The 143,824-nt window shown below is 39.0% G+C and overlaps 8 protein-coding genes across 14 annotated transcripts in view; 3 read left to right on the top strand and 5 right to left on the bottom strand.

Annotated features, from left to right (window-relative positions):
* The first annotated feature begins 20,739 nt into the window (after positions 1 to 20,739).
* On the top strand, positions 20,740 to 22,274 carry LOC146486275 (uncharacterized). Its single transcript, XM_085096076.1, has 2 exons — positions 20,740 to 20,811; positions 21,824 to 22,274. Exons 1-2 carry the CDS (start codon positions 20,773 to 20,775, stop codon positions 22,229 to 22,231), a joined length of 447 nt encoding a protein of 148 aa, XP_084952202.1. The 5' UTR covers positions 20,740 to 20,772; the 3' UTR covers positions 22,232 to 22,274.
* A 4,148-nt stretch (positions 22,275 to 26,422) lies between these two features.
* On the bottom strand, positions 26,423 to 29,087 carry LOC146486274 (uncharacterized). The gene is made up of 2 exons (XM_085096061.1): positions 29,017 to 29,087; positions 26,423 to 27,184 (listed from the first exon to the last, which is right to left on the bottom strand). Exons 1-2 carry the CDS (start codon positions 29,050 to 29,052, stop codon positions 26,726 to 26,728), a joined length of 495 nt encoding a protein of 164 aa, XP_084952187.1. The 5' UTR covers positions 29,053 to 29,087; the 3' UTR covers positions 26,423 to 26,725.
* Positions 29,088 to 38,508: 9,421 nt separating this feature from the next.
* On the bottom strand, positions 38,509 to 48,243 carry LOC146486273 (protein FAM124A-like). Of its 2 annotated transcripts, XM_085096047.1 has the most exons (3): positions 44,134 to 44,202; positions 43,077 to 43,187; positions 38,509 to 40,019 (listed from the first exon to the last, which is right to left on the bottom strand). In XM_085096047.1, exon 3 carries the CDS (start codon positions 39,978 to 39,980, stop codon positions 39,000 to 39,002), a length of 981 nt encoding a protein of 326 aa, XP_084952173.1. In that variant the 5' UTR covers positions 39,981 to 40,019; positions 43,077 to 43,187; positions 44,134 to 44,202; the 3' UTR covers positions 38,509 to 38,999. The 2 variants fall into 2 exon arrangements, with proteins under 2 accessions (XP_084952173.1, XP_084952180.1); XM_085096054.1 differs by lacking the exons at positions 43,077 to 43,187; positions 44,134 to 44,202 and adding an exon at positions 48,134 to 48,243.
* Positions 48,244 to 54,168: 5,925 nt separating this feature from the next.
* On the bottom strand, positions 54,169 to 69,059 carry LOC146486272 (uncharacterized). 4 transcript variants are annotated; one of them, XM_085099951.1, is made up of 3 exons: positions 68,857 to 69,059; positions 68,269 to 68,340; positions 54,169 to 54,777 (listed from the first exon to the last, which is right to left on the bottom strand). In XM_085099951.1, exons 2-3 carry the CDS (start codon positions 68,305 to 68,307, stop codon positions 54,229 to 54,231), a joined length of 588 nt encoding a protein of 195 aa, XP_084956077.1. In that variant the 5' UTR covers positions 68,308 to 68,340; positions 68,857 to 69,059; the 3' UTR covers positions 54,169 to 54,228. The 4 variants fall into 4 exon arrangements, with proteins under 4 accessions (XP_084956077.1, XP_084956099.1, XP_084956085.1 ...); XM_085099973.1 differs by lacking the exons at positions 68,269 to 68,340; positions 68,857 to 69,059 and adding an exon at positions 65,420 to 65,811; XM_085099959.1 differs by lacking the exons at positions 68,269 to 68,340; positions 68,857 to 69,059 and adding an exon at positions 62,099 to 62,255.
* A 4,963-nt stretch (positions 69,060 to 74,022) lies between these two features.
* On the bottom strand, positions 74,023 to 84,556 carry LOC146486271 (uncharacterized). Of its 2 annotated transcripts, none has more exons than XM_085099751.1 (2): positions 83,405 to 84,556; positions 74,023 to 79,172 (listed from the first exon to the last, which is right to left on the bottom strand). In XM_085099751.1, exons 1-2 carry the CDS (start codon positions 83,957 to 83,959, stop codon positions 75,342 to 75,344), a joined length of 4,386 nt encoding a protein of 1,461 aa, XP_084955877.1. In that variant the 5' UTR covers positions 83,960 to 84,556; the 3' UTR covers positions 74,023 to 75,341. The 2 variants fall into 2 exon arrangements, with proteins under 2 accessions (XP_084955877.1, XP_084955888.1); XM_085099762.1 differs by lacking the exon at positions 83,405 to 84,556 and adding an exon at positions 80,230 to 81,017.
* Positions 84,557 to 88,555: 3,999 nt separating this feature from the next.
* LOC146486270 (elongator complex protein 4-like) lies at positions 88,556 to 101,356 on the bottom strand. Its single transcript, XM_085099944.1, has 10 exons — positions 101,224 to 101,356; positions 100,844 to 100,879; positions 97,948 to 98,069; positions 96,810 to 96,944; positions 96,552 to 96,694; positions 95,806 to 95,896; positions 94,400 to 94,582; positions 92,913 to 93,021; positions 91,977 to 92,083; positions 88,556 to 90,084 (listed from the first exon to the last, which is right to left on the bottom strand). The coding sequence occupies exons 1-10, from the start codon at positions 101,348 to 101,350 to the stop codon at positions 89,968 to 89,970; spliced, it is 1,170 nt and encodes a 389-aa protein (XP_084956070.1). The 5' UTR covers positions 101,351 to 101,356; the 3' UTR covers positions 88,556 to 89,967.
* A 7,850-nt stretch (positions 101,357 to 109,206) lies between these two features.
* On the top strand, positions 109,207 to 132,607 carry LOC146486269 (MAM and LDL-receptor class A domain-containing protein 1-like). The gene is made up of 14 exons (XM_085097004.1): positions 109,207 to 109,335; positions 111,528 to 111,643; positions 114,282 to 114,410; positions 120,486 to 120,742; positions 121,359 to 121,482; positions 122,570 to 122,698; positions 123,485 to 123,753; positions 125,109 to 125,208; positions 125,638 to 125,766; positions 126,314 to 126,442; positions 127,942 to 128,198; positions 130,638 to 130,761; positions 131,755 to 131,883; positions 132,330 to 132,607. The coding sequence occupies exons 2-14, from the start codon at positions 111,559 to 111,561 to the stop codon at positions 132,605 to 132,607; spliced, it is 2,139 nt and encodes a 712-aa protein (XP_084953130.1). The 5' UTR covers positions 109,207 to 109,335; positions 111,528 to 111,558.
* Positions 132,608 to 135,507: 2,900 nt separating this feature from the next.
* The window catches only part of LOC146486268 (MAM and LDL-receptor class A domain-containing protein 2-like), an 80,452-nt gene continuing 72,135 nt past the window's right edge, over positions 135,508 to 143,824 (top strand). For both annotated transcript variants that reach the window (XM_085099734.1, XM_085099723.1), the window contains exons 1-9: positions 135,508 to 135,614; positions 136,066 to 136,197; positions 136,823 to 137,091; positions 138,461 to 138,575; positions 138,671 to 138,802; positions 139,587 to 139,846; positions 140,437 to 140,527; positions 141,706 to 142,098; positions 143,047 to 143,478. In XM_085099734.1, coding sequence (XP_084955860.1) covers positions 135,590 to 135,614; positions 136,066 to 136,197; positions 136,823 to 137,091; positions 138,461 to 138,575; positions 138,671 to 138,802; positions 139,587 to 139,846; positions 140,437 to 140,527; positions 141,706 to 142,098; positions 143,047 to 143,478 — 1,849 coding nt within the window. In that variant the 5' untranslated portion in view covers positions 135,508 to 135,589. The remainder of the gene's footprint in view (positions 135,615 to 136,065; positions 136,198 to 136,822; positions 137,092 to 138,460; positions 138,576 to 138,670; positions 138,803 to 139,586; positions 139,847 to 140,436; positions 140,528 to 141,705; positions 142,099 to 143,046; positions 143,479 to 143,824) is intronic.

The raw sequence follows: 143,824 nt of genomic DNA, 5'->3' as shown, positions 1-143,824 counted from the left end.
AACACCAGTTTATATATCCGACACCAGGAACGACGAAACCAGTAGCATTACACCATCGCGCTAATTTTAGATTCATTTTGTAATGGTTCAGACTTGCCATCGTCTGCTCGGCTAAGGCAGATATCGGAATTCGAATTTAGACAGCAACAAACAAGACAGCGAATTTCCTTTTCTGTTCGTTTGTTTGTTTGTTTGTTTATATTTAGCGTTTTTCTTATAGTTTGTCAAAATTAGTATGGCATGAAAAATTAGCCTAAATTTCACTAGTTACCAGAGTGCAATCGGGCTCAAGAAAAATCAGAACTGTGATAACTTTAATTTAATCCGTTTTCATACTGTTCGTGTAATTTAATTTGTCGTTGAGAAAAGTTTTTGTAATTGTCATTCTACCATACTCTCTTTTGTGTTTACTAACTACAAAATCGTTCGCTTAGCTAGTGCGACAGTCGCTCAATTTGTTTGCTCGTATTAAAAGAAAATCACATTTTCGGTTCTACGGTAGATTTCAACATGTTCAACAAGAGACATTCAGCAGGGGTCAGTGAAAATTAAGGAGAAGGGGATTCCTTTACTCTAAAATATACACATGACGTAATGTGAACATCTTACGTGCAAACGATGGCACTTCCTGCTGCGCCGACAGCCAGATCTTTTACAAATCTGACTAGATAGTCGGGCAGCAGGGAGAAAGAGCAAAACTATTAAAAAATAACGAAATCGTATAAAAACATACTGGCACGTTAACAATTTTTCACAATTTTCAACAATCGTTGTCTTCACAAATATTATTAACACATTTTGCCCGCTGCCATTACACATACATGTGTATCCTACAAGCGGCCACAAGAATTACGGGCTATTTTAGCCAATTACTTGTTTATTTATTTTTCTTTCAAATGCTTTGAATAGTGTCAAGAGAAAATGAAAATTTCTTTTGACGCTGTTGAATGGGTATGAAATTACAACTTAGGGGAGTGCGTGGAGATTGAAAGGATAACTGACGAAAAGCATTTTTTGTAAATTTCCCGTACTGAACAAACCACATGATTTTCCGTGTTAAAGACACAACAAATAGGTCGCAAATTACTAATTTATAAGAGCTTCCAGGCACAGCACGGAAGTTAGATGACAAAAATATATAGTAATGATATAGATGAAAAAATGTGAAGGATTGCATTGTTTATTTATGCCGCGACTCTGCGAGTAGCCTTTTGTCCTTGAGTTCCGGTGATCGGATCAGGGGCAAGCTGAAACTTGCTAGGAGGCGTTTTCATTTTCCGAGTGGCTACATTGATTGTCACAACGTTTTTTATTTTTATTTTTATTTTTAATATTATTGTTTAGCTAAAGGCTTCTTCGTTCCTCCCTTTTTGGTGCGTGGTATCTCCCTGCATCGATCCAGACTGCTTTGTTTGGTTAAGTTTCCGAAAACCTGTTCTGCAGGCGGAAATACGTAACATCCCTTTGAAAATTAAGTGGAAAGTATATTAAGTAGCTCTTCATGATTTTATTTTCTGCTGTCTGGAAAGAGTAGAAGCTGTGTGGAAATAACATCTTTCTCTGCTCTCACATGACTTGGTCTATTATGAAACAAAACGTCAACATATAGCAATAACGTTTTTCCGTGTGGTAATGTGGGGTGTTAAAAAGGGGCAGTGTCACCTATCATGTCACTTTAATGGCCAAAAAACACATTTGTTTTGACGGGAATCGTTAAAATAATGGTTCCGTTTTGTTAACAATAACCCTAATTCTACACAGAAACTAGTGTTAGTTGTCTTTGGCTGCGGATGGCCAAGATTGAAGAGGATTGCAACTTGAAAAACTTGAAAAAGTTTATTTTGGAGCCGAATCGCTAAAAAAATGATTATTGCTTGTTCTTCCAGGGAGAAATCACTTAATATATTCTTCTCAGCGCTCTAAGAGCAATTTGATGTTAGCGAAAAGGTACCTTGTCAAATATTTGAGCAGTCGCGACCAAAATACAGAGAAATCTCCGTGACAGTGCCCGCCACTGGGACAAATATTTCCAATCCATGATAATTTATCACTCTTTTTATTGCAAAGTAAAGATATAAACTCCTTAATACAATATGCTGTAGTGCCCTAGGAACATTCATTCGGAAGAAATACACCTAAAATACTCGTTTTATTAAATAATACTATAAAATACAGTTTACCCATATTAGTTATGTTATAACCTTTATATCAATGATAACTTATTTAATATAAATATATTAATGTAAATATTCATAAAGCGGCCAATAAGAATTTATTTGTATCACAAATATTCGCAATTCTAGAGGGGCTGGATACTAATTTCAAACTTTTGGCCAACCAAAATAATTGTCGTGAGCTATAAATCTCTGGTCTACATCTGATTAGATAACGCCACCATCGGGGGGAGGGGAGGGGGGTGTCTTGTCGAAAAGTTTGGTGGGAGGGTGCGGACCGCGTCTGAAAACCATTTAAGGGTGCGTTCGATTGACCCTATTCCGGAATAGGAATACATACAATGATGACAAGAAATCCCTCATAAGAGGTTTTTGAAGTTGCTGGAGTACCAAATTGCTCTTAAATTATCGTATATGAGCGAACGTCTGCATAAACGGCTTCCCAAATTTACTTAAAAGAGAAATCTAATAGCTATTCCTTTAATTCTTATTCGGGAATGCGGTCAATCGAACGAAACCTAAAAGTTTTTGATTAAATACGTCATTTTTCAAAGCAATTAAGGCCCAACTCCGTTAAAATTGCCCCTTTTTTCAAAGTCTACTCTAACTCCGATCTATGCTACGTAGCAAGCGAAAAAAAAAAAAAAAAAAAAAAAAACTCGTTTCCACGGAATGCGTACCCTTAAGACAAAAGGGCGGTAGCTTATTAGGTGGCGGCGTCACCCCCTCGGCCTCGCCCCCCGGATGGCTTAAGATGGTATCTTAGGGGAAATTTTAACTACAACTAATTTACACGTTAAAGGTGTCCTTAGTGGACTACACTGTCATCACATGGTAATGAATCGTATTTATCAGTTCTCAAAACATGTTCCAAGGATCTCGTCGCACATGCGCACTAACCACAAGTGCAGCTCTTCACTACATGGCAAGCCTGGCCATTCTCTCCAAAGACGATATGATGAACTTTCTTGCAGTGGGGTGGAGCTTTATAAGGTAGACAAGTAACGTGTTTCGTTCTGCAGTGAACTTTAGTGTAAAATTTCCCAAGACAGCGGTTCCATTTCCATTCGCGTTTCAACTCACAACGATTTAAGGAGCGTGTAAAACGAGAGAGAATGTCATCGTTGTCCATACCTTCGCTCTGATCTTTTGCTGATGTTAGAGACTCGGTGCTGTTGAACGGGTATTCTAGTTTGATTTCATTTAGAATGTCGGATTGATCTTCACGGCCGTCAAAGGTTTGCTTGAGATCTGACAACTCGTTGAATTTGACAGGGCTCGTAGACACCTCGGTAAAAAGCCAACTATGTAGCATGAAGTATGCGGTCAACTGGAATAGAGAGAATGAAATAAGAAGTTTAACAAAGTACGTCAACATTCACTATTTAGTGATGAAAGCTAACGCTAAAAATTAACGAGTTTCGACTGAACATCCGGTCGTTAGCGTTGAGTAGAAAACAAACCAATAACGCAATCGTAAAAGATTGGACTTTTAACAACGCTGGAAGGCTGGAAGACACTATGTTTTATAAAGGGCCTATTGCTTTAATCTTTTCTCTTTTGGAGTCGAACCTCATTGAGTCATATTAAGTGGTTTCAACTTTTGGATTTCTGAAGAAATCCTTTTATAGCAGTGCGGTCATTCAAATGAAAGCTTTAAATTTCAGCAGCGGTGCTCCAGAAAACGAGTCTTAACACCAGCGTTTGGGTCATAAATTAAACGGAAAAGTGAAAAAAACAAACTCTTCAGTCGCTATTTAAGGAAATTATCTTTTAAACAGTAGTTTCCGATGGCTTTGGGTACTAATTATAAGTCAGAAAGATGATTCACTAACGGTCTGTAAATGAAAGGCTTCAATTTTTTTTAAGTGCGATCATTCAAAAAAAGATCAATTGGCAGTTATCAATACGTAGTTTTTTCCTGTGGTGCTTTAAAAGTAATGCAAAATGGTTTGAACGTTTGACTCGCTCGGGCGGAAAATAAACGTTATTGTATGATTTTTGCATATGGTGAAAATTGAAACAGATGGTCCCGAAACCTACTTTACCAAGAAGCATTATTAGCATTAAAAGAAGCTAAAGTAAAGTTTTTAAAAGCTGTTTTCAAAGGATTCTTGCTTTTGGCATTTTAACAAGTAAAATTTTCACGTAAAATGAGCATACCTTAAAGATAATGTTAAGTTCCATGTCCGTGTTTTGTTCTTATCCTGGGGTCGGTTTTTTCAGCGTTGATGTGTGCTGTTCGTTGTCGCTCTTTGCTCTTCTTTGTACTGTTCTAAAGTCGGGCTCTTCTTGTTACGTAGCTAGTGGTCTTGTGAGATGTGAACTGCACACAGCTTGGTCGAGTCAATTCTCCAAAGGTGTTGTACTGATTGCTTGTTTGCTACCGAGAAGGGAAGGCTTATATAACCCGTACACGGAACTGAATCCAGTGTCCTTGATTACGCTATAGTCAATTCTATTTTAAATTTTGTTGTAATGCAAATAAACTGTACTTACTATTCGTCTGAAAGTCTGCCTGAACCGGGAGTGAAACGGAAAGGCCTCAATTCACGCCCATCCAACCAAGCACAAACGGAAAGCTGATACCAAGCACGCCCAAGTCTCTTTTATCGTCCTAGGTCGATTCTCCTTTGAAAGTTAATAGTTTTTAGGCATGAACGTAATCTCACGAAACAATTCAGCGAAAAGCCAAACCCCTTTTTTTTTCACTGTTCTCAATATAAAAAGAACCACAATGAAGAAATTAACATATGAATTCAATCACTTTTAACATCTTTCAATTCCGTATGTTTTGTTCATATTATTGTGCACGTGATGTCAGTTAATTCGTTTTCGCTTATAGCAACAAGCTGGATGCAGCGCTTCGCTAGTAGAGAAACGGCGGAAGAAGTTTAACAGGCATTTCTACGAATTACTCAGCTAAACAGGGGTAAAAACCGCGTTAGTTTCCCGCTTTGCTTTAATATGACCTTGAACAGTAAACTTAGCAAGAAATTTAAAAAGAACGGAACGAATTTTACGTCAGGATATAAAATTTGATTTCAGTTTATTAGATTTATAATTTGCACCCTTTCCTAAAAACTCTCTTTCTTTTGAATAATATTTTGTTCCTTCTCCGTATGTCTTTTGTTCTATAAGATGACCGTTTAATCAGGGAAAAAAAACAATTATGCGTTCGGTAGTCTGGGCAAGCATAAGTGACGCATTTCCGGTTGACCGCATTCATGATTCCTCCCAAATTCTGCGGAAGCGAATAACTGACCCGGGTAGGAGTAGCTAAAAAAGCAAACCGGTGTAGAAATTTTATAATATTGCCAGATTTCAAAAGTTTTAGGGTTTAGAAAAAGGCTTTCGAAATACATTTCTGAATAATTGTCAAAGGTTATTTGTTTCTTTCCCTCATTTATTTGTATTTACACGGCCGCACAAGTCTTAAACATGTTTGCGTTGCTGGATAAAGGTTATCTATCTCTGTTCATAAAAATGACCGATAAAGTTGACGAGCGGTATTCGACATTTCTGTGTCTTCGTGGCATCATTCAAGAGAGACGGGTGTTCGATTCCCGTTAATTTCTGATATTCCCGAAATATTGGTAGCCTTTGTGGCTGAGATATCTCACTGAGTGATCGCTTTAAAAATTCATTACATAGTCCACATCATCAGGTAATTTTTGAGTACCGTTTTGAATTGTTTGAAATGTTTGCAGTTTTAATATCGACTTGTGTGGAGTTTTTTTTTTATGTCAGACTTGGACGATTGACGAGACAAAAAAATAGCAATTTTAATAACTGAACGGTCACGACGCGACAGGAACACCAGACCAAATCAGACCAATTTCCATCGTTTGCGTTCACGCTCTGACCAATTATCTCCCGTCTGTTAGTATACGTTTCATTGGTTCCTTTATCACTCAATGAAGCAGTCGATCTTCCTTTTAAAATTCACTATCTAAAGAAGATGCAAGAAATACAACCACAGAACATTCAGTTTGATCACGGAGTTTAAAATTAACGTGACACTAATTCGGCCAATTGCGGTTGAACTTCAGTTGAAGTTTCTTCCTGTGGCTGCGCCCCGATCCGACAATATTAGGCACACGATCAAGATGTTTATATCAGTATTGATTGAGTGAAACCAGTTTATTAACTTGGTTTCTTAACTTCACGATTAATAAGTTTTATTTTTTCAAGAGAGACAAAATTCAAAACAGCTGATTGCTTCAGTTTTTATATCAAACCCGCAGAATGACCGACCTGATTAAGTTAAATGCCGTGTTGATAATGTTCCGAAGACTAAGACCTCACTCAGGAGTTACGCATGGTTGTCTTTGCAAATCAGACGAGACAAATACAAGTGCTTTACGTGTTGATATGCAAACAAAAGCAGGAATTAAGTCACTGCCGCTTTTATCTCTTAAGACATCAATGTTAACCCCGTACATAGAAAATATAAGTTGTTGTTACTGAAACTCGTTCCACCCTTTGGTGACTTCAAAGCCTTCGTGACTGCAGACGATTGCTTAGGCGTGACTGAAACGAGCGACGGAGTCGCGAGAAGATGTCGACATTATTAAATACGATGTCAGATATAATTGAAAACAACAATCCTACAATCTGTTATTATCGATCAGTTCTACTTACCCTATATCAATTATATTGTTACTATTTTGGTAAGCACACGACCCTATAAGCGTGCATATCTACCTAACAAAAAGAAAGTGTAATTATTAAGGATGAGAGAGGAAATTTACAAAAGATTATAAATTGGCAGTAGCGCAATGTGCTACTATTAATAAACCGTTATTTCGAGCTTCGAAGGCCGTAAAACTGAATGTCGGGTCAATTTTTACATCCTCTGTTGGTCAGGCGATGTTAGTACGTGATAGACAAATAAATGTATCTTACGGTTAGTCGTAATTAATGAGACTGAGGGCGGAAATTTACAAAAGATTATAAACTGGTAGTAGCGCAATGTGTTACTATTCATAAATTGTAATTTCGAGCTTCGAAGACTGAATGTCGCGTCAATTTTCACATTCTCTGTTGGTGTTATTAGTACGTGATGGACAAATAAATGTATCTTACAGTTAGTCGTAATTAATGAGACTGAGGGAGGAAATCTACAAAAGATTATAAACTGGCAGTAGCGCAATGTGTTACTATTCATAAATTGTAATTTCGAGCTTCGAAGACTGAATGTCGCGTCAATATTCACATCCTCTGTTGGTGTCGATATATATTAATACGTGATGCACTGTTGTTCTGTTTCAACAGACTCGTCCGCTAAAGATCTACATGAACAGGAAGTTTTGCTAACTTCAAATCCATTCTTTAATTTGTTACTATTGCATAATAATAAAGCGGTTTCCAATTGAGTGTCGTACCAAAACCAAAGTAGTTACTCTGGGCCATCGCAACAGATGTAGACAACACAACCAGTCCATCAGAATTAAAAGCAAATACAGGTAACTGGCGCCTGGCGCCAAGCCGTGCGATTGGTTTTGGTTTGGATTCCCATTGGTTGGGAAAGTGGCGCGAGTTCACAGAGCGTAGTAATTGAAAACCATACCAAACGCTCTATAAAGAACAAAGTGCATACCACGGGACCTTAAATCGCCCATAGTCGCCCAAAATCGCTTAAGGTCGCCTTAAGTCGCCTAAAATCGCCTTAAATCGCTTAGAAGCATGTGTTAATTGCCCTAAGAGGAAAAACTTGTCCAATTTCAATATAACAATTATGAATTGATTTCACCGCAAAAAATCATTGGGGTGCAAGAGAACTGGAGCGATCTCGGCAAAAAGAATATTAGCTTACACAAAATATGTCACATACTTATAAGGAGACAACATTTTAATAATTATTTTGCTTGAATGTTCTTGTTAGGTGCTCCTGATTGGTTTTAGAAAAAAACAAAAACAACAACAAAAAAACAAAAAAAACAAATAGAAATCCCTTGGAGTATTAAACGTATCGGCAATATGTGGCAGTGAAAAGCGTTTGGCGAAATTTAACTTTGGGCAAAGACAACTTACGACGCTATTAAAAAAAAAAAGAAAAAAAAAACGTCATTTTTACGGTCTATCCGCTCAGTGGCAATAGCCAATTGCCAAGAAGAGGGCGAGATTAACTTTTTTACTTTTTGACTGTCAAAAGGAGCATAAAAGTATTGTGCATCTAAAAAAAATTGCACTGAAAATTCAAAAGATCTGTTCCACTGATCCCCAAAGTGCCAATTTAGCTCTGCTGACCTAGTATACTAATTAAATTTAAAATACAGAGGATGGACTGCTGGCTTATCAAACGCTTCGTCAGAGTCCAAGGGACGAGGAATCGGTGGGGTCTTCATTTTGTAGAAAAGGCCAAACTCCAAATGAAAGACCCTCGCTAAAACGCTCTTTCATACGCCGAAAGATACGAAATCAGTAGCGGTCTTCGTTCTGTAAAAAAGACCTAGTCGATTTTGCGTCTGATAACCCAGCAGTCCGTCCTCTGTATTTTGACTTTACTAGTACACTTTGTAATTGGTCTTCAGTTTTAGGTCTTCGGTCTTCGTTTTGAAGTCATCCCCGGCTTCTAGGGCCATTTTGGTCACGATTTGGGGCAAAATGGCTCTATCAAAGATCACTGTCATCCCCCTTTGGGACTCATTTTAATAGTCCTCAGGTGCATTTCAACCACTGACATTCAGTTAGGCTATTTCAGGGTACTAATAAGCGAGACCCAGATTAGCGGCCCTCAGAATAGCACTGTATTTTAGTCAGCCAAAATTGGCCCCAATTTAATATTGGCTGGCTAAAACATCTAAACCATTGCCCCGGTTGTTCAAAGAGCGACTAACTTTATCCAGTGGATAAATCGATATCCAACGGATAAAATGTACTTCAACCAATACTTTTTGTCCGATGGATAGTGACTCATCCGCTGGATTAATTACGTTATCCACTCTAGTTCGAACAACTTGGGCCTGATCTTTTGAATTTTATGTGTTCTGAGACTTGAAGAGGCAGTTCTTAATAAAGAAATGTTACCTAGCTAATCTCTGCATTTACATGCAGTAGTCAGGACTTTATTAATATTAACATAAAATGTCTTCACAGCAACGCATCTTCCTAAGCCACCGAATGTTGGACTACAATAAAATGTAGCGCGGTGGCACTTGTACTCAGTAAAGACCCTGTCAAGTTTACCATAGTAGGTTTTAACGATTTTAACGGTTTTAACGATTCCTGCATTCAGTGTAGAATTTAACACTCTTCTTTTTAGAGAAAGCTTTTTGCCGTTGAATGGGATTGACATGATAAGCTTCTCAGTGTCAATTCGGAAATCTTTCCTGTTTACCCGCCTGTTGTTTCTCCTAGCCATCAACTTGTCAAATGCTGTCCCCGATGTTGTTGAGTTGTTTACTCGAGAAGGGTCTTCGCTTTTCGACCCTCCATCGAGAATGTGTCTTGAATTTTGTTTTAACTCCTCCCTTTTTGTCATTTTTAATTCTCTAGCCAGCGTTAACCGGAGACTCTGCATTCCACTAGATCTCATACATGACAGAGGAACTACTTCGGTTAGAACAGAAACCTGAAAGTATGAGTTGAAAAAAAAGCTGTTCAACAATATAAAACATAAGTAACGGTAAGGTGTGTCAGTAGAAAGAAATGAAACATAAACCAAACTGATGGCAGACTGAAGACTAGATGTGCTAGTTGACATATTGGCCCAAATAAATAAGTTCCTTGGTTTATTTACCGCCTAAAGAGACGTCTGGCAAGTGTATTTCTACATGATGATGATGATGATGATGATGATGATGATGATGATGATGATAAAATATAGGAACATCATACTCCGGAAGGTACTCCAAATGCAGTCGAACCTCCCCTTGCGACCACCTCTCTTAAGAGATCACTTTTCCAAAATACCAAACTTTTCACAGTCAATACACAATAGTTGGAGGCGACCGGGACCACTTTTAGAGATGACAGTTCTGTAATTTTATTTTGCTAGTTTTAACCTCCCGAAAGCGACCACCTCATATCTATCCCTGTCGGAAGTTGGACAATTTGCCTTCACATGTACATTCTTGGGAACTACAGGAGACATGAATGTCAGAATCGGAGGTACCAGGGGTGAGTTGTATAAAATTTAACGTCGGGTGTAACTGCTAACGCCAGACCTTCATCCCAGTCCCATTCAGTATTTTAACGTCTGACGATAGCATTGACGCCCGCCGTTAAGTTTTAAGCAACTCTTCCCAGGTGTCCAGAAATAGACTTGTCCCATTAGCCGTATTAGGTGATTTATAACAGACAAACCATCAACTTAGTACTGAAATTCTTTGGCAATATAATTTTCGGAAAGTTTAAAAACGTTTTTGTGGCTACTAAATCTCTGGAGTCACCTTATGCTAATGAGTCTAAAATTTAGACCGAAAGGGGTCTGACCTCTCGTATGCGACCACCTTTGGGTTGTTGCTTACGGAAGGTTTGACTTTGATGGACTAAGTATTGATCCTGAGACTCCGTCCAAAAGGAATGTCTTTTTTACCCTCGCGTAGGTTATGTCTGCAGCCTAGCGCAACCACTTTCCCAGGGTTTTCCCTTGTAAATTGGGAGAGGGAAAGCCCTGGCAACAAGGTTACAGGCTCGCATATCCTGCCAAGAGTAGGTTTGCTTACCTTATATTTTTGGAGTACTAAAGATGTAATACCTTTTGTTATATAACCACGGGAAAGGGGTACCATTTCGCCGAGGTGAGGATGAGGGGTACAGGTGGATCATTGGTGCGGAGCCAGTAGACGGGAATTTTGAATTTATATTTTTTAGGCCACATATCGAATGATTTGAGGTCACAGAATTGTCATTCGTCATTTTAAATTCTTTGTAGAAGTCCTAATATAATAGTGACTACTATCTAACTTCTCTTTCAACATCATTACTTCATCAAGCATATGTTGGCAATGAGAGTACCGTAATGATTCGATTTAGCGCCCTCGTTCCAATAAGCGCCTCCTCTCTAAAAAGCAAAAATAATTTGTTACTTTTACATTTCTATTATTGTTCCTTTTTAAATAAGTATCAAAGTTTTGTTCGGCACATTTGGCTGTTTCTCAAGAAAAGAAATAAGCGCCCTCCCTTGATCCCCTTCCCTAAATCGAATCATTACGGTAAGTGAACTGATCACCAGAGATAAAATAACTTGATATTTAAACAAATTCTCCCAAATGGTACCATAAGAAATAGCTAGAAATATATACACATTGGTGCGGAGAATATTACATACCAAAATTGAGGTTTAGGTAAAGGTAAGGTAAGGTAAACTTTATTGTTTAAATTGAAGCTAAGAAAAGCCACTTCCTTTTAACATTAGGCCCGAGGCAATAAATTGCCTGTGAAACGGCAACAATAAAACTGGCAAAGAAGGGTTTCTAATACATTTTTTTCTAACCGTAAATTCAATCTTGCTCAGTTTTATCCTAATGTCCCTTCCGGACTTTATAATATGCAGTCTCAATCGTGAAATCAGCCTCACTTTTCTTATCATATTGGTTTGTCGAATTTTATAACATGTGTTCTAAACCATGAAATTGGAAAACTGTCCGCCTTAACCTCTCTGACGCAAGCTAGAGCGTAATAAGGAGGTTGAATGATTTTACAAAACCCTGTAAACCTAATTAGCATCTGGATCTCTTGTAGCCCAGTCCTCATATTCGGTATCTTATCGTTTTTCGATAGGTGAGCCGTTGCTGTAATCGTTTAATCTATCGTTGTATTGTTTTAAAAGTTATAGTTATCTTTAGTATTAACTATTGGTTTTGACCGTAATAAACATGCGAAAAGGTTTAAAGGATTTTAAAACAACAAATATAAACTGTCTCATGTACACGTTAAAGCGCTCAGATTATAGATAAAAGTTTACGGTTATTTACTAAGTAAATTGACTGTACTTTGACAACCATTGGGTTCGAGTTAAACTAACTCTAAACTGCCGTCTTGCGGTCCCTCAATCCCTTTCTTGGCCGTATATTAAGAGGACAAGAAAACCAATAGGACAAGAAAATCACGCCAGCAAGCAAAGCTGAGCTAATCAAGCTTTCGAAAGCTTGGCGAGTGAACCGAAGATGTTTTGCTCATCACTGCCGACTCGCCTTCTCGACTTCCAAGAAGGCGTACTGTACCATGGTGAGCGCAGTACCTGCATTTCTCTAAGTTTAATACTCACCAATACAGCCTGAAAGATGAGGAGGGTCAACATTTCTGTGTAAAGAACTGATCTCTGAAACAAAGTGAAACTTAAAATGTTGGGGTGTTTTTCTTAGTCGCAATCGACTCAACTTTTGCTGTAAAGCCGGAAGGAAATATGTAAAATAATAAATAATTATATGTTCCCAAGGAAACGGAAATTCTTTGTTTGCATTCAGGTGAACTAAATTTCGTCTCCGGCAGGAAGTAGGGGACGCGTGGGTCCTTGAAATAATTCAAGGTTTTATTCAACGAGGACCCTGTGTAGAGGTGGCTCTTAGTTTCCCATGCATTTTTTTTGTGGACCACGTGGTCGAAGGTTCAACAAAGCTATCACTCTATTCAGTACATCCACGATGTTAACGTATTATCCACCCTTCGGGAGCCGTTGCGCGCGTGGTACAGAGGGGTAGGTATTTTGGCATAAGGCCCGCCCGATCCGAAGAGCATCATGGTGGTTAATTGTCCAATCACGTCACTGAATTCTTTCACTGTAGTGTTTTCAGGAAGGATCTTCACATGAGCAATCGCTTACGTCTTAGTTACAGTTTTACCCACCGCCGGTGTAACCGGCTTTTTTTTTCTTAGCCAGTAAGATTCAATAAACGATGAGGTATCTATGTGTCAAGTCGTGTATTATCTCATATTTTCACTAATTGCGGTCGTCAATATTAATTCGACTTCCTCCCAAGTTTGTCCAATGTGGCGGCTTTTCTCCTCGCACGTACTAGACGGTCAATGTACGCGTTTGTTTGTTTGGGTCCCAGGCGAAGAAATTACACCATCTGTTTTGTGAAGAGTTACAATTCGATTCAATTCAATTCATTGAATTCAATTTTATTCACTCTTATTAAAACAAAATACAATATATTTTATAGTAAGAAAAAATTAAACGTGCAGAGCAATTTATTGAATGATTTTACCCTCTACGGAAGAAGTGCGTAGTGGCCAAAGGAGCTTGGCTTTCGTGTTGGCCACTACCTCTGTGCAGTTAAATAAAATAGGGGGAAGTAGAATTTTTAATACTGGTTGAAGAGCTCTGCCAGTTAAATTAAGCTTGGGAGAGGAAAATACAACAGTAAGGAAAAAAGTGTTTACAGCAAATATATAAGTATATAGTATACGTTGAATTTTACAGCATGGCACCCGATCGTCGACATTTTTTTTCCTTTTTGATTGCTTTAATTTGTCTCAGTAGGTTTACAACTGCGACTTAAGTGTTGGCTATGTACAGTCAGCTGCTCTGAAATGGTCTGTTCACTCACTTTATCCATGACAAAAATATTGAGGCTAAAGGGCTGGTTCACACGAGAAACGCAAACGCGAATGCAAGCGCAAGCAAACACACGTGTGAAGTACCACAACGCAAGCGCAAGAGGCAACGCAAGAAATGGAAAATGCTTCATTTCCTTGTGTTTGCATTTACAAGCATCATTCAGGAGCATGTGCTCCTAAGTGATATAAAAAACTGGCGCTACGCGAAAACAATGTCAAAGTATCCTTGATTCAGCCAATAAACGCCGCCGGCCACGAAGCGGATCTTTATATGTTTCACTCCTTCGTTGCCTGAGAGGATAGATAGCCAACGAGGCGATACGCTTTATTCAGGCGCTACGCTATATTCATCTCATGTCCAACAAATGTGAATGGAGTAATTGTTTTATTAAAACATTCAAGAAACGTTGATTGATCTTCCTGATTTCGCTTGATTTGCAAGAACCGACCACAAGACAATTAAATGGTCGCTATTTCTCGGGCAAGCAAAAGACAAACAAAACAAAAACAGTTTTATTTGTTTGATAATTGTTACGCACATTTTACTTTTAATGTATTTATTCGACTTCTTGCTCGTAGATTTTATTTTTACTGTCCTCCATTTCGCGCCTCGCATCCTGATTCACGCTTCTTTCCATTCTGAAGTCGTTGGAGAAGAAAATTACAAACCCTTTTTTTTTTTTTTTTTTACAAATCCAGTCCAGCCCAGTCTAGCTCACTCCATTCTCTCTTTTATGACATGCCTGTACAGGAAAAGCATAGCCTCCTCCCAGGCCGCAGGAAGGAATGAATGCGTGACGTCGGCGTGACGATGAATGCGTGACGATGAATGTGTGACGAGCCCAATGATTTGTATTGGATTTGTAAAATGTGGATTTGTAATACGTAAAGTTGTAAAACGTGGATTTGTAAAACGTGAGTTTAAAACGAGGATTTGTAAAACATGGATTTGTAAAGTGTGGGTTTGCAAGTATGGATTGTAAATTCCATACCTGACAAATCGCCCTTTTACAAATCAAGTCAAGCCCTGTCCAGTTCAATCCATCTTTTAAAATCTTCCACTTCTACAAACTAACATGTCTCTTAAAAACGCAACATTTATACCCAGAGAGCAGCTTCGCGCGTTCCGCTGATCCGGTGCAATACTGAGCAGACAATTGCGTCCCTCAGCTGGCAGATGCAGAGAATCGTTTATAGAACAGAAGCACCCAACGGCAACATTTAAGGAAAATACAAAATGTTGTCTGCTGTGATCCAAGGTCATTTTCTGCCATTTTAAAGATATGTTTGTGTAAGCTAATACGGTGGCTTGTTCGTCTCCAAATCGATAGCAGTCATTTCCAGGTCTAGCAATTTTCTTTTATTTTTCAATCCTGTTAGAGAACTCTTTCAGTGTTACTGTCCAGGAGTATTTCGTTGACGATTTATATTAAAAACGTTGCAGGAGATGAAAATCATTCCACCTGAACTTGAACCTTAAAACATAAAAATCCTGAAAATGTTCAAATATTCAAACCGTCATAAAAGTTGTAACATACTATTTGATGAAAATGCTTTTTACAATAACTGCAGAAATTCTCGCGCGCTCAGTAAGCGGACAGACAGATGAATTTATAATTTATATGCGATGTTGTCGCAACGAACGAGAACGGGGAATTTGAAAACCAAACGTCAATCTGTCACTTTTGTTACGGGACATTTTCCCATAAAAATAGATTTCACTCAATTTAGGAAATATCGTAGCCTTTGTAACCGTCAAGTAAAGTACATAGATGTTGAACACCCGCTGTTCTCTCGAATAGGAATTAGCTTCAGTTTGCAAAGGCGCGAAAAGTAATTTCTTTAGAATTTCCTCCATTTGTTAAGCTTACGCATGTAAAATTGAGTTGTCGAAATTCTATTGGCTACGGGTCTTATATGACAAATGTTCTTCAGTTAAAGCTCTTGAGTTCTGTCTGCAAAAGAATGAGTTAAGATCTGCAATAAACGCTATGTTCCAGTGAAGAAGATCTGGTCCACTTGATGTAAAATATCCCAATAGGTAGCAGGGCACCTCTCGCTTAGCCACAGAGCTAAATTGCCCCAACAGACCCTGTTGCACTTTTCAACCAATGCAAAGTCTCCCTTTTTCCATTAACCAATAAGAGCGAGACAAGTGTTTGATTTTGGTCTCGTCAGGTATATTGAAATTCATGTTTCTCGTATTTTTTTTTCCCCGCGTTTTGAGTTCAATTTGTCCCTTTTGATAGGAAACAAAAAAGCAATAACCACAACAACAACAAACAAATTGACGTAAGATTTTTTTATGCGTTTGTCCTGTTATTGATCATGAATTTAGTCATAATATTGTCAAAGTAGTCTGCGGTTCCACAGCTACTTTGACAATGTTGTGAAGCAATTTATGATTAACAAAAGGACAGATGAATGAAAAACTGACGTCACAAAGGCCCCTTAGCTTATGAGATTTGAAGGCGTTCTGCCAACAATGGCAGTAGGCATTAGTTAAGAATGGGTCATATAACAGATCAATATCCATTTTTTCAATTGGAAATTTTAATTAACATCCGTATGATGCGCTTCGGTTTGTCTGGTTTTCAAACATTGACAATTTCATTAGTGTCTCCATATTTTAAAAAAATTCATGAGTTTAAAAGCTTTTAACCTCAATAGGTAAGAAACCTGTCTGAGTTTACACTAAATATTTGTCGAAGTCCTTAACAAGCTATCATCAGGCAGGGAAGAACAAAAAGAACTTTCTCAGTCAACTTCTCCGTGTTTACTTGGAGAATAATGCATGGCAAAATTTCTTAATACTTCGTTTATATATCTTGTTTTCTGTAATTAACGTAGGACGCAAATTTCAGAGAGCTTTCGTTTCGATTCTTAACACATTACAATGCATGTATACAGTGTATTGTGCTCACACCAACGCTCCACTAGAATTTCACAAACAATGGCTGGCATGGGTGCCATGTACATCTTTTTTTATATTTTCAAGAGCTTAAAAGCTTTTAACCTCAAAAGGTAAGAAACCTGTTAGAGTTTAACTAAATATTTGTCGAAGTCCTTAACGAGCTATCATCAGGCAGGGAAGAACAAAAACAACTTTTTCAACTTCTCCGTGTTAACTTAGAGAATATTGCATGACACAATTTCTTAATACCCCGTTTACGTCTCTTGTTTTCTGTAACGTAGGACACAAATTTCAGAGAGCTTTCGTTTCGATTCTTAACACATTGCAGCACATGTAAACAGAGTATTGTGCTCAAACCAATGCTCAACTAGAAATTCCGCACATCTTTTCGAAAGAGTTCACAAGTACCGAGACCACGAAAACACAGTCGGAATGTGAGAGTCGCTTCTTTTAACAATCATGTTAAAGTCTGAGAATATAGAAACAACGTTCATTGTTTTACTCAACTTATTAATGTCACTGCATGAAATTATTGGTATACGGTCCTTTACAAATTTTGTACATAGCCAGTTCGCAAAGTCGTACACGGAAAATATAAGGACGTGGCCGCATAAGTATAAAGTCCGTATCATGATCATCAGTATACGTCAATGTACGTGCCAAGAAAATATACGGATTTTATGTATTTGGACCAGGATTATGTATAATTTTACATAAGTATAATATAAGAAATCAAACGTATACTGGTCATTACACAGTCTTTATACGACGTTGTCCTTAATTATACGTCAGTATATGTTTTCCGTATAAGTGATTTGTACGGACTCTTTATACCACCTCGTATTTGTTATATCACACAGTGTATACTAAATAAAGAAAAAATAGAAGAATTCCTGTTCTCCAGACTGAAAGCTCTACTCGGTATCGTTTGTGGAAGAAAGATAGGCATGAGTAAAACTGATAACTGAAATAATTATTATATAATAACTCCCATAGTAAAGCGCCGGTTCTGATTGGCCAATTAAGCATTTACTATTTGCTGCTCTCCGTCCCTGCCACCAGTCGCCAGTATGTTAACTGGGCCGTGCCAATAAATTGTTTACTTTTCCCATCCCCTGATCGACTTAATTTGTTAAAAAAAAACATGTCAAAAACGTTTCTGAGTTCAATGCCGACTAACTTTTCAAGGATTTTTTCTTTGAAGTTTGAATTCATTCAACCGAAATAGTAAAAGGTGCAGCGTGCGCTTTTGAGTCATGTAATGTGGATGAACGCGGGATGTCACCAGTATTAACTACGAAAGAAGAGTAAGAGTTGCTCGAGGCGACAGCCAAGCGTGGCTTAAGCCTTTAGATGCTTAGCACCCCTCCAAGGTGTATCCGTAACTAAATTGTGCACCCTGAACAGTTTACTATTGCTTTACAACATAGTCAAAAGCAGTTAGTAAACTAACTGAAGCAGAATCTTCATGCTTTAATTTAGGTACCGACCCTTTATAGAAACCTGACTCATTTCAAAGAGTTCAACTATCGACATTCTTAGCCCTTAAATCTTCTTGGTTTTTTTTTTTTTTTTGTTTGTTTTACTCAAAAAGTTGAGAAGCTCCGAAGCCATACATGAAATGTGTTCGCCGTCTATAAATTAATGCGAGCGCGTGATAGCTTTCACCAGCGTGTACTCATTAGCAATTCAAGTAAATGCTTAATTGACCAATCAGAGCAGGGGCTTTACGTTAGGTCTGTTGTTATTTAACTTACAACTTTTACTCATGCCTACTTTCTTCCACCAACGCTATCGGATAGAGCTTTCAGTCTGGAGAACAGGGATTTTTCTATTCTTCTTTTACTAAAATTGTCTTTTGAGAGAAACAAAGAAGCCAATTGTCTGATGTCTACAGAGCGAGCAGGCAGTATACACTGTGTGAAATACAAATATATGGTGGTATAAAGAGTCTGTATGCATCAAGTATACGGAGACATATACAGATGTATAAGGACAACGGCGTATAACGACTGTGTAATGACCTGTATACGCTTAATGCATTATTCCTATTTATACGAAATCCTGGTACAAGTGCATGAGATCCGTATATTTTCTTGGCATACCCTGATGTATACTGATCATGATACAGATCTTATACATACTTCATGCCACGTCATCATATATTCCGTATACGACTTTGCGAACTGACTAGTGGCGGTAAAATCTGAGTATAAGGGATTGTATAGCAATAATTTGGTGCAGTGGTATTAATAAGTTGAGTAAAAAAGCGAATATACATTGTTTCTATATTCTCACACTTTTAGATACGACGCTCATATGTTCGTAAAAAGAAGCGACTCTCCCAATTTTACTATGTTCTCGTGGTCTCGGTACTTGTAAACTCTTTCAAAAAGATGTACATGGCACCCAGCCAGTGTTTGCGGAATTTCTAGTGGAGCGTTGGTGTGAGCACAATACTCTGTACATAAGCTACGAAAGCTATTTGAAATTTGTGTTCTACGCCGAGTTTTAGAAAACAAGAGAGGTAAACGAAGATAACACGGAGAAGTTTAGAAAGTTCTTCTTGTTCTTCCCTGCCTAATGATGGCTCGTTAAGGACTTCAACAAATATTTAGTTTAAACTCAAACAGGTTTCTTACATATTGAGGTTAAAAGCTTTTAAACTCTTAAACATTTTTTTTTAAATACGAAGACATTGATACTATTAGACTATTATTCTACTAGACAAACCTATTAGAAACAGGCATCTGTTTATATGATCCACTCGTAGCTCGCACCTTCTGCCGTACTTGTACATAGCCCACTGTCGTTGTTTGTAAAACGCCTTCAAATCTCTTTTGCCAAAGGGCTCTTGTGACTCTTTTAGTAGAAAGCATTTTCATTAAATAGCGGGTTACTAATTGACAAGCTACTTCATCATTTCTTCACTTCAAGGACCGGGGATCATTCCTTGAATAGCTCTTAAAGAGAGCAACTCAACATCAGTACCCTTACAAATGAAAAAAAAAGTAAAAATAAAACACGACAGCCTCGTTTCATCTCTAGCTTGAAATCGGCTGCAGCATGCGAATTCGTCTCCCTGTTTAATTAGTCCAAAAGCTACCACCATTCATTCAGTGTGGCTTCAGTGTTTAAAATTATTCAACTGCGAGTGTAAGAATCCGTGTGACTGAAGAGGTGGTGTTTCGATATACATCACTGTCATCACTAGAAAACCTTACAAGCTTTGTATAACATTGACAGACAAGTTCCCTGGACCTAGTTTAATGGACTTAACTCCCACGAGTCTCCTGTAGCGTAGAGCATCCGAACTAGTAATCGGAAGCCAGTCTTAGGTTCGACTAGTGATAGGAGCACTCGGATTTTTTTCCGAGTATCCCAGTGTCACTTACTGAATAATAAATGATTCTCAAGTTCTCTTCTTTTTCTCTGTGTTAATAGGGACGATCGATGGCGTTAATTTTTCGTACTTCCTGTATGGAAAACATGTTGAAGGATTACCGTAAAAGCTTTATTAAGTATCCCGTTCGAAGCCCTTCTGGGGCTTAAAAAAAATAAATAAACGCCCAAGGAGCTTTTACGGAAATTAGCTTTAACAACCGGACGTAAACCAGATGTTTGAGACCTAGACCACGAGTCTCCTGTAGCTCAGTCGTAGAGCATCCGAACTAGTAATCGGAAGGTCTTAGGGTCGACTCCTGATAGGAGCACTCGGATTTTTTTCCCAGTATGCCACTGTCATTTACTGAATAATAAATCATTCTCAAGTTCCCTTCTTTATCTCTGCGTTAATAGGGACGATCGATGGCGTTAATTTTTCGTACTTCCTGTATGGAAAACATGTTGAAGGATTACCGTAAAAGCTTTATTAAGCATCTCGTTCGAAGCCCTTCTGGGGCTTAAAAAAAATAAATAAACACCCAAGGAGCTTTTACGGGAATTAGCTTTTAAAATCCGACGCAAAACCAGATGTTTGAGACCTAAACCAGGAACGAATTATGTCGAGTATACCCTTTAACTCCTTTGTAGTGAGGACAACTTAGAGTTGCCAAAAATGTCGAGTTGGAGCATCTCTAAGCCGGAATTCATGGCTATAAAAGCGTCGTCGATCGTTCAGTTGAACTGCAGATTTGACAGTTCATCTTGTGGGAAAATAAAGACGGAAAGACCATGAACCCGTGGAGAATCGTGTTGTATCTGGCAGTCCTGGTAAATGTGAAATAATTACAGTTTTAACGAAACCGTTTTTTAATTGTAAGGGAAAATCAGTATTATGTGTTCGTGTGGCCATGGTAGTGTATATAAGGTATATAAGGTATGCAAGTTGAACGGAGGAGACCGGGGTGCGAATTCTCGCCGGTGAACCACATTTCCACATAGTACGTTATATCTTGCTTTTACACGTTAACTTTTTTTTTTCTTCCTTTACAGTGATCCTATGTGAAAATATGCCTGATTCACTTACTATAAATATTCCCTGTTGTCTTTGTTTCACGTTATATAAGAGACTAGGTTTAAGATTTCGTTAATTTTAAGCTCTTCTTTGGTAGTTATACTGATGGCCGTGAAGGGTTTAACTTGAAAAAAAATGGACATTTTCTTTAAATTCTTCAACGGGTTTTCAATTGGAAACATCACTCCAAATTATTTCTCCCTGATTTTGTTTTGTTCTTAAGGCTCTGAGAGCAAGTTACTTTCATTGTTAAATGTTATATGCTTTATTAATGAAATGTGTAAGGTGCATTGAATTGGTAAACTTTATAAGGGTGAACAGATCATCATTTAATGGATGTAAGTAGTGCCAGTCCCTAACCGCGCATCACAGGGAAAATCCCTAAAACTCGGAGAAACGAGGTAGAGATCCAAGTTTTTCAAGAGTCAGAGATATTCCAACATTTTTTAAAGCTAAGACGAGTATTATTTGAAATAATGGAACTGCTGCTGAAGAAAATGGGTAAATATACAAGTTTTGTTTATTTTTAGTTTTCACCCGCGTACACCGTTCAAAGTTATAGGTCTTTAACTGTTCTGATCACGTGACTTGCTACATATTGTTGTGACTCGAAACTCTTGAAAGCCTTTTAAGGGGAGAAAGGTGGTCCAAGCAAGTGCGGAAGTTAAGGTTTCCAAGATATTTCCCATAGCAACAGCATGGTGGTTAGGGTAGTCCTCCCTTAACTGAATCAAACTCCTTCTCATACTTCTTATTTGATTCCATCAGATTGCTTTCAGTCCAAGGAATGGAAACTCTGCAGTTTTAACACGGGGCGCCTCATTACTACAGGGCATAACAACCGATTGTGATTTCCATATTGGTTCGAATTCAATGGCTGTCGAATCCAGACAGAATAAAACGGCTGACGACTATTGGAGTGATCAAAACCTTATGACGGAAAGGATGGAGGAGAAGAGGAATGGTGAAGTGGATGCAGATAGTTCAAGACATCCATGCGTAAAGAGCTCCACGAAGATTGCCCTTGGAACTAATGTTTACACGGATTATAAGTGCAGATCGTATTCTTTAACCGGTTGTAATATCTATTTCTTTTTTGGCAAATGTAAACCAGTTAAGACTTACTTTACTGCCCCAGGCCGCATCTTCACTACTGATTGCGTGTGTGTATCGTAGCTGTTTATTATGCAAAGGGTTGATGACTAAAACATGTTTATTGGGCGAAGGTTTTAAAGAATAACAACATTGTACTTCCAGCAATTGGTTTTTGTCAATAAATGGCATGATAATATGAAAAATAAGTTGCAATCTTGTTTGGTTTCAGTTATTTTAGCTTAAACCTATCTAGACCAGGGAGGGAATGAGGGGGGGGGGGGGGGGGAAAGGGGTGTGGTGCGAGGACTTTGAACCTGAATAACTTTTTCAATATTTGAGCAAACGCCCTGAAACTTCAGGACTTTTTCAAAAATGTAACTTTAATGTTTTTAGCTCATAATAGCGTTCCTTTATTTGCTTTGATTATATTACTTTTTTTTTTTTTCAATTTCGGCGCTTTCCTGACGTAAATATCATGTCATATGATATCACAAATTCACATTGTGGACCTCAAAAGAAACATCTTTAGACGCACTGTCCGATCCTCCAAGTTTTACTGATAGCAAAAACCAAAAGAAAAATACAGAAAAATCATGCAAGTTTTTTTTACAGAAAGTTAACTTTTGTTCATTACAAAAGGAATATTCCAATTTCTGAAAATAAAATAAAAAAAAATAAATAAATAAACTGCCTTACAGTTTGGTCGCCACCCTGATAGTAACCTCAAATGAGGTGAACAATTGCAATGACAAACAAACCAAATGGGCCATTTCCGAGTTGCTTTGAGCCTCATTGCGAAAGCGAGGCAAAGTGCAAAGCTTTTCATGTGAAGATTAGTTTTGTTTGCATATGAATGAAAACTAATTTTCATAAAAACCATTCACGAAGATTTGCTTTCATACTGAGGTTCAAAGCAACTCGGAAATGACCCATCCCCCCCGGAAAAATTCCAAATAGAACTCCCAAGGGTAACAAAAAAATAGTCCAAGTAGCGTGGGTTAAAGTTAGCGGAGTTGGTGTTGAAGTATCCTGTTTATGATTGAGTAAATACTGTAGTTTTATCATTCATTCCCAATCGTGAGAAGGTTTGTTGCAATAAGTTTGTTTTCAGTAAAACAGCCTTTGGTTGAGAACGTTTAGGGAATTTAAGCCAAAATTTTATGAACATAAGGACCAAACTTCAAAGGCTAAGAACTAGTAAAAGATGTTTCCATTCATTAAAGAACTCCACACGTCAATGAGCTTTGTTCTGACATTTTGAGGTTTACCGACCGACGTTTTTTTGAGAGAGTTCGAGTTATCGGGGTAAATTTGAGCCAAGGGAAAGTAAAGTCGGTTCGAGTTAGCAGGAAGTTCGAGTTAGTTAATAGGAAATAAGTAAAAAAATGGCGCTAAATCCAGGAAAAATCGTAGTTTATTTGAGTTAGGGGGGGATACTTCAACTGTTTGAGTTAGGGGAATGCCTGTAATGAAAGTCAGCGCGGACAGATTACCGCCTTCAACCTCCTGTCGACCTCCCCCCCCCCCCCCTTCCACCCTCCCCTCAGTCTAGGTGTTGTTACCTTGTAAGACGAGACTGATGCAAACCATGCAACGTGATGGTTATTCATACCATAGTTATTATAAGACAAAGGTTATGAAAGCCATGCAACATGTGTATAAAGACGTTCTTTATTTTTAAAACGATTATAGTTAACAACAATGCTTGTCGGGTCGTGTGTTAACTAAGTCAAAATTCCAGCAATATTGCGGAGGAAGTTTGTGTGTAATTGATAAAAAAAAGGTTTGTTTTAACGTTCACACTACAGCTGAATATCATAACAGATCATAATCTTTTCTGTTGGTCAGTTGCTCCAACACATTTTTAAAAACTCTATTGAGGTTTGAGCATGGTGAAGGCCAAAAAATGCTAACAAAAACACATGCACAAAACAAAGAATTTTGACTGGAAAGATCAATGTGGAAAGATCAATGAGGGTCTTAATTTCGCCAACATTCCACTGGAATTGCCTTAGATTTTTTTAATGCAAATGTTTATTAACTACATCAAGAGTAAGTTACAATATAAATTTAGATTGTATTGCCGTAGATTTACATAAGTGAAATTTCGAATTTTGTTATGACGAAAGCTGTCGTAGGATTTCAAAACTTAAGAACCTTTTTTGTAGTAATGTGGTCGTAAAGATTTCTCATATCTCCAACATAAAAAAAGTCGGTTCTGTCTTATGCAAGGAGTGCGACTTTAAATTATGACCAACGGCCCAATAAATGGGTTTCCGCCACCTTAATACATCGACCGTAATATGTTTATCGACCATTAAAGGGAAAGCCTCATGGGGTTTTTGACGTGCTTGGTTGAAATTGGTGAAATAAGACCTTCACATAGCTACAAAACAATTTTAGAGCAACGAGAGGAAATAGATCAACTCAATTCTTGAAAAGAACAACTCGTTATCTGATCTAGCGCATTTTGGAACACAAAAATGCGAGAACTTGAAAAAAAAGTAAGCCTAACATTTTTAAGTTTCACTCCATTCCGACCTACTCTGTCTCTGGCCAGAGGCACTAATTGTAATCGGCAGTTTTATTGCACTAGGGTGATAACTTAAATAAAAAAAATAAATAAAAAAAACTAGACAATTATTTTATGTTTCTGTTGTTTCTGTTTCTAGACAATTATTTTATGTTTCTTCCCCTTTAAAGGGAGGGACATATTGCAGTACATCGCCTCTGGCAACATTATCGTTTTCTTGCCAGTTAGAGCGGTTTTCAATGGAGTGTCGTAAAACCAAAACCAAAGTAATTAATCTGGCCAATCACAACAGATGTAAACAACAACACAACGAGCCAATCAAAATTCAAAGCGAACACATGTAACTGGCGCCAAGCGCGGGAAAACGCATGCGGCCGAAACACGATTGGTTTTGGTTTGGATTCCCATTGGTTGAGAAAGTGGCGCGAGTTTTGTTAACCAATCACAGAGTGTCGAAATGCAAAACCAAAGCAAACGTAAAATTACTTTCGACACTCAATTGAAAACCGCTCTATTATGAAGTAATGTCGATTTAGTTACAGATAAAAGAATAAGTTCTTGAATGAACAAAACTACTCATACACTAAACTAGTGCAGCCATTTCAAAACAATAAAGAGAGGCAATTTGTCATTTGTAGTAACTTAGGTGACGAGAAAGAGACAGACAGTAAGAACCGGAAGGACAATTGCAAGTGTTCATTCGGTACTATCCTGATTGTATACTGATTACAATAAGATGTATTTAACGCAGTGTCTTTAGCTAAAGAGGTAAGTGACTTATTATACGTCGCAATGGAAAACAGTTTCTGTTTCAAACCAAAATTGCCAATCAGGGATAAATAATAAAGCGAGTATGATATGAAAGGTGGAGAAATTTTGTCACACAGTGTCGAAACACCTTTAGCTTGTTTCTCCTCCTCGGTCATATTTGACAATCGGCTTCTCCCGACAGCCTGAGGGGTGAAGGCTCGCCCACTGATTTGCTCTGGCACTCTTTTCCGGAGTAAGCTATTCAGATACGTATAAGTAAAATACAGAGCACATTTGCGATTTCAAAACTTGTGATGGGTAAAACAAGGACTAGCCGAAATAAGAAGCAACCTGCTCAGTGGGAAAAAGTGATAGGTTGTCTTAGGCGGGGGAGAGGATGGTGGGGGAGGGGTGAGTGGAGGGTCGGGGGTCACTCCAAGTACGCCTGCTGAATCCCACGCGCCTGCAAGCCAACTGCATGCATCAGCAAGTGTGTCATTTCGTCCCTGTGGATACCAGAAAGAAATTTGCACCCATTTAGGCCTAGATAGGCCGCGCTGTTTTGTATTCTGTGGCTAAAGAGGGAGGGGGAAAGGGTTAGGCGCGGATTCCATCCTTTTCCCTCCTCCATAACTCCGAAGATGTTAACATATGACAATGGCACTTTTGGAGGATTGATAGTACGTCCAAAGGCGTGTCCTTTGAACTCCACAACGAGAAGAAATGACGTCATATAACGAGAGAAGTACGCAATAATTGCCAACCGGCAACTTCATTCATGGGCACAGGTATACCAGCTCCCTTGGTAGGAGACTGCCTTCATCTCGTTTCCAGTGCCCCCTCTCAATTCCTCCTTCTCATGAAGCGAAAAAGAGACATAGAAATGAGGTTAAGATTTCCTTCACTACCAACTGTTCTACGAGAACAACGGTATCACTAAACATTGTCAGGCGCGTTAGCTGGGGGATAATTATCGGCAAAGACAAATAGACGTTGATCTCAATGAGCTTTATTCTGCTTCTTGAATCGTGTGCGTTTACATAAATTGTAACACAATATGCAAGGCTGATACTACGTGATACTACAGTTTATTTTTGACTAATTAGGTCTCTTGTGGATCCTACGTCAACTAGAAGCATTATCGTTCGCGGCCCTTTGCAGTTTTCACGTCTACTTTACATAAATTCACTTTTTTATCATTTTTAATTACGTACTGATTTGTACTAGACCGGAAACAGTTTAGAGAATGACGTGCGTGCACATAGCTAACAGCTAACGCTTAAAAGTTGTAATCAATTGGCACATACACAGTCCGTGGTGAATGAACCACAGTCTGCATAATACGTCAGTACAGCATTGCACTTTTTGTAACGATGAATCGGAACAGAGTTGTGGCATGCATTAAGACTGGATACCCGGCAAACTGCTTTTAGGATGTACTTCGAACCACCATTCAGGCAACGTACATACCCCCATCGCTTTTCCTTAATACAGGAAGGTTCACTTCTCTTGCTCAACTCCAGTTTTTGGAACACTTTTGGTGGCATCTCCCCCACGGGAAGTTTTTCGTACTTGTCTGCCAAGCGCTTGCGAAGGGGCGATTTACCAATCACTTCTTTCTTGTCCCTCGTCAGTCCATCGTTTAGCCTTGCCCGATACAGGTTATCAGTCAGACGGGACAATGTTGAGTGATCGCCATTTCTTCTTTGGCTTGCTGTACATGAGCGTACCCAAAGCACCAAAACAGTCGTCTAAGATTTAGAAGACACGAAAGTGGTAAGCTAAGTGACATGAAGATTTTGACCGATTTTGGGTGAAAATGGGGTAAAAATAAATGCCTTCACTTAGTTACAAAATAATAATTGGTAGCCCCAATTTGTTTTAAAGTCGTAATCCACTCCGAATCAGTCCCTCTATGGCTCAGATACACTCATGGTCAGTTTGAGTACGCTGGTGGTAAAAATGTAAAACTGGATGGGATTATTTTGAAGTTTCTGTTGATAGAAAACTTGTTTTGAGGATTTTAAAATCATACCAAATCCCTTTTACACTTTTGGCCATATCAGAGCGATAATCAATCTAGTGTAGTAAAACCAAGGTAATTAATCTGGCCAATCACAACACGCGTAAACACACGGTGGACCAGTTAGAATTCGAAACAGACATGTAACCGGCGCTAAACGCGGGAAAACGCGCACGTGGCAGCTAAGTCACGATGGTTTCGGTCTTGCTTTGCATTGGTTCAGAAAGTGGCGCGAGTCTCGCCAACCAATCACAGAGCATATTTAAATAAAACCAAAGTAAACACGTAATTACATTCCACACTTTCGACGCATGCGACATGACAATTCCATGACAGCTATTTAAAAACAGGGTTGTTCCTAGAGTGGATACTCCAAAACAAGGCTGGACACCTTATGACGTTTACACCATGTAGTATTATTAATTCTCATGGTCTTGTTGTAGACGAGAACAGATGCCCCTTTGCTTGGCAGAGAACTGAGAGAGTAGTGCTCTATTTAAACGAATGCGGAGCGTTTTCTAGGCCGGCGTTTAAATCATATTAAAACAATTTAAAATAACAAAATATAACTGCACTTTGTTCCAAAGACGCGACAAAACAACAACAACAACGACGAATTCATTCATAAATTTGAATGAAACTTGTTATTCATAGAGCGTTTTATTTTTGCATTTTTATTTCAAATGACTTCATCTTCATTTTCTTCTTCTTTTTTTCGCATAAGCGTCGCTCGGGAGCTAAAGTGTCTCGAACGAGTGCGAGATCAGTTCTTCAGGTGCGCGGGCTTTACAAGCATTTGAATTTGTTCTATTATGCGGCGCTCAATCGAGGACGGCACTTAATCGTACGTAGACCGGCAATTTATCGAGTAAATACACTGAGCGGCTGGTATGGTATAAGGTTCCGCATTGGGTTGTTATTCGGCAATATGGCCGAGCCTACTCCAGATCCTTAAGAAACAACTTATGATAAAAGACATATGTACTCAATTTACACGACTGAACTGAATGAAATAGCACCCTGTAAATTATTCTGCAAAACATATGTTCTTTAGAATGCATATGCTTTTTAATGAAACAGGAAACTTTATCTTACTACCAGGTGTGAAATTTTGTATTTTTGGCCGTTGAAAATTGCAGACTACTAACTTCTGCAGTTTATGTTTTTAGGTAAATATCGTGAAACAGCAACCCTACCCCCTACCCCCTTACCACCGCTAGCACTCTTACGTCCCTAATGGGCACAGACGGAACTAAACATCTACACTGAAAAATAAACTTGTTCAATGTTATCTTGTTTAAAAAATACACCCCAGGTCCATGGAAAAAAACCCAAAATATCTCGATCTTCAAAAAGTTTTACATTTCAGTTTAACAGAAACCTCAAATTAGGAAATTTGGAAATTTCGACTTCGTTACATCAGCACTTTGTACACGACCACAAAAACTATTAAATTAGTTCGTAACACTAGGACTCTTCTCAACCCAAATTAAAGATTCCAAGCATTAAAATAATAAAATATAATAACAAGGATTCAAGAAAATACCCAGAACAACTTACGCATAGGAAAAACATAATTTTTTTCTTGTTTCGCATCTTTTCTTGCTAAAGGAAGGTGCTGTCAGTTTTAGTACCAGGAACCTACAACGAAATGGTCTGCACTGGTCTCTGTTATTTATTAAGTTGCTTAGCACCAGATGGCTCTTAACAGCGGCACTTAACTTCCCACAAAACATAGTACACCACTTTATGGTATAATAAACACCAAAGTAAAATGACGTCAAGTGTTCTAGAGAAATCCCCACTTGGAAATACTTGAGAGCGAACAACACGCCAAGGAAGTTTTTCTCGATATTTTTGGAACTTTCTATCGTCACGTTTAAAGAAGTTTGATGGTGAGTTGTCTAAAGTCTATGGATAATGTCGTTCGTATGTGAGCCACTTAAAGAGCGGAAAATCTTTGGAAAATACTGAGCCATATGCGAAGCCGTTCAGGGCGGGACTCTTGCGTCCCTCATAAGCATTAAACGATTCCGTTCCTTTTGAAATGATTTTGGTTAGGTAGGGTTAATTAAGTAAAAGGTGGCAAAGACTAACCAACAAAATAAATTAACGCTTATTTTCTTCTAGTTTCATATTATAGTGATGCAAATGTGACAATCTTCCACTTGTCCCGTACCATATCATAATTCATTTGCACTTAAAATCCATTTTCCACACACATTTGCGGGGTGAAGCGCTTCAATTTTAACGTGCTTGTTTAAGTGTTTCAAAACATCGTTAGCTCACCAAACAATTCATTTCCACTTTAAACCCACTTTCCACACACATTTGCTGAGTACAGAAGGTGTCAACTGTGACGGCTTGCTCTTTCCAGTTCAATTCACAATACATTTGCACTTCACGCACTCTTGCACTGACGCTTTTTAATTCGCACGTTTATACGTTCATGTTTGACTCGCACAATTAAAAGGTATAAGTTATAATTAGAGTAATGCAAGTTTTATCTTGCAAGAACAGGATTATCGTCAAATCGAGTAAACTAAAGTTCAGACGTTCAGTGATAACTATTCAACTAAGGTTATTTCATGAAAAACGACGATCAGTGAAACTCATGATCAGGAAAAAGAATAACAACATGTTGAGCCATCCCTTAAAATAACGATCACCCTTCCCTCCCTCCCTCTTTCTCACTCTCTCTGCAACGAGATGCTATCACTCAAACATGTGATCAAAAACGTAGTTTTGAAGGTCGTTGTAAGCGTCAGAATAAGCTGTACAAAAAAACCCCTATTAAACAGTTGAAAACACCTGAGCAAAGAGGACACTCACTGAATTCGAAAACTTTATTTATGGGTTAAAAAAAATTGGTCGGACGGACGGTAAGAAAGGTAATGTTATATTGCATATTGCCGGCAAATTGTCTTCATAGGCGGTAGATTATCAGTTGCATCTTGTGCGCCTTTTTTCACTTTATGAATCCCTAATCCTTTTTCTCTATTTTTTCTACATTTGGTAGGGTATGTATTCTCCTTTCCTCTGCCTTATTCCTACAGTTAGTTAATTATCTGTGCAAAAAAAAAAAAAAAACGTTTTTGGAGGTTATTTGTACAACAAAACCCAATCCATGTCTAACGCGCGTGGCGATCTCATCTATTTTGACCTTCCGATTACTCGATTATCAAAGGTTACCGTAATAAATCTATTTTCACACGTTTTAGTGTGTGGTATCGCTGTGTATTTTTGTTGTAAGAGATAGTGTTTTTGGAGTGCAAATACGCATCAAAGCGAAAGCAAATATTATATTTTATGCTACTCCTCCGAAGGGCGCGCTTTCTATTCTGATCCAAAATTCCGGTTCAACCAGTTAAACCAGTGAATCGACAAACGGCACGCGCAGATATCTAAAAATGTTCCGTAACCTGACAAACGAACGTATATTCGGAAATACGTCTTAATTTTTTTTTTTTTTTGGCCATTTGTACAAAATGTACTTTTCTACTTTGTTGTCTTCTTGAACCCTAGAACCATCATTGCGACATCAAGGAAGTTTTTTTTGATCTACCAATGAAATTTGAAGTTTGGAACTCACAACCAGGTTGTCAGCCCAGACGGAAAAAAGACTCTTTTTATTCGACACAAAATAACTTCTGAATTAGCTTCTGATTAAATAAATGAAAGGCGTTCCAGATTTGCCAAAGAAAGAAAAAAATGTATAATAAACAATTAATACTGATGATTCCCATATCGCATTTATCTATAGCAGTATTAAATTGTTACTCGTCCGTTTTTTATTTTGCTAAGAGATACCAAAAAAAAAAAAAACATCTAAAAAGGAAAGCCTCGATGTTCAATTAAATTCTACTAATTATAATAAAAGAAGTATGATAGCCTGCAAAGGAACAGATAAAAGTAAATGCCAGTTTTTTTTTTCTTTTTTTTTATGGCGATTACTTTTTATAGACCCTCACCTGTCGTAAATGTGCGAAATCAGCGGCTTAATGAAAGGTGAAATAATAAAAAAAAAAGAACCAGATGATTTTTTCTTTTACGCATACTTGTAAAGCCTTTTAACCCACTGCTTAACTGAGAGAATTGAGAATTCAGAAAACAGCTTATGTAAACTTCATAGAATAAAAATAGTTTATTGTGAGGACAAATTTAAAAGTCCTTTTTAATACAGCTTTAATTACGTCGCGTGACAGCTCTCACCAAGAACGCTTTTCGCTTGACAAATACACATCTTGCATTTCGAGTATCTAGAATCTTCTAACTTGACTGAAATTTTTGGAACAAAATTAGAAGCATCGTGTTACACAAGTGTTTATATATTTTGTGGGAACTTTAACTACAACCACAAAGGCAGCATCAACGAAACTCACTTTAAAATAAAAATTGAATGAATGAATGAATGAATGAATGAATGAATGAATGAATGAATGAATGAATGAATGAATGAATGAATGAATGAATGAATGAATGAATGAATGAATGAATGAATGAATGAATGAATGAATGAATGAATGAATGAATGAATAAACGAACGAACGAACGAACAAACGAACGAATGAATAAATGAACGAACTTTACTTGAGTGTCAGGGTATTTAGCTTACATAACCTATTGTGAACACAGGTTTAGAAAAAATAAGTTCTTTTGAGCTAGTCTCCTTGCATTAAAAATTGAGGAAATAGTTGCTTCCCAGCTCAGCATTTACTCGCTGTCTCAAACAAGCTTCAACCTCTCCATCTCGAAGCCTGGAAACTTCCCACTAACCAACCCCACCCCCTCCCTCATCCGTCTTCCCACCATCACAACCACCTCCTAAGGAGGGGGGAGGAAGGTTAGTATAGACAACGACGAGGAATCGAAAAAAAAAAAAAAACTGCACGCAACAATTCTGGCAGGAAGTAGCCAGCTAAGAAAATAAGTCTTTATGCGTTTCCTTTGTTTGTATGGGAGGAAGCCTGATAGTAGCATTTGCACATTCGTATTTTTCTGTTCCATCATCTTCCTTACGGTTCGAAGAACCATACTTCGCATTATTTTCATCTTTACCTCTTTCACGTCTAGGAATTTCGTTATTATGCTGCTTTGCATGCCTTTTGCGGGATTTTTTCACTCCTTCGCCTGGATAGGACACCCTTAAGCGAGGAAGCTTGAGAGGTTCCCCTTTCGTTCTCACACGTACAAGCTCTTCTTCTAACTTCCTCTCGCTGGCACGTACAAGCCGACAATTTCGCTTCAATTCTTGTCTCCAAACATGCACTTGTTCCTCAAATCGTTTGGCGAGACCCTGGTTTTTTATTTTGGCGAATTTCGCAGCAAAAACAATATGTCTGTTTGGTCGAGTAGACAGAATGTACTGATCCCGCTGCAGTGCTTCTTGCCGAAGTTTTTCCTGTTTTTCCCGTGTTGTTTCGTTCCCCCCATCCAAGCTGTTTAGAGAGTTCGGAAAGTACACTGCACTTCTGTGTCTTTGCGCCTTCAACCTGTCTAGTATACTGGAGAAATCGGCTTCACTCGGTCTGTAATAAGAATCGGTTCTTGACGCATCGTCTGAATCTCTTTCCATGTCGAGTTTAATATCAGCCATTTACACTCTTCAGCAACGCATCAGGTGTTTCTCGGTTTCCAAGACTACAAGTGTTTTATCCTCTTTTCGAGTAGCAGAACATTTGACCAAAATCAATGTTTACCGGTAAAGAACGCATAAACCTTGCTTATCAAAAAGTCTGAGTTGTGTTTACAATGCCGACAAATTTTATTCACAGAACGCGGAGTCGACAAGGCAACAATGCATAATTAACGGCAGGTGGAAATAATATTTTCAAACAATTCTTGAACTTAACTAATAAAAAATTGCAAATTTCCGTCCAGTGAAGGATGTTATGCTGCACAATTGTATAACGATCCAAGTGATTTTTAAACTGGAGGAATAAGAAAAGGTTTTCAAAGCAATGATTTCGATCTGTGTGTATTCTACACAGTCTATAAGTAATCCAATCTTAGGCGCCAGTGCGATGGCAAAAATACATCGAACCAGTCAAAACGGACTAAATTAAATTGAATATATTCCTAGAACTGTCATATATAAATAATTGAAGCAAACAATACTTTTCTTTCAGACGGACTGCTTTTTGCATAGTGCATTTTGCATTTACAATTGCTTTTGTCATATTTTGTTGTTATTCTCAATTAGTGTCTTTGAAAAAGAAATTCTTTTTTCACAGAGAAGAAATAAGCACGTCTTCACCCTTCAGTACGACTCTCTAAGGAACTCGTATGCACATCTAATTCTGAAAGTCGTTAATTCACATTCATTAACATCTTGTGGATTGTCCTTCCGATATTGTTCTTAAGCGAAATGAATAATAGTTTACAACACCTCTTATAAGTACATCCGCATCAACGATAGCTTTTCATTTTTCTCTTGCAGTTTTGTCTCATTAGAGCCTTCGATCAGATAAAATACCGCTATAAAAAAAGAAAAGAAGAGAAGAGCCAAACAAATGCACTTTATATGAACTGAAAGACAAAAAGTTGAGCGAGATAATGTGCTTCCTTACGGATTCTTGATAGGTCTCGACAAAGGCAATTAGCACCGTGACAACAACCTAGAGAAGCTCACAAATATATATACCAAAATTTCAAAGGAACCCGCGATTCGACAAGGGGGACCTTGTGAATAATGATCGCGAAAATTAGCTTGTGTGACATGTAACTTAGTACTATTGTATTTTAACATTGCGTTTGATAAGTTGGCCGATACCAATTTTACAAATCGATCAGATGCGAGCGTGATTTTTTTCGATATTTGGCATCTGCTACGATTTCGATATCGAATTGTACGTGACGTAGTGAACTAGTAGAGTAAAGTGTCAACTGGACATACATGATCAAGAAAGATATCAATTTTTTATTAAAAAAAAACTACTTAGGAAATACAAATTTTTAGTTTCATTGAAAAAAAGAATATAAATAAAATGTAAATTATAAAGTTAACACAACTTTATTCATGGAGCAGTGTCGAGAGGTATCGAAACAGCTAGATAATGTTTCTCGTGAGTATCTGAGACGTTTTTCAGAGAAAATTTAATATCGATTATATCGAGTCTCTGCTTGTTACGTAAGCCCATTCTTAAGTTCGAGTCATGATGATTCTTTGCAGTTTAGTAGTTGCTCTGCATGCGAATAGGCACACCTGGGGCAGGTTCCTGAAAGGCGTAATAACTCTTCTCCAGGGATAAATGTGCCTTATTCCAGGAATAGCCTTATCCACGAAATAAATTCTGTTCCTGGAAGAAGGAATAGCAATATTCAGGGAATAAATCTGGGATGAATTTATTACATCTCACGAGGTCGTAATAAATCACTATTTCAGGGATAAATCTGCAAAAACAAGATGGCCGACAAGTTGTTGTTTGGTCGACGAGCCAGACCGCGACGTTTTAGGCTTTTTAATGCACACTTAGATGAATACTTAAATTACTCCATAAATTACCTTGCCGATTTGTTGTCCGATGATCTAGCGAGAAACACCGCTCGTAATCACGCACTTTCGCCACTTGTTCAAGTTCCTGTAGCCTTACGTTTCTTCACATCTGGAAGTTTCCTGGAGGTAATCGGCGATACATTCAGTTCGAGCTACCAAAATCCACGGTCTCACGATGGTAGATGAGATTCACCCAGATTTTTTTCAAAATTTTCTCCCTCGCCGTAACACTTACATATTTCCTTTGTGTTTTTCGTTGTTTGGCGTTTCTTGAACTCTCCACCGGGTCTGTTCACTTTGCCCCTGACGAGAATGACAGACCTTCTGAGCAAACGGAGCTTTGTTTTGCTTTTATCAATCTATGCTGTTTCTTAATTCTCTTTTTAGTAAGCTCACTAAAATACGTGCGTAAGATTTTCAATATTTACTTAACATTGAAGTAATTAGAGCTTAAGCTACATCGCTTCTCACTCGTTCCGAAAAGTTACGTGCTTATAAGTTTGCATCAAGGCCCGTTTACACATGCGAGTTTTGATGCAATTTTTGTCGTGATTTCCATTGCGATTTTTGTGACCGCCAAGTTGCAACTTCAAATCGCGCGTGTAAACCAACTGCGATTTCAGTGCGACTCGGGCGCGATTTCAGCGCGACATTGCTGCAATTTCTATGAAACATGGTAATTTTGAGCAGCGGTTTTGCGTTGGAGCATGCGCATTCGTCTTGTAAACAAAGATGGCGTGTTGTCGTCTCTCCGTGATGTTGCAAATTTTTCCCTAAACGATGGTGTAGTTTTTACTTTTGCTTTTGCTTTTCCTTTCTTTAACTTTGGCGAAAAATGCCACTGATGGTTCTTTTTTTTTTTTTTTTTTGAGGTTGCACTATGCATGGCCATGTTTGCTGGAACAAAATGGCGCGCAACAGGTACCAAGAAACCTGTGGGGACCCCGGCTGACACGTCATTTTTGACGCATTTGGCTGAAAAATGGCCGCCAAATTGCATCAAGTTTCGAGCATGTTCGAAACTCGCGGCGACAAAGCGCGATAAATCGCACTGGAATCGCATTGAAATTGCAGCCGGTTTACACGCGCGATTTGAAGTTGCAACTTGGCGGCGACAAAAATCGCAGTGGAAATCGCGACAAAAATTGCATCAAAAATCGCTTGTGTAAACGGGCCTTTAGAATATCAGAAAACCAATCCTTATAAACGCTTATGAATCCTGCAAACAAAAGAGCTGTCCACTCGGTCGTTCAGCTGTTCATCTACCTTCGCGGGTTTGTCCACTCGGTTTTTCGTTTGTTCGTTTTCGCCGGCGAGCGCTCGGTGGCCCGTTTGATCGTTCACTTGGTCATTCGCCTATCCGCTCGTTCGCTCGGGTTTCCGCTTTTTTGTTCGTTTGCGCTTCGGGTTTGTTCAGGTGTTACTCTATTGGTCTGACGCACAAGCAAGACAAGAAAGTAGGAAGAGCAGCTAAATACGAGAAAAAGCTATATTATTAAACAGCTGATGCTAAACATGATTACAATGACAAGCAATGGATAAATGGACAATGGATTTTTAAATGCGTCCGTGGAAGCCTGTTATCATTATTTGTGAATATATAGATACAATTTCGTTTATTCGTACTTTCTGCCTGCCCTAAATATGGACCTCGCCCCGTAAAACCCTCTCCCCTGTCCTCCTACTTGTCCTAATTAATTAAAAAACACTTCTTCTATAGTTGTTTTTACAACTGAGGTCTGCTGTCACTGAACTGGTGTCTGTTTATTGAACTGATGGTGTGGTTATTGAACTTTTGATTTTTCATTGACCCCGAAAGCTTCCCTACAAGTCCAAATGAAATAAAAAACACTTCACCTATACTTGTTCTTCTTACAATTGAGGTTTATTGTCACCGAACTGATGTGTGGTTTTTGAACTGTTTGTGTGGTTATTGAACTCAATTGAAAAAAACCTGTTATTCCCGAAAAACCGGGCGTGTCGTGATAAACTTCGACGATCATTTTACTTGTTTCGGAGGGCTCGTCCGGTGCCGGTCCACCACCCGTCTTCCTTTGCGCCTTTTTTGTTGCCTAAACTCCTTCTTGGTCGTGCTAAAGAGCTCTTTCCATTTCTGTCTTACTTCGTAGATGGTTCTGTTGGCTACACCAACGGCATTAACCTTCTCTGTAATGGCTTTCCATGTTTCAGTTTGGGTTTTATTAGTAACATTGTCGGTAAACTTGCTTTGCAAGATGCCTTTATTTGCCTCCCTGTTTTCTGTAATTATTGTCAACTCTCTGGTAGTAAAATTTGGTTCCTTTTTCCTTTTTTCGGCACTGTTTCCGGTATCCTCTTCCAGATTCATGTTTACACAGACACAGAAAAATTCCGTCCTTCACTCCCTTTACAGTGCTTTATCCACAGGCAACCCGCGCGCGTTGCACTCAATTTCCCGCCAAACCTGTTTGTCATGTAGGAATCCCCTTTGCTGAAAGATTTAGTCCTAGAATAGCAAACTTATCCCTGGAATAGCTATTCCAGGAATAAATAGTGTTTTCGGGAACCCATTTTTATTCCTGGTGTAGTTATTCCTAGAATAGCAGATTTATTCCTGGAATAACTGTTATACCTGGTATAATTTATTCCTCCTTCCAGGAACCGGCCCAGGGTTAAGTCTTCTCGTTGAGTGTCTTATGAGAATAATTCAAGTCACGTGACCTGGACATTTGACACCTTCAAGAAACAGCAATTGCTAACCTTGACTCCAACCCAGGCTTACTTTTGGGATTGCAGAATTAGTGCCCTTGCTTTGGCCTTTGGGTCAGTTGAGTAACTAGACATATGGTGGTGTGTTTGTTAAGCGAAAAGAGTTTGTCCTGAAAGGTTGATTTCAAAACTGACCACCCCCTGACTTGAACTTTGGGCGTTGTTTTGAAATGGAGCTCTTGAAGGCTTGTACCAACTACTTTCTCCCGCTAAGTCCTAATTCTTTGCTTAGACTAACACAAAACTTTCTAGTGTTACAAATATTAAAAGCTTACACCAGTTTCGGAATCCGCTATATCGAAATGTGAACTACATAGGAAAGAGAAAATTTCATTAACGATGGAGCGATTTGAGAGCCAGCAAGAACAGCTTTTAAAGATTACAAAGCTGCCGGGAATGACAACCAAAACATACCACCCTTGAAACAAACAACTTATTAATTTGTTCTGTTCTTGTATTAAATCAGCCGTCTTGATGAGTCACAACTGACCCAAGGCTTTCGAAACCCTTGTCACAGAAATCAGGATTCTTTCACTTAGAATGTTACCCAATCAGAATGCTGCGTTTGAGACAACACCCTCGAATTTGAAAACCAATGAGTTGCAAGAAGGTTCACTTTTTCGCTCGCCCTATTCTCGGCGTCGGCAACAGTATCAATCTATGAAATCTTTTCGTCAAGTTATCCCAGCCAAGCTGATCGAGCCCCTTGGTAGCAGATGAATGCCTTGGTATATCGAGAACAATACAATTCGCCAGAGCCGGGGAGTAAAATTGATTATTCATACTATTTTCCCATTGAGATCGTCGAGTTTTATTTCCTTTAATCATAAATTACATTCATTTACTCTGTTCTTCGCTGATTTTTAACACAAAATAATACAATTAGCCTTTATTTTCATTCCGGCGGCAGCCCAAGCACAGCCGTTCGTCAAGTTATCATTTTTGCCATTATAAAATGCACGTTAATGTCAAGCACTCTTCACAACTTTCAAAAAACGAATTACAAGTTAAACACTGGGCGATCAACGTTAACGTTACTAATTTACTATCTTTGAATTCCCCCCATGAAAGACTTAAATCAAGGAAAACAAACACGCCAATGCAATACCGAGTATGTTTACAATGTCTTCGGAGTCGATGAGAAATTTAACATGAACGTACATTTGAATGCCGACAAGTCAGCATTGTTTCATATTGTATAAAACGCTTTGCTTGGCCTTTGAACTGCCAATAACTAAAATAAAATTAATGTTAGTATTGTATCAAAATAGATTTTATGGTCATTATATTAAGATTTGTCTCATATTAAAGTAAATCGCTCTGAGTGACTCGAGTTAAGAGTGCCTTGCGGTGATTGGTTCATACTTCCCGCCAAACTGTCTGTCTCGATGGAAGCAGTTTCGTAATCTGACGTATCCAGGCTCGCATTGGAGGGAAGGCGTCCTTTCTTCCTTCCGTGAGAGTTAGGCTCGGTCTCCTCAAGAACAAGCTCGTTTCCGTCCGGATCCCTTGCAATCCACAACGCGTGTTCTTTTTTAACAGGCGGTTCACTCAAAAGATGCATTATTGCACTTATATCCTTGATTTTCAACTTCAAACGCACAGAGTACGAAGGTTCAGGTAAAATTTGCGGCAAATGTTTAAGAGAAAGTTGAACATCAAAGCCACTCTGACTATATAAAGTAAAGAAGCAGAATCCTGGAGAGCCGCTAGTTGCTTTTTTCCCAGTTAAAACCTCATAGAATGATCTCATCTCGGTGAAGTTCTTCACAAAAATATGGAAACGTAAATGTTCGTTGCCGTAGTGAACCGGGCAAATGGACCACAGGGGGAGCTCGGGCAATGTCTGGTAGAAATCCTGCCGAGCCGTTACCCGGGGCTTAACATCCTCGGGGAGTTCAACACGGTGATGAAATTTCCACGGAGAAAAATTAAAGTTCTTTTGAACGTCGGTGGCTGATAATCGGCCAAACGCTTCGTACAGGAAGAGAACAACGCTAATAGCTTGGCAATGAAGAAAGGATGAATCTTCCTCCACATATCCACTGTCTGTCCAAGAATGGAAAGAAGAATCGACATCATCGCTTTCGTTGATTGAAATGAATTGAAAAGTAGGATCCATTCCCTCCAGCATAGGCGAGTAGAGTTTTTTAAGGTAGCTCGCCTCCCCCGAGCGAACGTTTATTTGCAAAGTACAGTCGTACGGGTCGGGTGCCACGGGAAAATTGAAGTCGTCGATGCTCTCGTCAAATCCTTCGTCGTTGAAAACACAGTCGTCCATTATTAATTGGTTTGTTTCCTCTTCGTACTCGCATATGATCTGTAATGTAATCAAATTAACAGTTTTCACATTAGAACAAAGATTAAGCATATGTCTGGTGTTCAGCAGTGAATAAAAAATTATAAAAATATACTGAACGTCTAATTTTGCGAGGGTATGGGTTCGGGTAGGTTCTTAGTATGTTATTAAAATCTAGGTCAATTTAAGTTTCAACGTTCTTATCTGAAAAAGATAGTGTAGAGAAAATTTCATATTGAATAATTTAAGTTCAAATAGATGAGTAACGAGGATTATACAAACGTTTGCTGATTTTTTTTTTTTTTTCTTTTTTTTTTTGGCTACCAGATTTCAGCTCTTGACGAATGATAAAAAGCGCGCGAATGCATGAATATATTAGCACAGGTAAGTTAGAAAAATAGCGGAATAATAAACTCATTACAAGAAGCTATTTTAAAAGGATAGAGTATTGTCTAGGTAACGGCATGGAAATATTATCTGCTTCATTAGTCATGGCAGTGTGCCATGACTAATGAGTTTTTCGCACTCTGTGGTCACTTTTATCAATCACACTTGGGTTTTCAAAGTCAATTGAGTGATTGTTAGTCCACCGTGAAGCGATTAAGAAATGTTGGATCCTTTGTGGCAGTTCTTAACATTTCTAATATGTTCTTTTTTTGTGTGTGTGTTTGAAGGCATCTACCAGTTTCTCCGATGTAACTCCAATAGCAGTCTTTACTAGGATCTGACTTGTAAACTACATTAGTTTGAAGGTGACTAGGTGGCCTGAATTTCGGTGAGGGAAATTCTTGTTGTAGAGTTCTGTGAGGTTTTGTGACAACTCGAATACCGTTGTTACAAAGTGGTCTTGTAAGTGGTTCGGTGAGACCACTTATGAAGGGAAAACAAGCGAAATCAAAGGCTGTGTTGGAGTGGTCTTGATCAACGGAGGCATGCCAACTGAACTAAGGGAAGAAACTTGATAAAAAAATCACACCATTCCAGTAATTTCATCAAACAATAATCAATACTGCTACAAAAGAAAATTCATGCGATACATGTCCGAAACTTTCTCATCGCGTTCAACGCGCTCAATTAAGAGATTCGTGTAGTGACGTGCCTTATACTGATTACTGTAGCGCATTGTTGGCTATAGACAAAGCAGAAATTCAATAACAAACAAATTGCATTTCAAGAGAGTACAAGACTAGTAAGATAAACGCTTTTAAGCAAACGCTCTTTGCAGTTTTGTTAAAAACCCGTCAAGTTTTTCGCAGTAATGTTGAGGTTCATTGTAGATAATAACTTCGATTGGTTACCAAAGAATAAACAGGAAATTCTAATTATATTTCTCTTAATGCAAACGTACAATTAGTGGATTATTTGTCAGGCAACGCGTCGAATACTATGGACATAACATTCTTTTGTTTCCAAAAAATACGGCATATTTCCTTGATGACTCATTTTATTTAAGTTTGGCTGCGTTTATTTAAAAGAAAGAATTTGCGAATGTAACTCTCCACTGATCTTTCAGAAAGAGCTGCCATTTATATGAATATACAAACTCTATTTTCGAAATCTGATGGAACCGAAGTGTGCACTAAGTGAAGTGACGCGCAATCCATGTATTACCTCACGAAACCTTGACATTTTTAGCCGATTGGTGGTAAATGTAGATTTGGAATGCCAATACTCTTGCAGCTTCAAAAGAGAACTTTGTACCCGTTCACAATCTACGCCATTAGTGTAAGGAAAAGTTATTTGTCTTCCCCCGAATTCTTAACGGTAACTGAGAAAGCATTTTTCCTTTTAAGATAATTGTTGGCATTATAAAGTCTTGGATACGTAGCTTTTGACTCGGTGCTGTTAAATCCCTAGTCACTCTTAAAAATTTGAGCACGACTGTATTTAGCGGAAAAACGACAGCTACACTTACTAGCAGAGCATGAAGCGGAGAAAAATTCGCCGATTTTTGTGCGGTCCATAAAAATCCCCGACTTTTTCAGTGATTAGAAAACCAATCAGCGAAAACAGTCAGACAATGTTCACAATGGACTCGACTAGCCATACTTCTCTGCTGAGAAAATTGAACTGCGTTTTACTTACAAAAAAGAACGACAAATTCAGTAAAGAAAAAAAACTACATGTATTGTACATCAAAATTCTTAGTTTGAGTAGACTTTACTCCGCCGAGTCGATCAAGTAACGAGACGTTTGGAAATGACGCGCGTCTAAAGGTTAGGTGTTCAAAGCCAGCGAGCATATTCAGAATATACTCCTCGCAGACTCTCTTATTCAAAATAAGACGCCACATGCATGGAGCTCCCGAGCGCGGCGCATATATACGAACTGTTGTATATAATTATAAGCGAGAAACGCGTTCGCTATCTTCGCTAATCTCAAAATACTCACAAATGGGCCTAAGTAGCGTGCAGGTACAACCCTGGCGAAAAACGATGTTTGTGTACACTTGATTTCACACGTTCAGTTTGTTTGGCTATTTACCCCGGAGAAGTTGACAAATATCGCGATCGCGGTCGCCGGAAGTCGAAAACAGCTGTAAGATGCACAGCATGAGTGAATCTGAAATTCTGATTACGATCAAAGGGAATTATTCCTTTTAGCTCGACTAAAAACAACATCGAAAAATAAACAGATAGATGTCCTTCACAAAAGGATCTCGAATGCTATTCACGTTTAAGGTGAAAAAATTCACCATCGTATACCACAATTCACAGTTGTATTTACTTTCGCATGCGAAATAGAAATAGTGAACTCCTCGTGTATTCGATTTCCACGCCGTCTTAATTCCCCAAAATTGATCCCAATCTGTGTAAGATGAGTTTTCTTGCGAAGGCGATTCTATAATTGTTGTAACGATGTATTTTCAAACTAATTCAAATCCTATTGGCATTAAAATTGGCTAGTTGATGCAAAGCTGGTCAAAACGTTTTGAATTCTTACTATTTCCGTACATGGTTTTTATTGTCAGGCGAGATCGAGTTTTATCGCAAACACTTCTGCTTTAAACCTAAAGCTATTTCCCTCGATTTCAGCGTCTTTCCCATAGCAATTTTAAAATTGAAAGCACAAACCTACCCGTTAGCAATGCCTCAAACAGCGTCCACGTTCTGTCCGGCTGCAATTTCAGTCTGCATGAGTTTCCACTCTAACTTGACTTTCCTCGCGAGTTGCGAAACAAAATGTTCTCTTTTTGCATTAATTAAAATCAAAAGAACGCAGAATCCATAAATAGCAGATGAGAACATTAGAGGGACTATTATATAACCTTTTCACAAACAACAATGCCCTCTAAATAAGGCCCGCTTTCGTTCGAGAAGTGACCAATGAAATTGCAGGGACGCGTTTTCATCAGGCGCTTACATAAAAGAATTTCAAACAATATCATTTGTGAGTCGTACACAGAGCGACTCATGATCACACATGGGAATAAACGTACAATATTGAAACCGAAATAGGTCAGATAATCCGTTCGCAATATTCGCATACGTTCCAAGAGTGCTGTTTCCAAGACGTCACAGCTCTCAAGTCTTCGTGTTGTTACCATCGGAAATTATCAACGCTTCCTCTAACTCGAAAATTCTCTTTGAGCGTTTATGAATTGAGCGCCATCACGCGTACAATAACTTTATCGCATTAGTTCTAAAACTACCGTTAATAAAGACGTTTTGATTGCTGAACTTTAATTCTATAAAGTTCGTAATTTAGAATTAACTCAAAGCGGAACTTCATTGTATGAGTGAATGACACAAATTATACGCCAAGAATGTAAAATTCGTCGACCAATATACTTAAACTGTCTCATAAAAAACAATTTCGTCAATACTCAACTTAACTAAATAATTAATCGAGTTGTGAGGTGATTTTTATACAAGTTTGGATGTAACGTATATAGTGGAGCTGCGTTCTTAGCTTTTTCAGTTCAACGATTTTACATAAACTCATTCAGACTGACTTTGAAAACTACTACACAAAGCTTAAATTTGAGGAATTTGCAACTTAGACGCATTCGTTTAATGTAGACTGAAATTTGCTGTAAGTCTAGTCGACGCCTAGCTCAAACATTTGCTGTATCGTTTTTAGTTTTCCACTTCGTGTATTTTTTCGGTGTTTACAAGTCATGTTTAAACAACACCTACCACATCATTCAATCCGTGCACAACAGATTCAAGCTGTTAGTGGTTCTTTATGACGTATTCTTTCGAATTTACCAAAATTATTTTTCGGAAACCAGCACAAGAAGTGGCGTTTCATACCCGCAATATTATTATGCTCAGGTATTCGTACCCATGCCAATCCGCTTGATTGCGTCAGCGACAAAATATATTGAACCACCTGCTTCAAGGTGCACTTTAACAGAATATTTGTTTCTTGTAAACAGCGGTAGGCACAGAGAATTCGCCCAGTGCGATTTGATTTCAAATCAAGGAAAAAAACCACAGTTTGTTTTTATATGAAAGCGAACCAAAACTAAAAGAACAAGTCATTTCCATGCCACTCGTGAATCCGCCATGATTCATGGCATGCCAAATAACCACTGTCAAAACAACGTAATTACATTATCGTGAAACAACGCATTAAGCACTTGACCAACCCAAGGTTGAAGTACTTTCCACTTCATAACAACTCTCTTTAGATCAAAAGCTGCGACTAAGTCTATCGTGTCATGAAGCCATATCATACTGACGAGTTCCTACATTTCCGTCGCAAAAAATCATATAAATGAAAGTAACACAAAATTCGTGGAAAGGTAAGGGTGACTATATGGAGGGTTAGGGTTATGTGGGTGACTATATGGTACCTTACCATGAATTACTTGCCCAAAATCCAAAACACTGACAACTGCTGGCGAAGTAAGCTTTATGAAAATATTTTAGTTCTTGGGTAGGTTTTGAAGCAAGGAAACAATGATGTACGCGCAAGCATTAGTTAAAGTAGTGCGTTGTTCTATAAATAAGAGCGTCTGTTGAATAACATATCACTGAGTCTGCGCACTGTACTTAAAGTTGTTTCTCACCAGTGAAAACTAGCATTAGGTTTCCGTCAGATATGTGCACGCATAATTTGGCACAGGCACTATCGCACTGTGTACCGTTTGCTATCCTTTCCGTTTCAATAAACTTCGACAATCAATAAACAACTTGTTCGATAAACTTCATTGCCTCAGAGACAGCGAAATCCCTTCATTCCCGGTGATTTACTCTTGAGGTGCCTGTTTCAAAATGCAGATTCTCCCACTATTTTCCGCGCATTTCTTATGATAAAAGATGGGAGAATTTGTTTTAATATCAAGACGTATTTTTGATGATCACTTCTTTCATTTTTATTTGATAAATAGTGATATTGTACAGGAAAAGAAGATGATGATCATTATTTATTTATTTATTTATTTTTTTATTTCATTGGAAAGGACAATTTGCAATGAGGAATAATACAGAAGAACTGTATAGACCTTAACAACAATAAGTATATTGAGAATGCTGTATTATTGAGTAAGTGGCACAGGCATACTCGGAAAAAAGTCCGAACACTCCTATCTAAGACCTTCCGATTACTAGTTCGGATGCTCTACCACTGAGCTACAGGAGACTCCTGGGAGCTAAGGCTATTAAACTAGGTTCATCGGACAAACATCCTGCATACTGCCGTGCGAGGATTGGAATGTCAATGTGTGGCATATGTGCAATGGAATAAATGTAATGGAATATTTTAAGCCTGGTGGATAAATGAGAATGATGTATTATTCAGTAAGTGACACAGGCATTCTCGGAAAATAAAAATCCGAGTGCTCCCATCAGGAGTTCACATTCACATTCACATTCACATAGGAGTCGAACCTAAGACTTCCGATTACTAGTTCGGATGCTCTACCACTGAGTTAAGTAAGAGTATTATCGTTTGTCTCACGATGTAGTCACTTTGAGATGTAAATCCCGACGTTTTTACTTCTCACTGCTTGTCTTCATCAGGCGACGAGGTCAACTGGTTAAGCGGCGGAGGTCTGGGTACGGGCGAGTCGAGTCGTATATCCCTTTCGTGATATATATAAATGGTGCCGCGTAATCAGTCGACCTCATCGCCTGTTGAAGACTAGCAGTAAGCAGTCGAAACGTCTCGATTTACATCTCAAAGTGACTACATCATGAGGCAAACGATAATACACTTATTGTTATTGTATCTACCACGATGAACAACAACAGCCTCTTTCTCTACATAAATCAAATTTAAGTTGGCTAGGGAGCCTAAAGAAACAACAGAAGCTTAGCAATGAAGGCTTCCTCATCATTCAGTATAGTTTTCAAGTTGAAGCTGGTGGATTTAGTGGACACGTTTAATATTCAGCTCGTTAAATAATGAGCATTGTTTGAGTTATCGCTTCAATGTGGCAATATTAGGCGAACTGATCATGTCATATGGTAAGGAATTCCAGGTCTTGGGACCCTGGTGGAGAACTGTTTACTGGTTTATGTTGGTTCGACAGGGGTATGGGCCTTTCGCCACACTGGATGGCAAAAGAATGTAGTAGATTCGAGCACAAAGGAATTCCAACCCGTCAAGCTTGACTTTCCTTTGTTCTAACTTCTCGATGTCCTAGTGGAGGATGCCACCCTTTTTTCACATCCAGTATGGCGGATTTTTACCATGCATGTGACCAGTTAGTGCAAAAGGCCCATTGAGGTTACCACATTTATTTATTTACGCCCAAGCGAATTTTTGAGATATCAGCTAAGTCTAAATGGTACTAGTCTCAAACAACTGTCGCCATCGAAAGATTAAAAATCACGTGATCTGCTATTTACAAGTGTCTTCTCTGCGTCACTATTTCGAATTTCGAGAAGGTCCTGGGAATGCGGTTGAAGAAAAATTGTATTTTCACAACCCATAAGAATTCTCTATCATCTCAATCACGTGGAAAGGGGAAAAAGGCGGGGTTGTCGTAGGGAAATTTTGTGTTTATGATAAGATAAAACTGTTCTAAATGAGACTGGTGTTTCGCAAATTTTCAAAAAAATTGGTAATGCAGTCGGTGAGAACTTCAAAGACACCTGATTGGGGAGAAGTGAGAATGGACAACTGGCGGACCCTATAAGCAGGAATCTCCCTCCACTGACTCACTCTTAATCCCCCTCCCCCCAGCCCTAGCCTCCCACGCACTTGTTTTTAGGTAATACGAGTCCCCTAAAAACGACTGCGTTGGAGGCTCCCCCCTCAACCAATCCTCCCTACTTCACTCTCCACAAACCAGCACCCAATCGTTATAGAAATACCTCTCACCGCAAACTGTCATGCCACTCTTTACGTCAGGGCATCTGATCTTGGTGAGCTAAGATTTTCTCTTCGCGGATTTTCTTTGCCGCGAAACTCGTTTTGCGAAGTACAAGATACAAATGTCACGCTGGTGCAAGGTCGTGTCACTCTTCTATCAGGCGCCTTCTATTCATTGACGTTGCACGACAAAAATTCCTCTTTACAGCCTTCCGTAAGCTGTGTTTAGATGCGACGAGGTGTTTCGAGAAGTAAACGCATTTGTGTTTCTGCTTGAAAGTCTATGGAATTCTACGAGACCTCAACGATTGGTATAGTATAAACAATTGATGACACTGGAACCGGAACTCGCAACGAAACACCAAGAGGCTGCACTGGAAGACAAAGGATATGGTTCGGACGCCGAAAAAGAAGTTTGTTTCTGCGACTAAGAGAAGTGATGGATTGACGGGGATGATTTAGAACTGCAAATCTTATACGACTGTTATAGAAGGCTGTAATACCAGGCAAAGAACTTAAGAACGCTGCGAGGCGGCACTCAATCTGCACTGATGTTTACACCTGGGTGATTTATCATCTTATATTCCGGGGAATAGTAGAAACAATGAAGGTCAAAGTGGCGCCGAGCGAGTTTGGAGCTAAAATGAATAGAATTAACAAAAACAGGGTTTCAGTAGCTACAATCAACTTCGTGAAGTGGTAAATAAAGCTGAATGAAATTTAAGATTGTGCATGTATCGTTCACGGACACTTGAGGAAGGTTTCTGCGAGATTTCATTCACCAAAGAAATGAACCAAATCATCTCCGTCGATAACCACTAACAAACCAGCAAATGTTGGAATAATGTGATAAAGGGAAATAGACTTACCTTCTACACTAAATTGTATGTGGTTCCAAGATATGACTGAAAGCGAGTTGACCAGGAGCAAGGAGCAACACGCAATGAGGAGCTGCTGTTTTTGTATTCCAAAGAACAAAGGGATATCAAACAACTTGAGTTCGAGCACGTGGTCATGCTGAGAACTTTTGACCTCTGTTTCCGCCGTTATCACGCATCAAATTCTCAGCTATTCGTGTGCCGTGCCCGAAACCGTGTAGAGCCTGGATGGAATTTCCATGTACTCCTCCACAGAGCGGGTAAATTCTGTTTCTTGTGTTAAAGGAATCAGTGCCATTTATAAACCACGTAAATTTAGTCTAAAAAGACACAAAACAGACATCACGTATTTCTGTACTTTGTCCATCGAGACTCCATGACCTCTATGACCTCTATGCTCTTTGGTTAAATATCAAATAAAACTCTCCTGGCCAGAAATAATTTTTTTCCGACTTCAGGATATGTCGCTTGAAAGATGTTTTGCCTCCAAAAGCCCGGCAAAAGGTAATCAAAAAGTGGGGGATATCAAGCTTACATGAGGAGCTCCTCAGACTTAATCGTACCGGGAGCCCATGATCGTACCTGTGGGTGGAGGGGAAGGGAGAAGGGGGGGGGGGGGGAAGAACTTCCGCAAAAACTGGCCCGGATGAGTCCCGGGGGATGAGTGTGGCTTGCGAGTGTGGCGAGCCATTGCCCTATTTTAGACCAGGTCAATCTTCTCGACTCAACAGGTTATCCCGCTACAAACTGATACAACAACAACAACAACAGTTTATTCAGTATTTCCATATGTATACATGGCATTACCGACTTAATAGAGCTATATAATATAAAATTATAGTTTGTATTTGAATAATTAAATTAACATTGATTGTCGTATTAACATTGAGTCATAAATATAAGCCGCGATTGTCCTACAGACAAAAGGATCAACGTTGTTAAAAAGAAACAAAATTTTTGAATTATTGTCTAGATCATTAAAATTTTGATATCTAACATTTATTTCACTGAAAAAATTTTGCGTATGTCATTATAATGATGACAAGAAAATAAAAAATGTAGTTCGTCTTCAATCTTATTTAAATGGCAAAGAGAGCAGATTCTCAGATTTTCAGGTGTGTTGTTGTGCCTTCCAGTTTCTATTCGTAAATTGTGATTTCCAAGGCGAAATTTATTGACTTGTCTCTTGTGGAGTGTATTTTTTATTGGATCTAAAAAGTCAGTTTTGTGACAATCTTTTTTGAAGGTAGAGTAGAATTTCAGTTTTTTATTTAATTTCAATAAATTAAGTTGATGGTTGATTGAGGTTTTAGTAACAGTTAATCGAATATGTGTTTTAATGTTACTGAAATCGCTAACGTTTAAATTTGAAATATTTAAATTTGAAGAGTTGCATAATGAATTAACTCTTTGCAAGAAACTATTCAAAACCAGTACTGTGTTTGTAGGACCAACGGCCAACGTGATCGCGACAAAATAAACGCACGGTCGGATCCTGTAGTAAAGGATATAATGCAAACAAGAGCAATGGTGATTTTACAGTCATGGAAAAAAAATGATATTGAATGATATTTTTACCTCACCGAGGAGTCGGCCAAATGCTCTTTCTTGTTATTATGGTTTTACAAGATGTTTTAAGAACACCAATTTAAAAATTGGTCGAAAGATGGAGATGAAAGCTGCCAACACTGATCAGTGAGCATGGTAGGATATGTTTTCAACCCCAATTTACAAGCGAAAACCACACTTAATTCTTGCCAGTCTCACCCTATTTCAGATCAAAATGTTCAAAACCGAATCCTATTTCAGACTAGAAGGCTCAAAGCCATTCCTTTTGGCGCCGCACACACCTATATAATGCATCAGTCAATTCCAACAGTGCCCATCCACCCCCCCCCCCCCCAGGCAACCCCGGGGCATTTGCCCACGTTCTCAGTCCCGGCCTGGCGGTGGGGCATTCGTAATTTTATCGCTGCCCGGGGCCGGACTGGGCATTTGCGTACCCCGGGGCGACCCCCGGGCATTTGACACACATGTTTTCGAAAGTGCCATGGAGGAATTCATCGGCAAAGACGAGGCGTTTGTTGAAGATTGGCTAGTCCGACAGGGACTAGACAAACTTGTGGATGTTTTTAAAGGTATGTTTTCTCAATTTTAGATATTTCTTCATTACTTGTAAGCATATAAATATAAAAAGCAATAACTTGAACTATATTTTGTTTATCATATATCGAGAGATCGGAAACAATTAAGGACGGTGCCTACTATTGTTACTGCGCATACGTTCTGCGCATCTCGAGATACTCGGGTTTCCTATGGGTGGTGCGCACTAATACAGGGATATTTTTGCGCGGTTTAAAACTATGCGGAGAAAGAAGAACTCAGCAAGTGCTCTTGGTATCCAGAAAGAAAATGGGGGGTAACCACGCATTTTTCAGAGATAATTAAGCTTCAATTTAGGAAAAAATCCCATACATTGCTTTATATTTTGGCCTTTTTTAGAGATATTATTGCTTAATTATCTCTGAAAAATGCGTGGTTACCCCCAATTTTCTTTTTGGATTCCAATAGGCCTTGCTGAGATCTGCTTTTCCCGCATAGTCATAAACTGCACAAAAATACTTCGGTATTAGTAGGCACCGTCCTTAATGTGAACTCGACTACAGCTGTATTTCGTATTTCGCATTCAAAACTAGCTTAGCACGAAAGTCAACCTGGAGTGCACTTTAAAATACTTAAGGTTTGCGAATTCAAATGATGCGATCTTCAAGACAGATCTTGCGGGCTTAAAATTTCAATGCATCATAAAACGTAGCCTGCGAATACAGGCGCCTATCATCGCTCGCGGCGGAGGGCACGTCCGCCAATCCCAGCGCAGTTTATTTAATACAGTGTAATATTAAATTTTCCAAAAGCTCCCTGACTTTTTTTTTTGTTAAAAGGCTTTCAAAACAAATGGTTTTTATGCAACAAAATATTTAATGTAACGCTATCCTCTAGCAAACTGTTAAAAACAAAACATAAAGAAAAAAATATAATCAGAATCAACTAACATGTCCTGTTGCCCTTAAAGTCTTACCATTGCATTAAAATACTGAAAAGTGGAACGTTTTATTCACTTATTAATAACAAAAACTGCAGGGGTGTTGGAAGGCGACGATCCAGGGGGCGGCACATTTGCCCTCTTCCTTTGTCCCCATCCCGGGCATTTAGACAGCTTATGTGTCCCCACCCCGGGGAATTTGCCCATTTTTAGAAAAAATGTTAATGCCCGGAGTTTAGCCCGGGTGGGGCGGGGGGCGGGGGGAGATGGGCACTGCTGGAATTGACTGATGCATATAGCCTAAAAAGTTTAAGGGTGTTACACCCGTGGGACCATCACTACCCGACCTACCGCGTAGCTTGAACATTTTTCGGATTCTAATTTTTTGAGGATTTTTAATTAGTTCTCGCACAAAACGAAAAAAACCGCAAAATAAAACGCCGCCAAAATTAACTCCTTTCAGTCAAATTAAAAACTCCGCTAGACTTGTGCCACTGGGGCAATATACATTGGACTAAAACAAGAACGTTAACATGATTTTCCATTAGCTTTTTATACATACGTTAGTCTGTATCTAGTCTGTATTATTAAACCGTATTAAGGAAACCTAACAGACGGTGATTGTTTTATTGTGCATGTTAGGGGTAGGCTTTTTGTTTTGTTTTGTTTTGTTTTGGTTTGTTGTTGTTCAGTCTCTTTGCACAGTAAGTATTACAGTGATATGTCTCTAATATGTAAGTAGAGTGAACTGTGAGTCAACACACCGTACAATAAAAAAAAAAAGTTGAACATATTAAGGTTTCTCCCACTCAAATGTTCCGCTGCTTAAACAGAGAATCGCAAAAAAAGTAGTTCCCAGCAGAAATTTCAGTCATCTCGAACCGCAAAAATTTGTTCCCCCAAAACCACAAAAAATCGCCAAACCGCGAAATAAAACTCCCGCAAAATTTTTGTTTTACACGGTATATCTCTGGGGCAGACTTTGCGATAACCTCTGTCCGCCGGGGATCTGGGGCGGAGTTTACGATACCAAATCAGAATCTATTGTTTTAGTCTTGAAATATGTCCCCTTCTTTAAGGCCTTCAGCGAGGTAAAACAACAATCCGTATCTTGGTCAGACCATACCATAAGCAAAAAAGATTCCCTTGGCCCTTTTTGTGACAAATAATGAAACAAAAATACTATGCACTTGTTCCTGTTCAGACCTGAATAGACTTAAGGACGGTGCCTACTAATACCGCAGTATTTTTGTGCGGTTTATGACTATTTGGCAAAAGCAGATCTTAGCAAGGTCTATTGGAATCCAAAAAGAAAATTGGGGGTAACCACACATTTTTCAGCGATAATTACACAATAATATCTCCAAAAAACGCCAAAATATAAAGCAATATATGGGATTTTTTCGTAAATTGAAACTTAACTATCTCTGAAAAATGCATGGTTACCCCCAATTTTCTTTTGAGATACCAAAAGCATTTGGCAAGTTCTGCTTTCTCCGTATAGTTTTAAACCGCACAAAAATATTCCTGTATTAGTAGGCACCACCCATAGGAAACACGAGTATCTCGAGATGCGCAGAACGTATGCGCAGTAACAATAGTAGGCACCGTCCTTAAAACAATATCTGTTAAGCCAAGCATATCTATACTGATAGCTTAGGGTCTGCACAGTGCGTACTGGATTCTCAGCTATGAGTAAAATGTTAAGCCATTTCTTGGCTTGGCGCCAGTGACATGTATTTCCTTCGAATTCTGATTGGGTCGTTGTGTTGTTTACATCTGTTGTGATTCGCCTGAGTAATTACTTTGGTTTTGGTTTTACGACACTCAATTGGAAACCACTCTATCAGTTAAGTTTTACTTCTCACTCGGTTTTTTTTTCGGATTGTATTGTATCAATGTTATGGTGTCCCTCTCATTAGCCAAACAGTGTGAACTGCTTATCATCTTCTGACGACTTCACGACTTCTAGAAACGACTTGTGAGGAGTTCCAAGCCATCTTCGTTAGCAACTTATTCTCCAGCCAGTTATTGGCAAGTTAATTTTTAGAGTGAAAATCACACTATACTCAAGTAAAGTTTAGCCATCTCAGGTAATAGTTTTCTTATAATTTTTGCAGGTATCAGTGAAAGAAACCTGCTATTCCGCCGGAAGCTCACAGTTAAAATTTGGCCAATTCTCAGCTATCATTTAACCCTATGTAGACCTTCCAGCTTGTGCAAAGAAGTACCGACCCCAACGCCCAGCCATCCCGAGTATGAGTCACCACGGCTGCAGCCCTACTCTGGCTGCGTGGCACGTACTACTCCACACGATAAAAGTTCCAAACTTTCCAACTTTGCCCTTCATTGAAAGTGGAACGAAGTTTTCACTATTTTCAGGAAAACTAGACTTTTGAGGCCTGATCCAAAAAGTTTTCTTTATTCTTTCTCCTCAAAAGAAATTGAGAGGCGGAGTGCCGGAACGCAGCATTCAGTATGTTGTTTAGTTTTACCTCAGTGTAGGTCTTTTAAGACGGTGGTTCTCGTTATCGCCGATTCGCGGCTCAAATTTTGTTTGAAGAAAAAGAAGAAAGGAAGCCTCTGAGACAAGCAGTGAGAAGGGGATCGAGGCATCCTTGGAGACCCTGGGGCAGATAGTAGCGACGAGAAAAAAGTCAAAAAGGGCGAGAAACTGACCTTGGGTCTCCGAAGATGGGATAGAGGGGGAAGAAAAGGATACCTGCTAGGGTACAAGTTCTTGAAATATATGAAAAAAGACCAGGGCTTTTTATGGTCAGTTTTATCTTGGTTTCTGCGGGCAGCACTTTTGTTATCATGAGATGGGCGCTGTAACGGGTGTGTGATGAGGTACACCACGTTGGCGGCTTCACCCTCTACTCAGTCTTCAGAGCTATTAATATCCCACAGAGGTAAGGGACCACGTGTGTGGGACCACGCCCATACCCTGCCCCCGCAGCGACCAAAACACTTGAAATCAGGTCAAAAAATGTTTAATAAGTTATCATTTCACAAAGTTGCATAAGTTAATTTAGTATCTACATCATCGATGGCCGCATTCACAGCCCACAGTTATTTGATAATCGACGGCTTCCCAAAAGTCTTCGAATCTTGGGTACCCTGTGCTGGAGTACACTCTTAAACACTCGCCTTCTTTCTTTTTCAACACTTGGATTGTGTAATGCTTTGGTCGACACCAGAAGTGTTGAAACCAACATTTGTTACTTGAACACGTGACAGATTTCACGTGACGTGGGAAAAATTTCACGCCCAGGTCTAGCCAGACCTTAGTTGTCTGACACGTCCAGGCGGATGGGTCAGTGTTGTCGACGGACCGCTTGGATACGTTCTTGGGTTTGGTCACGTGCTCTTGATCTCCAGACGGTGACTGATTCGCTTTGTATTGAAGATCTGTGTCGTCCATAGCCATGTAGCGCTGATTGTAGGCGTTCCCGAGGCGCTGTCTAAGTAAGTCGCGTTTGACGGGTTGGCAGTCGCTGTCGGGCGCCTTCTTCAGCAGGGAAAATGTGGTCGCACCTCCGGCGGATTTAAACGCCACTGCAAGCAGGCCGATGATTATGAAGAACCATAACTGTAAATGGCACAGGAAGGAAGACAATAAGAAGATTGAAGACTAATCAGCTGAGAAACGAGACCGAAAGACCAAAATAGATTTTTGAATGAGGGAGTGTAAGATAATTTTAAATATTATTGAGCGGTCCTCGATTGATGCTAGCCTGCGAACGCAGACGTATTTCCGGCTGCCGCTTCTCTCCGTCGCAACAGCCGGAGAGAAGCGACAGCCGGAAATACGTCTGCGTTTGCAGGCTAGATTGATGCGGGCTTGTTCAACAGAATGTTTAAAAATTATCCTGCGAAATCGCGCGGAATATCGTCTGAAACTAGCCGACGAGGCTGTAGGCCGAGTTGGCTAAAATCAGGGAATATACCGCAAGATTGAATATGATAATTGTTTTAGTATTCAACACATTGATCACAAAGCATGGTTTTATTGCAGAAAAGCCGGAGACGATCTTTACAGACGAAATTACTTATATCGCATGATATCTGATGACTACGGAAGACAAATGTTCAGCGCACCATGACCATATTTGGGCAGTGTTACAATGTGGTCAATAAATCAGAAATATTTGATATGGTTTTCACGGAAGTACTAAAAGGAAGGTAATATTTAATTCTTTAATTTCAGTCTGTGTTTGTTGTCGTCAGAGGCCAACTGGAAAACATGGACTGGACTCTGGACTGGACTCTGGACTGGACCCTGGACTGGACTTTGGACTCGACATTATTGAACGAAGTTAATATTTAACTAATTATATGACGAATAACAATCTCTATTTAATTATTAACCAGCGGGAAATTTTTTCAACACTTTCAACACGTTTTAAGAATGCATGTTTTTTTCAAAAGGAACATAAACGAAAAATCGAACAATGCTGACAAGTAACCCAACTTTACTTTACTTTACGTGGATAATATGACGATATATCTCATGCGTGCGCTGTCTAAAGAATGTTAGGAATGTAGTCCAATTCAATATATTCGATATGTTGAGCGCGATCGCTTTGCGCACTATTCCCGATCTACAATTGAACCAGATAGGACTACAATAAGCACTTCAGTTGTTTACAGCGGGAAATAACGTTACAAACCCGGCCACTTGTACGCTTGGCTATGATTGCGTGAAGGCTGTTAAAGTTTGAAGTCATCACGTTACAATGTAATGTCGCCACGCGATCCTATCTCGTGCGTGTGCCATTTTAGGAATGTAGTCCGATTCAAACACATTCGAAGGGGCAAAACACTGGAAAAGTTATGGGGTGGGAGAGGAAGAGGGGGTGGCAAATGCCTAAACATTGTTGCGAGGAAAAAGAAATAATTAATGTATGAAGCTGAGAAGGAAAAATATATTTGCTTTTAGGAATAGTGCGCAAAGCAGAGCACGTATTCAAAACACAGGAGGAAAATACTAAGCTCCCGCAACACAAACCTCACAGTTACAGAGCGGAGCGGAGCGATAACAAAAACACAGCCGTAACTAAAGCGGCCTTTAGCCCTCAACTTAACGCATTACATAGCTTTCAAAGAAGCTACAATGCTAAAGAAAGGATCAAGGGACAAATAACCGTGACAAGAAGCACAACATCTTGCAACAAAAGCAAATAGCCGGGCCCGGCAATCTGACAAAGGTGCAAGATAATGTATAGTTATTACACGGTTCAACTGCTATCCTTTCAACGATAAAAAGAGAGGCTATACTGTCACCAGACGCACTGAAATGAGCCGTACCAAGCCTAAACTAAATGCCACAAACGGCATAAGAACGATAGTCGCTAAACACAATCAACAAGAGGTCAAAATGACCTTTGAGATCAAAATACAAAACATGCGACAGTTAAGCACATGGCTTTGTTCAGTGTCTATCGCGCAAATTCTCCAAATCATAAATGGCATTTAATAAGAAGAAAATCCAGCGCCAAAAGAAAATTTACAGGGGACACCGCTCATTTCATAGCGAAAAGGGTGTTCTCTAAAAGATATACCCGTGAGGGCAAAACTCTGATTTAAAGGCTAAAACACGCACGTGAGAGCCGCGCAGGCCTGTCAACCCCATTATTACCATAACATTCTTTAGACAGCGCACGCATGAGATATATCGTCATATTATCCACGTAAAGTAAAGTAAAGTTGAGTTACTTGTCAGCATTGTTCGATTTTTCGTTTATGTTCCTTTTGAAAAAAACATGCATTCTTAAAACGTGTTGAAAGTGTTGAAAAAATTTCCCGCTGGTTAATAATTAAATAGAGATTGTTAATCGTCATATAATTAGTTAAATATTAACTTCGTTTAATAATGTCGAGTCCAAAGTCCAGTCCAGGGTCCAGTCCAGAGTCCAGTCCAGAGTCCAGTCCCTATTTTCCAGTTGGCCGTCGTCAGACGGTAAAAGAAAGTAATTAAAAGATAACAGAAAGTGATTATTTATCCTGAACACATATCAATAACCCCAGGCTTTAGAAGAAACTTTAGTGGAACAACAATTAAACATTACATAACGTTTAAAACAGGAAACGTTGAATGCGAGGACGTGGGATACCGTTAGCGGAGGAAGTTACTTTTAAATTTTGTTTTTCCAGCGATCTCAGTGCGAGGTAGAAACGGGAAGTCGAAATGATGGCTGAGATTTGTTATCGGGATATGCCTTTTTATAGCGGAACACTAATGCACTGTAGCTTTAATTTGAAAGGTCGGTCGCAGAAGGATGTTCCAAAATAAATAACAAATCTCAACTTGGGCGAGCGATCTTATGACGATGCAACAGTGCGCGCTTTAGCGTTGATCATCAGTGAATTTTTTAGTTATCGTAAAGGATCGTTAAATCTCATTACTTGATGAGTTTATCTTGAACTTGTCTCTTGATGTAAAAACCTTGTGGTCTTTTTTATTATCATTTAGATCAAAGATCGCAAGTCAACACAAAATGATATGCCGGTCTGCTTCACTTTATTATTAAAAATTGCAACGGTTTATTGTTGCAATCCAGCCCCCTTTTTTCCTTTAAGGGCGATAACCAAGAAAAGCAAAATTTTTAAAAGAGATAACCGTTTTGCGTGCCGACCAGAATACTGTAGGAAAGACAGGGAAGACATATTGTTGTAATTACCGAGGAAATATTGACAGTATCAGTAAATTGCGGGTTAGATGGGATCGGCAGGCGTCAGGCAGGTAGCCTGAAAACTTGACAAAGTTCACGAAATCAGTGACCGATAATTATAGCCCTGTGGGTGTGCTTACATACCAATAACAAAAACTCAATGCACACAGCTCAAAGACACCCCTGAACTCTGAAATTTTAATTACATGTACACTAATTAACATATGATCGGTTGGAAAAACCTCCCTCTCCAATAATTGATTTTCTAGTCTAGCGTGACTATGCTAGGCCTAATGAATGGCGAGATTAGATAACCATCACTCTCGAAAATTAATGACCACCAATACATCGCCATGCGGTTCTTGTAGACTAAGCATTTTCTGTTTACAAACAGGTTGAAGCCATTGAAGTAACAATACTGTTCTTGGCCCAGTACGGCAGTATGAAGGAAGCTTCGAAGCAAGGTGTTCTGTCGGTGAAAATTTATCTGTGAACTTCGCTCCAGCTTTTAAAGAAGTTGAACTGTGTTTTGAAATTTACCCCGGTCATTCTGTGATCACAATTAACCTTTAGAACGATTATCATTAGATTACCGATTGTTTACGCCACTGATGAAAATGACTTTAAAGCGTGTTGTTTTTACATCGGCCAAGTCAGCCTGTGTGGCTCGCAGAACCATCGACGTCTTCCCGGGGCCCGCGAGGGCGACGAACTGATAAACTGAGATTTAACCAAAATTACCAAATTAGCTGACCAAGGATGCGTGGGATTGGCTTAATTGCAAACAAACAAACCTACAATCACGTTAATGGAAGCAAACGGTCATTTCGAACTTCCTAACACGGAAGCTATGTGTTCCTAGGCCTTTTGTTCGTGGAGGAATATAATACAACTTCAGTTTGTGATACAAAAAATATAAAGATCACCTAGGATTTTCTGCAACAGGATTAAATTTGCATTGGTTAAATAATCAATTAAAGCCGGAATACGAAAACGACCGTATATCCGTTTGATGGGCCTAAAGTTTTAGGGACGTCAACACAATGTTGAATAAAAGGGCAAAGAACCTATAAAAACGTAATACGATACCGTTAATTTATGTAAAGAAATACTCAAGTTTTATGAGTGGCGCTGTGGGTTCCTGGACGTCTATGAACTGAGAAAACCACAATAAAAACATTTGGAGTGTGCATTTAAAAACATTATCGGTACCTTACTAAATTACCATTTCCGTGCCATTTTATTAAAAGAACACGCAGAACAGAAAAAAAGGCTTGTTTAAAGTTTCTGCTCAACTAAACTTCAACTCCGTGCAATCGGAAAATAATCGGAAGCAAAAGTTACTCTTTACTTAGTTTAGTGCTATTAGAATTGTTTTTCTTGTTTACAGCTTTGACCCCAAAAATAAACTACCGGTTAAACCTACAGATTATGCGGTTAAATTCAGTGAAGAAAATATTTTAGCTCGTTAGACTAAACCGAGTTTGGTAAAACGGGTGAAGAAGCAAATAGACCACTTGAGGGCTAGAGTATACCGGCGGATCATGTAGGCCCAAAACGGAGCGGAATTGCTGCGAAACTCTGTTACTCGACGGTTTTGCCTGAAGATCAGTTTCTAGCTTTAACCAATTGCCTGAAACGAACTTGAGAAGGGAACAAAAAAGAAAATATAGAAAAGGAGCACTTTGGCACCAGTAATTTTTCTGTGTTGCGATGTTCGTGATAGATACCTTTTGTGATTGTTGTTTATTTTATTTTATTTTATTTACTTTGTTTAAAAAAGGCAAACCAATTCTTAGTTCACTTTTATTCAAATTAGGTGGTACTCTGTTTGCACATACTTTGGTATTTATCAGTTCATTTCTGAAAACGTGTACGCGCGCTTACGGGTTCACGGGTAAAGAAAAATAGCTTCAGTTTATTTCTCAAACGGACTGCGAAATTACCTTCCTCTAAATTGATTAGTTTCCCAAAACAATGCGCACATTGAAATATTAGATGTTCTTAAAATTAAATGGTACTTGATGACCTAACGGGAGGATAAAAATTTAAACACACTTACCTCCGAGGCCCCAGTCGACATGACACTGAGAAAATTTGCGCGCAGCTCTTTCTAATGCAAGTTCACGAGCGATAAGCTTATATCTGTTCGCGTGTTCTACCTTTCCGTCGTCTACTCTTGTTCCCTTTGTCGAACGTCGCGATAATACAAAGCCGCAAAATAAATGCTGACCTATTAGCCTTCTTATCTACCCCAAATACGGAAATATCTTCAAGCTTTGAATTTCAAACAAATCCGTACTTCCTCTCGTTACAAGTGCGCTGTTGAACGCCGTAAAATCGTGCGTATTTGTCCGCTTTTGACGTGGAGTTTGAACTATGTTATCACTGATCTGGGGGAGGGACTGGGTGCGACGAAGGTTACGTCCCATCTTCTGTTATCGTTTATTTCATCAGGCATGATTTCAATTACGCTGCAAAGGACACAAGTCGTCATTAAAAGGAGTAAGGAATGTATGTAATCAGTACAGTTTTGCGTTTTTTCGTTAAAATGACATGTAATCCCACTCACCTAGTGCTCAAAGTGTAGAGCATTATGTTTTTGCAGTTGTTCAAGTTTGCTAAATTAACAGCATGCTTGAATTAAATTTAACTTTTATTTGAGTCTTTCCAAGAAGAATTTTTCAAATTTTTAACGTTTAGCTCGTCCGATGTTGCCACATGGGTTCGCGATGTACTTTTATCCAATGTTTGCCTTACATACAGTTTTTTTTTTCCGAGCTTTGCACAAGGGTTTCACTTAAGAAATTTGTTTATCCAAGCTTCGTGTAAAAAAAAAAAAAAAAAAAAATCAACAGAAACAGATTTTTCCGTCAGGGAGCATTCTTTAAAAGGTATACTGATTAGTCATGGCACCATTTTAGTCTTTAAAGTAAATAGTGAAGGATTTCTCTCATCACGAGTTGCCTGTGCACGCAGATCTGACCCTAAATGTTGTCCAACAATCGACAACATCAAAACTTCCTAGTAATCTTCAATACATTAGCAAGGAACGTTGTATGGAAATTTCAGACAGTTCGACAGTTTGCCAGTTAAAGGTCAACAACCACGATCATTGAAATATGTTTTTTTTTTTTCATTTTTTTTTTTGTGGAAATGACATGCAATCCCACTCAGCTAGAGCTCCAAGCCTAGAGCATTATGTTTTTGCAGTTGTTCAGGTTTGTTAAAATAACAGCATGCTTAAATTCAGTCTTTCCAAGAAGAATTTTTTAGGTTTTAACGTTTAGCTCGTCCAATGTTGCCCGATGGGTTGGCGATGTATTTTTATCCAATGTTTACCTTACATCCATTTTTCCGAGCTTTATACAAGGGTTTCACTTTAGAGATTTGGTTATCCAAGTTTCGTGGAAAAAAAAAAGTTAACAGAAACAGATTTTCCTTCTTCGAGAATTTTTTTAAAGGTATACTGATTAGTTATGGCATCAATTTAGTCTTTAAAGTAAATAGTGAAGGATTTCTCTCATCACACGTGCCTGGGCACACAGATCTGATAAATATTGTCCAACAGTCGACAAAATTCGACAGTCAGAGGTCAACAACCACGATCATTGAAATATGTTTGCCATGCTTGAAATTCTGTTAATTTTTATTTATTAAGCCAGTTTTTCAAGCGTTAATACCCTAAAATGTTATACAAAATGTAGTCTTCGAATCCAGTAAACGTCATATGCCTTTTCGTTTCCAAAATGGGTCTTTAAAGGTGCAAATTGCTTGTCGTGATTTGGTCCTTACTTCATTCGTTTCCTCTTATCAATTCAGTGCAGATTCGGCAGATCACATTTCCTTTATGACTAATTTCTCGTACAATCTTAGAATTATTCAGATTGCACGATGCAATTATTTTGGTCCAAATCAAAAGAAAAAGAGACTATTTGTCAATATTTTTCATTCCTCAAGTTGCAAAGATCAAGCAAGATTGTATTGAGATGTCCTTGACGCTAGAGAAACATGGAAATGTTAAGAGTAAGTCTTTTAGTAAAGATGTTCTGGGAAAAAAAACGAATCCCGAAAAAATACACGAGTAACGTCCTCTCCACGCTATCTGCTTTTACGCCATTTTGGATGAACTAATTGGGAAGTGTTAATAGCAAGAATTATAGCTACAGAATTTTTTTAGAACTGAATAACTTTGACGAGGAAGTACCGCATGAGATATGCTTGCATGGACAATTTTACCTTATTAAGTTGAAGCAGGGTTTCCATAGAAAGGCATCTTGAATACCTTGGACTTGATTACCCATTTTTCTTTCTAAATCATTTACATCTTTGTTAGTCGACGCACTCTTGGATGATCATGTCAAACGTAATTAATTTTCAGTGAGTTCTTGTCACATTTAATTTGGCAGTTGGTCGTTTATTTCAACAGCGTTTGACCTTTTGACGATTACCTGGTGTCTTAAACGGTTCGTTTTACGTATAACCCTGTTAGATCTAGTTGTCAATCACAACATCATTGCCACTACCTTTCACACATCAGTGAAAATGGCTGTTTATCGACAATGGCTGTTTATCGACATTGACTGTTTATCGTTGTGTCTGCATAGAGTGGCTTAAAGGCTCCAGTCAAAGTGATAAGGGTGATGTGTCCCATTCCATCAAACGCACAAAAAAGCTGGATAATTGATACTTAGGTTCGGCTTATCGAGGTCTTGTGATAATACGGTATATGTTACAATAGTTTTTAGAGAGAGATCCAGAGAGAGAGAGAGAGAGAGAGAGAGAGAGAGAGAGAGAGAGTTTGGTTGGTTGATTTATTGATTCACTTTTACTTCAAGGCTTTGCAGTTTCATAAGGAAGTATCTAACTTCTTACAAGAAAGCCGTTTCGAAATCAAAGTAAAATATGCTGAGTATGCTAAAATCGTATACAATTTGTCAAAATTTACAGACATTATCACAAGTTATTACTTTGCCAGAGATAAATCATCACTTCGTTCTCCTTAAGACAGCATCTTATTGAAAAGCTCTGGATTGGGCCGTTGGGTCAAGGTACTCCTCATGCAACATTATGTTCGGTATTTCTTGAGAAAAATGGACATCTCTTATCGGACTTTGTGCAGAAAAGCAGAAACGATAACAAGACTTTGATAGACTCTTGTATCAGCTAATTAATTTGAAAACATGAATGGCAGTAAAACACACCTTATCTGCAAAGACTATTACTAACGAAACGTTTTCCATTGGAATCGTTCTAAGTCGAAGTATATCGACGGAGTACATTAAACTTCTCCCGGAAGAGACCGGTCTTTTGCTGTGCCTCTGCACTCTGTGAAACACGCGTAGGGTCTGTGTGAATTTATGACAATTTTAGAAACGACCTTTAGCACCAGGCAGGGGTGATAAGAGAAATGACGAAAGAACAAAGTGCCTAATGAAAAACAGGAAATGGCGGAAGTAATAATGTGCTCCACTGTAATTAGGAAACAGCACCGAGTTATTCCGAGTATAGTAACATCTTAGCAGAAACAAAGAGAGTATATCATAGCGGGATAAAAATTATGTCTTTTTGACGTACACTTAAGACTATTTTAGGACAGGACATCGCGTGCAGACACAAATCGAAGTTATTATGTCTTGGCAAGTCTTGGGGATAATTTTCGAATAATCTCTGTCATCGGGTAATTGACCTTTTGGTCGATTTGATGATTTGCATGGGCAAACGAAACTGAGCTGCAAGCTCCGCTAAATTTGACGACAAGCCAGTTTTCTTTTATGCTGAAAACCGGTTTTGCAAGAAATTCGGGTCCTCTTGAGCCGGACTAACGTAATCATTAAAGTGTAATTTCCCGCGGTGGCAAAAAAATTAACAATTCCAAATGCCATACTAAACTGTCAATTTTTAAAGTGCCTATTTCTTTTAAACTCTTTTCTATTCGTATTTAAATCTTCATATAAGCTAGGAAAATTGTTCATGTGGATTTAAAAATGACTCTATTGAATTATATTGCACAACCTTACTGCAAATAATTTTTTGGCTTCATTGGTGCGCGCGCAGGTACATTGCGGCTGTGCTTTGTCATATTCTCATGAAATCACTATTACAGTTTGTTTTAATTTTAGGCGCTTTGAACAGTGGAAGCGCCAAGCTGTTCAAATGGCCCTATAATCCATTTGTTTTAGTTTTTTCGGCAACTTTAAGGCATTTTACTGCCGGTAATATTGCTGCGCCAATGGACAATAATAATTCTAATAATTTTCTTTTAACTTTCTTGTAATGGGTGCCTCTCACGCAAGGGTATACAGTTTCTGAATATTGCTGTCCGATGTATGTACTACAGCCATAGAGCGAATAAATAAGCAAGTTAGATCTCATTTCATTTATTCATTTATTTATTTTGATGAACTAGATGTAATGTATAACTGGGAAAAGTTTTTTTCTTTTAAATCATCAATAACTTTTTTTTCGATGGAATCGCCTTAACGTTTCTTGTTGATTTACAGGACTCGCAAACTTCGGGGAGCGATAGCCGAAAGTGCCTTAATTGAAACATTGTTAAAAGTTATAAACCACTAAATTTCATATGACGATGCTGAACACTGAACTGTGCCGCCGCGGCAACTGAACAAACTTCGTTCTCTTGAAAACGTTCCGGACATAGCCTTAAAGTTTTCAACTTAGTGTTCGTGAGGAAATTATCACTAAAATATATTTGAATCAGAATAGAATCAAAAAGCGACAACAGCATAGTCAAAACAGTTAGAGAAAAAATTTATTAGACGGCAAACACAGTGTCGTCCGGAAAGATGGAAATTGAAATGCAACGACAGAGATGGGCGGTAAATTTTGGCAAATATAATGGCTGTCTAGAAAATGTCAAAACTGACCGGCCTCACTATTTCTTCTCGGTAAAACACGTAACATTAGAATGTAAAGAAAACTTTTTTCTGTTTGCACGCAGCATTAAAGCACTTATCAGACAACCTTTGAAACAAATTATAACAAGAAAGGAAGAGAAAAACACGAAAAAGGTTTCTTTCAGTCAATAACACGGGCATACTCGGAAATCATGCTCATCGCTATTTGTACAAATAACCGAGAATTGTTACTTGGTACGTTTAAAAAATGTGCAAATAGTGAATCGATGACGGGGCATTACGGCGTCTGGAGAGGAAAAGGGACAATGGATGCCTACAGCAATGACTTATATATCCTGACGGAGACGTTTAAGAGTACTACGGCAAAATGAGGAACAAAGTTGATCTCGATTCTATTTTCAACTATAGCTGTTGAATTTATGTAATGCCGGATCAGCATAAATGGTTTAAATGAATTACGTTTAAAGCACAATTGCTTGTCTCAGATAAAACAGAAAAAAACATGGTAAATATTGTTCAATCACACCACAAAACACGCACTATCGCAAGTTTCTTAAAGATTTTTTCACCACAAAGTCAATATTCTGCCTTAGCAGTATCGCCACCCATACACGGACACACACAGACGAGTGGCTCTCAAAAGGCCCTTGAAGATAATAAACTCATTAATTACAGTACCGACCTTCGTTAACATTTCTTCAGATGCCACCCTTGTGCCTCGATGATCTCTCAGTTAAAATGAGTGCCCTTTCAAGCGGTGTGTTCCTTAAAACCCTTGACAGAGGTGTTTACAACCTCTCCCAACAACAGAGCCAACTTATTGCAGTTTTAAGAAAATTGATTTACGTCGCTATCAGCGATACATTAGAGTCCGTGGTTTGGGAAAATGTTGCTTATTCAAGCCGTCGATTATCAATACAGCTGATAGGTGATTTCTTTTGACATTGCGGGGGAGAACAGTGAGGCTTGTTCGCATTTGTTTACAGCTGAAAGGTCTGAAGACAAAGCCGGTACTGTGACCTCATTCGTACTCAATCTTACTGATTATGTCGTGGGAGGAAACAGTTTTCTCATTCTACTTGGTGCTAAGTACGGAAATTACCTGCCATTGGTCTTCCCCTTTTCTCGCCTCAAGTTTTCTATCAAGGCGGTGCATGTTTCTGCGTAGGTAACATCCCATTTTTTTTTTTTTTTTTGAAATTTCAATCTAATGATATCGTCATAACATTATCTCTTTTCGATCTGTGTCTTGCTGAGGTTAGTGTTAGTCAAGCTGTCGGTAACTCGTTACAAACATCTGCACCGGTTCATTTTAATGAATCTAGAGATCAAACAAACAGATTCATTGAATCAAAGAGGCGAAACCTAACGCCGATACCGCAAAAAAGGTTTTCATTGTAAGCGAGGCAGATGTTGGAAACTTTTGTGTTCTCATTCAATGCATTATTGCATCCGGGAGCAGAGAAATTTTACGATTAATACTGAATAGTGTGGTGCGGCAAAACAAAAAGCCGTAAGACTCCAATCTTTATAAATTTGAATGCCGTAGGTCAGTAGTTATTTTATTTTATTTATTATTATTTTTTTTATGAAGACTACCTTTAAATTATCCACCTCTAATTCCATTTAGGGTTTACGGCCCCCCTTTTTATGTTTTTGATTTAAGCCGCAGGGTGTCGTTCATGAGCGAGAAAACGCTTCGAACCTCATGATAATTCAGAGGCAGGTGTAACGACATGCTCAATCAAACACTAAAAATAAAAATAAAAATACGTGCTTCTTATCATTGTCATCTTATAAACTAGTTCCATCGAAAACAAGAAAGAAGTAATATTGCTTTGTTGGCCCAGTTTCGCGAATCGGCAGTGAATTTTTACTTTAAAAGTCAGTATGGAAGAACAAAATCAAAACTAAGCACTCTTGATTAGATACAGAAGGAATCAAAAACTACTAAAAAACTACGAGGGTAATTTTTTGGGGGATTGTGAAGAACTTCATTAAAACTTGTAATGATGAGGTTGTCTACATCTAACCGGCTTCAAATGAAAGAAGTTTTAAAGCAATCTGCGACAGGGAAGGAACTGTTCGTAAAAGAACAAAGAAAAATATTCAAAAACGCGGCAGACAGTCAGATTCTCAAAGCACAAGAAATTGTTGATAGAAGGTTGAGTTTAGAAACGAACAAGAAATCTAGAAGAAAAAGCTTTCTCCTGATAGTGGTTGCTAACTTTCAAGTTTGTGTATGAAATATAGTTTGATGCCTTACGTTTCAAATGAGAAATGCTGATTCATCTTTCATGCGTCACGATTGCCTTCAAGCTCATTTAGAATTTTCTTTCTTATCTCAAAGTTTATGTTCTTAGCGGCAGTCCAAACACTTGGAAACCGTGTGCGATGAGCACATGGAAGTCTCATTCGCTTTGTTCACTCAGAGATAAACGTATTTTTCATTTCTGTAATACAGAGTTGTTTGTTGCACGCTGGAAATTTCAAATCTTGAAAAACATTAATTAAAGACAGCTGCCCTTGAAAGGGCTTCCTACTTGGTTCAAAGTGCCAATCTCACTTTGTTGCTTGGCAACGACTTCACTCCCAGGGTGCAACTGAGGCACTGTCCTAAAGATTAAAGTAATTGCGAGACGAGGGTTCTCATAGTTGACAATCAAGTTTCGATAACTAAAAGCTTTCAAACATGGCAGGCGCATGAATTTTACGGTAGTTTCGCAATACAGAAAGGTTTTTCTTTAAGTTATTTAACAGTTTAATTTGGATTTCTTGTTTAATTTGTACAAGATCAAGCAAATCGAAAATAGAACACAACACCTGACCGCGAAGCAAGCTGTCATGTTCGGATAGTAATGAGGACAAAAGAATACGAAAAAACTCTGTAACCGCGTGATAACCGAGTAGAAGAGTAACAAAGGAATTATCCATAACACCCACATAGTTGGTTCATCAGACTACGTCTGGTTTCGCGTAGTTTGAAGATTTCCATGGCTTTACTGCAGTATAAAGTTCATTAAAGTTTTTCTTTCCTGAAGATGAATATATGAAAGACTTTACTGTTGACGACAAAACAAGGCTTGAAGGTAGTAGAATTGAAAATACTTTGTGAGGGCAATAAAGAGATCATGGCAGTTTACAAACGATTGTCTAAAAAGCCATCCACGTATCCATTTACCTATACAATCGGTGTGTAATTTCGACTTTTAATGATACTATGATAAACAAAAACAAAACAAAAAAGCTAAAAGTTAAACGTGGGAGCAGATGTAATTCTTGGTAAGACGGCTGTCGATGGTTCGGGTGACAACATATCAGTAAATTCTCGTTCAAAAACGCAGCGGTGAATTTTCATCTCTTCAGTCTGCTTTCTCTGTGAGCAGCTCCTCCTGCTTACATCAGAGATCGCAAGAAAGAGGATGGTTACTGTACTCTTTCCCTTCTTCATAACTTATGGAAAAGTAAGTGAGGAGCGATTCATTATACTGGTGTTATGACCAAGAATGATATGTGGGCAGCTTCACTTACCTTTGTATTGTTCTTCAGCCTCTTATCAAAACTTTTCATGGTGAGTTTACACTCTCACGATGCCAACAGGTGCTAAGTCGGAAAAAATTGATAAAAATTACAATTCAGCAAAATATCGGGGATAGACAACTCTTGAACGACGCTATAAGGTGGTAAATTCTACTCTTTTGATAATAGAGGCGTGAAAACTGTAACAGGTAGTGATTCGGTTGGGAAGAATATCTGCAATGTATCAGAATCCACATGTGGCCAATAATTATACATTCATCGAGACCCACAGACCTGTCTGTCAACATTTATCACGTGATACAAGTCACGCGTCATTAGAGAAGTTCAGTGGACTCCACTTTTGGAAAACGGCCGTTTGAGTTGGACATTTTAAATAATGTACTTTATATCAAGTATGGGTATATTCGTTCGAGAAAATCCTGATCGGGATTTTGTGGTCCGTTTTTCATCTCGGGTTTTGATACATAAGCCCTAAGCTCGAAATTAAGCCCCCTATTGTCAACCAACAATGTATCGTCTATGAATTTAAATGTAACCTGTGTGATGCAGGGTATGTGGGTTATACACGTGGTCACTTACACGAGCGCGTAGAAGGGCACACTAGACAGCCATCTTCGATTTACAAACATTACAACGTCCAACACAATAGTGAAATGCTTGAACGCTTCATCGAGCAATTTCACATCATCGCGAAATGTAGCGGCAAATTTTATTCGGCCTCGTTAAAGAAATGCTTTACATTCGCATGCGTAAGCCAACACTGAACGTGCAAACGGATTCCATCCGCGCCGAGGTGTTTGTTTAGGCCGTTTATTGTAATTTATGCTTATCTTGCACCTTTCTTTATTTGCATGCTATTTAACTAGTCCCTTGAGGATGGAGTCACGATGACCCCGAAACGCCGAGCAGCAATAAATCTTTCCTGGTTTTTTATAAGCCTTTGCTTCAGCAAATACTTGCTGATCAAATGGTTTTTGTTTTGTTTGGTTAACTGTTGTTGTTGTTGTTGTTGTTGTTGTTGCTTTTTTTTTTTTAACAATTTTTATTTGCATACATGACATGAGATTTACAAAACTGAGCACTATTAACATTACTTACAATACACAGAGTACTAACCACAATGACTATATCTACATTGTTAACAATACTTACTATACTTACAAAACTAAAAGTGCTTACAATGTTCACACTAGTTACAGGAATAACGCTGTCTTTTAGTGAACACTTTTCCTTATTTTTACTAACAAAACATTACTTTACATCAAATGCAATTTTTACATATTTTATAGTGATTCCGTACAAAATGATCAAGCTAGAAAGCAACTGCTAAAGATTCTTACTAAGTTAAAAGAAAAAAATATGTATTTATAAAAAGCAATTTTTAAGGAAGAAGAACTGCCCATCTAAGTCTAAAATTTGACAAACACTTATTAGCGACAGCAATCTGTTGTAGAGTCTGAATTTTATCGGAAAGTCGTAAAAGGAAGCTCTGGAAACTCAGTACACCCCCGCCTTTGCTTGTACAGAAGGTGTGGTGTTTTGCTATGAGTATTGAGTAGTTTAAAGCCTGCCAATATGAAGATTTTGCGAAAAAGCCGTAAAGTATATTACTTTGATTTAAAGAAAGTTAGCCACCAGTCTTGAAATGTATTCCAGAAGGAGTGCACTTCGGTGCAGAGGACGAACAAGTGGTATAAGGTTTGTCTCTCATTTTTGCACAGAGGACAGATGTCACTTTCGGCTATTCCATCGCGGTGTAAGCTAAATTGGGTGGGTAGTATGTTATGTATAATTTTATACTGAAACATCACTAGTTTGACCTCTTTTGTAATTTTAAACGGTAACTGGTATACTTTGTCAAGTGTTTTTTCGGTAAAGCCATGTCTCAAAATTTTATTCTGGGAGGTTGGTGGTTCAAATGTATCTATTAAGATTGACGAGTAGATAGAGCTAGTGGAAAAGTTTGTCACGGAGTTTTCCTCAGCGTTGGTACGATTCTGCGGAGTTATTGTTTTTTTTCCACAAAGATGGAATGGCATCTAACAAACCATAAAATGTTGTAAAGGGAACCTGTAGATTATACAAAGTCTTAAAATCAGAGTAGCTGCAGAGGTCCCGTGTCTGTTAAATAAATCACATACGTAGACGATGTTGTGGGAAAACCATCTTTTGTAGAAAACCGGTTTCGTATCAATTAAAATATTGCGATCGTTTCAAAGAATTTCATTTTTAAAGTCTACCTCATTTTTCTTCGACTTTTTGAAATCATGCCAAGTCATTGTTAATTGTTGTTAATTGTTGTTGTGTTCGTTTGTTTCCTCCTTTGGAAAACCGGTCCTAAAATTGATTTCAAATCCAAGAAATCCGTATCTGGAAAGGATTTCTTGCATCATTCCAAATCCGGATTTCATAAAATGTACTTTTATTTGGAAGAGGGTAGGAGGGGGGGGAGGGGGGGGGGGAAGAATATAAACAGCGGTGTGAACTTTTATGGGCAAGCATCTGTTTTTCCAGGAACGTTTGGGGAGAACATTTTCTCACCCACTATCCTCGGCTGCATACAGCGTATCTGAAAGTAGTCCATATGACTTTCCTTGTCCATCGGGAGCCAGGCATTGGCAAAAAGTCAAGCTTCATCTTTTTTTTACACGAAACTTTTGGGCTTTTGTATTCCCCTGCAGTAATGGAAGTATTATTTAATGCCTATAATTTTTAGTACTCGCCAAAAGAAATTCCCCATTTCTACCTGAGCTCTACAATTTTAAACCGGTGCAGCGGAATGTTTCGGTTGTTTATTGCCCAGTAAGCAATTCTCGGGTTGTTGCCTTTGCAATAAATTCCCTTTTGAATTTCCAGGGTTTTTTGTCTGTTTCTTTGTTTTGTGTTTGAGATTATTATAATTGTCCCAGAGATACGGACCAATCGAAAACGAATTCACCTTATATTGAAAGAAACAGTGTTTCCATAGATTTAGAGAGAGCGAAAGGTGTACTACCGAAAGCTTACATTGTGCGTGTTCGTCCGTCGGTACCACGAGGACCATCTATTCATCTTGGGGTAGGAGTAGCCTTGCTCTGTGGGACTGCAGATGACTGGTCAGATCGATTCGCACCCGAAAGAGTCTGTGGCAGTGTGAACAAGGAATGGCTGCTGTAGAGTTGTTGGCTCTATTCTTCCTGGCCTGCCTGCTTTCTTCAGCCACAACAGTCCGGTTGGTTTCGCATGCTTTGGCACCCTTGTGGAGAGCTGATCATCACGCTGCTCTTTCCTGAGCTGACTGCACCCATGTGTTGTGGCTGATGTTGAATGCCTTCAGTGAAGTTTTCAGCGTGTCCTTGAATCGCTTATTCTGGCCACCTTGGGAGCGTTTTCCTTGCTGAAGTTCACCAAACCGCAGTTTCTTTGGAAGTCTTTCATCTGACATGCAAGCTACATGTCCTGCCCAGCGAAGCTGTGACTGCATCAGGATGGTGTAGATGCCAGTGAGTAGGTCAGCATGGGTGAGGACCTCAGTGTCTGGGATCTTGTCTTGCCACTTTATGCCAACGAGTTTTCTAAGGCAGGAGGTGTGGAAGTGGTTTACTAGCTATGAAGCTCAGTGTGAACGGTATCTAACTACGAGCAAAGGACTCGCCTTAAATGAAAGCTTTATTCAGGCTGCATATGGCATCTAACGAGGGTGCTGTTAGAGGTAAATTTGCCTGCTTTATTCAGTGAAAAAAAAAAAAAAATGGGATGTTAAGCACTGGGAATAGGATTTTATAATAAAATGTGGGCACCAGGAATGGGATCTGGGGCAAATTTTCAGCAGGAAGCTGGAATTTGAGCAAAACTTTGGCTGGGAAATGGAATTTGTAACCCCACTTTCTCGCCACATCTGATGTTGGCATGCATATAAGACCTTTCTGTGCATGTCAACGGTTAAAAATTTTGCTGCCGTTTCCATCCGTCCCTCTAATCGTAAAACGGAAGAGGTGTCCTCTCCGTTGTTTTCCCGCGCTAGGCACAAGTTTTTTTATTGCTTTTTTTTTTTTTTTTTTTTTTTTTTAATGTTTTCTCGCGGTTGTTCAACCTCGCCTCCGGTTTTTTTTTTTTTTTTTTGAGTGATGGCTAAATATCGAGAAGACCCGACAACCAAGTTGGCGGTTGTTTTGATCCGCGAAATGCCTATGGAGTCATGTGACTGAATTCTCACCTTTTTTGGAGCACAGGGGAATCGCGGAAGAAAATGTCTTTTTCGACAACAATTTATTTTAAATCACAAGGGTGTTAAAAGTTTTAAGGTTTGTATAATGCCTTGCACGTAGAATTGATCTCAACACCCCCACGGGGCCTTGCGTCAAAAACAGGAAAGAACAGGCGTTAGTCATTTTTATGCGTTTTTAGATGGAAAAGGAGCATGAATCGTGAGGCGAGCGACGGCGTAGCGCAATTGAGCGAGAAGAAAAAACATCACTTTGTCAGCCCAAAAAACGCGGGCTTCAAGATCAGTTATAGCGGAAATGGGTAGTCTGGCGCCCCATCCTGGTCGCCATTACCATGACGTTATTTTCTCCCACGTGCATTGTAGCGAAACAATGAAAGTGTCTGGAATACGCACGTCAGAATTCGCAAGAATCTCATTCCATTGTAGTTGCCACTATAAAGACAACTGAGATAGTTAGCAACAATTGTAAACGATTTATTGACATGGGCTCCTGTTTTACTTGGTCGAGGTATCATGAGGTGAGATAGTTCCCCGTGGGATCTTGAGTTGTCTGCAAAGGTTCAAACCTTCAGGTTAGAAGTCCGGGAGATTCTGAAGAGACGGTGTCGACTTTGAGCGAATTTATAAGGTATTTTGATTTCAAGGATTATTTGTTTTGGTAGCTCCTGGAACTTTAAAGGCAACCTCTGCTCCGGAAACGAATGGACGGTAAATTGTTGGAAATAGTGTCTAAATTCTAAATTTTAGTTTAAGAAGTAGAAATAACATCCAAGTGTGCGTAAAATTAGGTATGATTTTCGCTTTTAAATTTCCCAGGCGCAGCCATCTTGGATTTCATGTCGTCATTGCGTTGCCGCTATATAAACAATAGCCTCCATTTGGCGCGAAAATATGCTCAGATATTTGTCCGCGGGCATTATCTGTTGCGAGAAGCAAACAGTTTTCCGAGAGCGAAGCTCGAGAAAAACTGTAAGCTTCGAGGAGCAGATAATGTCCAAGGACAAATATCTGAGCATATTTTTAAAGTCAAATGGAGGCTATTTGGTTATTATCCTTCAAATATTTTTCGCAACACGTAACAAGAGCTTGAGTATTTGAACATTTCGTTTAAGAACAGTTTACTGATACTGCTTTATCAACCAACAGGTTGATCTCTCTTTCTATCATAAAAGCAAACCGTTCCCCCATCTTGACATTAATTTAATTGTAAGCAAGACGCGCCTTGAAGTTTTTGAAATTGGGGAATATCACTTGGGGAATATCATCGGATATTCCCCAGTTTTAGCTGGAGTATATTCGGTCACGTGAGGCGTTTAGACCAATCACGCGCGAGCGAAAATATTTGATGGATTATAATGTTGTTCTCTATTGTTTCACACAAAAGAACTTCTGGGCCGGGTTGTTCGAAAGCCTTTTAATGCTAATCCACGTTTACAAGTTTATGAAGGTCTTCATCACGCTCGTTCAAAATGGGTTTAAAGGCTGATGTCAAGCTAAAGTTAAAGAGAAGTCTAAGTCAATACTGAAGGACAAAAATTCTTTGGAAGAATCTTTATTGTTTAGGTATTAAACTCGAATCAAAGTTCACATTAATCCAGAATTAGCTTAATCAGGCTTTAAACAACTGGGCCCTGTTAACTAACGATAGCGGCAACCCAATGACGTCATGAAATCCAAGATGGCCGCGCCCGGGAAATTTAAAAGCCAAAATAAGCGACAATCATATCTAATTTTAAGCACACTTGAATGTCATTTTCTACTTCTTAAACTAAAATTTCGAATTTAGACACTATTTCCAACAATTTACCGTCCATTTGTTTTCGGAGCAGAGTTCCCTTTAAACACACGCGGCTATTTAAATGACCAATCAAGATATCGAAAAATTCTCACATGAGTTTGCTGATTTATATTCTTTGCGATAAACAACACGCAGTTGTTTTGTTCCAATGACACCCTGCTTGGGCTAAAAGACGAGTGTACTAGTAAAGACGGGAATGAACAAGAGAGACACGCCTATTCACTAACAGTCATATTCAGCCAACGACCAGGCACACCAAATGCATTATTCACTTAGTTATAAATAATGGATCGCAAGGGACTTGGTGGGGAGGGGGGGATGTCTTCGTTTGCTGCCACAACCGCGAATTTATTTTCTTCCCCAGAGCTGCGAAGGGAATGTCGCGGGCTAAACCATGCAAAATTGACGGATATCCTCAGTAATGTGTCGATGGAACCTCTAAAGGAAGTTTGACTTTAAAGATATAATTCATCAAATCGGTTACTTTGTAGAAATTAACAAAGAGACGAAGTTCAGTTCGGAGCAGTAAAGCCTCTTATCCACTCTACAGCCGCCCCCTTTAACGTCAGCACAACTTTACACCCGCTACCTCACAAAACATGATGATGACGAATCAGTAATGATGACGATGATGACAGTCAGTCCGATAAAACAAAACATCAAAAACGATCGAGCTAACTACCATAACGAACTGCTAATGAGTCGCAATGTACACCTAGCAACCAACTGTAGAAAACTACAGCATGCACTACTCTGGTAAAGCTAAGGAAAGCTGAGGCATTACCGAGGCACAACTGCGGAAAACTGCAGCAGCTACAACTACCTTGGGGCTGCAGGGTGACCGCGGCCAGAGGAAAACAAAATAGCACACAACACTTAACGTCTTAATAACTTGTATTGCTGATAAAATTCACGTTACTGTGCATTTTGTCGTCTCACTTGAACTGACAAGCGTAAAAGAGCCTGCTTTTACTTGAAATATAAAATGTTCCTTAATGCATGTACAACACGCCAACATGGCTTACTCCCCGGGAACAGGGAAGACACGTGTAGAATGTTTTATACTGAGCTGGACTCGTAAAGATCCGGGTTACTAAGAATGTTACTCATACGGCTTCCGTTAACCTTTACCTTGCTCGATGCAACTTGTCTTTTAATGTTCGAATCATGGTTCAAAGATTGCGCTGATGCATTCTCCGAGTTTCGTGAATTCTCGAATGCGATTGACTCGGATATTTCAGTTTCACTTTCATGGATTGGATTTAAGATTTCAATTCTTGTGTTACTCGGACATGTCAAGCTTTCCTTGCGTTCTTTGCTTCCGTCTCCATCACACTCCAGGGAATGACTCATGGACGCTGTGCTGCTGTTCACGCTATCAATCCCTGAGTCACCGACAAAAATTGCACGTGCTCGCTGACGGTTAAACACAGGAACGCCTGCAGGCCTACTTAAACTATCTCTTTGCTGTAACACGTCATGCCCATTGTAAATCACTTGTCTGTCTGTCCCTTCCAGTCGCGGTGAAGACTCGTCCTTACCGCGTCTGAGGTCTTGCCCTTTCGTTTGTTCAGACGACCGTCCGCCCGAGGAAGATCGAGAACGAATTGAACTGCTGCCAATTGGTTCAAATGAAGTTACCGAAAAATCACTCTGGGCATTGTTTTGAACGGAGGCGTCCCTAGCTGGAAGTCCTTTGCTGCTAGGGGACGCATTAATGGAAATGTTTCCAAAGGGACGCGGTTTGGCATCTTCGAATGTTCTTTGTCTGGACGACTCGTCCGGTGCCTGATGCCAACTGTTGGATAGGTTCGAATAGAGCCCATCGGAAGCCAGAGGGCCATTCATCAAATGCAGGTTTGGGCTGGAAATGGATTCAGCCTTTTGAAAGAAAGGTTCATGCCTGTCACCCTTGGAACGTGACTTCTCTTTGCGTGACATTTCAGAATCACTATTGGCTAAGTCCGTTCGCGGTACTTGGATGTACAAAGCACGTCCTTCACGCCTTTGAGCCAAACCTTCCGCAATGTCTGCATCACTAAGTGCCCTTTGTTCCTCGAACGATCTGTAAGTATTCCGCATTACTGGATGACCACGACAGTTGCCTTGGGTTACAATCGGGGAAATAAAATTGTGAAATCCCATGGGCTGTCGAATGTTTCCAAGTGAAGCACGTGAAATGTGTTCAGTGTCTGAGGGAAATGCATATGTCCCGGTATTATTCAAGTACACGGAATCACTGTAACGACGATGCATTACGACAGGCCTGACAATATCTCCAGTCCAATTTGGCAGAGAGTTAGGGCGGGGCAGTGTTGCTGGTGCCTGCAGTCGATCTCTGCCAACACCGCGAAGTTCGGGCCTCAATACCATTTGCTCCTCGCTTATCGAAGGTAAATTTAAATCCGAATTTGATGGTATCTGCATGTGAGGGGGTGCTGAGTGCCGACCAAAGGACTTGGCTTCGGTGTAATAAGGTGCACCGTGGCTGGACATTACAGCTGTAGGGTAAGCCTCTCCTCCTAAAGTGAGATATACTGGGTAGGTTTCACTTCGTGTCCTGGACAGCTCTGAAGTAAATGAATGTGGGTGATTAATTGAGATAACAGGTTGGTGAGCTTTTGGTGACAATTTTCTTTCACTTATTAGCCTGTCTTCTTCATCGTAGTGGTATGAACTATTAACGTAACCATTTGGTAGAAAACCCAGCGATTTGGTTTTCTTGACGGAGTCCTTGCGTTCTGTTGTTATTGCAGGAATACAAGACTTTCTCCTCTTTTCTAGCTGCTTTCTTGGAACTCTTAGCTCGATTTCTCCGTTCATCTCACTCGATTGCTCAAGAAGAGGCGACAACGAAAAGAAATTATCTTCGTGTGAGCGACCCGACGATACTTTTCGTTTTGCAATTGGCAAGGCTTGACCTCCAGCGCATGGGTCCACCTGGACCACTTGATCTGACATGTCAAAAGTAAATACGGCTTTCTGTCGGACGAGCGGGGAGGATCCGCGGCGTTGTCGGTGAAGGTCGTTTATTGTCAAGGAGTCGTCGGACATTCTCGAACTGGAATCGTTACTTTCTATAGATACAGACCTCGGGGTCATTTTGGCGTTTTGGTAGGTGGCTCGTAGTTTACCAGGGTTTAGTGGTGAAGGCTTGAAGGACATTTTGTCACCTACTCGGCTTTTAGCCATTCCAGATGTGCTTTTTCCAGCACGTTCATCAGTCACATTGCTGTCGCTTTTGCTGCCGGTCTCGCGTACCTCCGATATCATTTGACCTCTATCTAAAGCTGTTAGTTGTGAATTAAACTGAGACACCTTTTTAGGAGATGAAAACACACCATAATCGGTGCCGTTGCTGCTATCTTTCTTGTCACCGTTTGGCACCGCACTGGAGCTCCTTCTCTCGGTTGATGATGTTGCAGAAGCTCTACGCGATCCCGGGTCGGTCTGAGCTGCCTGGGTCTTTTTGTTCTTTTTCAATGCTTTGTTTTGCCAATGTTTCGCGGTGAAACCAACTACATAGAGGCTGCCACGGCGCCCCATCCGTCCTCTTGGATTCAGCTTTGGTGAGTCTTGAGTCGAGTCTACAGAAACGGAGTGGGAAGATGAGGCACTTCTTTGTCGAGACTCAGGCAGGGTTTTCACCTCAGCTGAAGCACTCTCAGGATCGCTCTTGTTTACACCCAGTGAGGTTGTTGCAGAGGACACCTCGTGGACTTGGCCAGAACTTTTACTAGTGGAATCAATCCCTAAAGGTGACGACTGTTGCAATTCGCTGTCCTTAGTTAATGTTGGCGAATTCTCTTTCTCAACTACAATTGCACACGAAGGGTTTCGTTCTCCCATTTCAATCTCGATTCTCTCGGCCTCTGGCACTGCCAATAAACTTGCGTTTCTCCTAGTCCACCCTGACATCCGGAGAGAGTTTCTTGGAGAGGGAGTGGTGACAACAGTATTCGGACTTTGAACTGATCGCCTCCCCACCGGACTGCTCCGGGGTGTAAAGCGGAAACTGGAGTAAGGTGATTGTCGTATTTTACTGCCACGGCGCGCGTCTTCCTCGGAATCGTCTTGACCTTGACCCTCGACTTTGTCCACCGTCTCTTTTGAAAGCTTTGGACTGCTCTGCGTCACGAACGATTGTGCGACTTTGAGCGCATTAGCTGCGCCAATGATCAGCGGTCTTTTCCTCTTGGGTAGCTTTAGCCTCGCTTTTGCGTGAGAGTAATAGAGTGAAAAGTTGCTGACAATCACAGGTACAGGAAGTGCGATCATGAGGACACCGCTGATCGCACAAAGCGAGCCAACAATCTTTCCTTCCCAGGATTCGGGAGCCATGTCTCCATAACCCAGGGTAGTCATGGTTACCACGGCCCACCAGAACGAGGCTGGAATAGTTGTGAATTTTGTGAAGGGTATGTCTTTTTCCGCATAGTATATGATACTTGAAAATATCACCACACCTATACTCAAGAAGAAGGCAAGGAGAAACAGCTCGCTACAGCTTGACTTCAATGTGTGACCCAGGATTTGGAGTCCGTAAGAATGCCGGGACAATTTAAAGATGCGAAATACACGAATAAGTCTGACAACACGCAGAACCACTATTGTCTTGATGTTCGATTCACTGATGAAAAGATCCAGGTAGAAAGGGACAATGGCTCCAAAGTCTATCCAGTTCATGGGTTTCTTAAAAAACTGCAATTTTCTTGGACAGAAAATTAGCCGAATGACAAACTCGAGCGTAAACCAAGCTACGCAGATAATATCGGTGATGTAAAGGGTTCGGAACTGAGCTGAGGATTTGTCTTGAAAATAAGGCATGCTCTCCAAGCAAAATACTATTACGGAAGTCAGAATAAGGATCAAAGTCGTGAATGCTATAACCTAAGGGAAAAAAGGAAAAGAAATTAGTACGACTTCAGGCTATTCTGGCACCAATAGACCTTAATCACTCGGCGGCCATGTTGAGTCTCAGGAGAATAAAAAGCTTTGTTTTTGACAGCAAGCCTCGCACTAAATTCGCGTCTGGGCGAGGCTTGCCGTGCAAAAACAAAGCTTTTATTCTCCAGAGACTCAACATGGCTGCCGAGTGAGAAAGGTCTATAGGCCATTTGCGAGTTACATTGAACCTCATTATGAAAGCGAGGCTAAGTACAAAGTTTTTATCATGAAAATTAGTTTTCATTCATATGCAATCAAAAATAATTTTCATATGAAAAGCTTTGCACTTAGCCTCGCAGAAAGAGCCTAAGAATTAATAGCTTCCTTCCCAATACACAGACATTCATATAAAAACATATTATCCTAACGGACTAGCTTGGGAAAAGATAGAAAAAGCCAATTTAAAAAGAAAATATTTAATTTATTTCTTGTATGTTATTTGTTTGTTTGTTTTCTCAACCATTCGCCTTAGAGTTCAATTTGATGGGCTGCAAATTTGAAAGGCCGGTTCCAGTGATTTCTGTTCGGAAGAAAATTTGATTGCGAATAAGTAAAATAGCGTCCCTCCGTCTCGGGATTAATGTTCTTTAAGCTACCATATAGGCAGGACTGAGTGGAACCACTCGCCCACGGTTCAATGTTTTCACAGATTTCTCGTTCTCCAAATTTTTTGATTATGTTTCTAGGACTATAAAAATACGTATACGTATATTTTTATGGTTCATATGTTTGTAAGTATATTTTTAAGTATAAAGAATAAAACACAATCTTTAACCAGTTTTGATGTCATTCTTTTATTTACCTTGTCATTTTTAAAGAGATTACCGTAACATCATTCTTTAACGATTTTAATTTAATTTTTCGCTTTATATTGTAAGCTTTTTGAAAATTTTTAAAGATGTACCTTTTAAACTCGAGATCTGGCAAAGAAATTTTCTGTGTTTGTTGTTCTAAATCCTTTCTTTTTTGTCCTGTTTTTGTTTGTTTTTAAACGACTTACGTGGGTCTTATTTGTCAGAATAGAACAGCGCGCACTTGCCGCCTTCAGTGAGCACGTTCTATTCTCCCGCATTCATCCGCGTGCAGCTGGGAGTAGGATAAGAACACGAAATTTAAAAACAACTGAAAACAGCATGTTAGCCATCAACAACAAATACTGTATTTGTCCTCAATTATTTTTACGTTTGACGAAAATTTGAGGAGAAAATTCGTCGGCTAGCATGAGATTTGCCATGATGGCAATGTTTCAGACGCATGTTAAAACAGCGCAGTTGGTTTTGTTCAGTAAATCGAAGTTTAATTGAATACCGAGTGATGATTACTTTGAGCGTACTAGGCAATAAATCACATATCTATTGAAATAGAAGAAAATAACGGGTTTGTAATCATCTCAGTATCCATCAAAGTACGAGTTTGATGTTTTTTAGAAAGAAAAGAAAAAAAAACCGCATTCACTCACAGCCGTGTTACGTTCGGAAAGACCATATTTTTCGAGCAGCGAATGTCATGTTCCCCTCGACACTTCATACGCAAAGCTGCGGACAAACCGTCTTTGCAGTCTATAAAGTAAGCGCTTCCTACATTTACTGGCCATTTCTACGAATTTTAACATTTGAATGGAGATAAGCAAATTTGTATGGAGGCGAGCAATTTTTGCCCATCTCTGTACACTTACAATCGTCGGCAAAATTCCCTGAAATTACGAACTATATCTTTGCTATTTTAAAAAAAGACTGAAACTTGGAAATTGAAATAATTTTAAGGAGTTCTTTAATTTTCAAAATAGAAAATTCAGTGATAAAGGTGTATTAAATTCGACGCGTTTTTGTATGATGTCCAATTATGAATCAAGCAATCCACCATGTACGGCCATTCAGGTTATTTCTTCGTGAGCCTACTACACCGAATGGTTTTCAGCTAACACACCAAACATTTCTTGGTTAACATGTCAGTCACCGCTACAGCTGTGCTGTTTGTCTAAGTAATAAATACATAGTATGTTCAGGTCTTCTTTCTCAAAAAGACCACAAGTGCAAGCGTTTTTGAGTTTGACAACAGCATACAAAAAGCAATGTTTGCAGCTGATAGACTCAATATAAATACATGCTTTCAAAATATAATGTATGTATATTCTTTCTTTCTTGAATTAAATCAGATAAAACAAAATTTAATGATGTATTTTGCGATAACCATTTCTATTTGATCCACGTTTAGTCTAGCTCTGCAGTTCCTCGCATAATATAATTGGCGAAAAAGCCGCAAGTGGAAAGAATCATTTAGACATTCAGACTGATGTGGTTTACGCAATACAATCGATTATTTGCCAGCTGCCGAGAAACAGATCTATACTTCGATATAGCACACTGGACGATCAAAACGCAGACACGGCCTCGATCGTTCATTCTATCAAGTTTTCAGTAAAAAGATGGCAGCAGGAAAATCCGCCTGTCATCTTACTGTTTATTGCCCAAGCGATTTATAAATCAAGCGCTGAAAACCGTTTTTCTAATAATAACAATTCCTCGCGTACGTGTCTGTGGCGTATTGTTCTCGCAAATAACTTCTCGCTTCCAAGAAATTAATATCTTCCACGTTCCCGTTCGAACTGACTGTATATTATGTGATTTGCTCAGTTCTGCCGTTTAGTTTAACCGGCCCAGCAGCTGAGACCTAAATGACGAGGAAACGCTTTCTACTTAGAGTACAATACATAAAACATTGAATTTTAGCAAAATCAACAACTCTTATAACACAGAGAACTTCAATGTGTTCGTTAGTACCTTTAACATTCACCTTTCACGGCTAATCTGCGGAATCTTTTTATTTGTTTTGCTCAGGGAAAAAAATAGTAATTAAAACGCGTTGGTAGACGTGAGCGATGTTAGTTTTGCTTATTGTTTTACTGATCTCTGCTAAATGCTGGCTGATTCATATTTTAATTCATTGAAGACAAGGGCATTTCGACGAATTTGGTTTCACGACTTTTGGCGAGCAGAACATTTATTTGTTTTGCTATTCAGAGCGACAGAACACGCATGCGCTATCTATTGACGCTACAATTACAAAATTCGTTTATGAAAACTAAAATTAGTGATTTTCACGTGCATCGAAGTATAGATCTAAACTATAAAATTTCGTGGCCACTTTGGTAGGCATCGGAAACCTTTTCTTCTCTAGAAATGCAGCATTGGAGACATAACAAGGCAAGAGAAAAATTAACCGCTAGGTGATGAAGCGGTCGATTTAATACGGTTTATTTACATCACTATATCCACTATTGTGTCAAACCTAGGCAATTTAACATAAATTTTCATTAACTCTGAATAAAACGCTCGCGAAGACGTAAGCGACGCGTTCATTTGGAAAAGTTCAAGATAAAACCGGACAAAATTTCAATTCGAAATTAATTTCCCTTTTGGGGTGTACTTGTGGCCGCCACCTGCCGAAGCTGGTTTGGCTGTTGCTAAAATTCGAGGTTTTACCGTTCACCATGCGGTCGCAAAATGATACCAGTTGTTAACATGACTTTTTTGTCGATCAGTGTCTGATCCGTAAATTTTCACTAAAACCACAAAAAAATAAGTCGAAGTGCCCGCTCCTTTGACGATTCAACCTGAACAAAGTGTGTCCGTATACGGTTATTTGTTTGCGAGCGATTAACATTAAACAACAATCCGAAATTCGCGTTTTCAACTCCGCCACTCGCTGATGGAATAATAACAAAACAGCATTACTTCGCACATTTGGAAAAAATGACGAATATTTTACTTGTATCATCTGATAATTAATGAAATCGAAAGTGAAGCAAACGAATGTCGGGAAGATAATCAGCCGCTTTGAATATTCTACTTACACAAAGTTGCGCAAACGGAGCAATTTGTCAAACGTTTACGTATACCTTAAGCGTCTCTTAGAAACAAAAACAAAAATGACCTTGACTAGAAATATTTTTTTCGCGTAAGATTGTAAGATTTGCGTTTTTGCTCTACAATATAATTTTTCTTTCCAGTGAGTAAAATGGCTAATGCCCAAGGCATCACATTGACGCGTCAAACAGAGGTTTCTATTTGTATGATTTGAGGATCCATGTAAAAATTAAACAATATTGACAATGGACATTCAAAATGAAGCGTAAACTAAAGCCATAGTTTTTTATACAAATTCACTTCGCCTACCTGTGCTATGCGAGACGAGTAGGGTTCCTCAAATGTGGTCCACACTTTTGGTTGATATTTCCTCCATAGAGATCGATTTCTGTTCCGTATGCTATCTGCCACCAGTCCATAAACTGTCATATCCATATCGGAGAGGCTATCCCGGTCCGAATCGTTCCCATCCAAAGTGTCTAGATTCGCTTGCGCTTCGCGATGTTTTTTATAGTTCAACCAGCAACACGATTCAACTTGAAGTTCGTCGATGCCCCAAAACGCAAGCTCTTCCTCAAAAAGCGGTCCACAAACATCGTTTGGGCAATGCAGTTTGCCCGTGCGGTAAAAATTCAAGATTTGCGTGAACACCGTCGGGTGACGATCAAAAAAGTATTCGTTAGTGTTGGGGTCATACTCAGGGAGCTGTGTATTGTTCTCAGAAATCCAGAACAGTCTCGTATCAGGAATGTTCTTCAGGGTACCAGTGTAGGTCTCGTGCCTGATTCCTCCAACATTTATAACAACTTTATCGCTAGCCCGCGGATCAACCGGCGATGACAAGCGTATGTCCTTCAACGACATGTCTCTGATACACTACACACTTGCTCTTTTCATCTTAGCGGTAAAACTCTTCTTTCTTCTGGAAACCCAGTCGCTGAATCACAGATACGCGAGTTATTCAGCACAAAAACCTATTTAGCATATCACTATAGTCGAGCGCTTGCCATTATTGCCTGATAATAGCCGTTGGTATAGAGCGCCTTTTAATACCGTGTCTAATGTGGAGGTTTGCCTCGGACACGTAGTTTTGTATGCTTGAAGTTCTAGTGCGAACTGTCAATAACACACCATTAATTGCAGTGCGGTTTTCCAAAACGTGGGACTTACACAAAGTTTGGAGGCCAATTCAGTTTTCTCCCACTAAACTGACTGAAATAACGCGAAGCCGTATACAACACAAGACAGAGCGGTCACGTACTGCGAGAAGCTGTTTCAAAACTACCGTAAAGTTCACCGTTTGCAATTTTTCGCGAACTCGCTGTTTTCCCCTGTGGTTTTCGTGAAATTATTTTTTTCTTCATCTACAATTTGAAAAATATTATAAACAAAGAGTGCGAGTGTTTTGCGCACGCGCTCTAGCGAGCCACCTGCCAATGTTGAGCAGGAAACCATTTGTATGCACTTTTTTTTTGCTTTTTTGAATCATCAATAAAAATACGCTCGGTGGCAAATTTTCGTATTAAGTTCATTTTGCGATAACACAGATCACGGAACTCACCAAACAATGGCCCCATCACCGTGAAAGTGAAATACAATATTTTTGAGGAAAGGAAAGAATAGAAGTAATTTATTTTTCTACTTATCGACAATGCCTGAGGGTGAATGATGTCGGCGAAGGTTGGGCATAATGAGACGGTTTTTGTAAAAGAAGACGTCTTTTACGAATGCTGACAACCACCTACAGCAATTAGGCAACGCTTCCGATCCTGAGCCTTGTAACACACATGCGTAAGATTGGTTGATTTCTGCGCATGACCACAGCTGGCACAATCTGGAAGACTTTCAACGGGTTTTTTTTTCACAAGAGATCTGTTGAAGTTCAGATTAGCGACGCCAAATTCGATCTGAACGCGAGGTGAAAATAACCGTGCTATTTACCAAACAATGTTAACCGCAGTTTAATCATGAACAAAGCAAGGATTCTCCTCCTCCTTGTTCGATGTGAGAATAATCAAACAAATAAGTAATTACGCAATTTATTTAAATATTTTCTAATTAAGCTGGCGCCCCGGCGGGTGATCCAAATTAAATATTAAATCGAGTGCAAATAGTTCTTTCTGGAATTGAAGATGGAAAAGGAAAAAAAGTCTTGAAAAAGTTGGGAAGTAAGGATATAAGAAAGGAAAATTTTAGACAGCAACCTGCCAAAACCAGGACTAAACTTGTTTCTTTTTTTTTTGGCAAGAAAATATATTCGATAAATCTATGACGACAAGCGAGTGAAAGGGACAAAACGTGATCGCATAATTGATCAGTCATTTACTTCTATGACGTCACAGTTCACTTGAATTTTCCAAATGCAATGTTCACTTTAAAATAATATCGCGTTTCAGGTGTCAGCCCAAGGTGGCAGGAACATTTTGGATGTAAATACTAAAAAATAAGGAATTGAAATATTAAACTTAAAAAAAAAAAAAAAAAAATGAACAGCTCGAGGAGTAATAAATCAGCAGTGTTAAGTAGCAGGATTTCGCTGAACTGAAAATATTAAAACTACGCCGGACATGTGTAGCGACGGATGCGATTGATCAAAAAGAAAAAAAAAATGGCAATTTCCGTGCGGGCTCGTTTTGGGAACAGATTATTATATTTAGCCGGCAAAGAGGTTATCGGTGAGGCTTACGAACATCGCAGTTTGAACTTGGTACATTAGCGGTGTGGAAATTAAAAACGCATGAACCTGTACATTTGAAATATGACCCGACCTTATGGTTGATTCCAAAAAAGCGCACATTATATTACTCAGCGGGATCCGTCTTAACACAGGACTTAAAATGTCACTTAAGTGACATCTGCAAGAAGCAATCACTTTTCTAATGGCTGAAGCCATTAGCTAAAACGTATGCGCCTTGGATAACGCGGCGCTAATCGTTCCCATTTAAGCTGTTGTCATGCCAACCCCCTAATCGTTTCTTACTATGACGATCGTACAGGCGAAAAATGATAACCTTTCTGTTTAAGCGAAGCCTTCGACCCCGTACACGGAAATTTCGTTTGGGCAAACCCATTCAGGATTTATGTGTTAAATGAGGTTTTATCCTGAGCAAATATTCTGACTAGATGCCTTATTGAAATCTAAACCTTGAAAGCCAAGCATATGAATTTTAGACAATTAGTATTAAAAGGTCAACAATTGAGGCGTATCAGAAAATACTCGAAATGATTTTCAGCATGGGTTTATACGATTGTCCATGACACAATTCACGGGGACTAAATCAACAGACAAGCTCTTTCATCCATTTTGAAATTTAGAAATGTGAGTGTGCTTCTTTTAGTTTGGTTTGTTTGTTTTTTATTGTTATTGTCCTTTGTTTTTGGTTTGTTGTTGTTGTTGTTGTTTTTTTTTTTTAACCTTTCTGGTTTTGGTTTTGCTTTGTATTTTGTCTGTTTGATTGTTTTGGACGGTCGAAAGCCGGAGAACGCGAAGGAAACCCTCGGGTAAAGTATGGTTACAAACAATAAACTCCACCCGCATATGACACCCACCAAGGGACTCGAAGACCGAGCAGGGGGACTGCCGAGTGTTCCCACCACTGGAACATCGACATCTCCGCTTCCCAAACTTGACAGCGGATATATATATTAAAAAAAAAAAAAAACCGAGCTGGAAGAAAACTGAGAAAAAAACCCTGAAATAAACCAGTTTTATAAACTGGACGGCCCAGCCTGCTGCTCTTGTATGTTTTGCGTGCGTCTTTTCATGTCCCGGTGATCAAGTGCACCAATGAGCGTGCGCACTGCAAGGCTTCTGGAAACGAGGTGGTCCTTTCCAGACCCCTCGCTCCTTTGGTGGTTATCGTGAGGCTCTGCATTGGTCGGCAATTTGGCGTGAGAAGATATGTAGCGAAAAATGCGAGATATTTAATCAAACTAAAACACGATAACCAATATGATATCGGATATAAGGATCCGGTTAACACAAACGCGATGGTAAATTAATTTTGATGAGTCGGTGGAAAATGAAAAGCGTAAGAGAAATGATATCAAAGATCACATACGTAGGCTATATGTAAAGCGCGGATAAGTTATGAACGTAACTTGAACAGTTACACAAAGAAAGCTTGTAAAAAATTCGAGCTTGAACGGAATTCGAACCCAAACCTCTGCGATACCGGTGCAGTGCTCTACCAACCGAGCTATCAAGCAAACTGGAAGCTCGTCGTCTTGTGGCCAGGTTCGAATATTGTTCAAGCCTAAAATTTTTTCAGTCTAATTTTTTTAATCTTTCTTTTCCTTTGGTCATTTCACGACCAGGTTCAAATCCTATTGCGTCAATATCATTTTTAGCTTGTTCGTCATTGCACGTCATTCACTTCTAAGAAATCGAAAGAATGAAACTATGACCTCAAAGGTCTTGCTATCGTCAGATAAAAGTAAAGAAGGCTTGCTGCAGCTACCATCACATGGATGCGCTGAACCAATAGGAACTCAAGACAAACACATGCAGCCGGAATTACAGCCGGTGCATAGCGCGGGAAATCGTACGTCACTGAATTCATGACTGGTTTTCTTCAAACAAATATCCCGGCAGGTGTGATTTGTTAAAACGGGCTGAACGGATTAATCAACCGATAACGACTGGTTTCAGTGAAAAAATAATCCGCTTCTCAGTGCTTTGGTTTTGCTTAAATCCGGTCTATTGCTGGTTAACCAAAACTTTTACACCAGTTTAATAGTCCCACGCATTCCCCAGCATTTGACGTTACCATTTCTTTATTATTTTTAGCTTGCACGTCATTACACACACCATTCATTTCTGAGAAATCGCTTCCGAGAAGTTTGTCATTTGCTTGGGGTTACAATTGGTAGAGTTTTTAGCACCTGTTATGATTCCCAGACAATTAAGTAATGTTTAAAACACGAGGAGCAGTGTTCTATCGGGATTAAAAACCACGAGGCGCAGCCGAGTGGTTTTAGACCCGATAAAACACGTGCTGTGAGTTTTTTGAACAGCTTCAAAAACATTCCTGGAAAAGCGTGTGTCAACAGAGTTCATAACAATGATGCTTTTGTGATCGTTAGAAATTAGCAAACGAGAAAAACATTAAACACCGCATACTAATAAGGAGGAGGTTTTATCGGGTTTTAAAACCACTGCACGTGAAGTTTTATCGACCATTTGATAGGTCAATGGACTTATGAGTTATTTATGAGTTTTTGAAGATTACTTTGGTTTTTGTATGCCACTCAACTGAAAAAAAAAAAACTTTGAGATTAATTCTTAACGACGTTGTATCTCCATACAGCCAGTTCCTTTTTAAAATACTTAGCTTTGAAATTGTCGAATTCCGTTCTATCTGACGAGAAAAAAAATTAGATCCCTTTAGACACTTTATGAATTTAAATCAAACAGCGTCTTAGTTAAGTTTTTAGTTATTTAAATTTTAATGAGTTAGGGCAAAATGTGTTCAGTTACTGTTTAGTTTTTCATAATTTTGTTATAGTTTGCAATATGTTATTTTGCTCAAAAATACTAGCGTGTTTGAGTTCCAGTTTAAATAAAGTTTGCGTATGGATGTATACACCGCTTTACATACATTTGTATATACACTCGATTGAAAAACTGTTGTTATTAAAAGGTATAAACCATGAACAATAAGACCCAGCAGCTTTCTGGGAAGCATTTGACCTGCAAGCTTATTTGCCATAAAAGCGCTTGCCGATTATGTAGCTCAAAATTTACATGTTTCTCGTCGACAAAACGGTAAAAAAACACGAAACAAGCGCAAGCTAAAAGTGATTTTCACGATGACGTTATTTTACTACCATAATCAGAATCCTCTTTGTTTCTCCTTTCTTATTTAAATTTTTTAATCCCAGTAAGGTTTAGATAACAATACCCCCAATTTGCAAGAGAAAACAACAAACTGAAGGATTCTTGTAGTTGTAGTAAATGACCCATCGTGAAAACGGCCTATTATTCCATCAAGTTGCATCGTTTACGATTCACACTTGCAAGGGACAACGTTTCCGCAATCGAGTGTATACAAACCGAAGCAAACATGCAATTTCTCGTGAGGTTCATTCAAAAGCTGCTCTAGATCTGTTGGATGATTAAAGCATCTGGTTTGTTTTCACCCTGAACAAAAGTAACAGCAAGTGGCTGGATTCATTTTTTAGCGCTTGCCGTTAACTTACGTCTGCTTAGTGATAGCAAAACATCTCAATTTGGCGTTTTTTAAAACAACCTCTCTTCGGGTTGGCGTCATACGCCTGTCAATTGATTGAACACGTGCGCAGACTACAGAGATGGCTACAACGTCACATGAGGAGCCAAAACGAGCCTAAAACAAGCCCAAAATCGTCCAAAGGAAAAACTTGGGGACACTACATTCAGTTGACACTCAATCTTTGGCATAGCACCGAACTACAGAGAGCGAGGTCGCGGTTCAGTGAATCTCGTCCGGACCAACAACTAACACTCTAGGTCTTAAAATAACAGACAGGAAGATGGTGCCTTTCCCTTGATATCGGCAAATGGTTAGAACTTAACGGGGCTAGAATAACCACGTAGAAATGGCGGTCGCAGAAGCACCAAAGACTGAAGGCGTAACAACCCCTTGCTTGTGACCATCAGTGCCAGCAATGTGGCCGGCTTGGCACGATTCTTCGAAAGGCTTCTGAGTGAATGAGACCACAACTCCGTACAACAGCCAAACTGAGTCAGTGGGAATTTACCAAGTGATGGTGAAACACTTAAACAATCTTCACATTGTATTCATATCGCTACACCATACTCGCCACAGAGAAGGCTGCTGCACAGAGTAAACTGGCCGCTGTACAGACGTATAGACGAGGTCTACTACGATTCAGAAGTCGAGCCTGGAGTTAGCGGACTGGCACGAGAGGGCTCCAGGCTTTCCTCGGACGGAGTCTTCCTGTGTTCTGTTAGCTGTTTCCGAGAGATCTGGTGGAAGGTGAAGTTTCTACGGAAACACGCGAAATTACCGCGTTACCCAAGAAATTTAAGATGGCTCTGAATCTTTCCCTACATTTTTTTTTTTAACTTTACAAAAACGTACCTGAACATGCTGATCACAGTTCCATAATAAAGAACGGAGATCACGGAGCTCGTTTTTCAGTTATTGCCACTTAAAGCTAAAATAAGGCGTGCTTTAACTAGTTATACTGTCGCTATGGTAACCTATTATGCCCAGAAAATGACCATGACTTGCTTGCCAATAATTACGTATTTGTTTCAATGATACCGTTGTTGTGGCATCAACTTATAAAGAGTGGTAATATCGATCTGTCAAAGTATGAGAGGTAGAAAGTGCTGGAAATAGTTGTGAGCTACCTTAAATATTGAGCTGTTGTTTTGTTTCCCTTCGAAAAAAATTTTTTTTTTTTTTTTTTTTTGGGGGGGGGGGGGGTAGGAGCTATGCGGAAAACCAATGCAGCCCCCACTCACCTTAAAGTCAGTACAGTTGGGAGTAAGAGCCTTCCGGCCTCGGCGTGAAAAGTGCAAATCATTGGCTTACTAATCGGGTCAAATAATTCCCAGTAGCCCTGCACCTTCCAATAGCTCTATTTTCACTGGGCCCTGATAACCTGCAGCTGCAATGTTTTTTTTAAGGACTGGGAGCATTGTTCTGTTGTTCGTAGTTTTGTTCTCTCGACCAACCATGTAAGACGTTGCAACCGGTGCAAGTTGCCCCACTTTCCAGCTATATTTTTCACTCCTGAATCGAAACGTTTAACCCATTTAATGTGTGTGATCTCCTCTGAATTTATTCACCTTCACATTTTAATGGGATCATCGCATTTACTCATTTAGATCCATGTTTTAGTTTTTTTTTTCCTTCGTTTTTATTCGATCTATTTCCTTCCAAAAAAAAAAAAATAATTATTGCGGCCATTCGCACAGTTACATGAGAACAAAGGTGTTGTTATGCGGGGTCTCATTAAAATTAGTGATTTGAAATTTGGCGTGGTGACCGTGGTTGGCCGGTAAAGTCCCAAAAGGAGTTGACATAATAATAATAATAATAATAATAATAATAATAATAATAATAATAATAATAATAATAATAATAATAATAATAATAATAATAATAATAATAATAATAATAATAATAATAATAATAATAATAATAACTTTATTAACGTGTCAAGAAATGCAGTTGAGGGGAGAAGTCCCCTCTACTAATAGTAGACACCTAACTAAATTCGAGCTAAAAAAAAAAAAGGAATTAAAATTTACATCGTAAGCCATATTAATAAAATTTCATACATCAATCGACGATATGACGGTTGATCCCACTGAGGCTCTTAAATACAGCCACCACACTGATGATTATAAGGCCCGGGTTACACATCGAACTTCACATAAGACGAACTAAACTGAGCGCGTTACGTTTATGATAAGTTCGAGGTTTGACTCAATTGATTCCGTCCGACTCAATTAGGATCAACCAACATGTTCTCTTCGTCTGATTCAGACGGATAGAACGTGTGAAGATCGACTGTGGGACAAACGTCGATCTTTTCATGCATCGAACTTAATAAATAAATTCCTCTGAAATCCGCTGACCGAAAGATTCATTTTTGCCGCTCTGAATTTGGTTCGACGAATTATGTTCGACGGTCGAGGTTAACCCATTTGTGTCGACCCAAATTGCAGTTCAGTTCGTCTCATGTGAAATTTGACGTTTGACCCGCGCCTAACACAACGTCTTGAAAATCAACAAAATACTAAACACTGAAAGCGGAACCACTCTATTGAGTGCAACTGGTGCCCCCATCACTGTTACAAGCGATAAATGCTATAAATAAGGATTAAACAAGAAGACGACTCAGAAACAAGAAACTACTGTACCTCAATAGTCATCTTTTTTCGTCTCAGTTTGAAGGCGAGGTCAAAGGAATCTGGCACGTGACACACAAGAGAGTTCAATCGAGGCAGCTGAACAACATGAAACAGACCTGGAAGGAACAAGCCATACAATAAGCTGTAAGTATATTGTACAACAAGAGATGAAAAGAGAACTTTGCGATATCGGCTTAAAGAAAACAACTTCTTCTTTCGTCAGCAATTTCTGTGTTATTTCCTTTCTCCATGGCCAAAATTCAATAGACCATTTCCGAGTTGCTTTGAACCTCATTATGAAAGTGAGGCTAAGTGCAAAGTTCTTGTTACGAAAATTAGTTTTCGTTCATATGCAAACAAAACTAATTTTGAAAATAATGTGATGGAATATGTAAAGCCTGGTGAATAAAAGAGAACGATGTATTGATCAGTAAATGACACAGGCATACTCGAAAGAAAAAAAAATCCGAGCGCTCCTATCAGGAGTCGAACGTAAGACCTTCCGATTACTAGTTCGGATGCCCTACCACTGAGCTACAGGAGACTCGTGGGAGCTAAGGCCATCAAACTAGGTTCATGGGACAAACATCCTGCATACTGCAGGATCCTTGCAGTCTAGAAACCTAGAAGCATTGATGAAACCCAAAATAGTGGACTCAAAAAACGTTACGAGAGCAGAAATCCCGACTTGGTGACAGCGAGTTCGTGCCCCTAGAAAATGGTTTCCATGCAAAATCATTTACAATTTATTTTAACCATAGGCGGAACAGCCTGTTCCTTATTCAATAGTCTGGAAATTTTGACATCCTTCATCAGATAGGGGGTGCCACATTACTGTCTCACCTTTCGTTGTGTCACAGATAGACACAGAAAGTCACCGGTCTGTTGTTTAAGCATATTACTTGGTTTGTAATTTGTTCTCATGAAATAAATGTAGACATTTACCGTGATAGTCTTTGTAAACAGGGTTTGTTTCGTTTTCAGAGCCAACAAAAGACTCCAACTTCACAACTGTATCACATAGTCTCTCAACACGACGAGTCAAGGCTGGCTCCTGCAATGGAAAATAAAGGGATATGAACAAAACTGAGGCTCTGTCCATACTGAAACTGTTTTCATTTGGACTAAGGTACATTTGAACAAATTACCAAAACTAATATTCCGTTCATTTTGCCCCTGATAGCAGAAATAAAGAAAGGAATACAGTTTAACCAGAGTAAGAGGAATTGCGTTCTTTTGTAAACTGATATTCTCTCTATTCAGTTCTTCCTTAACCGGAATAAGAATACCCAGAATTGTTCCATAAGAATGCACCCTGAATTTCATGCGATTTTTTCTGCAATGTTTTTAGCTGTCGCGTCGCCTGTGTCACGTCCGTCGACACAATCATTTTTGAAAAAAACCGTGCAGTCAAAATATTTTACACGCATAACTACGGCTGAACGTCGTCCACGTCAAAATGAACAACAACCGTTGTTACTCACGCAACATTTTGTGGATTTTTAAAAGTATCCCCTTCAGAAAGCGTTTTTGAAAGTTTCATCTCCATTTCCAAGAAAACGATAGCAGAAAGCTGGAAGCTTTTCTAATATCGTTCGACGAGTTGTACAGTACTGTAAATTTTGAAAGCGCTTTTGAAAGCGTTTTTAAAATTGAAATTGAAGTTTCATCAGCACTTTCAAAACCAAAATCTTAACCAGCTTAAATGATACGAGAAAGCTCTAAGCCTTGGCGAATAAGGATTGTTCTGGCCTGCCTATAACGTTTTTTACGACAGGACTGTTTACATGGATGGAGGAAGATCCTAGCACAAGGAAGACCCTAGAAGGCGAATCATCCTAGCGACATATGTTTTCTGTATTCAGTTTACATGCAAAAGGTTGTACTTGGCCTTTGCGCTAGGATCTTTCTAGCACAAAGATAGCACAGAGATAGGAAGATCACAGCGCTAGAAAGATCCTAGCACCAAGTAAACTACCTTGGCTCGGAAGGTCCTAGAACTCGAGACAAAAAACAAACGAAAACAACAACAACAACAAAAACAAACGAACAAAAAAAAAAATTGCGCGGCTAGGCGTGCTGCTGCTAGAGGCCAACAATTTTCAGTTCTTCTTTTCCTTCTCCACTTGGTAACCACACCAGCCGAAATTTCTGCATGTAAACCAAACGAAAAGTTGTTTCGCCATCTAGGATCTTCCTAGTGCTAGGATCTTCGTCCCTCTATGTAAACAGGGCGCAAGTCCCAAGACCCAAAAGGCGGAAAAGGAAAAGAGAGGCACAACGGCGAGCGGGAAATGAAGTCACTTTTGCGAAAGCAGCCCAAGTGAATTGCTGCCTACATTTGCGATTTTTACTAGCCACATACACAGCAACAGGAAGGAAAAGAAAACAAATGAAAAACCCTACATACATGTACTAAGGCAAGAAATTACCTGAAAAAGATGAGTAGGAACTGTTAAAAGACAAACAGCCAGGGCCGAGCGCATTGCCGCGCGTAACTGGAAAAGGAACCTGGTCAAAGAATGACTGATGTCGTTTGCAGCGTGATGCTCTTCACCCCAGAGTGGTGAGCCAAGCCCATGAAGAACCACTCTGAGAATTGTTCGGTTTTCAAGCTAAAAAAATAAATAAATAAATAAGACAAAACTCATCATACACTGCAACTAATCACTTATTTACTCAGTTGCAATAACCTTGAAAAAAAACTTTTCCAAAGCGTATTTTTAACTAAGCTTTCTATTATTTTTCCTGGAAGAAATGGCTTTTAATCAGAGCAGCACCCGAGCCAGTTTAGTTCTGAGAGCTAAACGCGCTCTTGTTGATAAACTGAAATCATGGGCCAAATTGACCCTACAGACTTGAAAGTGGATAATAATCACGGTAATTGTGAAGAATAATTCCCAACAACTGACAACAATCAGCCGACTGTTGGCCAACATCGGGGTAATGGGAGCTCTTCTTCACAATCACTAGGAACTGGAAGTTGGGCATAGGTATCGACATGAGGTTCACTAACTTTAATAATGGCAACAATTCTTCCTTCCCTATGTGTTTTCACTTGAAAAACGAAAGAAGTAGTGTATATAACAGACTAATGAAGCGGTTCTTGAGATCTAATAGCGACTTTAAGAAACCACAACGGCAACGCCAACGAAAGCGTCGCTTGAAAACATAAGTTCTCGTTACTTGAACTACTTCGCGATTATTCCAATGTTTTCAACTTGTACAATATTGCCGAACTATCCAGCAACAGAACAGGTGGGAACGGCGTTCAAGTTGAGACAGAGAAAGAAAACTTTACCGTTATGTGCTCTCATACTCTACAAAGCTAATTTGGTCATTTCACATTGTTGCATGTTTGGCCGAGTACAGCGAAGAATTGTACCAAAATTTATAACGCACGTACGGGGCCTTTATTTTTCACATTAAATCCTATTGTTTTGTGACGTTCTCGTTGCTGTCGCCGAAGTAGCTTCTAAAACTCCCTAATGGCCTACTGGCAAAAGTGTGAGCTTCATCTGGTGTGGCACAAAAAGGGTTTTATAATAAGCTGACTAGACCTTCCTCAAGCCATCTTCTCCCACGAAAACGGACTTCAAGAAGGTCTATAAGCTGTCCGGCAATTTTTGAAGATTAGATGATACCCTCTCTGTCACTAGAACTGTACCCTGTTCAATCCTCGTACTGTTAACAGTAACTACGTGTATCTGCCATGCTAAATAACCTATAAAGTACTTTGATGGCATTGAAATAACACTGTCTATTAATGTGGACTAAAACAAACTGTGAAAAGTGTGCCCATTCTTAGTTTTACATATTGAAGCCAGTATTTCCCTACCCCTTTATCTGATGTAGCAAATCCACCTTCCTTGATAGCAGACTTTACACGGGATATTAAGGCTTTGTAGACTGTGGCCTCGTGACCTGATCTGGCAAATCAAAATAAATCAGTCCATTAGCCCTTTCATTCCCATCTCCTCAATGTTTTCCAAATATTTCTTCAGGAGTTAATTGGGAGAATTTACAAGTTTAATCATCAAGGTATTTGATGTTTGGCGATCATTTCTTAAATTCTCATGACCTGTAGGTTTGATGAAGTTGTGATATGGTAAGGAGAAATTATATTCTGGTCACTGAAAGGGTTCAAATTATTTTGTAACAGCAGTATTTTCTTTGCATCAGTAACAGGGCCATAAATATAGCGAGGAAGGGGGGAGGCAACAGGGGCAGCTGTCCCTGCCAGGAAAACTGAATTTTTTTTTCTAACATAGTGTTTGAGTTTGCTGAGCTATTTCTTGTATCTATATTGGTCCAAAATCATAAGAATTTCAAATAATTGAATGAAAAAATCTCACTTCAATGTTAATTCAGTGTGTTTTGTTTTCTGTAACGGTCTTAAAGGCAACTATCTGTATAGGGGTGGAAACAAAAACATCCCCCTACGAACCCTGCCTGTATACGGGAGACCCCTGCCGGAGGGGTGTGTGGAGTCCCCCCCCCCCCACCCTAGACAAAAAAATCTTAGGTAAGGCCCTGAGTAATGTCCTGTAAATGCTGAAATTTTACTTATAAAAGTTTACTTACCTTTTTTCCACAGGGCATTCAAGACACTTCATCATTTCACTGGTCACATTGAATGTTTGAACACAAACTGAGGAGAGTTTCTGTTCATCCATAACTTTCGTCAAGTCAAAGTAGTGTCCAAATTTAGCATAAGATGGTGAAGACTATTAGAAAGGAAACAAAATCAAGGTGCATTTATTGAAAGGAAACTTCATCAATAGCAACTCTTCTCTGCTAGAGTTGGCTCATGAAATTTCATATAAAGGACAACAGATTCACCTCAAACTTTGGCTGATTTTGGTATCTCCATGCAATCTTCATTGACTGATCTGACGAGGGAGGTTTCTGTTCAGGCTCCTGTGCCTGGCTGCTTGATGGTTTGCTTTCCTTGTCATCTGTTTGTTCAGGAAGATCCTGACAAAAAGAAACAAGAACAAATGTTTGTGCTGTGGTCGACACATGACAAGTTGGCGTCCTGTGATCAAAATGTGGAAGGAATGCTTAGAAGTTTAAGTTCAAGTTCATATGATAAAGTTTGAAGTACCAAGATTCCCTTAAGGCAGTGATTATGGCAATGATTCTGTATAATAAAGGTCCCTGGGCCTGCAATCAGGAGCAAAATCCCCCAGCACCTCAATAGAGGTTTGTAATTCCCAGTTAACGATTTGGCCTTTTCAAAGGAACCAGGCAAATTGATAATCTCTGAACACCACTTCATCAGGCTGTTTGTACATGTAGCAAATCTTGGTAGACTTTTACTATTGTATCCTACCCAGGTACACCAGCCCCTTGCCTCTTGAGAACATCACTCTGTGTTCTTTTTTTTTTTTTTTCATTATCTTATTCTTAGTTTATGAGAATAACAAGGCCAAAATATTGAGTCAGTTTTGTCTCATGTAAGCTGGGCGGAGAAAGAACAGAAAGCAATTATCATTAAGCTAACCAGCAGATGCTTTGAAGTGGAAAAAACCCAAGGCGAATGATGTTCTTTGATAAAATTGACTGCCACATGCAAAATTTCTGGTACTATTGAGCAAAATGAAAAATTAATAGACCATTTCTGTAGTTGCTTTGAACCTCATTGTGAAAGCGAGGCTAAGTGCAAGATTTTATCATGAAAATTTAAAAGTTTCATATGAAAAGCTTTGCACATAGCCTCGTTCTCATAATGAGGTTCAAAGCAACTCGGAAATCGTCTTTTCAACATAAGAAGGGTTTATGATCACAGCCTTTCAAAATAATATTAAATGTAGATTTGGGGATTAATATCCTAAAATTTTGATGTGACAGTACTACCAAGTTATTGAGACAAAGTTAATGTAAATGATTAAAACAATGATGATGATGATGATTAATGAGATGATGAGAGGGAGGAAGAGATCATCATCATCATTATTATCATCATTGCCTCAGTTACCTTCAAAATACTACTCGGTTCAGGTTCGGCAGATGCCAAAAATAATGCATGGCCAGATACAACTCCCTCAGCTAGAAAATACTTTGACAGTTGCCGCGCATAGGAACCATATGTATCTTCCTCTAAAAAACAAATATTTAAGAATAAAAAACTGAAAACGAGCAATTTACAAAATTAACAGCTAATTTACACGCACTGATTAATCAGGCCAATTTGGCCCAATAAATTTTACAAAGAAAATCAGTGGGTGGTCGAAAATTGGCCAGATTTGAGAAAGATTTGTAAGGATTTGGAAAAAAATCATAAATTTGTAAAAATCTGTGGCATTGACTACTTTTTTTTTTTATTACGCCAATTTTCACACAGAACTACACCATCAAAAAATAGGTTGGCCAAGAAATTTTAACGTGTATTAAAATAATGGCCCATTTGATTGAACCTTTTAAGGTGACCACACACAGTTTACGCAAGCTTGACAGGCTCATTTACTTTAGTTAACAATGCTAGTACGCGTGCGCTAGGGTTGTGGTAAGAAAATATAGCGTCGATAAAGCAATTCTTCACTTTTATATCAAATGGATCACAAAGTTGAGTTTTGTTCTTAAAATAATTCAGTTTCTCGTTTGTGAACCCTTTTTCTTTCATCACCAAACAAAGAAAGTGAGTTCACAGATAGCCTTTTTGCATGTTTTTCATCTTTGCTGTGAAAACCCATATTAAAAGCCATGCTACCACGGATGCGCATCTGACCAAAAAATTGCGACTGCTTGTTTTAGTGGAAATGAACTGTTTTCTTAGAAACAGCTCGTTAGAATTTCATGAAATTTGATGAAACGGTAGTTCTCTAAAAGCGTAATTCCTCTACAAACAAAAACCCAAATCTGACAGAGGGTCTTCACAAAACATTAAAGTGCAAATTCAACCAATATTTAAAGGAGATATAGATCTCTTTGTCAAAATTACGTCAAAGCAGCTTCACTATGGCAGTATTTTATGAGCTTTTCTGGATACAAAAAATGGAAAAAATCTAACAGCTATTTTTTGTGGACTGTTAATAGCTCACTGTGTTGCCATGGGAAGGGCATCTATCTCAACTACAAGTATCAAAATTTATTCTTTCTTAGTTAATCTTGCACCATGCTAATTTCAGGCACCCAGAAGTACATGTACATAGTTTGCAAATAACCTTGATTATTAACAAGTGTATACTTCAAAACTGTGTTAGGCCACCTTAAAGTGTTTTATAAATCGGACCGATAAATTGGCACATATAAATTTGCCTTAGGTGATCAATACCCTACCATGGGCGATACAAATGCAATTTCAACCCAGCCCTGCCACTTTGCATGAATCATGCAATGCTCTACCCTTCACCTCCTCCATACTCCATAATGGTCTCACTTACAGTACCGCTCAAAACTATGGGACCATTTGCCGCAAATTTACCTCGGTCGATTTGCGGTTTTGATCTGCGGTTTCACCTAGGCAAAACCTCGTCTAGCCGCAATAAAAACCTCGGTTTCACCTAGGTTATTTTTGGTTGACTTAAGCCGCGGTGAAAGGCAGGACGCGGTTGGGTTTGAATAGGCTATTGTTCGCTTTGTTTTCATGTTCTTCGAGGACAATAAGCGAACTGTCGGGTTTTAGGTGTGATAAATTTCACGGAAGCGCACTCGCTCTCAAGGGAAATAATCAAAGCGCTCTGTGAGCGAACTCGTGGATTGAACTGGTAAATGTAATAATATTTCGGATTACATGTATGCCAAAAATTATTTGTTTAACGTGCAAAACAATTCATTAAACTTCACTCGCACAATTCCTTTCGATACGCGAAGCAAAGCAAAGGTCAGTGAAAGCTCGAATGCTAGTCGATGAAAGAAGCGAGCGCTTCCAGGTCTTTTTGAAGGAATAACAATGGAACTAGTCGGGCATAAGTGAAAAGGCACCACTACTCCCGTTGTGGCTGAATAACAAACTGCAAGAGTCCAGGTTTCCCACCAAGAATCGCCGTAAATTAACTTACTATAATTTTTTTCCGCGTTGTGTTGTTGCGGAATGAAACTTGATACACGTGAAGGAATTTCGTTGTCTAGCACGTGACAGAAATCTTCCCGGTGTTTTCATCATGGCACGGTCCTTTCTACGTCCAAACGACGGCTTCTCTCAACGTTTTAAAACATCGGAAGGAGCTTTTCACTTTTGCGAAAGTTGCTGTTTTCGTTTTATTTAAAGTATTAAAATATTAATAGAAATATCCTTCTTTAGGATGAAAGGTGAGATAATGTTTGACAATACCCTGACAATAGTAATTAGTCATAATTGTATTTTTACCGAGGCATTGCCGCGTCTAATTCCCCGCGGCTTTCGGTTGCTTTCGTCTTTGCCGCGGCTGCGGTTTTCGTCCCACCGCGGTGAATTTGCGGCAATCACGTTCGGCAAAGACGAGGTTTTACTGCGTGCAAATGGTCCCATAGTTTCAAGCGGTACTGTATGTCCAGAAATGCACCTTACCTGCCCACCCATTACATGTATTTAAAATACAACTTTCTATATTCTGATAGCAAAGCTTGATCCAATTTGTAATGGCCTGAATTTGGGTGCTTTATATAAGACAGACCTTTTTGTCATTTTTCATATGACTTCATGTCTGACGGAATTATTTGTGTTTTAGTAAGAATTTAAGGTAGAGGAAACCTTGTGATGTCTTTGCATTTTGGGCAAATCTCAACAAATTTTAAGAATTTTCCTTTTTTGCCCTTGGAATAATTTTAAGTCAAGCAACACAAGTCTAAATAAAAAGATAATAAACAAAGGCTTTTCTTGTACAACAAAAGTCAATTGAAAATTAACAACTGGGCCTGAAAAGGCACTTCAATTTGCAATGAAAATCACATACCGACCATGAAAATGGTTCCTACAGCGATGCCTCCTCCTGTAAATTAAAGTTTTCACAAAATTTAATAAAGTGTTCTTAAACTAGTGTATTTAAAACTATAGATCACAAATTAGGATTGTTGAAACAGTCCAGGTAGAACTGCTTTGTTTAACAGTATGCGCAGCTCGATCGCGAGCCGGGAGTCTTGCTATTAGGGTAATTTTATTGTGGCTTGATACTCTCTCGACATTTACTCCAAAAATAGGACGCTGTCTGTAGCTTGGCTATTTTTTTCCGGCTGTTGAATTAAAACAGATCGCCTCTGTTTTCTGGGCTGCCAGTTGAAACACGGAGAATTAGAGAGTTTATCAAATAAATCTTTACGTCAGTAATAAACTCACCGATCACATTGTCCAGAGACGGCACTCCTGAAGATATTAGCAGCTGATTGTTGTGTAGGGAGGGTCTTGTTCCTGGAGGATAAACTACACGACCACGAGTACCTTTCTTTTTGAAACTGGTCGCCATCTTTGATTTCTGCTATTTGGGTGTTTTACATGAAGCGAATATGAAGTAGGATATTGCTGACGCTGACTGACGCGCGGGCGCAGAAAAATATGATCTGTTTTGTCTCGCTACGTGAAACCACATGTACAGGGAGTCACGGAGTCCATAAAAGTTGTGAAAAAGAAATTTATCGACTTACGCTGTACGTTTCTTGTGATTTTCTAGAGTATTCATTTGCATACAATTTACGCGACAGCACCACAGGGAGTCCACAAAAGTTGTGAAAAAGAAATAAATTAATAAATTATTGACTTACGTTGTTTGTTTCTTACGGTTTTCAATAGTGCTCATTTGCATAATATTTACGCGACAGCACTAATGTCGTGTACTGAGTTGTGCGCGAGCGGATCTTAGCTCTGCTGACTTTACTATATATATTGACAAGGGAGGCAACTTTTTCGCGAAACATTTTGAACACACTCAGCAAAATAGCTCTGAACGTTCGACTTGCTCTCCGCTTTGCAACCAAATTCGTATCAAATGAAAGCTGGATAAATTTGGGAACACACTTAGCTGTCAGAATCCCAAGAAGAAACGATTTTGAGCAAGCATTTTAGCTCCGTTTTCGTAGTTTTGCTTGGTGTATTTTTTCGCAACAGCTGCGGCCAGTTAGACGTCACAGATATGACAGATTTACGCGCCATCACGAGCGAAATGTCACCTCTCCCTACCTCGCAAAGATGAACGCAAGAAACGAACAACGTAAGTCAATAATTTATTAATTTATTTCTTTTTCACAACTTTTGTGGACTCCCTGTGACAGCACTAATGTCGTGTACTGAGTTGTGCGACTATAGTCAGCAAATCTCAGATCCTCTCGCGCACGACTCAGTACACGACATTAGTGCTGTCGCACTGGACTCCCTGTGATGCAAACGTGCAACAACAGTCCTTCATATCATTTCTTTCCACCTTTTCCCCGCTTTAGTTTTATTGAACAGGCAATGGTAGAGTATTACAAAACCGCCTTAAGTAATTACGACTGTGAATCAGTCCCCGCACTTTTAAGTCTGTCTGTCTTAAATGCAATAAGTGTTGTAGTGTTGCTAGGCCTGTCTTGTGTTGCCTGGCAGTAACTGGCCCACGCCGTTGCGGAATCCCTGCCACTTTTTCTTTGTGACTTTGTTTGATTACCTGAATGTTTTTACATTATGTTGGTGAAGCTAATAAAACAAATAAAACATAACTTTCTTGAGTGCTTATTGGTTGTGCCCCCGGGAAGGGGGGGGGGGGGGGGGCGGTACTCCCATATAAGTAGTATACGGAATGGGGGTTTTTCGACTGGTGGATCATGGTGGATCATGTGGATCCATAACGGTGGTGACGTCATAGCGATGAATAGGTCAGTAGAGCCAAAATAGTGACGTCATTGTAGGACAGAGGTACGTCGTCGGTTCGATAGGTGGTGCAGATAATCAGTGATCTAAAACTCCGAACTTGTATCTTAAGCCATAACTGGTGGAACCAGAGTCAGATATGTAAGACAGCTTCTCAAGTCTAGCACACTTAAAACTGTTGTTTACAAAGGCGCAAACGCCTCCTCCCATCTTATAATCTCGATCCAATCTGTATAATGTAAAGCCGGGAAATTCAACCTCGAGGTCAGATATCGAAAAATCTAGCCATGACTCAGAGACGGTGAAATATCCAACTTGTATTTCTTTACCAAATCACGAGCGAGGAAATAGTGCTCTCTCTTCTTGATTGAGCGAACATTCAAGTGAGCAATCTTAATACACGGACGACGTTCTCCATCACCTTTGGCCTTCGTCCCAGTGTTTATGCTCATTCCGGGGTTCGGCTCCACATCCCCCGACAGAGCTATTCGCATCAAGGAGTAGGTAGCCAATGAATTAGGATAGTAGGCGATTCTTGCTTTCGAGAAAGCCCGCGCGAAGTCCAGACAAGTGTGAAGCTCGATGATTTCCAGTTTTTGAACGAGGCGAAAAAGCTGTAGGCTCTTTGTCAAATGCTCCATTGACTCGTTTGGTTGCACAGTTAACACAAGAGTGACTAAGTAGAAGCGATAAAAGGATCCAGTCAAGTGCCTTAGAGGACAAAGGTCTCGGCGAAGGCAGAGAGCTGGAGATGCTGCGACCATCCGCCATGTTGGAATGAGACATAATTGACCTGATTTTCTCGCAGTTGGTAAAATATAGGTTGAAAGCGAATTACAAAGGCTTCGCTGATGTTTTAGAAACTCCACACGAACCACTCAAGCCGGTAATTTGAGATGTGTTTCGGTTGGAAATCGTAGCAGTTTAAATCGGCTCGTTGTTTATATGCCTATATGTATTCTGAGGTAAGCATCTATAGCACAGTATTTGTGCATTCGTTTGTTAAAGTTGGCTTTGGTAGAGAATAGGCTCAAAACAATATTCATACAGGCACCAACACAGGCTTCTTTTAACCGCTATATGGAGCTAGTCGATGATCTCAGAAGGTTGGCGTTAATTATCACTGAACAGGTTTATTGGTCTTCGGTGGTAAACACCCACGGGACAGTGGTCGCACGTTTCTCCTATTGTTTTGGAAAAGAAAATGCAAACTGGTAAATGTTGAGTTTGCATACAAATTTGTCACGCTGCTAATTTTTCATTACCCCTACACTTAATAGAAAAGATCTTGTTAACTAAATATTAAATATTTTGAAAGGATACTGAAGAAAACCAGCCAGTTATCTTTTTCAACAGTCATTTTAATGATAACATCCACCAAGGTTACAAATATGCTGTGTGGAAACAGCGCGGCCGAAATGATATAAAAAAAAAGCCAGTTCAAACCTATTTACAGTTAATTTACAGTCTTTCGAGGTTCACACATTTAACTTATAGAGTCCTTAAGCGAATGTATCACACCCGCTTGCCTAGATGTAACGCTTATCGCCATAGGGTAAAAGACTTGTTTCATTGGTCAAACGGTCACAGAATAGAGTTGACGGCTCTCCCTCCTGATTTGGTTCATTCGAGCCATTTTCGGTCGCTTTTCTGCTCTATTAATGTGTAAACATTCTGAATAGACTACAAAGTGAGCCACCGTTTCTTGGTTTTGGCTGCTTTTCCAATGCCTCCCGTTCGAGTTTTCAATAAAGCCTTTACTTTTCTTGGTATTGATGACTGATAGATAACGTCGTTTTCTTGTCCTTGAGTTGATAGTGACGTTTTTCCTGTAGAACATGGTCTTAAGTCAGCTTTGCTATGCGTCGTGTTATTATAAGTAACCACTTTAACTTTTGGTTGCAGTTTTGCCTCTTGCAGGTATTTTCTTCGCTGAATTTGATCCAGCTGATGTACATCAGTGAGATGATTAGATAATTTCACGAGGTATTTTAGATGCGCTTTCAACCTTGATTTCAGTTGCATTTTATCCGTATTGGACAAAATAACATGTCACGCACATTGTCACGCACACTTTAGCTACAAATTCTTCAAGCTTGGATATAAAAACTTACACTACATTTGTTTGATGGATATACCTAAATGTAAAACGCTTTGACTGTTTATTTTCTCGGGTTTTCCATCGCGTCGCTTTTTAAAATCTTGCTAAACTTCTGAATAAAAAACTGGTTCAACTAATTTTCATTCAAAAGGCATGACCTTTCAATTTCAGCGGCTCGGATTTCATATGATTTCATTTCATTTGCTGAAGTATGCAATTAGCTTTCATAAAAATGTTTTCCAGTCAGAAACTCACAATTCTGACCAAAGAACCACCAGTTCTAAATAAGTAAACCATTCAAGTACGTACAGTTTCTGTAGAGAGCCTCTACTGAACTTAGCATAGCATACAACATATCCATAAGGGGATTGCCTCGTCATCGAGGCCTCGTCTCAGTTCTTTGTTGTTTTAAAGACATAGATGTTTTCATGATTTAATACTGAGATTGTGCATACCGCAATGTGAACAAAGTGATCTCACCTTGAATAGGCCTGTACAAAACGTCATGTCTCCAAGTGCAGCCGAGTGCCCAGGAGTGACCACGACTAACCTCAAATGACTACGGACTAAACACGAGTGAGAATGCTTCAAAACATTACACTGAATTCTTCATTACATAATTTTTTTTAACATTTCTGGAGACTTAAATAGGCAAATTCGACATTAAAGGCAAGAGTGGGGAGGGAGTACGGATGGGGTGGGGGGAGGGCTAAATTTACCGCTTTCTGTCCACGGTCAGGAGCCCAGCCACCGTACAATACGTCAGACTGGCACTAAAACAACAGTATTAAATTTGACCTACAAACATAAATGTTACTGTGACAAAGGTAATTTTTCTTCAGCTAAAAATAGGAATTTTCCTTTCTCTTGAAAAACGGGTTGTCAAAACTTTGTTGCCATGGTGACATCAATGTCACGGAACACTAACCACTGAACCACAGCTAATTGTGTTCTGGTAAAATTTTAAAAACAATTTCGTAGTCTCAAAGGTGCTTACGCAAATATTAGAGAGATTTAATTAGCATCGCGTAAACGTGAAACGCAAACGGCAAAAAAAAATATGTGAACACGATTTTCCCGCCATATTTTGCCGCTTGCTGGTCGCTGTTTCTACGTGAAAACAGGCTATTTCGCGTTTGCCGTCTACGTGAGAACTACTTAAGTATTTCTTCCTATATTTCTTTCTATATTGTTAAAAACAAGTGGGTAAATTAAATTTCATGTTTAAAACTCGTTCCAAGAGAGGATGACCCACTCCGTACCCACGGTCAGATCCAGGAATCTTGGATAGAGGCGGAGGGGGGGAGGGGGAAGGGGGTTCAAACTTTTGAAACGTTTTTACGGGAAATTACTTATCCCCTACACCACTGAGTCCATCCCCCCCCCCCCCCCCCCAGCATATTTTACACACTCCATAAGATTTCCCGGTAGTGGTAAATTTGGAGTGCGATGTTTCCAAAAGTATTGCCTTTCCTTTAACCCAGAAAGAAGTGTGGTAAACTGATACGCCTGTTCTGCAGGCTACTTTTTTGCTAAATTACGAAGACTGTCATGCTTCACCACGGCAGATGGAACCGGTTGAAAGAAAGCAGAGTAGAGCACTGTGGAGCACTAGAATTTAGTTTTATGGCAAAATGATTTAAAAAAATAAAAAAGTCAACTAATTGAATGGTGATATGCTATGATATCTTGCAATGCAAGAATTTTAGTGTCAAACAAGTAGTAAAAGAGCAAAAATAAATAAATAAATAAATAAATAAATAAATAAATAAATAAAAATACAAAAAGGTAAAACACTGGTCTTATGGGGGGTCCGGACCCCATGGAACCTCCCCCTGGATCCGCCACCGTTACCGCACTTTTCTTCGTGAACTGACCATAGTCAGTCGTAAAACGGCTTCATTAGACGACTAAGCGAAGCTAAAGTCAAAAGGTTCACGCTATTTTATGTGAAACTTGAAAAGGCACAGGTATTTTTTGTGCGGTTTATGACTTCCCAGGAAAAGCAAATGTCTGCCAGGGATAATAGAATCAAAAAAATGGGGGTAACCGCGCGTTCTTCTTAGATCATTTAGCTCCAATTTGAAAAAGAAAAAAAAGATGCCATGCATTGATATGTACTATAATAAATGCATCATTCTGAGGGTGGGGGGGGGGGGGGGGATGAGGGTCAAAAATGTTTACATGTTCTAGTTGGGGGGGGGGGGGGGCAAAAAAAAGTTATTCTTCATCATTGAGGGGGGTGCAAAAAGTTCCAAACGTTCCGTTTCCCCATTTGTCGTGTTTTGAATTTTCCATACATTTGTCTATATAGCAAACCACCGTAAACTGCTTCTAAAAATAGTTCGCGGGAAAAAAAATACAGGGAAATGTATGGAAAATTCAAAACACGACTGTTTTTTTGGGGGGGGGTGGGGGGGGGGGTGGTCGGATAAGGTGTTTGAATATAAAAATATTGCCTTTCAACATCACTGACCGAAACTAGAAAACAGCTAAAAAATGAAGGAAATCGACCGACCGCCATCCGTGACGCCTGCCCGGTTTTCTCAGACAACGGCTCTTAACCGCACAACGATTTGGGTTTGATTTCGGCGCGAGCTTTGAGCTCAGAACTAATCATTTGACCTAACGTTTTGTGTAGCTTCCTTAAGCAAAGTTTTCCTGAGGACATCATTAAGTCTAGTGAGGGAAGAAGTCTTACGAGTGCTGAGCGCTGCTTGTAAAGATTCAGTGATAAACGCCCGACAGTGGACAACTTTCTTGAAGTAAATTTCCTGCACTTGGCCAGTTGTTCAGGTTGTCACACAAAAGCTCAATAATGTAACGTTCAAACGTGAAAATTAAGAGTGGGAACACTTTTGATAAATTGCCAGAAAGAGAAAAACTAGTATAACTGTAAACTAATATATCTTATTACAAAACAATGCAAGTAATTTTGAGACAAATTTATGGTTGTGACCAACATAAAACATACAAACCCACACATTTGACTGAACTTAATTTTGGCAATTTCAGCTCGAGCCAAAATGTAAATACTTCCTTGAAACACCTGGAGCGGAAGACACCCAGGGACGCTTGGCCACCAGTTTGCTGTCTTTTCGTAGGCAGTAGGATAACTTTGGTTTTTGTTTTTGTTCGATATTACAAACGAAGACCATTAAATAATAATAATAAAAAAAGTTGATGAACTAAAAGGTATCAGACGAGGAAACTTATCAACATGAGTTGTTTACGCGCATGAGGGTACCACGTGATCTTGTGGAAGGTTTAATTTGGTGGTAATCACTATATGAAATATTTTTGTCAATTCACAAAGTTGTCAGTTCATAACAAAAAGTGTAAGTAACTGGATGTAAAAGTTAAGAATGGCAACCTTTCTGACGAATGGCCCGGCAGACACAGGAAAGCCTGCTATTGTGAACTTATATCTCATAACAAATTATGACAAAACAATGTAATTTTTAGACAAATTTACGGCTGTGATGCTGATCTCAGTTAGAACCCACGCACTTGACTATTAATGCCTGAGGGTGTCAACTCGGGGGAAAGATCTGAAGCGGAAGTTGAAGCTATTCTGTCTTTTCTTAGGCAACAGAATAACTTGGGGTTTTGTTTTATCATCAAGATTAAGAACGATCTCTATTAAATAATAAAAGATCATGAGGTGAATTGAAAGATATCAGACCAGGAAACTTTATCAACATCGATTGTTTACGTGAAAAAAAGGGTAAAAGTTTATTTTGAGGAAGTTGTTAATTGTCTTAGCATTAATATTTTAATAGTCAATTCATAAAAAGGAAGGTCATACGAAATAAAAACGTTTTCACCAGCTTGCATATATATACATAGAATATTCATTCGCTACTGGGTTTGTCGGCATACATACGCCGCTCATATTAATTACAAACCTGTTATTACCCTTACTTACTTACTTACTTACATGTTTGACTGAAAGCGGTAGGCGAAAGTTCTAACGAAAAGCGATAATTAGCATTAGTTACAAATTAAACAGGTGCACCTGTTTATGAATAATGGTTTGGAGTCTGTCTCTAATTTTGTTTTTGAAGCCGGACTTCACATTCTCTGGCTTAGCTTGTTTAGATTCTGATTAATCTGATTTCAAACCACCGCAAGATTTAGCAGAGTACATCGAAATACGACTGCCAGAAAGTCTGCTTAATAGCGGAGTCTATTAAACAAACAGTTGGTATCTAGTCCTGCATAATTTTTGCATTGAGAAATTAATAAGAAAGGTATGAGACAATACTTCAAAAACGATTAATCCCAGAAATTGTCGCGTAAGTTATTGACAGATGGCTCTTAAAACTAAATATACTCAGACAACTGTTATGTCGTTGTTGCATATTTATATGGCCAACTTTTAACTCGCAGCACACATTCGCAGCTGGAGTTGGCCGTAAATTTTTGTCAGCTTCTTTTCAACTGAATTTTGCAAACGCTGTTCTGAGTCGATAAAGAACCACCACTGTTGATCTACCTACCCTAAGGTAAGCTTTTACTTAAAGAAACCAATCTTGAAAATGGTTTTCTTCGGCGATTTCCTACCAGTTATCGTTCACCTATTCACCTGCGTTAGTACTAGAACCTACAAGCAATGCTGGTCTACTGGAAATTAACTTCGGCATGCAAATATATAGAACATATTGCCGAAATAATACTAACATGATGTTGTTTATATGGTATTTATATCCGCTGTTCTGGTGTGTTGGTTCACGGATTGTAGTAAATACACAATGTATGGAAAGTCCTGATGACGATTAAAAGAGAAGGATTAGAAATTCTTTTATGAATTTCCAAATGTTTATTACTGTCAAATTTTCCTCAACTCTAGATTTTAGCATAATGCAGGATTATATTACGCACAGTTAAACACGAATAAAAGAAGTTGAGACGGATAAAATGAAAACCCAATTTAAGGCCTCAAAATATTATTTGTTAATTCTCCTTTAATACAAAAAAAAACAATGTTATTTGGAATTGGCACGATTCTAGTTAGCTAAGCTTTGTTCCATTGTGTATAGCTTTACTAAAACAGCAATAATTTTAAATAATTCAAAGACGGTCATCTATTATAAGGTCTCTAACTTATAAACTACATGGTGTGAATCGACTACCAAAATTCTCAACTTTTTTGGGGCTGACTTACCCGAAAAATGAGGAAAAGTTTGTTTATCCAAAAGACCAAGTTTCCTTCTCGCGTAAAACAAAAAGAATCAGAAACAGATGTTGCGCAGTCATGAAAAAAGTTGCCACGACTAATGACTCGTTTATACGAGAGTGGAGAAAGATTCAGTTTACGTGAAACAAAATTTCCTCAATGTGTTGTCAGGACTGCGTTGTCAAGACTGAACTAGCATTAGACTTAACTCTATTGGTTTGATCTGAGGTGAATTTGCACTGTCGCGTAAATTTTACGTGTGTAAATTTAGCTGGCTTTACGTCCGTAAATAAAGTAAGAAGCGATGTGTGAGCCGCGTGCGTAAACGTAAAAAGTTGAGCGTCGTTCAACTTTTTAAGTTTACTCAAGTCGTTCATATGTCGCTTCTTATTTTGTTTACGTACCTAACGCCAACTAAATTTACGTCTGTACGCACGTAAAATTTACGCGACAGTGGAAACACATCTTACAAGGAGAAAACAAAACAACAGAATTTAACCATAATGCCCATCGCATCCGTTTGCTCTTTAGCAGAGGGCACAGAATTGAGTCAACAAAGTGTGCGCCCTTGCTAGCATTCATAATTTCTCGCTTGTTTATATCGCATATTTTATCCACGCAACCCGAATGAAATACTGATGAAATATGTTGTCGCATTTTGCCCTTTACACGTTTTCTGCAGGAAAAGAACCCAGCTTAGATATTGTTTATCTTTCAAAGGCTATATTTAGTTGATAAGCCCCTTTAAAACGATCGGCAAATCAAAGCGTTGATATCAGTTTGTCTTTGTACAATTGTTAGTGAGCCGTTGTGTAGTTCGCACTTTAATACTCAGTGTCAGTAGTAAAGATTACTAACATAAAAGCAATGGAAGGTTTAGTTACTAGTCATTTCACCTTAACCGAGCTCCTGAATCTTCCTTGTGTAGGAATAACAAGTAGGAATAACAGCTTATCGTCTCCTAACGTTTTTGCTTAGTCTGTACAAAACTAAAACTACTTCTGAATAAATTGATCTATTTATAAAATGCAGAAATAAGTCATAACAAATATATATCCTTAGATGGGTTGCAAATGGAGTTATAGGCTTCCACTACCCTGTCACCTTGAAAGAATAATTCCCCGGGAGGCCCACATCCCTGAAACCACGTTAATCGCTGCGTTGTCCTGGTGGTGTAGTGGTTATCACACCCGACTAGTACGCGGGGGGACGTGGGTTTAAATCCCACTGAGGGCGAATTTTCTTTCAGACATTTACTCAAAAAATATTATTATTTGGGGTGTATTGGGTTAGTGGTTCTTTCATATACAGTAATTATTAATTGAAAATAGCCTGTATCCTTCATACTGGTGGTGTAGCGATCCTCCCTTGTTTTGCCTTAAGAAACACGCGGACATCCTTCTTGTCTGGGTATAATTTTGAACCACTCTTGAAGATACTAAAAAGTGCTTCAAGTGCTCTCGTCAAAACCAAAAATAGTTTGTTTTCAATGATTGTCTTAAACCAGCATTGACTTTTCAGGCCGCGCGTCATCCAACACAAAGGAAACGTGATGATATTTCACTGGCAAGCATTACTATTCTTCCTAACGTATGAACTATTGGAAATAAGAACTTCGTCATCGCAAGTCCTTACCGGTAAGTTTTTTCTCAGTTAACGAGCATTCGCCTGTTTAACGTTGAGTTATGACTAATTCATTTTCACACCCAAGGGGAAAATGTTTAAAATAGCTTGTGTTGTAGATATTTCCTTTCGCACTTTCTTAATAATAAATAGTGTTTATTATCGCAAAATATGCGCTGGCACTTACTGGCGTGGTTTTCAATTTCATGATTCCACTTCTCCAGCGGAAAGTCTCCGCAATTACCTGTGTTAGTAAAAAAAAAAAGCAATTTTATTATTTCAAATTTACAATTGTTCATCATTATCCAAGAAATATAATATCGTAAATTCCATTTCATTTCTGACTTTTACCACGATAAGATAACCAGATTCAACGAAAAAAAAAGTCGAGTGTATTTAATTATTTTTTGTTTGAAAAGCAAGCCGGCGATGCTAATTTATATATCTCATTTTTTTTTTTCCTTTCTACGCTGAAAATCACACCGGCGCCGAACCCCTTTCTCGTTTCGTTCAAAATTGCAAAATGTGTCATTTGATACTTGTTTTTGTTTAACCCAGCTGCCATTACTTTACACCTTGATAAACGGCTTAAATTTGGTTTCCGATGAGCTAGGTTGAGTCTAGGTTAATAATATTTTTGGTGCAAATATATTATAATATTATAATAGGCTACTCAATTCACATATGCTCGTGGAAATTTTTGTTCACTTCTCAGCCGTTAATACATACATTCATCTACAATTTCTCGATCTGGGCTAACAGTTATTCTTTTATCTCAGCTATCTCTTGTTGCTTCACCGAACAATAACACTTTTGGCCGGCGTGCTTCAGCCTCATTCTCAGGCAATATTCTGTGGTCTCTAAACTTGAAGACTAAGCACAAAGCTCAGTTATATCGTTAACGGGCCAAGGAAGTCTAATCAGAAATGTATCAAACAGATGAATTGTCATGCAAAGTAAGTGACCTAAATTTGGTTCGTCCGAAGAAATAAAGGATTAAACTAAAAGGTTTGTAACCGACTTGTCTCCTGTTTACGCGAAGCAAAGGATATAGGGGGACGAACTCTCAGATGAAGGGAGTTACTAAACAAGATCATTTTACTGATTAAAAGTGGTCATCTCCAAAAACCCTCAGATCGATCTCCATGACAACCAATTTTGGAAGCAAGATGGCCATTCGATGTCGTTGTGAGTTGCTCCATACACGACGGCGAGAACAAAAGGGGGAAATCATTAAAAAAAAGATGGAACAAGTGGTTCGGTATTATGACAGCACAGCAGGTCATCTGCACAGACCATGAGTCGTCATGAGGATCTCAATTCCCCCCTGAAAGTTTCTCGTTATTTCAAACACGTCTTATTGAGAGCTTTGAATATATTCAGCATGGGCGTCTACATCAATTATTCGTGATCCGAGCATACATGTAATTCTTTTCTTGTATAACAGCCTGCTTTTGGAAGCTCCAAGACAGCGGTGAAGTGATTAGAGCAAATGACAAAACGGTACTAGCCTCGTTCCCGAAAGGACCGGGCAACAAAGTTAGTTGTGAGCGGTCCTTCTCGACTTACAAAAAAAATCTCACAGCCGCGCACTTTGATTAAAAAGTATACTTATTTATTATTTGTTCGCTGATCGTAGTTTAGTAGGCCTGCATCTTTTCTAAGCTCTAGTTCACCGGACGCCGAACTTCCAGCTCCATTGTTTTGTCTTTCGTTCTTTTGTCCCCTCGGACCAATATTGTGTTACGATCAGCGGCTAGTCTGAAAGCAACATTATTCTTTCAAGTTGATCTAAATCAGGATTACTATACAGTGTATTTCAGTGTACTAAACACAAATGCTGTTTGATATATATATATATATATATATATATATATATATTAAATGTAGTTATTGTTTAGATTTCTTATGCTTCTAAAGCTGTAAAAATTGTTCCGTTATTTTGTTCCCATGTACCTTTACATTTACAAGGATGATTTGACTTTTGATAATCAATGTAGATATTTGAAGCTGGTCGCAAACAGTATTGCAATTTAGGTAAATCATTTATTTTTCCAGGGAGAGGAGGTCGTCTTATTTTACATTCTACGCTACCGTGACTTTAACACATGAATGACATGCTTTCCAAGTCAATTGCAGTTTAGGCGTGGGACATGAGAACTCTCCGGGTTAAATCATAATTGTTAAGTCGATATAAATGCGGCTTACAAATAAGGCTTTAAGGCCGCACCTTTCAAAACATACGGACTCAGAACTTGAAAAACCCAACTTACGATGTGCGTGTTTCCCCGCTATCAGTGACAATTAGACGGTGACAACCGACTGACATCAAAAATGCCCATCCTCAGAAACCTACAAAGTGGATCGAATTTCGCCAATCACAGCGTGCGAACTTGACCTCCAGTGATCCCAATGAGCCAATAACCTTGCTTTCCTAAGAGAACCGTCTCAGTGATTGACGCCAGTGAACAGTATTAACGGAATGGTCGAGTCTTGAACTTCAGATTTCGCATGTAACTAAAAGACGTAGTAAAGCGCTGTACATTTTAAAAAACTACTCCTGCAATTCAAACGCCCACAACATTTACATCAAGGAGTGAAACTATTTCTCAAATTATTCTTCAACTTATGAGTTTGTACTTTTTATTTAAGGGGACTGCAACTTTGACCGTAGAACACTTTGCAACTGGCAGAATGAAAAAGTCTTGGACCATTTTGACTGGCGAGTCTGGAAAGGAAGCACTACAAGCCAGGGTACAGGACCTACAAGTGATCACTCAGGTGAGAAGTTGTAAAGCTTTGATTACATTGCATCGCATTCCATTTAATTGCATTGTATTGCTAGGTCTTGCTAATGTTTATCTTGTCGACTGGAACAGTAACACATGTTTCTAACGTTACTGATCAATTCATGAATGGGAAACCTTTATGCGTGTTATCAAATTAAACTAAAGATTCCAATTTCCATCCGTCTTTCCAAACGATCCCATAACTCCGCCATTCGTACTGGACTCCCCATAGTTTCTGTAGTGGGGAATTCTTATTTCTCAGATTCTCGACTGAAACCAATACCACGTATTTCTTACTTTACCAATTAATTCATCAATGTGATACCTTTATTATGGTTATCAGAACTAAAGATTCCAGTTGTTTCCTTGAAGCTTGCGTGCAAATGTGTTACGATAATTTCTGGTCGTATTTAAACAAGGACCCACAATATAAAAAGGATAGCTTCTCACACCTCCGTCACATAGTCACTGCTTCAAGATAATCTTATAGATTTTTTTTTGCGAAAAATATCGGGCAAGATTTGTGTAATGTATCGATAGTATTGTCTGCCTGAAGTTGTGTTAGCGGAGGTTCTCGCATTCTGTAAACGTGCAAAGGATCATGGGGTTTTGTGTGGGCCATGCTTTCTGGTGTCATGGCGGCTGAATAAAGTGTAGTTCTTTTCATAGTTAAATCTGGTTTATTATTCGGCCATCCGGGCGTCATTGTTACATTGGCGACGAGGATTCAATTCGTTTGTGAGGTGGTGGCTCTTTTGGAAGTCATTTGTGCGGCAAGTTTTAGTATTTTGTCAGGAAGATGACGGATAGTGGAACCAGTTCGAGTACAAATTCGAGTACAGCTTCAAGTTTACAAGCTTCGCCAACCGCGAGGTTTGTTCATATTCTTGATGTGGCCAGCCTTCCTCCTTTCAATCCAAAGGAGGATCCGAACACCCTTGCAGTTCGCTGGAAGTTGTGGAAACGCTCGTTCAATCTGCATTTGGTGGCAAAAGGGATTACGAAAGATGAACAGAAAACTGCGTTGCTGTTGCATACTGGAGGGTTGAATTTACAGGAGCTTTATTACACGTTATTGACCGGTACGGATATTAAGCCGTTCGCTGAGAGAATGGAGTTGTTGGATAACTATTTTGCACCGCGGTAGAACGTTCCATCCGAAAGGCATCAGTTTCGGCAAATGGAGCAAGCGTCAGGAGAGTCAATGGATCAGTTTGTTTGTCGGTTGAGACAGAAAGCGATCACCTGCGAGTTTGAAAGTGTTGATGGGGCAATAAGGGATCAGCTTATTGAGAGATGCAGGGATCCCAGACTTCGCCGTAAGAGAAAGTAAATGTTACTCTGAAGGATTTACAAGATTTGGCTCGTGTGCAGGAAGCAGTGAACATGCAGGTCAAGGCTATGGATCAGTCACCCAGTCTGGTGAATACTGTTTCTGGCAAACCTCACAACAAAGGAAGAGGTAAGGGACAGCACAGGGTAGGAATAGAGGAAATAGGCCTGGTAAACAGTCTGGTGGCTCTCAGGAGGCAAAAGTGAGAGGCTGTTTTCACTGTTATTACACTGACCATATGGCACGTGACTGGAACTGTCCTGCCGGAAACAGGATGTGTAATGCATGCGGTGAGATTGGATATTTTGCAGTCTGTTGCAAAACAAAGGAACGCAAGCCTCTTACGAGAGATGACGAGGGAAGGAATAATAGTCGGGTTACAGCCTATCAACTATCAGAGGATTCAGCTACTGGCCAACAAAAATAATATGCGTTTACAATTGGCGTCGGTCAGCCTGCAGGTGGTAGTAAAGTTGATTTGAAGGTTGGAGAAGTGATGTTACTAGCGGTACTTATTGATTCTGGAGCGTCGTGCTGTGTGATTGATCAAGCAACCTGGGAAGTTTTGAAGAAGAAGAAGAAGAAGAGTATCCAGGGTGAGTCCAAGAAATCAAGCAAAAAGTTGTTTGCTTAAGGACAGAAAGATCCTATTGAGGTGATTGGGACATTTGTGTCTGAGATTGTTTGCGAGATCAGTGGCAACAGTTGTGTGGACGAATTCACAGAGGTTAAAGGTCCAGGAAGACCTCTACTCGGAACGAACACTGCGGAGAAGTTGGGCGTGTTAAGGGTTGGTCCAGATGCGTGTTCATTAACCACTGAAGGAAGTCACGCAGACATCCGTGAGAAGTATAGAGAGGTTTTTACGGGGGTTGGAAAGCTGAAGGATTTTCAACTGAAATTACACATAAAGGGCGATGTCACACCTGTTGCACAACTCGTACGGAGACTGCCATTTGGTTTAAGAGCCAAGGTTGACGAGAAGTTGGTTGAACTGGTAGCCAAAGACATAATCGAGGAGGTGTCACACAACCCAACTGAGTGGGTGTCACCGTTGGTTGTTGTCCCGAAGGCAGATGGTGACATTCAGATTTGCGTGGACATGCGCAGGGAGAATTCAGCAATAGAGAGGGAAAGACACCCTATCCCTACAATTGAGGAAGTCTTGTATGACCTGAATGGCTCAACTGTCTTCTCAAAGCTCGATCTCAAGTGGGGCTTCCACCAAGTGGAACTGGACGAAAGATCGCGCGAGATCACAACGTTTGTCACGCACCGTCGTTTGTATAGGTACAAACGTTTGATGTTTGGGGTAACATCGGCACCTGAGAAGTATCAGAAAATTGTGGCGGATGTTTTGCATGGTTGTGAGGGAGTGGCTAATTTGGCAGATGATTTGATTGTACATGGTTGTGGCATAAAGGAACATGACAGGAATTTGCATGCTGTACTGACCCGATTGAAAGAAATAGGGCTAACCTTGAATGGGGACAAATGTCAGTTTCGTCTTCCCAAGCTTACATTTTTTGGTCATGATCTGAGTAGGCAAGGTGTTGCACACAGGGAAGAGAAAGTTGCTGCCATCTTGAATGCAAAGCCTCCACAAGATACCTCTCAGGTCAGATCATTTGTTCAGCATGTACAATATTCTGCAAAGTTTCTTCCCAACTTCGCGCAAGAAGCAGAACCACTCAGGAGCCTTCTGAGGAAGAATCAGCCTTTCATCTGGGGTGAAGCACAGGAAAAGTCATTCCAGAAGTTGAAGCAGCTAGTTGCACAGGCTACTACGCTTGCATATTTCAGAGGAGATTGTAACACGAGGATCATAGCCGATGCGGGTCCACAGTGTTTAGGTGCAGTGCTGACTCAATTTCAAGACGGTGAGTGGCCAGCAATCTCGTATGCGTCCAGAAACCTCACTGAAGTGGAGCGCAGATACGGTCAGACCGAGAAAGATGCCTTTGCCCTAGTATGGGCTTGTGAGAGGTTCAATATTTATGTGTACGGGCGCTCTCTCAAGACTCAATCAATGTGAACCTAAAGACACAAGTAGGGGGGAATTTGATTTTTGTCAAGGCAGTTGCTAAGGAAAGCTTACCTGTTGGGCTGACAGCGAAACAAGTCGAATTGGTTTCTGCTAGTGACCCAGAAATTGCTAGCCTGAGAGAGTACATTTTAAGTGGGGACTGGTCTCAATGTAGGATGACAGCTTATGTGGGTATCAAGGATGAATTGTGTGTGTTAGGCAAACTTTTTTTGCGCGGTACAAGAATTGTTTGCCAAAGGCTTTACGGGGAGAAGTCTTACGTCTTGCCCACGAGGGACATCAGGGCATCGTTAAAATGAAGGCACGTTTAAGGACAAAGGTTTAGTGGCCAAAGATTGACTCAGACGCAAAGCAGGTGTGTAAGTCTTGTCATGGCTGCCAAGTCGTTGGTGAGTTCCAGGTTCCTAAGCCTATGAAGAGAGTAGGACCGCCTACTGGACCCTGGCAAGACATAGTCATAGACTTGATGGGCCCTCTTCCCACTGGAGAAAGTTTGCTCGTAGTCGTAGACTATTACAGTAGGTTCTACGAGGTAGCGATCATGAACGCAACAGCAGCTAAGAAAGTGGTGGATGTACTGACACAGCTATTTTCCAGATACTGATTTCCATTTACACTCAAGTCTGATAATGGTCCTCAGTTTTGCTGTGCAGAGTTTGAGAAGTTTCTCTCTGATCACGGAATCGAACACTTGACTTCTCCACCACTGTGGCCGCAGGCCAATGGACATGTCGAAAGACAGAACAGAACTTTGCTTAATACTTTGAAAATTTGTTCATGTTGAGGGGAAATACTGTTGTGAAGAACTGCAGATGTTTCTGCTAGCATATATATCCACACTGCAAACAAGCACTGGTGTTACGCCTGCGTTTCTTATGTTTGGCAGAGAGTTAAAAACCAAACTTCCGGAGTTGAGGTGTGCTGGTAACCTGTTAGACGAGGGGGTCAGAGATAGGGATTGGAATGACAAGTTCACCCACAAGGAACATGCTTACAACAAACAGGGTGCAGTCGAAAGCCCCGTAGTGCCAGGAGACCTGGTTTTACTGAAGAACACGAAGACGTCTGGCAAGCTAGAACCAAATTTTGAGAGTGAGCCATACACAGTACAGACTAAGGAAGGAAGTGAGGTGACGGTTAGGTCAAAGGAGAGGGCGGAATGCAGCCGAAACAGCTCATTTGTTAAGCCGTACAACCCACTTAGGGAATTCCCGGAAGCCACAGAGGTCGCTTCTCAAAAAGCCACATAGGCCGCTTCTCAAAAAGCACCCAATACTCTTCCACTAGAGAAGAGTTTAGCGACACCAAGGCCAAGGCGGACTGTCAGAATGCTGGAGAAGTACAAGGACTATGTATCTTAAGAACTGAACCCTGTTTGACACGTTGGACTTCTGTTGAAGTCTGTTAGATTTGTTTTCATGTTCTTGGATTTGAATTTTATTGGACAGTCTAATTGAGATAACTCAGTGCGAGTAAAACAGTTTTCGTACAGATTTATTTTTCGCTGATTAGTACTTTATTGACTTTTCCTCTTACTCTGTTTGTCTCTTAAGAAAGGAAGGGTTGAAATGTATCGATAGTATTGTCTACCGGAAGATGTGTTAGCGGAAGTTCTCGCATTCTGTAAACGTGCAAAGGATCATGGGGTTTTGTGTGGGCCATGCTTTCCGGGAACATGGCGACTGAATAAAGTGTAGTCGTTTTCATAGTTAAATCTGGTTTATTATTCGGCCATTGGGGCGTCATTGTTACAATTTCCACACAGCTCTAGACACTTGGCGACTCAGACCCTATTCACACCTGCCGGTTTTTTAAAGAAAGTTGGTGTGACAGTGGTCCACGTGTATTTAATATGTGGGGCGGTGCCAAATAAGGTGAGCCATAGGTAACAACTGTTGCTTTTTCGAGAAAACCTCCTACCTCTTTTTTACTATCCATATTATAAAGTGAATTTCAAATTGATTCTGTCCGAGTTATTCTGTTATATCATTTCTGCACGGAATATTCGATGTCAGCAGCTCAATGTCTCCAAAGAAATGACTGACGGCTTGGCCAGGCCAAGGTTCCTTTAATTGTGCGGGTCGCGTTTAAAAGAGCAGTTTAATTGTCTTCCAAATAAGTTGCACTGCAAGACAATTGTTAGTCAAGTCAATCGTATAACAACGGCCTCTCTTTATAACTGAACACAACACTTGTTTTCTCAAACTTGATATGATTATTGTGCGCATGTTTTATCGACAAATGCTTTAATTTTAATACATAAATAAAGGGTTCTCTTATTTTTTATTCTTTCTACCATCTAAGCTATGAATGCTGTCTCTATGCTGTGCCTTGATCTGAAGAATGTGTCCAGCAGTGGTGGTGTTTTGCAACTTCTGTGAAGAATTGCCTCGTGGAGCAAAACGTCTAATGATTTAATCCCATCATTTCGTTTCTTTTTCTCGCAAAGTAAACACACACATTTTCTACTTGGTCGACGATGACACCTTTCTTAACGATTTAAGGCTCATTTTCACACTGCAGCAAAACAAATCATGATTCATCTAGATAACCAAGCACCAAAAAGAGTTAATGAGTTTTAAGGCACTTCCATTCGGTTTTAGCATGCACAAATATAGTGTGTGCCTTAAAACTGTGAGTCATTGAGAACTTTATTAAAACGTTGCAATATATTAAACGTTTCATAGGAAATGGCTCATATATCTACATTGAGACATCCAGTCCTCGTAAATACAACGAGAAAGCCAGGCTACTCAGTCCTTGGATGGTAGGCCCAAAGAGGATGACTTTCTTCTACTCCATGTATGGCAGCTACATTGAGTCTCTCTCAGTCTATGCTAGAATCAATGGCAGTGACTCCAGAATCTGGAGTCGCCATGGAAACCGAAGGACAAGTAATTGGACACAGGGATGCACAGCTGTTAATTATTATGGGATATATCAGGTAAAGTCGTTTAAAAGGCAGTAACGTCATGCATTTAGGGAATTTTGACTTCATGAATGTTAACTTGTAAAAAATCTTAAGAGGGTCCTGAAGGGGTAAAATGAGAACTGGGATTGGCCTGTTTTTGCCCTGGGAAAATAAGATTTAGGTCACTGGGACTGGGATTTGGTCACTGGGAATGGGGAAAAAATGTCAAAAATGGGAATGGGAAAAAGATTTTGTAACCATGCCAGTCGATACATGACCTATTCCCTGGGATTGAGAAAAGTCAAAAAAGTGTTCAAACGCTTTGTTCGTGTCAATTTTTAGCATGTTGAGCCAGCGTCCGCACGCAGATTTTCTTTTTTTCAAGTGCACCTAAAAAAACTTTCAAAAAATACACCTATCATTCATTTATTTTGTTCATATATGGTATCCCCATTACCTTGTTATTTCCTTGTAAAATTAAGATATCGACTTCTATCTTTGAAAACAGATTTCTGAACTCTTGATTGTATACTTATAACATTATCAACGAATTTAGGCGTTTTTTTTTTATACTACGGATTTCCTACTCCTGATCTTGTTGTTATCTGTTCTCTTTCTTTTCTTGTCCCTTTTTCACTCTGTTTTGTAGATTATAATTGAAGGAGTGGCTGGCTTGTCCTACACCGCCGACATTGCTGTTGACGACTTCCATTTTAGCAACTACTTGACTTGTCCTCCAGATAATAATACAATACCGCTTCACATGTTTGGAGGTAAATAGTTCTAGATGATAGCGGGTATTACGGATAGGTATTACGTCTGCCCCATATTTCGGTCAGGAAAATTTTCATCGGGATCGAGAATGGAAATAAAGGGTTTAATCTTCAACATATTTATCATGTTTATATTGATATGCCAGTCATAGTCTTTTTTATTTTTATTTTTATTTATTTTTTTTTTTTACGATTATCGATTCCTTTTAGCCTACCAAGTTAAGTGTTAGTGTTTCATTTACTATAGCTTTTTTAGTTCTTGATTAAAGCTATTTTTGGCTCGCAATTATTGAACAAACTTATTAAAATTATTTTCAGCTTTTCTCAGGGCAACAATGCGTTGTTTTAGTTGTTTTTATCAGCACCATATCTGATCCTGATCTACATTTAGATCCACATTCAAATATCTCCTGTTTGTTTAAGTTTGTTTACTTTTTTTCTTTTTTTCTTTTGTTTGTTTATTATTTGTTTGTTTTTTTACTTAATTATGCGTCGTTTAAATTTTCCATTAGTGAAATTCTCTGCCCAATGGAGGGTGCCATGGCCTGCATATTATATAATCTAATAGCTTTTTTCCCCGTCATGTTTTTGAACCCACATGTGACGAGAAACGAGCTTCCGTAACTGATCTTGATTGTGTATAGTAGATACCTACTTTAATGTCCATTGTATATACAATGAAAAGCAGCAATTCTATTATTTAGTTATTCATTTATTTATTTATTTATTTACTTATTTATTTATTTATTTATTTAATTATTTATTTATTTATTTATTTACTTATTTATTTATTTATTTATTTACTCACTTATTTATTTATTTATTTATTTATTTATTTATTTATGTACTTACTTACTTATTATTTCTTGCAAATGCCCTTTAAATGCTTCTGACTTTATATAATCATCTTGAACTCTAATAAATAAATTACCTATCTGTGTTTTTTTATGAGCTTATAATCAATTTGGTTAAGGTTCTCTGATCCATAGTCTTATTTCATTATAGACGATTTCTTATCTTTTCTTTTTTTTTTTCCTTCTCTTGTTTTATTTTCTTCAATTACATATATTTCTTTATTCCTTACTAGCAAACTGTACCTTCGATCAGAGCTTTTGCGGATGGCGTAATGTTGCACCTCCTTGGGACCAATTTAACTGGCACGCGAGGAAGAGTGGAACTCCAAGCTATAGAACAGGACCGAGTTCGGATCATACTGGTAACTAAGCAAAAAGCCTCATTTTCCCTCGTTTTACATGACAGTTTATTGCAGGTACTAAATCCAGTATCCAATGCTTATTTTACAATAACTATCCAAATTCCCGCGCGCTGATTGGCTCGTAGCTATTGTCTATAAGAGTACAGACAATAAAAATGACGTCAGATGTAACGCGCGCGCTTTCTCAACGAAAAAAAAAGCCAATTGCTCGTACTTTTTCCATGTTATTGTAAAAAAACAAATCGACGGCAGTTTTCTATGGTCTATACTCTTATAGACCATAAAATGACGCCAGAAAATGTCCAAAACTTGGCAGTGAAACCACTCGCCTGCGGCTCGTGGTTCCACTTGAGTTTTGAACATTTTTTGACGTCATTTTATGGTCTATAAGAGTATAGACCATAGAAAACTGCCGTCAATTTGTTAAACAACCTCAAATCCACACTGATCGGCAATCATACAAAATGTTAATGGTTTGAGACACTATATCAAACATTCGAAAGGGTGTGCCTCTCGTTTCTTCTTGCTGAGGTCAATTGCAAAGGTCGTTGTCTGATTTTTCATCGAACAGTTAGCAGTTACTTTCCTGTGAAATTTTTGCCACTCGTCAAAAAAAGTTTCCAAAACTTTGTTGACCAGTCACTCTGGCTGGACTCTGCAATCTGATCACGTGCGTCAGTCATACCACTGACTCAATTATTGACATTCTTTCGTTTGTCCTCCAATCCCAAACTCCGTTACACTAATCAAAACGAGAGTTTATTGTACAATCTTTCATTGTTTCAGGAGGTGGAAAATACATCTATATCGAGGCATCGTATCCGAGAAGACAACATGAAACATCGAAGCTACTGAGTCCTTTCATACGTGGTCCCGTATGCTTTCGCTTCTATTACCACATGTATGGAAGTCATATAGGAAGTCTTGATGTCTCCCTTCAAACGTTAGAGACAACTATAAATGAAGCGGTCACGCTATGGACAATGAAAGGGCAACGGGGAAACAGGTGGAGAGAAGCTAGCATTTATATTGGTTACACAGGTGATGAATTTCAGGTAGGCTAAGTTTTATATTTATGGCGAATTTCTCTGTGGAAATGTTACAAAAAGTGGCACATCTCTGTTGGCGATGGGGGAAGGAGCTGCACCCCGAATACTAACGAACACTTTAAGCTTTAATACGGGATCCCAAACCACGCGCCTTGGAATCCAACCCTAAATTACTTTCTGATTACATCACTGATGAGGAAGAACGCGTTGGGTGGGATGTTCTTGGAGGACTTCTTGAATAAGACACAAATTGTATGGTTTTCGTTGTGTGAACTGAAAACAAAATTCCCACGGGAGAGTAGAACAAACTTCAGTTCATTACAAAACTACTGTCATGTTTAGCAAGGTTCCTGATTAAAGGGAACTTATAAGGACCACGAAGAAATGACGACAAAGTAATCTATGACTAATTGCACTTAACAGATATCCAAGGTAGCTGCTAATGTTGGACGTTTAAGAATACTTCCTACTTTCGCCGGTGTCCTTCAGCAGAAAATTCATTCGCGCAGATTTGAGAAAATAAAAACAATAAAAAAAAAACAAATATATCAATGGACTGTTAAATATATGTAGTTTTTAACAAAAATGTAATTTTAGCAATATTTTTACATTATGAAATACCATGAGCCGTTAAACTCCTAAACGACCGAGGCCTGTTCTATTGAATTGATCGGGTATTGAACGCCATGGCATGACTGAAACAGCTGCACATCAATCAACAAAAAAGTGTCAGGCTCGGGGTGGTAAGTCATTTTGAGATAGTGACACCTTTGTGATTTCTTTCGTTGCATTTATTTTCCATTTCGTGTGAAGAGCTGTATTAATTTTAGTTTTGAAGTTTTGTTTTCTCGAAATTTTTGATTTAACAGTAAATATTATTTTGATCGAATGAAAAGATTCTCTCGTTCATAGGAAATAACCTTAACCCTATCTAGACCGGGGGTCTTTTTAACATTTGAGCAAACATTAAACGGCCTGAAACTTTAGGACTTTTAGGAACTTTATCTGGAAACAAGTTGATGCCATCGGTTAGTGTTCATTGACTTTGCCATGGCAACCAACTTTTCAAGTGAAATTAAAGGCTTTTTTTTTTTTTTAAGAAAATGGAAAATCCTTATTTAAAATGAAGTTCTATGCTTTTAGCCCATATTAGTGTCACTTTATTGATTCTGAGTACGTTTTGCTTAGTTTTGGCGCTTTCCTGAAGTTTTGGAGAAATCCAGAAATTCAAGATGGACGTACTATCTCTCCTCCAAGTGTCATTGCCAGAGCTTTTTATACTTGCGAAGTAGGGTTTAAAGTGATTTTGGCCTGACCCCTAAAGGCGAGTATTATTTCTATAATGTCAAATGCCATTTTAGATCGTATTGACAGCAACTGTTGGTAGAAGCTTTGCAGGCGATATAGCTGTGGACGATGTAACATTCACTGCTGGGATGTGCGTGGAACTGACTCCTCAAGGTACGTGAAACGCTTTGTGTTTTGTGAAACAAAGAAAATTGAACCATCAGGTTTGCTGATTCGAGCTATTTATTAACTTTTTGCGTTTCTTTCAAGGAAATTGCGACTTTGACCTGCACTTTGTCTGTGGACGCACAATTCTTCTATGGATTTCACTTTATTTATTTATTTATTTATTTATTTATTTACTTACTTACTTACTTATTATTTCTTGCAAATGCCGTTTAAATGCTTATGACTGTATATAATCATTTTGAACTCTAAATAGATTACCTATCTGTGTTTTTTTTTTTTTTTAATGAGCTGATAATCAATTTGGTTATGCATCTCTGATCCATAGTCTTATTTCATTATAGACGATTTCTTATCTTTTTTTTTTTTTCTTATTCTATTTTTTTCAACTGCATATATTTTTTTATTCTTTACTAGCAAACTGTACCTTCGATCAAAGCTTTTGCGGATGGCGTAATGTTGCACCTCCTTGGGACCAATTTAATTGGTACGCGAGAAAGAGTGGAAATGCAAGCCAAGGAACAGGACCGAGTTTGAATCATACTGGTAACTAAGTAAAATTCCCATGCAGTTTCCTTCGTTTTACATGATAGTTTATTGCAGGTACTAAATTTTTTGCACATGATCCAGTATCCAATGCTTAACAACCTCAAATCCACACTGATCGGCAATCATACAAAATGTTAATGGTTTGAGACACTATATCAAACATTCGAAAGGGTGTGCCTCTCGTTTTTTCTTCCTGAGGTTATTTGCAAAGGTCGTTGTCTGATTTTTTATCGGACAGTTGCCCACCCTACAACAAAGTCAATCACAGCGTGCGAACTTGACCTTCAGTGATCCCAATGAGCCAATAACCTTAGTTTCCTGAGAGAACCGTCTCAATGATTGACGCCAGTGAACAATATTGACGGAATGGTCGAGTCTTTAAATTCAGATTTCGCGTGTAACTGAAAGACGCAGTAAAGCGCTGTACAATTTAAAATACCACTCCTGCAATTCAAACGTCCACAACATTTACATCAAGGAGTGAAGAACCATTCCTATTTCTCAAATTATTCTTTAACTTATAGGTTTGTACTTTTTATTTAAGGGGACTGCAACTTTGACCGTCGAACACTTTGCAACTGGCAGAACGAAAAAATCATGGACCATTTTGACTGGCGAGTCTGGAAAGGAAGCACTACAAGCCAGGGTACAGGACCTACAAGTGATCACTCAGGTGAGAAGTTGTAAAGCTTTGATTACATTGCATCGCATTCCATTTAATTGCATTGTGTTGCTAGGTCTTGCTAATATTTATCTTGTCGACTGGAACAGTAACACATGTTTCTAACGTTACTGATCAATTCATCAATGGGAAACCTTTATGCGTGTTATAAAAACTAACGATTCCAATGTGCTCATTCATCGGTGCACTTTCCAAACGATCCCATAACTCCGCCATTCGTACTGGACTCCCGATAGTTTCTGTAGTGGGGAATTCCTATTTCTTAGATTCTCGACTGATACCAATACCACGTATTACTTACTTTACCAATTAATTAATCAATGTGATACCTTTATTATTGTTAACAGAACTAAAGATTCCAGTTGTTTTCTTGAAGCTTGCATGCAAATGTATTGCGATAATTTCTGGTCGTATTTAAACAAGGACCCACAATATAAAAAGGATAGCTTCTCACACCTCCGTCACATAGTCACTGCTTCAAGATAATCTTATAGATTTTTTTGCGAAAAATACCGGGCAAGATTTCCACACAGCTCTAGACACTTGGCGACTCAGACCCTATTCACACCTGCCGGTTTTTTAAAGAAAGTTGGTGTGACAGTGGTCCACGTGTATTTAATATGTGGGGCGGTGCCAAATAAGGTGAGCCATAGGTAACAACTGTTGCTTTTTCGAGAAAACCTCCTACCTCTTTTTTTGCTATCCGTATTATAAAGTGATTTTCAAATTGATTCTGTCCGAGTTATTCTGTTATATCATTTCTGCATGGAATACTCGATGTCAGCAGCTCAATGTCTTCACTGAAAGAAATGACTGGCGGCTTGGCCAGGCCAAGGTTCCTTTAATTGTGCGGGTCGCGTTTAAAAGAGGAGGTTAATTGTCTTCCAAATAAGTTGCACTGCAAGATAATTGTTAGTCAAGTCAATCGTATAACAACGGCATCTCTTTATAACTGAACACAACACTTGTTTTCTTATAATTGATATGATTATTTTGCGTCTGTTTTATATCGACAAATGCTTTAGTTTCAATACATATGTAAAGAGTTCTCTTATTTATTATTCTTTCTACCATCTTAGCTATGAATGCTGTCTCTATGCTGTGCCGTGATCTAAAGAATGTGTCCAGCAGTGGTGGTGTTTTGCAATTTCTGTGAAGAATTACCTCGTGGAGCAAAACGTCTAATGATTTAATCCCATCATTTCGTTTCCTTTTCTCGCAAAGTAAACACGCGCATGCTTTTCTATTTGGTCGACGATGACACCTTTCTTAACAATTTGAGGCTCATTTTCACACTGCAGCAAAACAAATCAAACAACCAAACAAAAAAAAATGTAGTGACTCATCTAAATAAACAATCACTAAAAAGAGTGAATGAGTTTTAAGGCACTTCCATTGGGTTTTAGCATGCACAAATATAGTGTGTGCTTTAAAACTGTGAGTCATTGAGAACTTTATTAAAACGTTGCAATATATTAAACGTTTCATAGGAAATGGCTCATATATCTACATTGAGACATCCAGTCCTCGTAAATACAACGAGAAAGCCAGGCTACTCAGTCCTTGGATGGTAGGCCCAAAGCGGATGACTTTCTTCTACTCCATGTATGGCAGCTACATTGAGTCTCTCTCAGTCTATGCTAGAATCAATGGCAGTGACTCCAGAATCTGGAGTCGCCATGGAAACCGAAGGACAAGTAATTGGACACAGGGATGCACAGCTGTTAATTATTATGGGATATATCAGGTAGAGTCGTTTAAAAGGCAGTAACGTCATGCATTTAGTGAATTTTGACTTCATGAATGTTAACTTGTAGAAAATCTTAAGAGGGTCCTGAAGGGGTAAAATGGGAACTGGGATTGGCCTGTTTTTGCCCTGGGAAATAGGATTTAGGTCACTGGGACTGGGATTTGGTCACTGGAAATGGGAAAAAAATGTCAAAAATGGGAATGGGAAAAAGATTTTGTAACCATGCCAGTCGATACATGACCTATTCCCTGGGATTTAGAAAAGTCTAGAAAGGGTGCAAAAGCCTTTTTCGTGTCAAATTTTAGTATGTTTAGCCAGCGTCCGCACGTTTCATTTTCCCCTGATCGATTTACGGTCAGCGATATTTCTGTAGAGCGTTGTGTGTAAAGACAAAGATCAACAAAGCATGCGTATTTTTATAATATAAACAACATGGCGGGAGCGACAGCGAATGCAGAGGTGTCGTGCAAGGCTCACATTGTTGTCGTGGAAGTTAAGTACTTATCTGCTAAAAATGTTGTTATACACACTGAGAACTGTAAACTGAATAAACTTTGGATTGTTTAACAACCCAGATGGAGAAGAATATTCGTAGAATGTGTGGCATAGAGGAATCGAGTAGACTAAGAGGATTTGCAGATTTTGCTATTGAAGTGTTTTACATTTTACAAGAGTGACAGGCTTGCACGACTCCCTGGTGCATGTTTTAGCCTTTTTTTTTTTATCTTCGATTGACCACCCTTTTTGTAACATATGAGGGTGGGTCTTTGTAGGTTTCTTTGAGCAATAGTCGTTGCTCTATTAAATGCTAGGCTTTCATGAGGATTTGTTTAAATTTTGGCACTGCTGGTATTATTAAGAAACATACGGCCAGTTTGCTCTTATTTGATTTTTGAAAGAGTGCCAGTTTCCTGTTTTCAAATTGCACTTCTGAGAGGGTCCTTCGAACAAGGTCCTCGGGATAACCTCTCTCCTGTAGGCGTAATTTAAGATTAAGAATTATTTTGCTCGATCTTCAAATATTTTTTTAGAAGAGTTTGTTCTAAAAAGTCTCAGAGCCTCGCCTTTGATGAAGCTTTTTTGACCTCTTGTGGGTGGCAGAGATTTGAAGTGCGTACGCACATGAAGAACTAAATTTCTTCTGAATCTTTCGCCACTATAAATGTTTGTATCCAAAAATGTCGCTTCTGTTTCTGAAATTTCAGCCGTAAATTTAATTGTGGGGTGGTGTTTGTTTGCTTGCTCATGTTCAATGAACTGCATTATCTCGTCTCTGTTAAAAGTCCAGGAGGAAAATACGTCGTCTACATGTCGTTTTCAAATGAGTGGTTTTAAGTCTCTTTGGTTTAAAATCTTCGTCGCAACCTCAGCCATGTACTATTGGGAAAGGCGACTGCTATTTTTGTAGCAATGGCCCTACCATGGGTTTGTAGGCAGTGCTTTCCATAGAACTGGAATGAATTTTCTTGGTGAATTAAACTTAGTTTTGGCTGGTATTTAGAAGCTGTTATTTTGTGAATACGAAGAGAAAAGAGTTGGTATGTATAGCAGCGGGTTTTTTTCCGAATTCTGCTAGTGGGAATGGGATTTGAACACTGGGAAGTGGGATTTGGAAAAAAAATGGGCTGGGAAATGGGATTGGTAACCCACAATCCCTTCTTCCCCACCCCCTTCACGACCCTCTCTTTATATCCATTCGGCAACCCGACGTCACAATAGCCGGATAATAAGCTGTAGTGAATTGGAATTTTTCACTTTAAATGGCCTATTATTCATTATTATTCCAACAAAAGGGATTAGTTGATAGAGCCATCCAAGTTATAGAAAATGTGTTTTCAATCCTTGAGACGGGATCTTTTTAGATCATGTGCGACCCATGGTGATGAATCAAAGTGCGAAGTAATTGTCCATCATTATAAGAAGGAGAAGAAAACGTGGTCAAATAGTTACAGGGACGGACTTGAAATCTCAAGTGCCCTTTTTGACTACTAGCTGGATTTGTTTCCTGGTAGTCCCGTTTCAAATCCTTGGCCAGGCTTTGTGAATGCCAAGCCGGTAAACGTCCCTGCCAGTTGCGACTTGTAAAGAGTTTTTGGTTCAGTTCAATATTTCAGATGCTCTACAATGCGTCCGACTCCCGTTGCAAGGACTCAGATTTTCGTTTTTTCAAGTACACCTGAAAAAACTTTTAAAAAATACACCTATCATTCATTTATTTTATTCATTTATGGTATCCCCATTACCTTGTTATTTCCTTGTAAAATTAAGATATCGACTTCTATCTTTGAAAACAGATTTCTGAACTCTTGATTGTATAGCTTATAACAATATCAACGAATTTAGGGGGGTTTTTTTTATACTACGGATTTCCTACTCCTGATCTTGTTGTTATCTGTTCTCTTTCTTTTCTTGTCCCTTTTTCACTCTGTTTTGTAGATTATAATTGAAGGAGTGGCTGGCTTGTCCTACACCGCCGACATTGCTGTTGACGACATCCATTTTAGCAACAACTTGACTTGTCCTCCAGATAATAATACAATGCCGCTTTACATGTTTGGAGGTAAATAGCTCTAGATGATAGCGGGTATTACGGATAGGTATTACGTCTGCCCCATATTTCGGTCATGAAAACCTTCATCGGGACAATGGAAATAAATGGTTTAATCTTCAACATATTTATCATGTTTATATTGATATGCCGGTCATAGTCGTGTTTATGATTATCGATTCCTTTTAGCCTACCAAGTTAAATGTTAGTGTTTTATTTGCTATAGCTTCTTTAGCTCTTGATTAAAGCTATTTTTGGCTCGGAATTATTGAACAAACTTATTAAAATTATTTTCCGCTTTTCTCAGGGTTACAATGCGTTCTTTTAGTTGTTTTATCAGCACCATATCTGATCCTGATCTACACATACATCCACATTCAAATATCTCCTGTTTGCTTAATTTTGATTACTTTTTTCTTTTCTTTTTTTGTTTGTTTGTTTGTTTGTTTTTACTTAATGAAACGTCGTTTAAATTTCCCATTAGTGAAATTCTCTACCCAATAGAGGGTGTCAAGGCCTGCATATTATATAATCTAATAGCTTTTATCCCGTCATATTTTTGAACACCCTCACCTGTGACGAGAAACGAGCTTGCGTAACTGATCTTGATTCTGTATAGTAAATACCTTTTTTAATGTCCATTGTCTATACAATGAAAAGCAACAATTTTATTTATTTATTTATTTATTTATTTATTTATTTATTTATTTATTTTATTTATTTATTTTATTTATTTATTTATTTATTTATTTATTTATTTATTTATTTATGCACTTACTTACTTATTATTTCTTGCAAATGCCTTTTAAATGCTTCTGACTTTATATAATCATCTTGAACTCTAATAAATAAATTACCTATCTGTGTTTTTTTATGAGCTTGTAATCAATTTGGTTAAGCTTCTCTGATCCATAGTCTCATTTCATTATAGACGATTTCTCATCTTTTTTTTTTAAATTTTATTATTATTTTTTTAATTACATATATTTCTTTATTCTTTACTAGCAAACTGTACCTTCGATCAGAGCTTTTGCGGATGGCGTAATGTTGCACCTCCTTGGGACCAATTTAACTGGTACGCGAGGAAGAGTGGAACTCCAAGCTATAGAACAGGACCGAGTTCGGATCATACTGGTAACTAAGCAAAAAGCCTCATTTTCACTCGTCTTACATGATAGTTTATTGCAGGTACTAAATCCAGTATGCAATGCTTAACAACCTGAAAGCCACACTGATCGGCAAACATACAAAATGGTAATGGTTTGAGACACTATATCAAACATTCGAAAGGGTGTGCCTCTCGTTTTTTCTTGCTGAGGTCATTTGCAACGGTCGTTGTCTGATTTCTCATCGGACAGTTAGCAGTTGCTTTTCTGCGAAATTTTTGCCACTTGTCAAACAAATTTCCAAAACTTTCTTGACTAGTCACTCTGGCTTGACTACGGAATCTGATCACGAGCGCCGGTCATACCACTGACTCAATTACTGACATTTGTTTGTCTGTCCTCCAATCCCAAACTCCGTTACACCAATCAAAATTAGTTTTACAGCGTTTATTGTACAATCTATTATTGTTTCAGGAGGCGGAAAATACATCTATATCGAGGCATCGTATCCGAGAAGACAACATGAAACATCGAAGCTACTAAGTCCTTTCATGCGCGGTCCCGTATGCTTTCGCTTCTATTACCACATGTATGGAAGTGATATAGGAAGTCTTGATGTCTCTCTTCAAACGTTAGAGACAACTATAAATGAGGCGGTCACGCTATGGACAATGAAAGGGCAACGGGGAAACAGGTGGAGAGAAGCTAGCATCAATATAAGTAACTCCGGTGATGAATTTCAGGTAGGCTAAGTTTTAAATTTATGGCGAATTTCTCTGCGGAAGTGTTACAAAAAGTGGCACATCTCTGTTAGCGATGGGGGAAGGAGCTACACCCCGGATACTAACGAACACTTTAAGCCTTAATCCGGGATCCCAAATCACGCGGCTTGGAATCCAACCCTAAATTACTTTCTGGATACGTCACTGATGAAGAAGAACGCGTTGGGTGGGAGGTTCTTGGGGGTCTTCTTGAACAAGACACAAGTTGTATGGTTTTCGTTGTGTGAACTGGAAACAACCTGAATTTCGCACAGTCGAAAATTCAGAAAATTACCAGCGAGCACTAAAGAGCGAAAGTAATCCACATTCATCGAGCTCATTTCCTGGAATATCACTATTTTTCGTGTCACTAAGCTTTGTATAATATCCTCTCGCTTTATTTATGTGGATATTTTCAAGAACAGTCTTCGTGTGGAAAGAAAAATCGGAAAATCGTCGGTCGCTTCTAAGTAACATCTCACCGTTGACAATGTAGTTGTACAGTTCGGTTATTCCGAAGGAATATATTTGTCTCAGAGACTCTTCGCATAGCCTTTATTCTGCATTAAAGGAGCGGGAGGATTTTTTGTCTCCATGCATGCATCTGTTGTAGCGAATTTCCTGATTTCTACGGATGTATGACCTTGACACGTAAGTTTTTTTTTTTTTTTTTTTTTTTTAACTCCATTCGATTTATTCTCCCCGCCGATTCATGTAAACAGCGTTGCGACGAGACGTAATAAACTGTATGGTTTTCAAGGTGGCGTTTCTTCGTTTGTTTCTATTGGCAGGGGCAAATAAATTAAAATACTCATTTGCTTAGTAAGCTGCAGATTCATTCGTAGCTATATCATTGCTTTATCATCAAAGGTAGAAATAATTTCATGATAGTGCGATAGACCGGATAGGCGAATCGCGCTCTTATTTTGAAAGCGATATTAACTGAGCTAACATTGAATCCAGCACTGATAATTTCTTTTTATGTCAGCTTCAATAATAATCGAAAGGACCCTTTAAGATTACTGTCTAACTTATACAACAATAGAATGAAAATCTTCAAACAAAATTAAGGTCTTATCACGGTTTTCGACGCCGTTTTCGTAGGCAAACAGGCTTGAAATAACAGTGTTTGTATGGAAATCCGATGTTAAATAATTCTCATAAAACATCACTTCTGAAAAATTCATGAATTGGAAACTTTTGGCACTAGGAAAAGGAGTTTAAGAAAAAAAATGGAGGGATGTAGCTGTGCCAGAAAGCGTCCAGTCGTGTTTTGAACTTTCTATACATTTGTCTGTGAAGCGAAACAGCCGTGACTGCTACTAAAAATAGTTCCCGAAAAAAAAAATACAGCGAAATGTATGGAAAGTTCAAAACACGACTGGACGCTTGCTGGCACAGCTACATCCCTCTAATTTTTTTCTTAAAATCCTTTTCCTAATGCCAAAAGTTTCCAATTCACGAATTTTTCAAAAGCGATGTTTTATGAAAATTATTTGACATCGGATTTCCATACAAACACTGTTATTACAAGCCTGTTTGTCTACTCGTCAAAATGGCGTCGAAAACCATGATAAGGCCTATTATTTAATGTTGAGGGCTGCCGGTTGTAACTGTTCGACTGTTTCGCCGCGTCGCTCAAAGGAACGAATGCAGAAAAACGAACCAAACCCTCGACTTTCGTTCGCCGAGAATTTTACACAAAGGAGTACAAAGAACTCGAGCGCTTTGGATCGTAAATATTTCTTATAGGTGCAGAGATTAAAATAAATCGGAGCGACCGAAACGAAATCAAACAGTCCGATTTGCCTAGTCTGATTTATTTTAAATGCACCAGGACTTTCATCCCAGCGGGAATATTCTGGTAAACCAATCAGATCGCAAGACTAAACAATAGAAGCGCTTGTAAACAATAATAAAAGGTTGCAAAGCCGAATGGGTGAAACTGGGCATTTAAGGATACTTCCTACTTTCGCCGGTGTCCTTCAGCAGAAAATTCATTCGCGCGGATTTGAGAAAATTAAAACAAAATAAATATATCAATGGACTGCTAAATAAATGTAGTTTCTAACAAAAATGTAATTTTAGCAATATTTTTACATTATGAAATACCACGAGCTCTTAAACTCGCAAACGACAGGAGGCCTGTTCTTTTAAATTAATCGGGTATTGAACGCCATGGCATGACTGAAACAGCTGCACATCAATCAACAAAAGAGTGTCAGGCTCGGGGTGGTAAGTCATTAGAAGATTGTGACACCTTTGTGATTTCTTTCGTTACATCTATTTTCCATTTTCATGTAAAGAGCTGTATTAATTTCAGTTTTGAAGTTTTGTTTTCTCGAAATTTTTGATTTAACAGTACACATTAGTTTGATGGAATGAAAACATTCTCACGGCCATAGGAAATAACCTTAACCCTATCTAGACCGGGGGTGGGGCGGATTTTGCCGGCGGCGACTTTGAACCTGGATAACTATTTTCTTTTTAACATTTGAGCAAACATTAAACGGCCTGAAACTTTAGGACTTTTAGGAACTTTATCTGGAAACAAGTTGATGCCATCGGTTAGTGTTCATTGACTTTGCCATGGCAACCAACTTTTTGACAGGCCGTTTTTTTTTTTTTTTTTTTAAGAAAATGGAAAATCCTTATTTAAAATGAAGTTTTATGCTTTTAGCCCATATGAGCGTCACTTTATTGATTCTGATTACGTTTCGCTTAGTTTTGGCGCTTTCCTGAAGTTTTGGAGAAATCCAGAAATTCAAGATGGACGTACTATCTCTCCTTCAAGTGTCATTGTCATAGCTTTTTATACTTGCGAAGTAGGGTTAATAGTGATTTTGGCCTCGCCCCTAAAGGCGAGTATTATTTATATAATGTCACTTGCCATTTTAGATCGTATTGACAGCAACTGTTGGTAAAAGCTTTGCAGGCGATATAGCTGTGGACGATGTAACATTCACTGATGGGATGTGTGAGGAACTGACTCCTCAAGGTACGTGAAACACTTTGTGTTTCGTGAAAAAAGAAAATTGAACCATCAGGTCTGCTGTATCAAGCTCTTTATTAACTTTTTGCGTTTCTTTCAAGGAAATTGCGACTTTGACCTGCACTTGTGTCGGTGGACGCACAGTTCTTCTATCGATTTCACTTTATTTATTTTATTTATTTATTTACCTTATTTATTTATTTATTTATTTATTTATTTATTTATTTATGTACTTATTTACTATTATTTCTTGTAAATGCCCTTTAAATGCTTCTGACTGTATACAATCATTTTGAACTCTAATAAATAGATTACCTACCCTGTTTTTTTTTTATGTGCTTATAATCAATTTGGTTATGCTTCTCTGATCCATAGTCTTATTTCATTATAGACGATTTCTTATCTTTTTTTTTTATCTTTTTTGTTTTTCAATTACGTATATTTTTTCATTCTTTAGTAGCAAACTGTACCTTCGATCAGAGCTTTTGCGGATGGCGTAATGTTGCACCTCCTTGGGACCAATTTAACTGGTACGCCAGGAATGGTGGAAATCGAAGCCAAGGAACAGGTCCGAGTTCGGATCATACTGGTAACTAAGTAAAAGTCTCATTTTCACTCGTTTTACAAGTAATAGTTTATTGCAGGTACTACATTTTTTGCATTTCATCCAGTATCCAATTTTTAACTAGACTGCAAGCAGTCCCTTTCTGGTCAGTCGAGAGAGTGCGCTCACAGCGCAGCGAGACTGGAGCGAGGAGAAATAAACGAGAAGAGTTTTTTCGCGCTCGGCTATTTCGCGCGACCTCTCTACTATCCAGAAAGGGACTGCTTGCAGTCTAATTTTTAACAACCTCAAATCCACACTGATCGGCAAACATACAAAATGTGAATGGTTTGAGAAACTATATCAAACATTCGAAAGAGTGTGCCTCTCGTTTTGTCTTGCTGAGGTCAATTGCAATGGTTGTTGTCTGATTTTTCATCGGACAGTTAGCAGTTGCTTTTCTGCGAAATTTTTGCCACTCGTCAAGAAAGTTTTCAAAACTTTGTTGACCAGTCACTCTGGCTGGACTCCGGAATCTGATCACGTGCGCCAGACATACCACAGATTCAATTACTGACATTCGTTCGTATGTCCTCCAATCCCAAACTCCGTTACACCAATCAAGTCAAGAGTTTTACGGCGTTTATTGTACAATCTTTTATTGTTTTAGGAGGTGGAAAATACATCTATATTGAGGCATCGTATCCGAGAAGAGAAAATCAAACATCGAAGCTACTAAGTCCTTTCATGCGTGGTCCCGTATGCTTTCGCTTCTATTACCACATGTATGGAAGTGATATAGGAAGTCTTGATGTCTCTCTTCAAACGTTAGAAGCAACGATAAATGAAGCGGTCACGCTATGGACAATGAAAGGGCAACGTGGAAACAGGTGGAGAGAAGCTAGCATCAATATTGGTTACATTGGTGATGAATTTCAGGTAGGCTAAGTTTCATATTTATGGCGAATTTCTCTGCGGAAGTGTTACAAAAAGCGGCACATCTCTGTTGGCGATGGGGGAAGGAGCTGCACCCCGGATACTAACGAACACTTTAAGCCTTAATCCGGGATCCCAAATCACGTGTCTTGGAATCCAACCCTAAATTACTTTCTGGGTACATCACTGATGAGGAAGAACGCGTTTGGTGGGAGGTTCTTGGGGGTCTTCTTGAATAAGGCACAAATTGTATGGTTTTCGTTGTGTGAACTGAAGACAAAATTCCCATGGGATAGTTGAACAACCTTCAGTTCATTAAAAAAATACGATCATGTTTGGCAAGGTTCCTGATTAAAGGGAACTAAGAACCACGAAGAAATGACGACAAAGGAACCTACGGCTAATTGCACTTAATAGATATCCAACGTAGCTGCTAATGTTGGACGTTTAAGGATACTTCCTACTTTCGACGGTGTCCTTCAGCAAAAAATTCATTGGCGCGGGTTTTAGAAAATTAAAATAAAATAAATATATTAATGGACTGCTAAATAAATGTAGTTTCTAACAAAAATGTAATTTTTTAGCAATATTTTTACATTATGAAATACCACGAGCTCTTAAACTCCCAAACGATTGAGGCCTGTTCTATTGAATTAATCGGGTATTGAACGCCATGACATGACTGAGACAGCTGCACATTAATTAACAAAAGGTTGTCAGGCTCGGGGTGGTAAGTCATTAGGAGTGATTTCTTCCGTTGCATTTATTTTCCATTTTCGCTTAAAGAGCTGTATTAATTTTAGTTTTGAAGTTTTTTTTTCTCGAAATTTTTGATTTAACAGTAAACATTATTTTGATCGAATGAAAATATTTCCTCGTCCATAGGAAATAACCTTAACCCTATCTAGACCGGGGGTGGGGCGGATTCTGCCGGCGGCGACTTTGAACCTAGATAACTCTTTTCTTTTTAACATTTGAGCAAACATTAAACGGCCTGAAACTTTAGGACTTTTAGGAACTTTATCTGGAAACAAGTTGATGCCATCGGTTAGTGTTAATCAACTTTGCCATGGCAACCAACTTTTGACAGGCCGTTTTTTTTTTTTTTAAGAAAATGGAAAATCCTTATTTAAAATGAAGTCTTATGCTTTTAGCCCATATGAGTGTCACTTTATTGATTCTGATTACGTTTCGCTTAGTTTTGGCACTTTCCTGAAGTTTTGGAGAAATCCAGAAATTCAAGATGGACGAACTATCTCTCCTCCAAGTGTCATTGTCATAGCTTTTTATACTTGCGAAGTAGGGTTAATAGTGATTTTGGCCTCGCCCCTAAAGGCGAGTATTATTTATATTATGCCAAATTCCATTTTAGATCGTATTGACAGCAACTGTTGGTAGAAGCTTTGCAGGCGATATAGCTGTGGATGATGTAACATTCACTGATGGGATGTGTGAGGAACAAACGGAAAGTGGACTGACTCCTCAAGGTACGTGAAACACTTTGTGTTTTGTGAAACGAAGAAAATTGAACCATCAGGTTAGCTGTATCGAGCTCTTTAATGCTTTTTGCGTTTCTTTCAAGGAAATTGCGACTTTGACCTGCACTTGTGTCTGTGGACGCACAATTCTTCTATCAATTTCACTTTTAACTGGATGAGAGAGCGGTACAGCACACCAAGCTGGAATACTGGACCGGCCAGTGATCATACATCAGGTAGTGACGCATTTACTACTGTTGTTGTTATTGATGTTTTATCCCACCTGACCCATTATATTTTCACAATTTTTCTTATGATGTTACATTTTGTAGCAGTTGTTTGCATTTTTTACATCAAGTAACGACCATTTTTTTAAATCTTAAAATACCAAGCTATCGCATTTGGCTAAGTCCTTGCATTTTATTTACAACGTCGCATATAATTCTTGTTAGTTGTGTTTTGTTTAACAATAATTTAATGCTTGTGTTATCTTTTAAAAGCAAACGCCGTAGTTTGAAATGCCAGACACATTTGCAATGATGTCAGGTACAGAGCCATTTCTCTACCCACTAAACCGTGTCTCAGTATTCCGTTGCTTTATTATCTTTGTGTACTCGGGGTGCCCCTACCCCGGAACTGCCCCGGGGGGGAGGGGGTACCCAATAAAACTTCATATGGAGTGTCTCCGCCAGCGTTTAACTGGAATGGTACCCCATTGACATACAAAAAATGTACTCATTTTATGTATACAATTTTGTATTACTTGAGGATAATACAAGGACAGAAGAAGATGCCCCACCTTACTGATGTAGCTATTCACACTAATCTTTGCTTTATACTATCAGTTTTTACTAGCAGGAAAGTATTGTAATAGGTACCAAAAATTGTAGCATACTGTGAGGTTGAATAAGGCTCCTCGTTCGGGAGTAGCCTTGGCCGCCTCTGTTAAGTATGTTCGTGGAAATGCCAAATCTACCAATTCTAAAGCTAGTGCTTCATAGCATTCCGTTTAATTCCTAGGACGTGGAATGTACATTTATATCGAGACTTCTTATCCACGAAAACGGAAAGACACTGCCCGACTGTCGAGTCCATGGATGCGCGGACCACAATGCATGACGTTCTACTACCATATGTATGGCACTACCATGAGTTGTGTTGTTATATACATAAGAGGTCAAAGCTCAAACAGGTTGAAACCGGTTTGGCTTAAGTCTGAGAATCATGGTAATCGGTGGCTGCAAGGGCAAATAAGCATCAATGAGACCGGAATCTATCAAGTGAGTTAAATAGTTTTTGTTTATGTAAACTGTTCATATAAATTGCTGGTATCACGTTGTTAGTCCCTGGACAGCAAAAGTTGGATATTTTCATTTGTGAAACCTGCGTTTAAGTTGTGAGTTTCTATGCAGTGGATATTCTGAATTTACCAAAAAGAATCATTTGCTCAAGACGTAGATGATTTACGTCGAGTAATGCTAGCTAATTCTCTAAACCTACATATTTTTCACGTTATACTTAGCATTAGTAAAGCAAACAGGGTGGTAGACTGATTAAGGCGTCCGAGATACGGATTCGAGATTCTCTGTAGCCCCGGAGACTCCTCAGCCACGTTTGTAAACAGTCATCTGGTCTGCCTCCTGCCAGTTGGGATGTTTACCCATGTTATGATATACTGATTTGAAATATCATCATCTGACGTTGAATAACCATTCCAATTCAAGTTTTTGAATGTTTAGTCTGTTGGTACAATTTCAAATTATGATCGTTGAAATCCCAATTCAAAATAGCTGACCACATATTGATCTTAGCCAAAGCTTCATGTTGGTGTATCCCATGTTTTTATCATTGACTTTTATAAATTTTGAAGGTAATTATAGATGGTGTCAGAGGCAACAGTTTTCGGGGAGATGCTGCATTGGACGACTTTTCATTCCAAAAAGGACCTTGTCATCAAACAGGTATCGGAATGACAAACAATTTAGGACGGCGCCTCCTTTTGTTACTGCGCATAGGTTTTGCGCATCTGGGGGTGGTCCGAGAAATATATTAGTGCTTCGTGAAAAGAACGGTGACTAGTCTTACAAATGTATTTTTGCTCGGTTTATCAGACTGTGCCGGAAAAGCAGATCTTAGCAAGTGTTATTTGAATCCAACTGACATAGTTGTATACTACCGTTTTGTCATTCCTTTCTTCCTACCCTATTTCGTGTTTTCCTTGTCTTTTCTCCTGTGTTGCCTTTAAAGAAGCTCAAAAAAGTTCTTCATTATTTTAGTCCTCCCAAAAACCTTTCCTTATTCTTGTACCTTTGATATTATAGTTCACTCTGCCTTCTTAATTAGCAAATAAATTTATTTATTTATTATTATTATTTTTTTTTTTTGTCATCCTGGCCCGCCTAGATTAGCTTTGCTACCTGCAGAGCCAAGAAATTATAAATGTACATTGTAATTAAAAAAAAAGCACTTAATAAAGTTGACGTTGAGGAAGGAAATAAGGGGTAACCAGTACACGCATTTCCCAGAAATAATTAAGCTTCAATTTGGAAAAAATAATAATAATATCACGTATCGTTATGTATTCGCTTTTTAGAATTGCTGTTGAAAAGTGCGAGATAACCCCCGCCGCCCCCGATTTTCTTGTTGGGTTTTAATGGTCGTTGCTAAGACTTGCTTTTTTCGCATAGTCATATAATAAAAGGAGGAAAAGTACCACTGTATTAGAAGATACCGTCCTTATTCTGAGCAAGGGAACTTTAATTGAGTCAATCGTTACGCCGGTATAATCCCCATACACATACCTGTATTATTTTCATACAGATATTTGTTAGTGTCTAAATTCCACCTTAACAATTTCCTTGAAAACCCTTAAGTTTGTATTTACGTCACGTTTCCTTCATATCCAAATATGGAATTGTACAAGTGTGATCCCCTGAACTGGAATTCAACAATTCCTTACTTTACCTAATTTACCAAATAACAAACCTTGCGATGTGAGTTCCACCTATTTACTATAAGGAAAAAAATCAAAACGATTTAGATTCAATTCTTTAGAATTTTGTTTGTAAAGAACATTCATAAAGTATGCGATACACAGAAGCCATTATGAAAAAATCCAACATAGTTTTTTAATTTGCAGAAAGAACAAGTTACTACGTATCCTCTTTTAAGGGCCTATCCTTCCAAATAAGCTCGCGGCCCTTCGACCACAGTCAGTTCGTTGAGGAATTCCGATTTAGTCTTCATCATCCAAAAGGAAATCCGAAGGAGGCAGCGCATTTCATCTTCTCTAGAGATAACGGCGGATCGGGGTTTATAACATCAACGTTAGATCTTTATCGTTATGCAAACTTCCCGATTGGTATTGTTGCTCTAAGCAGTGAAAAGAATCCGACACTCGAAACCAGGAAGATTTATGTGATCAGCAGGCATCGTTATGGGGCCATGATCAGCTTGAATAACCATTCGAATGTGAATTGCTGCAGGAGAGATGCTATTTACGCCTTTGATGCCTTCAATGTAAGCCAGCCAGGTGAGAGGAATCAGTTAAACCTCCATATTGAAACGAAATTCGGAAACCGAGAAAGCGCAGCCCGAAATTAGTATTCGATGGTTGGTTGGTTGGTTGGTTGGTTGACTGACTGACTGACTGACTGACTGACTGACTGACTGAAACGTCGTCTCAAACATTAACTAAGACAGTCACTAAATAACTGATCAGCAGGTTACGCACCAGCGAGCCATGGATCTCATTAGGGTGTGTGAGAGGCAACTTTCATTGTGCACAGGAATCCCTGGACACACCCAAATACAATCACGTAGCTCTACGCATGTAATATCTTGTTACTGATCACTGCTTTTTATTTTATGATGACAAGGACGTAAAGTCGAAAGACATATTTAACATATTAAACTTTATATTACCTTTGACCGTTGTAGAGTGATTTTCAGTTATACTGGTTGTATTGGGGGAATTTTCTACTTTAGTTATGCCACTGAAACTAATTGATGCCCATTTTTCTTGTTTTGATTTATTGAGGTTTCATCAGGGCTCCGTCAGTGAAGTAAAAGATTGATTAGTTTTCAAAATCGTACTATAGTGTAGTAAGACATTGCTTAGTTTTCATTTAAGACAGCTACAGATTCTAGGTGGCGTGAACCATTGGAAAACGTTGTCAGCTACTAACAGATGGCCAAGATGTAAATGTGTAGTAAGTTAACAACAAGTAGGGGCGACGGTTTTAAGTTCTTCTGTTGTGTCTTAGACCAATTTGGTGATAACTTATTGAAGTTAATTTTGTCTTTCAAAATTTACCGGATTTCGTCTCATTGGCCACGTAGAAGGAATTTATGTATGAACAATTGAAAGCATTTTACTCCAAATCAAGCACATATGTGGAGGATAATCAAAAGACAGGATCCTTATGACATTGTCCCGCTATTAACGTTGCTTATAACTCTGATTGATTCTATTTTGTAGGAAATCGCTCCACCTCTGACTGTGCACCCGGTTGGTACAAAGTGAACCAAGCGTGTTTCCTGTTTAATTTTCGGCTAGAGGCCAACTGGGGCGACGCGCGGTCGTCCTGTCACAAATTGGGTGCTGACCTGGCTGTGGTCAATAACGCCACGACGTTGGAAGCCATAGCCAGACAGAGAAAAAAACTGAAGCTTGATGATCACGAACTGTTTCTTGGGTTGAGTGGCCAGCTAAAATGGGTCTGGTCGGACAGGTCAAACCTGTCGGCAACGCTAAACTGGCTGTGGGGCCCAGGCGAACCTAGCGGTGATGGGAAATGCGGTTCGTTCTTGAAAACTAGAAGTTGGAATTCTGCCTGGCAGGGGTATGGATGGCGTTGGAATGATCAACAATGTACTAACCGTCAGGGCTACATCTGTGAAGAGCCGCTAGGTGGGTTAAGTTTGCGGACAACTTAACATAATGAAAGAATCAAGCTCGCTGTTTCCCGTGAAACCAGTCGCTATCAGTCATTAATTGTCAAATGTTCTGGTATCAATGCAAGACCCGTACGTGGATTTGAGAGACAGATAATAGGCACGCAAATTGGTCTAAAGTTCAAGCCATCCTTTTGCTTTTCTAGGTCATGGTACAGGCGCATTAAGTAACAGTTCTCGCCTAGTTAAAAAGGGCGTTAGACGGATGAAGATTATTATTTCAAGACGATTGATTTCAATTGTGCTCACGGCTCGGGTAGATTGATTAACTCGGTTAAATGTTGAACACAGAACCAAGTTTT

The sequence above is a fragment of the Pavona decussata genome, unplaced genomic scaffold (genome assembly GCF_977016875.1).
Source record: "Pavona decussata unplaced genomic scaffold, jaPavDecu1.1 SCAFFOLD_21, whole genome shotgun sequence".
Taxonomy (NCBI): domain Eukaryota; kingdom Metazoa; phylum Cnidaria; class Anthozoa; order Scleractinia; family Agariciidae; genus Pavona; species Pavona decussata.
This window is presented reverse-complemented; position numbering and strand designations above follow the sequence as displayed.

What these genes read in the sequence shown, in the direction of transcription:
- LOC146486275 (XM_085096076.1), top strand. Translation starts at nt 20,773, where the DNA reads ATGAACCCGTGGAGAATCGTGTTGTATCTGGCAGTCCTG. An exon ending in TGTTGTATCTGGCAGTCCTG is followed by an intron (nt 20,812 to 21,823) that starts GTAAATGTGAAA and finishes TGATTCCATCAG; the next exon opens with ATTGCTTTCAGTCCAAGGAA.
- LOC146486274 (XM_085096061.1), bottom strand. Translation starts at nt 29,052, where the DNA reads ATGCGAAACAAGAAAAAAATTATGTTTTTCCTATGC. An exon ending in AAATTATGTTTTTCCTATGC is followed by an intron (nt 27,185 to 29,016) that starts GTAAGTTGTTCT and finishes TCTAAATCTTAG; the next exon opens with ACGACTGTTTTGGTGCTTTG.
- LOC146486273 (XM_085096054.1), bottom strand. Translation starts at nt 39,980, where the DNA reads ATGGACGACTGTGTTTTCAACGACGAAGGATTTGACGAGAGCATCGAC.
- LOC146486272 (XM_085099951.1), bottom strand. Translation starts at nt 68,307, where the DNA reads ATGAAAAGTTTTGATAAGAGGCTGAAGAACAATACAAAG. An exon ending in GGCTGAAGAACAATACAAAG is followed by an intron (nt 54,778 to 68,268) that starts GTAAGTGAAGCT and finishes TGCCATTTACAG; the next exon opens with TTATGGTTCTTCATAATCAT.
- LOC146486271 (XM_085099751.1), bottom strand. Translation starts at nt 83,959, where the DNA reads ATGTCGTTGAAGGACATACGCTTGTCATCGCCGGTTGATCCGCGGGCT. An exon ending in ACTCGTCTCGCATAGCACAG is followed by an intron (nt 79,173 to 83,404) that starts GTAGGCGAAGTG and finishes TTTTTCCCTTAG; the next exon opens with GTTATAGCATTCACGACTTT.
- LOC146486270 (XM_085099944.1), bottom strand. Translation starts at nt 101,350, where the DNA reads ATGGCGACCAGTTTCAAAAAGAAAGGTACTCGTGGTCGTGTAGTTTAT. An exon ending in AAAATCAGCCAAAGTTTGAG is followed by an intron (nt 96,695 to 96,809) that starts GTGAATCTGTTG and finishes CCTTTCTAATAG; the next exon opens with TCTTCACCATCTTATGCTAA. An exon ending in TTCCTACTCATCTTTTTCAG is followed by an intron (nt 93,022 to 94,399) that starts GTAATTTCTTGC and finishes TTTCCATTGCAG; the next exon opens with GAGCCAGCCTTGACTCGTCG.
- LOC146486269 (XM_085097004.1), top strand. Translation starts at nt 111,559, where the DNA reads ATGATATTTCACTGGCAAGCATTACTATTCTTCCTAACGTATGAACTA. An exon ending in ACCGAGTTCGGATCATACTG is followed by an intron (nt 122,699 to 123,484) that starts GTAACTAAGCAA and finishes TCATTGTTTCAG; the next exon opens with GAGGTGGAAAATACATCTAT. An exon ending in ACACAGGTGATGAATTTCAG is followed by an intron (nt 123,754 to 125,108) that starts GTAGGCTAAGTT and finishes ATGCCATTTTAG; the next exon opens with ATCGTATTGACAGCAACTGT.